The 144,179-nt window shown below is 40.1% G+C and overlaps 1 protein-coding gene across 6 annotated transcripts; it reads left to right on the forward strand.

The window, feature by feature from the left end:
- Window positions 1–21,536: 21,536 nt before the first annotated feature.
- SLC19A3 (solute carrier family 19 member 3) lies at window positions 21,537–93,829 on the forward strand. Of its 6 annotated transcripts, XM_020970946.2 has the most exons (9): window positions 32,217–32,620; window positions 42,195–42,308; window positions 42,695–42,811; window positions 55,576–55,684; window positions 59,010–59,165; window positions 63,362–64,193; window positions 66,809–67,001; window positions 71,022–71,163; window positions 76,337–81,773. In XM_020970946.2, exons 5-9 carry the CDS (start codon window positions 59,019–59,021, stop codon window positions 76,502–76,504), a joined length of 1,482 nt encoding a protein of 493 aa, XP_020826605.1. In that variant the 5' UTR covers window positions 32,217–32,620; window positions 42,195–42,308; window positions 42,695–42,811; window positions 55,576–55,684; window positions 59,010–59,018; the 3' UTR covers window positions 76,505–81,773. The 6 variants fall into 6 exon arrangements, with proteins under 6 accessions (XP_020826604.1, XP_020826605.1, XP_078003319.1 ...); XM_020970945.2 differs by lacking the exons at window positions 32,217–32,620; window positions 42,695–42,811 and adding an exon at window positions 21,537–21,630; XM_078147193.1 differs by lacking the exons at window positions 42,695–42,811; window positions 76,337–81,773 and adding an exon at window positions 92,647–93,829.
- Window positions 93,830–144,179: the final 50,350 nt, after the last annotated feature.

Below are 144,179 nucleotides of genomic sequence, written 5' to 3' on the forward strand. Positions count from 1 at the left end.
GCTGGTGGGTCTGCCTGCCTCAAATCTCTCTCCACTCCAATCCATTCTCCATTCAGCTATCAATGTGATTTTCCAAATGTCACACACACACACACACACACACACGCACACACACACACCCTCAATGAACTCCAATGACTCGTTCTTGGTATACTTTTAGAGACCAGCACATGTGAGCCAGGCTGCCTTCTATTCTGAAAAAAGATTAAGTCAGTTGGTAGCTGGAACCAGATCCATACCTGAAAAGAATCCTGAATCCTCTTTCTCATTTAATTTTAGATTTTTTAAAATTTTCATCACAGTCCACTGCTTTTAACATTAAAAACAATTTGCAAATACCAGTAAGATGAAACAGGAAACTACATATAGAACAGAGCAGAAGTGAATCATTTTTCCCTTGTTCTCCAAAGGTCAGGGATTAAATATTTCGCATATGTATCTATCCATCCTTTGCCCTGCTGGCTACCAATGCTCTCAACAGGGTTGTTCTGCTATTAACCTGTGATCATCTCACAAAGAGCTGGTCTTCTATGTTTTGCTCAAGAACTCAAGGCTATGAACTAGCTTCCATTTCATAAGGATTTAGAGAGAGCTTCAGAAGTGGCCTACTTCTCATATATTTATAGCCTTAAGAGACAAGTGCTGTATCAACCTAGTTTTTCTGGGAAGTTATTTGACAACAGCCACATGAAGCCATCATGAAGATGGTTCAGACTGGAACCCTCATCCAAAGAGGAGGAAAAGGAACCTGTAAACAGAGATAGAATGATTGATGAGTATGCATGAGTAAATTCTTTGTGGTTAGCCATAACTGAACTAATCGTGATTGAGGTATGCAGAGGTACCTCATGTCTTCTTCCTTCAGACTGACATATTTCTAAAAGGCTCCAGTTTGCTTTGTCTACCCCAATAGAAAACCATGCAATTCTTTATGTGTGCAGATAGACCCGGCTTCTTGGGAAAAGCAACAGGAATAGCTTTTTTCCCTGGGCCACACAGAAGGCAGGGACCCAGCTGATGGCAGGAAAGTAGGCCACATTTTTCTTCTTGTACTTTTTCTGTTTAAGTATGTTTACTAATGTGATTTGTATGCTTCTCATTAACCCTATGTTTCCATCAGCTCAGTGTGACTTTGTTTCTAGTCCTTGAAACTCTGAGCCTGACTGGCACAGGGCAATTGTGTTTTCTCTCCCTTGTATCTGGCATATCTCCCATTGTGATTTAAACCTTATCATTTTACAACTTCACTAACTTCCTGTATCTACCGTTTTTGAACTGGTGTTTTTTGTTTTCGATTTTGTTTTTTTCCTGCCCAGAAATTTCAAATACTACCTTGCACCAGGCCCTAACCAAATGTGTCTTGATAGTACTGTTTAGATTTTAAGGTTGGTCTGATTGGTTATTTTGGATAAAGGATTGTGTGATATTGATGAAATGTCATACAATCAAATATTAAGTGCTTGCTACCTATGTAGGTTATACATGTATGTGTGGTTTGTCTAAAACTACAGACATACAGTTACTGAGGAGGCATAGATGGACACCTCTAGAATATTGATCACTCCTCTCCAAGAGAGACCGCGACGCCTGCCTTGAGGAGAGCAGGCAAAGGGCCATGAGGCTGGCTACTCTTTCCTTTAGTCTCTGTAAAGCAGCACTAGACTAGAATTCTATCTTTCTCTCCCCCCACCCCCAGTGCTAAATATTACTGGTCCAGGGGCACAATTTTGGTTTAAAATAAAAGCTTCCTATGTTTTGTCAGCCTTTAACTCACTTTTTTCAGTTTAATTCCTCCCCCTGCCAAGACATTGGCTCCATAGAAGACCATCAAAACTAGGGAACAGTTGGGGCAGCTAGGTGGCGCAGCGGATAGAGCACAGGCCCTGAAGTTAGGAGGACCTGAGTTCAAATTCGGCTTCAGACCAAACACTTGACACTAGCTGTGTGACTCTGGGCAAGTCACTTAACCCCAATTGCCTACAAGCAAAAAAACAACAACAACAACAACAAAAAAAAAAACAAAAAAGAAACTAGGGAACAGTCAGTAAACCCATGTATCCAAGCAAATAACAAACAGAAATTGGAGACATACAGATTTACTATACCAGACAATGCAGAGTAAATGAGATCTCTCTCTGGGAGCACAGATTCCAAAATATAGGTGGCACAGTGGTTAGAGAATTGGGCCTGGAGTCAGGAAAACCTCAGTTCAAATCTTGCTTCAGATGCTTATTAGCTGTGTGAACCTGGGCAAGTCACCTAACTCCTGTTTGCCTCAGTTTCCTCATCTGTAAAATGCAGACAATAAAGGTACCTATCTCCCGGGGTTATTGTGAAGGTCAAATGACATAAGAATTGTAAAGTGCTTACCATAGTGCCTGGCACATAGTAAGCGCTATATAAATGTTAGCTATTATTATTATTATTGCTATTTCTCTCCACATGTCTGGAGTTGGCCTAAAGAAAATCTGTCACCATGCTTACTCTCTTGAATAAAGGTGTCTCTCATTTCCTAAAGGTGTGGTTTAGATTTAGGGTTGCTATTATTCAGTTGTGTCTGACTCTTTGTGACCCCATTTGGGGTTTTCTTGGCAAAGATACTGGAGTGGTTTGCCATTTCCTTCTCCAGCTCATTTAACAGAGGAGGAAACTGAGGCAAACAGGGTTAAGTGCCTTGCCTAAGGATCACACAGCTAGTAAGTGTCTGAGGCCAGATTTGAACTCAGGAAGATGAATCTTCCTGACTCTAGGTCTCACACTCTATTCACTGCAACAACTTGCTGGTTTAGAATTCCACCCCACTCACCTTGTCTTCAGCATTCTCTCTCCTAGTCTGCAGCCACACCTATGCAATACACAAAATGAGCCAGGCTTAGTTAGATTTATAGCTTAAAGAGACCTTAAAGGTCTTCTAGTCCAACACTCTCCTTTTCCACATGAAGAAACTGAGTCCCACAAAGATTAAGTGACTTGAACCCGGGTTCTCCAGATCCAAATCCAGCACTCTTTCTGCTTCACTGTTCTGTTTCCCCAGGGGCTATTATTATCAGACCTACAATTATGTCCTGATACTTTTAGAAGAAGTTGAATTATCTGAGAGCTCAACATAGTTTTTATAATAATGGTGTGGAAGTAGTAACATTTCTGACAGTATAAGTACATATATGTACATATATCATATATGTACATATATCCATAATTATAAAAATAATGTTTAATTTATCGGTATTTTGCTATATTTAACTACTTAGTGTTATTTTGTATATCTTTCTATCTCCTTCTTAGAATGTAGACGTATCTCCTTTTTTTCCCTTTTTGGTGAGGCAATCAAGGTTAAGTGACTTTCCCAGGGTCACACAGCTAGTAAGTATCAAATGTCTGAGGCCAGATTTGAACTCAGGTCCTCCTGATTACATGTCTGGAGCTCTATCCACTGAACCACCTAACTGCCCCAATATCTCCTTCTGAGAATATAACTCTTTGAGAGCAGGGGTGGTTTCTTTTTTTTTTTTTATCTCTAGCACCTAGCTTAGTGCCTGGCACGTGATAGGTATTTAATATATACTTGTTGACTGATTGAACATTTCATAGAGATGATAATTGAACTGGTGGGAATTATGAGATCACAAACAAGATGGTATAGGGAAAAAGAGAAGAGGATGAAAGATAGAGCCTTGAGGGACATCCAAGTTTGGTGGGCACAGCCCTGGATGAATGTCTAGCATGAGAGACATAAAAGGAACAGTCAGGTAGCAAGAGAATCACAAGAAAACAGCATCATAAAAGTCTAGATAGAAGAAAGGATCGAGGAGATGGGATTAATCGTGTCAAAACCAACAGCAGGATGAAAAAGGATGAGAACTGAGCAAAGATAGGCCAGTTGATTTAGCAATTGAGAGATCAATGGTGACTTTTGAGAGGGCAGGTTCAGAAAATGCTAATGAGAACAGATGACCACGTGTTCTGTGAAATGATGATTCTCATTGACTTCGAGAGCACTCTTTGTAACCAACTCTGCTCATCTCAACTTTTGTCTTGCCTCTGGACTTGCTCTGGAGGAGAGACGGAGGCTGATGACTTTGAGCGTCTCTGCCTCACTTAACTCCAATTCACCCACAAGTCAAGACAGCACCCTCTCCATGTCATTGGTCCTCTTGGAGAACTAAGGACAAACAACATCTAAGCCAATTCTACCAATTCCTTTATTTGCACCTAGTCTCATGGACAAACAGTTCAAATAATCAACACGTGGGGCCCAGAATTAAACAGAAGGGGCTCACATTTGCAATTCCCAGTGTTGCCTTCTTAAACGATTTCAAATCTGACCTCAGACACTTAACCACTTACTAGATGTGTGATCCTGGGCAAGTCACTTTACCACATTGCCTTGTAAAAAATAAAAGAATAAAGGACAAATAAAAAAGCCAATGGACCCCTTCTCAGAAGAATATTTTTAAATGCACAAAATAAAATGTATAGGATTACAAAGAAATCCAATTATGTCGAAATTTTTATTGATTATATTGAAATTCATGAAACTAAAAAAAATTTGATGGACAGCAGGTTAAGAACCTCTTTTAGGAGAAAGGAGAAGTGGGATATGGAAAGAGATCATCTAAGGAACAGGTATTTAGAATTCAGGAAGGCTCACACGGACAGCTAGGTGGTACAAGTGGTACTTGGTGGACCCAGAAACAGGAAGATTTGAGTTCAAATAAAGCCTCAGACAACAGGGAACCCAGGAAAGGCATCTCCTCATTTTCCCATTAGACTGCACTTCTTTGGCTTCTCCATAATAGCCTCAGCCTTCCCCACAAAACACCTCACTCATTTGTTGTAAGTTTTCTTTTGTGTATTGTTTCTCCCCATTAGACTATAAGCTCCTTGAGGGTAGGGACTGTCATTATTTTTCATATGTGTCTCTCCCAGAACTTAGCTTAGGGCCTAGAACTCAATAGGTACTTAATACATGCTTATTGGCTGACTGACTACTTACTAACTGTGTGACCCTGGTCAAGTCACTTAACTTCTCTGTGCTTCATTTCCTCATTTGTAAAATAGGGATAACAATAGCACCTACCTTGTAGGATTCTGGTGAGGATAAAATAAAATATTTGTAAAGTCCTTTGCAAACCTTAAAGTACTATATAAACGCTAGGTTGTTTATTATTATTATCATTATTAGACTACTGGTATATCCTCAAGACATATATATCAAATGCCTACTATGTGAAGATGTCCTAAGCACTGAGGGAAGTAAAAAGATAAATAAGCTTGGGGAGAGTAGGCTCTAAATGATTAGATTTTTATAACTGAGGAAGCTTCAAATACTAACTTAAATCAAAATAAAATTTTCATTAAAAAATAACTGAACCCCCGATGAATCCTTTGTAATTTTTACAGTATAGTTTTGCTCATTTATAACACAATTGAAAGCCTAGCATTTACAACCCTCCAGTCTCTGGCTCCTTCCTCCCTTCACTCTCTTGTTCTCTACCCCTCCCATTCATGCACCGTTCTCCATTTCAGACTAACCTATTAGCTATTCTACGTTCATGACATTCCTGGTCAACCCACTGTCAGAATTACTTTATCTCATGTTGTATATACTTGGAATGCTTTTATTGGTATGCATATCACATCACCACAGGATAATGTAAGCTTCTTAATGGTTAGAACTGGTTTCTGTCTTTGTATTCCTAACACCCAACATAGTTGTTCAAGTCATTTTAGTCACGTCCAACTCTTTGTGACCCATTTTGGGGTTTTCTTGGCAGAGGTACTAGACTAGTTTGCCATTTCCTTCTCCAGCTCATTTTACAGAAAAGGAAACTGAGTCAAACAGGGTTAGGTGACTTGCCCAGGTTCACACAGCTAGTGAGAGTCTGAGACCAGGTTTAAATTCAGAAAGATGAGTCTTCCTGACTCCAGGGCTGGTGCTCTATCCACCATACCATTTAGCTGCCTTCCATACAGTAGGTACTAGATAAATAAATATACATAGCTAACTGGCTAGCTATAATTTCAGCTATTAACTTTCCTTTTAATTTACAGAACTTCATCTCTATTGGTGTCTAGTCTATCATCACTGAACCCTTTCTTAGCAGAGGAATGTATTGCATGGTACATTTCAAGACACTGTCTCCAACCCTGCAATGTTTACCTAAAACACAGGATCACATTCCAATGAATTCACTGGCAATGTTTGCAATGCCAAATAGTAATAGAGCAATAATTTAAAATTGGAAAGAATAAGAATAGAGTATGACTTGATAAACATTTTTCTCCTTGGAATAATAGTGTCAAAAAGCAAAAAGTATTTTATTTCTCTACTAAAGCCACTTGGTGATCTTGAAACCTAATTAAGAAGTTTTAAATAAGAAGTGTGTAATTAAACTCAGTCCCGTTTTTATATCTCTCAACACATCCTCTCAAACTGACCAGGCAGTCCTGGGGAAGCCTGATTACAGGCTCCCCCAGATGAGGCTTTTTTTTTTAATTTTGGTCACAGTCTCTGGCTTCATTACATCTGCCTGAAGTTAATCCTGGAAACTTTCCCAATATAACTAAGGTATAACTCAGGTCTCTCTACAGGGTCCCTTCTATCACTCAATTAACAAACATTATTCTAGACTTATTATGTGCCAGGTATTGTGCTAACTATTGGAAACACAAAGAGAAAGAAAAAAACCCACCTGCCTCCTCTCTAAGGACTTTACATTCTAATTGAAAAGACAATAAGTATAAAATATAAGCATTTATATAAGCATATATATATATACACATACCAATAGATGTATATCTGTATATACATATTATTTATATATATAGATTATATATATAGATACATACAAATAAAATATAATTATGTGTAAGTATATATTAGATATATACATATTATATATAATTATATATGTAATAAGTATATATAAGATACAAGCAGATTATATACAAGTATACATACAATAAGTATATATAAGATACATCCAGATTACATAGAAGGTATTCTTAGAGGGAAAAGTTTTAGCAGCTGAGTGGGATCAGGAAAGGCATCTTGGAGAAGGAAGCATAACTGGAGGATTGTTAGACAGCAGCTGTTCTGAAAAAGACACAGGAAGTATATTGACAGCTGATTACTTACTAACTGTGTGACCCCAGGGTTATTCACTCAACTTCTCTGTGACTCATTTTTCTCATATATAAAATAATGATGATAATAGCACCTACATCCCAGGGTCCTTGTGAGAATAAAACAATATGGGGATGGGAGTGGGGGGAAGGTTGGATGATTGCAAGTTCAATATGAGTTAGCAGTGGAATGCAGCAGCCAGCCTCCAGAAAAAGGGAGCTAATGGTTCCACAGTACTCCACCCTTGTCAGACTTTATATAGAATACTATATTCAGTTTGGGGCATCACAGTTTAAGAAGTACATTGATACAATAATACAAGAAATAATTAAAGAAAATTGTCCTTAAGCATTAGAACAAGAAGGGAAAGTAGAAATAGAAAAAATCTACCAATCACCACCTGAAACATATCCTACAAGGAAAATCCACATGAATATTATAGTCAAATTCCAAAACGTCCTGCTCAAAGATAAAATATTATGAGCAAAAAGAAGAAAAAAATTTAAATATGGTGGTGCCACAATTTGAATCACACAAGACCTAGCAGTGGTGACACTAAAAGACCACAGGTCTTGGAACACTCTATATCAAAGAGCAAAAGAACTGGAATTCCAGCCAAAAGTATCCTACCCAGCAAAGCTAAGCATAATTCTGAATGGAAAAAAATAGACATTTAATGAATTGTCAGACTTTCAGGACTTTGTTAAAAAAAAAACAACTTGAACTTAAAAGAAGATTTGACATACAAAGAGGCAAAGAAATATAAGGTACCTACCAAAGACTAATTACAAAGAACTCAATAAGGACAGACTGTTTACTTTTTATGTATATAAAATATAAAACATATCTCTAAGATTGTTAGTAGTAATTGGATAGTCTGTAAGAAAGATTGGAGTAAACCTGAGTATGATATGATACTAAAAAGTAAAACCACTTAGGAACAGCTAAAAAGAGTAATTATTTTATATAAAGGAGATGAGAGAGGAAGAACCAACACAGAGGAATTAGATGGGGGTGGAGGGCTGTTAATTCTGGAAACCTCCTTTCATTGGGAATGGGTTCAAAGAGGAACTAGATAGATAGATAGATAGATAGATAGATAGATAGATAGATAGACAGACAAATAGATAGATAGATAGATAGATAGATAGATAGATAGATAGATAGATAGATAGATAGATAGATACAGATATAGATATATAGATATATATGTATATATATGAGAATATGAATATAAATGTGAATATAAAAATCTTCTAAATTCAGAAAGAAATAAAATGCTAAGAGGATAGGGAGGAGGGAGAGGATAAAGGAGGGATCTCTAGAGAAGATGGTAAGGGAATAGGTCAAAGGAGGGCTATAGAAGGATGTTTAGATTTACAGGAATGAGAGGATATGGGAGGGATCCTTGGAGGGGGGGCAGGTTAAATAATAGGAGGACAAGGTAGATGGTAGAAGTAAAGTAGAGGAGTTAAGAGGGATAGAAAATAAGAGATGCCCACAAACAAAACAAAGATCAGAAGTAGAATTTGTTGGGGAAAGTATATGTCCATATATAGAGATAGATATAAAGATATAGATATAGCTACTTATCTATATCTTTATATCTAGACATAGATATGGATATATCCACACTTAATTGTAGCCTTCTGGGTGGGGCGGAGGAAGTGAGACAAAAGAGTTAAGTAAAAAGTGCACAGCCGAGAACAAAAGAAAACTAACAAGGAAGCAAAGATGGACAGCTCTCAACACAACATGTAGTATTTATTATGTAGGCTTTCTAGAAATGGAAATTTATTGCAATATATTTTTAATCCTCTCTTACATTCTGCTGTGTACATGGCATGCAATTTAAAATAAAAAAAGGAATGAAATATACAAATGAAAAGAAAAAGAAGTACATTGTCAAGGAGCAGCAAGGTGACATGGTGGGTAGAACACTGGCTCTGGAGTCAGGAGGCTCTGAGTTGAAATCTAACCCCAAAACTTAATAGCTGCATGACCCTGGGCAAGTCACTTAACCATGATTGCTGAAGAAGAAGAAGAAGAAGAAGAAGAAGAAGAAGAAGAAGAAGAAGAAGAAGAAGAAGAAGAAGAAGAAGAAGAAGAAGAAGAAGACTGATCCAGAGGACAGCAACCAAGATGGTGAAACAATTCAAGTCCATGACATGTAAAGTTTTTTTTTTAAGGCTCTCCTTAAAAGGCTTTCTGCTCATTTATACTGGAGAAGAGAAGAATCAGAGGAAAGTGATACTTGTCTTCAAGTATCTGAAGGGCTGTTGTGTGGAGGGCAGACTAGATGTCTTCTGTTTGACCCTAGGAGGTAGAATTAGGAGAAACAGGTAGAAGTTGCCAATTTAGGTCTGATATTAGGAAAGACTTGCTAACAATCAGAGCTCTCCAAAAGTGGAATGGGGTGCCTTGAGAGTTAGTGAATTACCCTTCCTTGGAAATTTTACAAGGGGTGACCACCTGTCAGTTGTGCTACAGTTGAGATTATTTTCATGAAAGAGATGAACCAGATTGCATCTAGGCCCCTTCCCACTCTCAAAATCTGTGATTCCATAATAGGGATCAATATAAAGTCTTACAGTTGGATGTGAGAAATTATCCTCAAAGTACACGTGATGGAGGAGTCGTGGCTGGACAGAATTTTTTTTTCCCTGAAGAAATCTAGGGATTTTAATAGATTGCAAATTCAATGTGTAACGACAGTTTGCTATGCCAACCAGAAAAGCTAATGTGAAATTAGACTTCATTAAGATAGGCATGGCTTCTAGAAATATAGCCACTCTTTTCTGCCCTTATTGGAACTTGACTGGAGAATTATGCTCCATTCTAGATAACAGTAAAAAATAATGCCTAATATTTATGTAATGCCAGAAGGTTTGCAAGGGGGAACCTATATATATATTATCTCATGTATTTTATTTAGGAAGGATATTGATAAGCTGGAGAGGAACCAGAAAAGGGAAGTGGGAGAGATAAAGACCTCCTTTCCACAGAATAGGAAGATCTGTTGAAAAGACTTTTTAATTATACTATGTTATGGAAATAATTGTTTTATTCCATAAATTAAAAAGAAAATATTTTTAAAAAAAGAAGAGACTGAAAATATTTAGACTGGCAAAGAGAAGGTTTTTATTTAAAAAAAAAGAAATGTACATGATAATTTTATTATATATTTAAAAGAAAAAGCATGTTCTACCTAATAGATTTGCAGTTTCGTGTGCAATCATATTTTTATTATTCTATGTTATGGAATGCTTGTTTTATTACACAAATTAAAAATAAAATAGATAAATGAGAGAGAGAGAGAGAGAGAGAGAGAGAGAGAGAGGAGAGAGAGAGAGAGAGAGAGTAGGTTTATGGGGAACATGACAATTTTGGAAGAGATCAGACTTTTCTGTTTGGTCTCAGATCGCCAAACTAGAAGTAATTCATGAAAAAGGCAAGAAGGCAAATTTAGGATTGGTATAAAGGAAAATTTCTTAATAAATAAAATTGCACAACAGCAGCTGCCTTCTGGGGTCCTCCTCTCTAAAGATCTTCCAACAAAGATGAGGCATCTACTTGTTGGGTATTTTGTAGCACCTCTTTCTTATTTTGGCTGCTGTTTTCATTGTGTTCTTTGTTAGTCTTTTTATTTGTTTTGTTAAACATGTCCCAATTATGTTTTAATGTGATTTGAGCTGCACTTGGGTGTTCTGCATATTGTTTGCCATCTCTGAGCAGTGAGATGTTAAGTGATTTTGTCCAGGGCCCCACAGCCAATGGGTCAGCTAGGTAGCACAGTAGATAAAGCACTAGGTTTGGTGCCAGGAAGACCCGAGTTCAAATATGACCCTAGACATTTACTAGTTGTGTGGCCCTGGACAGGTCACTTAACCCTGTTTGCCTCAGTTTCCTCATCTGTAAAATAAGCTGGAGAAAGAAATGGAAAAACCACTCCAGGATCTTTGCCAAGAAAACCCCAAAATGGGGTCACAAAGAGTTGAACTCGACTGAGACAACTAAACAAACGAACAAAAACAGCCAATGTGGGTCAAAAACAGCAGGAAAAGCTAACAACTATTACAACTGAGTTTGGCTGTAAGAGGGACACCAAGGTCCCTTCCATCTCTGTGATTCAGGGGAAAAAATACACTTAGACTTAGTTTAAGGACAGACTCAGGTATTTTTAACATACAACAAATAAGAACCATTTATAATTAGCACATTCTTCTTTCGAAAGCAAAAGTTGCAGACTAAGGTACTTGGAAATAATTTAAGCAGGTGATACAATTGCATTATTGATTCATTAGTAAACCTTACCTGTTAAAGGCTGTGCAAAGGTAAACCACAAGGCTTGATTGTCACGAAAACCTAATTAGCAGTTACAAATAAATACGTCTTTATTATACTAGGAAGAAACATGGCTACTCAGCAGAATACAAAGGAAATATCATTAAATAAGCAATTTATTTTAACTACTGGCAAGCTAAATAAGGACAGGTAGGTGGCACAACAGACTGGACCTGGAGTGAGGAAGACTCGTGTTCCTGAGTTCAAATTTGGCCTCAGACACTTACTAGCTGTGTGACCCTGGGCAAGTCACTTAACCCTGTTTGCCTCAGTTTCCTCATCTATAAAATGAGCTGGGGAAGGAAATGGCAAACCACTCTGGTATCTTTGCCAAGAAAACCCCTAATAAAGTCAAAAAGAGTCAGAGGCGACTTAAAAAATGACTCAAAAAATGAGCTACATATATCATTGCGTTGTTCTTCAACTTTTGCATTACTCATTTTACTATGCCTCACTTATGACCAGGTTTAAAACTATTTAAAGTGGAAGGTCATGAGTTGAGGGACTACAGAAAGACTTCCCCTTAAAAGAACTCTTTATTCAACAGGAGCTTCTGGGTAAACTAGAAAGCAGTTAGGTGGAAAATAGGTTTACATCAGCACCTTATACTATTTGAAATTTCAAATAAATAACTGATCTAATTTAAAATCAGATTTTGAAAAATTAAGAGATGGAAAAGTTATATCTTTCACAACTCTGAATAGGAGTGAACTTTTAGCAACAAAATAGAGAATATTAAATATAGAAAATAATATAGATTATGTATAACTATTTATATTTTGAAATTATGGGTTAATAATAACCACACATTAATATATAATAAATTGTATAATTATTATATTACATATGGTATGTTATATTTATGTGATTATATAATTTGTATAATTACACGTTCTTCTTCAGTCATGTTTGTGACTTCATTTGGGGTTTTCTCGGCAAAGATACTAGATTGGTTTGCCATTTCCTTCTCCAGCTCATTTTACAGAAGAGGAAACTGAAGCAAACAAGATTAGGTGACTTGCCCAGGGTCATACAGCTAGTAAGTGTCTGAGACCAGATTTAAATTCAGAAAGATGAGTCTTCCTGACTCCAGGCCAGGCCCTTTATCCACTGGGTCATCTAGCTGCCCTAATTATACAATGATTATATGATTAATGTATATGAATTATAAATATATGTGTAAGTGTGTGTACGTGTGTGTGTGTGTGTGTGTGTGTGTGTGTGTGTGTGTGTAAAACAGGCAATGTGGCATAGTAGATATCGATCTGGCTCCAAAGCCAGGAAGATTGCTTTAAGACTCATAACAACTATGTTGCCCTGGGAAAGTCACTTAACCTCTCAGTACTCAGAGGTGTCAAGTAACCCACAAACCTCCCAAACCAGACTAAATAACAACATGTACATCTGGAGGGATATAGAATCTTCTGGACTTGTAGAGAGTGAAAAGGAAACAAGGCAGATTTTCATTGATTACAAAAAATAAAATTTAATTTTAAGAAATGTAACTGGAAAAGTTTTAATAAAATAAATAAAAATACAGTACAACAGAGATAATATTAATTTGTGGTTTTCTAAGTCAATATGCATGCAGTAAAATATGTTTCTGTTTGAGTCTGACACCACTGCTCTAAGCAGCTCTCTAAGACGCTAAGGTGCATAGAAGGTGCCATCTTTCTTTGGTATGTGGCATTTCATCACTGGGAGGGGCCGGGGAGGTAAAACAATGAGATCATAGGAATAGTCCCTATTCCTAACAAATTCACTGCTAGTGGAGCTCCAAATCGGTCTGACCTTCTTGGGAAACAATTTGGAATTGGGTGAGCAAAGTCACCAAATTGTTCCTAACCTCTGACTCCGCAGGTTTGTATCCCAAGTAGGTCCCTGGGCGAGAAAAGACGTCTCAACAAAATTGTTCACAGCAGTCAGATTTGCAATGGCAAGAAGTTGGAAAAGAAAAGCTGCATGACCAGGGATTGGGTAATGGCTGAACATACTGTGGTTTACAACGATGATGGGATGTTATTGTCATTTGATGAATATGAAGAATTCGAGGAAATGTAAATGACACAAATCAAAGGGAGCAGAATCCAAATCAAAATATACTCACTGATTCCAACTATAACAAAGAGGATAATTTTAAAGGGCAACAAAACTCAGAAAATAAACAATGAACAACGTAGGTCTATTGATTAACCTATTATCAAGTTAAAGCACACACCCTCCCTTTCTTTTCACAAATAGCAGACACTGTTGCCCAAGTGGAAGTTTCTTTTTTTTTTAAGAGGCCATTTTTTGCCTCATTTCTTATTAAGCCTTAATTACTTAATGAGTATTGCCTCAGTTACACCGAGACCTGTTAAACATTAGTTTGAAAAGGCCAAGTTCCCCCCCCCCCCTGCATCTTGGCCATCTCCAGTTGTCCTGATCTATATCTGGCCAATGGACCCAGATAGTTCTGAGGAGAAAGTGAGGCTGGTGGCTCTGCACAGCTCTGCCTCACTTAAATCCAATTCACTTTCGAGTCATGGCATCATCAGTCTGGTGCCGTGGTCCTCTTCAAGAACAAAGGGCAAACAGCAAGCAGCAAATACTCAAGTAAGAACGTGCATGTGCTGCTAGTCATAATAACTCTTTTATGATACTTTATTTCATCATTTTCAGTAAAAGTAGGAGAATGAATGTTGACCTTAGGGGCTTTGTATGTTTTGGAAACAAAACATCAATTTTTTAATAACCCACAAAGGCTTTCCCTTTACCCAAATATTTCCCCATTGGCTAGCCTAAAATTCTTAGTATCAGATATTCATTCCTTTGGATGTAGGTTTGGTATGACCAGTGGTGCTTTGTTTAGAGTAGATGGAAATGCTCCTGGGAGTACCTTCAGTCAGCCATATTCAGGAGATAAGCATATTAAATCTAATCTAATCTAGGTGAATGGAAATAAAACCTGGGAGATAACATTTTGTTGGGATCAATTGGAGGGATAGAGCATGAGGCAACGCCCAGAATGGGGTCCTAGAATGCCTCTCTAAGCAAGAGGAAGGAGATACCTATTTTCCTTCCTTTTCTTGATTTTTAAATTTACATTGTAGTTAATGTGTATACCATCCTATTAACCAGAACCATTTCATTCTACAACATTTCATGTAACCTTGTAATATTTCTCTATATCCCTCATTATTTGTCTTTTGGGGGGGGCAGAGGATGGAGAATAGAGGGGGAATAATCAGATTTGTGATTTTATTGATGTAAGGAACTCACAATATGGAAATTTCCTATATCAATGCAGATATCCTCCTTTAATTTACAGCCTTAGAGTAAGGGTTCATGAACTGCTTTGGCTTTTTTTTTTTGAAACAACATTTTCAAAATTGTATTAAATATAATTGGTTTCCTTTGTGATCTTATGTATTTGATTTTGTTCATTTAAAATAATTCATTTAACAATTATAAATTAACAATATATTGCATATATTGTTACAAATAGGCAGTTAAATACATTCTTTTCAGAAGAGATCCATAGGCTTCACTAGACTTTCAATGAGTCCATGGCACCCTAAAGGCTAAGGACTTCTGTCTTAGAGGATTGCCATGGGAACTGAGAAATTGTGATTGGTCCAGGCTCATATCATCAATATGTTTCAGCTGTGGGACTTGAACCCAAGTCTTCTGGACTTCAAGGGTAGTTCTCTATCTACTACACTATACTGTACCATTTCAAACTACATAGCAGCATTTCATCACATTCACATATCAGGCCTTTTTTTTTTCCCCAGGTGTTTCAAAATGGATGGTGCCCAGGAGATCTAGTCAGACAACATGCCAAAGAATTGTGCTAGCGTTCAAGCACTCAGAGTAGAAGAATCACAAATAGAAGAGATCCCTTAAGAACACCAGAAACATCAGCCCCAAGATAATAGCACTGACAACTTTGTAAGAGAAGAGAAAAAAATGAACACTGGTGTGAAGGGCTTCATCACTCCCTTGTGCTTCTGAGAGGATAGGTAGCCTGAAAAGCTACCAGCGTCAACAGGAAGGAAATCGTGCCTTCCTAAACCTTTAAATGGTTGCACAACCATGCTCAGGCCACAGGCTTGTTCATTGGGAAAGTTCCCCAGTTACACAATGAGCTGTAGTCACTCCCAAACCCAAGGAATCCCAGGTCATTTACATGTAGAAATTCTTCGAGTCATAAAGGAAGTTACAAAAGAAACAAAATGCACTGGAAAGTAACCCAGAAATCTTGGGTTGATCAAAATGGCAGTCAGCAACCTTTCTGCAATTAAAACCAGTTACTGAAGCTTTCTTTAACACCTTTAAATGAAACTGGAGGAAGAAAAGATAAAAAAGTTCCTTAAGTTAAAAAGTTGTGTCTCTGAAGGTTGGCCAATGAGAGCTCAGTCCTAGAAGCAGGCTCACCAAAATGTCACCATGGTACTACTCTCAATGGCCAACTCCTGTTACATATTCATACTCATATTAAAAACTTGCAGGCTATAGTAAATCCCTGCTTTTGTTTTAGTCACTTGGGTTTGAATGAAATGATATATTTATAAAGGCAACTTATTAGCAAATTTACCTCTGTGCCTAGTAGGAATGCAAGGAATGGCTGTATCACCGGGTTATGAGTTGTCTTTATCAGAAGAATTCAAGCAAGGGCTTTACTTAATCTCTTTGGTGAAGTAATCTCAGTTCCTTATTTGTGAAATGAGAGGCTTGAAAGATTATCATTTGACCACAGAATTAGAATGGAAAGGGACCTTAGAAATCAACTCCTTCCTTTTATATAGGAGAAAACTGAACCTCAGAGAAGCTAACAGGAATCATCCAAGCTCAGAGATGTATTAAGTGGAAGAGTGTGAATCTAAAGCCAAGTCCTCCAACTACCAATCCTATATTCTACCTACCTCAATCCAATTCAAATCAATTCAAAAAAGCTTATTGTGGTCAAGATGCTATGCTAGGCTTGTGATACCAATACAAAACAAAAGACAGTCCCTACCTTCAAGATATTTACTTTCTACTGGACAATACAATAGACACACAGAGAAATAGACCTGGGGCAATTAGATGATGGCTAGAGTGCCTCACACTAGGAACCAAAAGATTAAAAAAAGATAAAACTTCATGCCAGAAATAACCTTGAAAGGAACTAGGAATCCTAAGAGGTAAGAAGGAATAAAGATGGAGTACATTCCAGGCCCCGGGGGACAGCTTGGACAAAGACTCTCAGAGAGAGGTCTGGAATGCCAAGTCGAGGGAACAGTGTGTAGGCTAAGATGGAGGGAACATGAAGAAAAGTAATATGAAATATATCTGGAAAGGTAGCTTGGAACCAGATTATTGAGAGATTGAAATTTGGGGCTCAAGTGTTTGCATTTTATCCTGGAGGCAATTTGGGAGTCCCTGAAGATTTTATTTTATTGTTATATGTTTCTAAAATACACTAATTCTGTGATAAAGTATGCTTCTCTCCTAGGAGCTAGTTGGCACAGTGGAGAGAGGATTGGGCCTAGTCAGAAAGAACTGAATTCATATCTGGCCTCAGACACTTACTAGTTGTGTGACCCTGAGCAAGGCATTTAGCCTCTATCTGCCTCGATTTTCTCAACTGTGTATTGGTGTTAATAATAGCACCTACTTCCTAGGGTTGGTATGAGGGTAAAAAATGAGATGAGCTTTATAAAGTGCTTAGCACAGTATATGGCACATGTTGTTTTTGTCACTGTTATTCAGTCATTTCAATTGTCAAACTCTTGGAGATAAGAGAGAAAGAGAGAAGCCCATTTGGAGTCTTCTTAGCAAACATATTGGAGTGTTTTGCCAGTTCCTTCTCCAGGTCATTTGACAGAGTTAAGTGACTTGCCCAAGGTCACACAACACAAGTGTTGAGGCCAGATTTGAACTCAAAAAGATGAGTCTTCCTGACTCCAGCCCAAGGATTCTATCCACTGCACCACCCAGGTGCCTATATGGCACATAGCAGGCCCTTAATAAGCCTTTATTCCCTTCCCTCTTTCCTTCTTCTTGGTAGAGAGGCGATGGACTATATGGATTGAATGAGGCATATATTGCCTGACATAGTCATTGTATTGGTTTGTTTTGCTCAACTACTATTTTTAGGCGAGTGTCATAGGTAAGTGAAAATTGTTTTTTAAATCAATAAAATGTCTTTCAAAAAATAAAATAAAATACTTCAGTCTGTTTCCCTGACTGGGTAAGCAGATCATGGTGAAAGTAATTTAACTTTTTTGATGATGGAGAATTCTTTTTAATGTCTTAACATCATCTTTGTAAATATAAATTCTCACTGTATAGAACTCTACATACAGCATGTAAAAGTAGTTCACATATCTAGTGATTATCAGGGAATGATGAGAGAAATGACGAAAGAGTTTCCATTCCAGGCATTGTGCAATGGCTCTACGTCAAAGAGGAGAGGGACAGGACAGGGAGTACTTCACTTTAGCTGGCATGTATTTAGCTGGCATGTATTTATTTGGAAGTTGCTTCTAACCTCTCTCCCCTCCATCACAGCCTGTATCATGGGGGGAAAGTTCTCCAAAGTCTCTTGTGTAGCAAGCTGGAGATAAGAACGTGATGGAGACTAACACCTCATCTCATGTTTATTTCTCCTTTTTCTTTTTCTTTTTCTTTTGTTAGGCAATTGGGGTTAAGTGACTTGCCCAAGGTCACACAGCTAGTAAATGTCAAGTGTTTGGTCAGAGGTCAGATTTGACCTCAGGTTCTCCTGACTTCAGGGCAGGTGCTCTATCCACTGCACCACCTAGCTGCCTCATGTTTATTTCTCCTCAGAGCTTTTCTCCCCTTCAGCGACCTAAAGAGAGGTTGGAATGGCCCCCTTCTCTCTTGAAACTAGAAGTCAGAAGAGCTTGAAGAGACTGAAGAGACCAGTCTTTTCTCTTGCTCTTAACAAGGCCACCCTGCACTTCATGCAGGTGTCAGGGATTGATATTTACTCATGAGTACAGTCTTAGGCCAATGGGCATTGAGGTTCTGATTGTAGATGTCGATTGCAGCCCATCCGTGTTTGCCCAGTTTTTGTGATTCTAGCCCATGTCTTTCTACTTATCGGAAATAAGAAGAGGTCCACCTAACACGTCAAAGGCATTTCTTGGTCTCTCCTAACATCCCAGTGGAGAACTCTGCTTGCCTACCTGTCAGCCCTCACTTGCATCACTCAACTAATATACTTTTTTCTTCCTACCATAAATTTCCAAATCTTAAACCTTAAATTACTCTCACAATTTAACTCCTTCACTCCTACTCACATACTGTTAAATGGAACCATAGAAAGTTACTGTGCTGATTGGGTCCACTTATAAAATTTATATTAGTTAATCCCAACTGGGACCTCACTACAGCAAATAAATTTGACCATTTCTCTCTGATTTCCCATTCTGCTCACCACAGGTAGCTAGATGGTACAGTGCTGGGCCTAGAGTCGCTATGACCTCAGTTCCAATTTGGCCTCAGATATTTGCTAGCTATGGGACTCCAGGTAAGTCATTTAACCTCTGTTCACCTCAGTTTCCTCATCCATGAAATGGGAAGAATAATAGCACCTATCTCCCAGGGCTGTTGTGAAGATCAATTGAGATGATATTTGTAAAGTGTTTATCATAGTGCCTGACAAATAGTGGGTGCTTAATAAATTCTTGTTCCCTTCCTCTGTCCAAACCTTCTCTTCTCTCTTTAAGCCTCGCACGACATTCCTGAATCCCCACTGCCTCTGCTAAGAACCCCACCTCATCCTTCTGTGAAAAAGAATTGAGGCCATTCTTTTCCTCCCTTCCTATCTCACATCCTTCTGCCATCATCCACCACTATTTTCTCCTTCACTCCGGTCTCTGATGATGAGGTAGTCTTTTTGTTTCAAAAGGCCACCCCTTTTAGCCCATCCTTTCCCATCTTTTCCAACAGATTATCCTACTCTCAACCCCCTCTCTCTCTCTCTCTCTCTCTCTCTCTCTCTCTCTCTCTCTCTCTTGCTCTCCCCCTCTCTCTCAAAGCATAAATCTTTCCTAATCTACTGGCTCTTTCTCTAAGGTCTACAAAAATATTGAAGTCTCTCCCAACCTGAAAAAACTCTCAGTAGATCCTATCATGCCCACCAGTTATTATCTAGTCACTCTCCTTCCCATCTTAATTAATCTTGAAAAAGCCATTTATAATAATGCCTCTACTTCCTCTCCTCACAATCTCTCCTAAATTCTGCAATTTTACTTCTGACTTCAGCAGTCAACTAAAAGTTACCAGTGTTATCTTAATTGCCAGATCTAATGGTTTCTTTTAATCCTCATCCTTGTTGACCTTTCTGTAATCTTTGATATTTTTTAGCACTTCTTCCTCTTGTATCCTTTCTTCTCTGGGTATTATGACTCTGCTCTCTATAAGTTCTCCTCCTTTTGTCTGTCCATTCCTTCTCAAATCTTTTTTTGTGGGAACTGTATCCATGTCACAGCAGGTATTCTGTAAGGCCCTCTTCTAACAATTTCTCATTTGGTGGTCTCTTCAGTTCACATGGTTTCAATTAGCTTTCTCTGCAGATGTTCCCCATGATATATATTCATCCTTGGTCTCTCTCTTGAGCTCCATTCCAGTGTCACTGTCTATTGGATATTTCAAATGAGATGTCCTATAGATATCTCAAAATTCAATATATTTACAACGGAACTCATTATCTTTCCCCTCAAATTCTTTCCTTATTGCTCCAGCTTCTACAATCATCTACTATAAGGTTACCATACATATGTTCGATTTATCTTACACTTTTGATTTCTATATGCCATCTCCCTCAATAGAATGCATATTCCTTGGAGGCAGAGGGTGTTTTAGCTTTTTTCCTTAGAGCTAAGCACCTTCAGTGTTTAATACAACTATAGAAATGCTTAGTAAGTGGCTGCCGTGTCACAAACTTTAACAAATGGTTGTTGATTGAATTCCTTGAAAACATCTTTTCCTTCTCTCCCTGGAACTTCCTCCTTGGTTATATGTTACAGCCTGGTCAAAAACACCACTCGCCACTCCATTATACTCTCAGTATAAGATTAATTTTCACTATTTCAGGAATTATTGTATTCTACAGCTCAGAGACATTCAACATCCATAGAATGATGGTACTAAAAAGACGGGTCTTCATTTCAAGGAGAAATTTGAAGTCATTAAAGGAGCTGTGTGATTTCCAGAAGGCAGTCCAACCATCTCTTCTCTTCCAAAATCAATGAGAAAAAAGGAAGTCCTAATCTTAAAAATGTAACTCCAAGGTTGACTTTGAGCATAGCACTTGACTTTTCTGAGGCTTGGTTTCCTCATTCGTGAAAGGAAGGGGTTGAACAAAATGGTCTCCAAGGTTCCTTCTTGCCCTAAATCTGCCATTATATGACTACAATCTGGGCTTCCTGACTCTTCAGAATCCTATAGGCTCCAGGAATTTCTGCCTTGAACTTCAGAGTTTATCAAGTTACCAGTTCTAAGAATCCAGAAATGGAAAGGGACTCACAGAACAATCTAGACTAATTCACTCACGATTATGAATAAGAAAACTGGAAGTTTTCTTCCAGACAGAAATGACTTGCTCAAGGTCATTCAGGTCAGAGGAGGCAGAGATGGCATTCAAACCCAGATCTTCTTCTTCTGAACCCAGTCTTCATTTACCAATACCAAACTGCCTTTGGAATTACTTAATGACTCCGGCTAACCTAGGAGCTGGCTAGCTCAGATTTGACTTTGACAGTTGGGGTCCGGAGCCCTGTTGGGAGGGTACAATAACTCTTAAAGGTAAAATAATGGGAAGAAGAGTATTTAGCCATTGCATCACAGGTCTTCATCCATTCTTCATCCATTCACCTCATAGAATCCCTCCTGGATGGGTTTGTGTAATCAGGCTACGCCCAGGCCCAACCAGTTCAGACATGCTGGGGTTTCCAGGGCCAACCAGTTCAGACATGCTGGGGTTTCAGTTTACATAAGAATGTAAAGGGGGTGGGACCATGCACAGGAAGCTCCTGGAAGGAGTCAGTGTAGTTCTTCAGGTCTGGGGCAGAATGCAGACACTGGGGTGAAATGTGCATGTGTGTATATATCTCTAGCCTCTTCACATGCTCCAGTCCTGAAGCATAATTCGGAACAAGCAGGTGTGTTCTGGTTTTCTTTTCTTTTCTTTCCCTTGTAGACTTTGATTTTAGTCCCTAGCAAAAAGCTGAGTCTATTCTGGTGCCCTAGAGTTCACAGCTTCATTGATTTGAAAAACGGTATGTCTATACTAATCTTGTCTAATATACTTAGGAGTGCAAAACAAAATTGTCTTCGTGGAGAAGAGAAAAGTCTTCCTCCATATCTAGAGATCAATGACCATCGAAGACAAAGAAGAGTTACCTCTCAAGCCAGGGGTATTTCCATTCAAAACAAATTTTAAAAGGTCATGCCTTAAAATAGCCATGCTGGCAAATTCACTTGATTCATCATGTAACAATACAATAAGAAATGAATTTTGTAAGGTAAATTTGCCCCTGGAAGTTTGCCCAGAGCTCAGCTTCCTCTCTGGCTGATTTAGATTATCAGGTATGAACATGTGACAGACCTAAAATGGAAACCTCAGTTTACAAAATGAAAATAAAATCCCCTTTGAATTAATGAAAGATAAAAAGGAATGGGGAAATGGCACTGAATTAATATTATCATTGATATATTTCTAGCAAAAAAAAAGTTATTATTTTGCTCTTGTTGAGTATCTCAAAATATTTGGAGCTTTTACAAGGAGATTTGTCAGCACTTCAATTCTACAATGATTCATTGAGTGTCCAAACTGTGCCAGGCACTGGGCTTCAGGAATTTTGAAGAATAACAAATTGACCAACAAAAGGTACTTTCCACACGACAAAATGCATTTGAGACAAATCATTTTCTATCAGCTGACCAAAATGGTTGGTGTCAAACTGATGCAGTTGAAACTGATAATTAAATTAATTTAAATTAACAAATATAATGACTGATCAACAGTGATTTCTCAAGCATGGTCACTGTTAACTCTTTGTTTTTCCCACTTGTAAGATGGGGATGATGATGCTTGGACTATTGACCACATAGGGTAATGGTTAGCAAAACTAGCCTGGGAGTGTACTATTTTTTATCCTTAAAGTGCCAGATAAATGTGACCAATTATTATTTTTATGTAAAAATTCTTCTGATCTTTTCAACGGAATTCAGATAGAAACACTCTAGTCTATTGACAAGAAAGTATCTTACTATCCTTTTATGTGCATTGTTCAACAAATGTCATAACTGCTTTTTGTAGTTCAAAAGTGTTAGGAGAAAGGCTTATCTCTGCAGGTTCACTCAGAGCATCTACGCAATAGCAAACAGGATGAGAAGAATATGTCATTCCTACTGTTATCCAAGTATTTCATGTCAATGATACATCAGACAGTCAATAAGTATTTATTATAGGCCAGTAACTGTGCTTGTATGGAATATTAGAAATACTCAGGTATCTAACAATGGCTTCTTCTGGGAGACAATTTTGTTTAAAGTTTCTGGTTTCTCTGGATATGCTAATTCTAGTTGACTATAGACTATGCATGACTCCAGGCATATAAAGGAATATTAAAGTGGTATGGAGACAAAAGGAAACCTATGGTGGAGAAGGTAGATTGGGAATCCAGAGAACTGGGTTCTAATCCTAGCTCTGCAATTCATTCAATGCATGGCCTAGGGTAAATCATTTCTCCTTTCTGGGACTCCCTTTTATCACCTATAAAACTGATATTCTATTAATGATTCCTGTTGTTGTTGTTCTTATTGTTGTTGTTCTCTTTCTCCTCCTCCTCCTCTTTCTCCTCCTCCTCTTGTTCCTCTTCCTCCTCCTTCTTCTTCTTCTTCTTCTTCCTCCCCCTTCTTCTTCTCTCTCCCTCTCAGAGGTCAAAGGAGGAAGAATTAAAGGAATTTACTGTCTCCTCCTCTTCTCATCCTCACACTGCTGCTAAAACCTGAACATTTCTCAATGTTCTGTCTCTGTCCTTCTTCTCTCTCAACTTTGTCTCCCTCAATGAATTCATCCACGTATGTGGCTTCACACAAACAATTCTCAAATTCTAAACTCCCAAATTCATATCTCCACCCTATCAACATCTCCTTTGAGGTAAAGTCTTATATTTCAAATTGCCTGCAGTATATTTGCATTTGTCTGTCCTGCCAGCATCTCCAACTCAATAAATATGTCTCAAATCGAACACCAAAGCTTCACCCTTAAACATGATCCTGCCTAAACTGGACCGTTTCTGTTGGTGGCACCAATATTTTTCCATTCACTCAGGTTCAACATCAGGTAATTTTTTTTCACTCTTCCCCATCTTAGACTCTCACCCCCATATCTAGGTAGTCACTAATTGGAAACAACAGAGCTCAGAGTCAGAGGAGATAGGCTTGAATCCTGTCTTTACCACTTACTGCCTATGAGTCTTGGGGGACATTTTTTAACCTTCTGCATCTCAGTTTCTGGGCAGCTAGCTGGAACAGTGGATAGGGTGCTGGACCTGTAGTCAGGAAGACCTGAGTTCAAATTTGACACATTAGCTGTATGACCCTGGGCAAGTCACTTAACCCTGTTTGCCTCAGTTTCCTCATTTATAAAATGAGCTGGAGAAGGAAATGGCAAACTAGTATTTTTGCCAAAAAAAAAGACCACAAAGAGTCAGCCACAACTGAAATGTCTCAACAACAACAATCTCAGTTTCCTCATCTGTAAAATAAAAGCATTAAAACTGGAAATTTTCTAAGGTGTTTTTCAGCTCTAAATCTATGATCCTATGACCCTGGCAATTCTATCTTTATAATCCTTCCTAATTCCCATTCCTAGTGTAACTACCTGGTTTAGGCTCTCTTCTTTGCTTGTCTTTGCTATTGTGATAATCCTCCCAGTTACCCTGTTTCTTATTTAGCTCTTCTTCAATCCATCCTTAACATTCATTTATTGATTGTTTTTCTAAATGCCTCCTTTGGAACCCCTATTACCTGTAGGTGACTAAAGGTAATTAACAGACCTAGCATGAGAAAACCCATCCCAAGGAAAAGAGAATGGTTCAAGTTGTGGCCCTAAAGTGTAGCCATGCTGCTATTCTGGGATCAAATCCAAGAGCTCAAATAAGAAAGCTGGGCAAAGCTCGTAAAATGGACATCAATACCCTGGCCCCAAGTTGGGTGTTGGTCAGTGTAGAATAGGTCACATCTTCCCATATATGGAGGGAAGAACACAATGCATCTGCAGATAATAGTTTGCTTCACATTACTCTTATACTTAAAAATCTTCACTGGCTCTTCACTGGCTACCAACTAAAATATAAATTTCTAATCCTGGATTTCAAGGTCCTTCAGACTCTAATTTACCTTTCCAAACTTATCTCATACTACTCTCTTTCACGTGCTACATGCTTCAGACTCATTGGATTATCCTATGTACCACAAGCTCATTCTGCCCTCTCCTATACCCATGCTTTTTCTCAAACTGTTGCCCTATGTGCACACACCCATCCCTGCTGGTTGAAATCCTTCTCTTCCTTCCTTTAAGGCCCATACTAGTGACATTCAGAAGGGACCTTCAAGGTCCCCTTAGAGGCCATGAAGTTTTTTTTTCCCTGACACATACACACACACACACACACACACACACACACACACACAACACACACACACACACACACACACACACACACACACACACACGCTCTCCATCTTCCAATTCATCATAGCCACTCTGCTTGCATCTCTTCTTTGTATGCATCTCTCCCTTGTTAGTTATTCAGGTAAGCCTCCATCTAGCTTTGTATCCCCTACATATAAACATAATATCTTAAATATGAAAACTTAATAAAATTGTGTTCAATTGAATTAAAGTGAAATTAAGTATTATAAGCAGATGCCACAATTAAGTTTATTAGCAGATAGACCTATTGACATAGATAAATAGACAGATGATAGATAGATGAATAGACAGATGAATAGATGAATGGATGGATAGATAGGGCATTTAAGTGCTCATTAGTCCGTAAGACTATGAACTCCTCCATTAGCCTGTGAGGCACTGTCTTTTGCCACTTTCTGTATCTCTACTGCTTAGCAATAGGACTAGTGAACACTTAAATGCCCTATCTATGTTTATCTGCTAATATATTTAATTGAAATATCTATATTGTACCATTTTATTTTAATATAATTAAATTCAACACAACTTTATTTAGTCTTCATTTTTAAGACATTGCGTTTGTGTGTTAGGAACACAAAGATAGATGGAAGAGTTTTCAGTGTTATGGAGAAGGTAGGGATATAACCAAATACTAGGTGCTTAATAATTGCTTTTCGACTAACTTTTATGTGTCAGGTACTATGCTAACTGCTGGAAAGAAAAAAAAATACATCCCAATCTTCATGGAGCTTACATTCTAATGGAGGAAGGCAACACATGAAAAAGGATTAGAAAGGGGAAGGTAAGAGTTCAAGGAGAAGGTGGAAAAGCCCAGAGAGTAAGATGTGAAGTGAGCATATCCTGACAACTTCATGAAATGGCAGCAGTCCAAGGCAGGGATTCACCAGTCAGAGGAGAGGGCCAAAGGAAGGTGGCATATCCAAATCAAGAAGTCTTCTAGAGAAGAGGTGGAGAGTTTGGAGTGTCAAGAGTGAAGCCAGGAGTGAAGTATAGAAGCATTGTCCATAGGAGACATTTAAATTAATAGGAACAGATTGGCCTCAGGGAACAGGGGTGGTGTCCTTCATTAGAGGTTTTTAAATGAAAGTAGGAAAACCACTTCTTACAGTAATTTTAGATGGAATTCCTGTTCAGGTGCCCTTTGGACTCAATGACCTCTGAGATCCCTTCTCTGATTTTTGAGGTATTTGTGTTAGAGGGGCTAGGAATCCTGATTGGCCCACCTAAACATTGAAGCCACCTCTATTATGTGAACTCTTTGGATAGAATTCTTCTGTTCTTCCTGGGAAAGTACTTTATTGTTTTTGATCACTTATGTGAATTTCCAGAAATGTTTGTATATGAGAATCCCTGTTTGCTTGACAGTTTGAAGATAGTCTCATTCAAAGGCCAAAAAAGAAAGCTCTTTCAAGCTGGTGTAGAAGTTTGTAACAGGGAGGAGTGAAAGTTGGAACTAAAATCAGGAAGTTGGAACCAGTACCATAAAGAAATAACCCAGGCAAGACAAAAGAGAAGAGAAATTAACCTACTTAATCTAGATATTTCCTTGGTTCCCAGCAGTTGGACTTAAAAAAAAAAATAGAGCCAGAGAGACACAGAAACAGACACAGAGAGAGACCCAGAGACAGAAAAAGAGAGTTAGAGATGGATCCACTCCACTGTCATTAGATAGAGCTAAAATTGAGAGATCAATTTTGTTTAGATAGTTCTGGTTCTTAACCTACAGGAAAAAGAAGGAATGGTGAAGACTAGAAGTAGCTTTAGGCAGACTATGATTTGTTGTTCCACAGGTAATTTAGATAATTAAATGTGAAAGCTTTAAGGGATGATAGAGATCATTCTTATCTAACCCTCTAATTTTACAGATCAAGAAACTAAGGCCCTGAGAGTGTCTAGGATTTGCCCAAGGACTTACCAGGTTGAAATACCAGAGCTCTACTGATAAGATTCCTATGGAATTGCTATTCAGGCCCTGGGTGGTCATTTTGTACAATGGAGCCATGCAAGTTCTTAGTACTTTTATAGGGCACATAAAAATGGTGGTAATGGGGTACTTGTAGCAAAGGTTTGGGTACTCCCACAATGGAGAAATATCCTCCCATCGCCTGGTGTGGTCACGTAAAATAAAGAGCTAATAGTTCCCTAGTAATTTACTGTGCTTTGGCCATTGATCTACTTCTTGCAAACCTTGGGGAAAATTTCCCTTCATCTGCCACATGTGTAAAATGACATGAACTCTCTTGACTAGAATACTTTGGACCCTTGGATGCTACACCTAGATGTCTACAGCCCTAGAGTCAAGTCCTTGAACTTAGTGGAGAAAGAGCAGCTAACTCCCTCTTCTTTCTGTATCTCACCTGTACTTTTGTCCTCAATGTCTCTCATGCCTGAAATCCATTCACTCCTTACCTTTGTCTCTCTGAATCCCTGGTTTCTTTCAAAGCTCAGTTCAAATACCATGTGTTACAGGAGGCCTTTCTTGATCTATTCACCCGGAAAAAAAATTCCCTTGAATTTATTTTGTATATACTTAGAAATCTTTATGTTGTTTCTCCCAGTGGGATGTAAGTTCCTTAGAGTTCCTTGAGACTGTTTCTTTGTCTTCTTGTCCCAACCCCCAACACAGCGCCTAGACCTTTAGAGTATGTGCTTAACAACTGCTTGTTAATTGATTGGTTGTCACCAGTCTTCCCAGCACAGTCAGAAATTATTACGATATTATTGAATGGTCTCCACAATTTCATTTTTTCCTCTACTTTATTAAAATTTTATAAAATATCTCTTTTAAAGTTCTTACCTCTGGAGTATTTGAAATTCAGTAAGACATCAACTCCCAGTTTTCCAGAATCAAACTGGTATTTTTTCCTTCTTTTCCTTTGTTGAAAAAAGTATTTCTTCCTGATGAAATATGTCCAAATTCAAAGCCAATATTTGCTAAACAGTAACTATAACCGTGCAAGACATTGTGCTGAGCTAGGCTGGCAAAAATGAAATCAGACTCTAGGCTCTAGTCTCGGCTTCCAGGAAACTCACTAGACAATCTAGTAAGGGAGATAAGGCTTGCATGCAAATAACTCCCTTGCAAATTAGCCAGAAATTGCAAAGGGGAGGCCCATACAAAGTGTTATGAGAAATCTTAGGACAGAGCCAAGCACTTCAGTGAATTAGATCAAATTCAGAAAGCTGTGATTAGGGAGCTCTCAAGAACATACAGTAGGGAGTGCCTGCTGGACATCCTGCACAAAGGGATATTTGTAGACAACTTCAATTCCTTTTGACTCATCTTTTTTTTTTTCAGTTTAGATATTCCTTTACCAATACAGAGAGCAATTCCTATACAATTTAGTGAACAATCTTCAAGAGTTGCTATGGACCCCAAATCCATTGCCTTGTAGTCAATGGGGTGATTAGCTTCACTGCATGTAGCTAGTTGATCATTCTCCAAGTGATAAATGGTCAAAGGATATGGCAGTTTTCAAAGGAGGAAATCTGAGCTATCAAGGGCCATATGAAAAACTCCAAATCACTAACAATCAGAAAAGTGCAAATTAAAGAAAATCTAAGGTTCCACCTTATGCCTTTCAGATTGGCATAAATGACCAAAAAAGGAAAATGATAAATGCTGGAGGAGCTAGAAGAAAACAGGCACAGTAATGCTCTGTGATAGAACTGTGTATTATTCTAGCCATTCTGGAAAGCAATTTGGAACTGTGCCCAAAAAGTTATGAAACTTGTGCATACCCTTTGACCCAGCAATAACTCTATCAGTCAAAGAGAGAAAAGAGGACTCATATGCACAAAGAATATTTATAGTAGCCCTATTTGTAGTGGAAAAGAGCTGAAAACTAAGGGGGTACCAATCAATTACAGAATAGCTGAACAAATTATAATGTGTGAATATAAAAGAATATTGTTGTCCTTCAAGAAATTGTGGAAGGGATAGTTTTAGAAAAACCTGGGAAGACTTTTAGGAATGGATGTAGAATGAAGTGAGAAGAAGCAGGAGGACAATTCATATTACATAGTAACGACAAATAACACTTGAAGTCTTAAGAATTCAGATTTACATCATGACCAACCATGATTCCAGAACTCCAATGATGAAGCATGACAGAGAGGTGATGGATTCAGAATGCAGATACACACACATATTTGTGTTTCTCTGTGTGTGTGTGTGTGTGTGTGTGTCTGTGTGTGTGTGTGTAAAATGTTCAAACATGGCCAATGTAGGAATTTGCTTGGCTTGACTATGTTTATTTGTTACAAGGGTCTTTCCTCATCTCTCCAGAGAGAAAATGGGAGAGAAGGTTTTTAATTTTTTTAATTAAATTCAACTTTAAAACAGAATGCCTCCCTTACCTATAGCTGCAAAATATATACAATCTGATTTTCTTCTCATTTTTAATGTATGAACAATAAAATTAGGAAGAGAGAAAGTAAGGGCTTTTTAAATTAATTTCTTTTTAATTTAACAAAAAAAAATTTAGCTAGGCTGTGCTAGGCCTTTTCTCAAAGACTTTCTAACATAGTAGAGCCTGTCAGAGCTTGTGTTCTGCTGGCGCAATCTTTGAGAAGCCTGCAGCAACTCCATGCCATGGCCAGGCATGGGAGTAGAACTGCAGAAGGTTTGTGGTAGATAATGGATAAATCTCTTATAAACGTCTTTCTTTCCCTTTTTTCTTTTCTTTCTCTCCTTTCTTCTTTTTTCTCTTTTCTCTCTCTTCCTTTTTTTCTCTCTTCTCCCTTCCTTCCTTCCTTCCTCTCTTCCTTTCTCCTTCCCTTCCTTTCTTTTTCTCTGGACTGAAAGTTCAAATTCTTTGGGATGCGGAGGCTAGAAAGATCTGCAGAGGAAGTTCATGCATTTTACATCTTTAGAATAGACATTCACTCTTCCAACAAATGTCTCACTTCACACCCCAAAAAAAAAAAAGCAATGTCAGGTTGGTTGTTGGGGGAAGTATAGTTTGAAAATATAGTCATATTGTCATCATTACTGTGATTCTAGGACTTCTGTTTGATGAACATGAATGACTGAAAAAACATTTATTAGTCACTTTCTATGATCTAAGGTGTTCCCTAGGGGTGAAAGCCCTAGGTATTTCTCTAAAACAGAGCCCTCCACTTATGTTAATGTATGGTACTGAGTTAATTGTAACCTTTAGATCATGAAAGGGGGACTGCAAATGTTTATTCCTCCAGGGTCCCATTATGTCATCCCCCAGTTGCTATGGCACTATGGAGAGCTCCATCCAAAGCAAAGTTCAAAGGACATAAGGTGTGTAGGAAGAGCAGACTTGTCTCTAGCCTTAAAGGGCCACCCAGGTCTCCAAAATGTGGCATCAGAAGCTGGGATTCCTCACAAGCCTATCATACCTTAGTCTGACAAGGAGAAAAACAGAATGCCTCTCGTCCTTTTATGGCTAGGGAGATAGAGGAAAAGTCCCCTTAGGCTCATAAGATCATACATGTAGATCTGGATGGAAATTCAGAAGCCATGTAGTACAACCCATTCATTTTGCTGATAAGAAAGGTGAGGCCCAGAGGAATAAAGTCCTCCTATGTGCAAAGTCACATAGCTAGTGAGTAAAAGAGCAAAGAACTTAACTCAGCTCCTCTGACTTCCAGTTCAACATTTGTCCCACTGAATCCTTATTTTCAAGCTACTAACACTGGAAATTCTGCCTTTGAACAAGTTGTCAGGGACCCAAAGGATTGATGTGCCCAATCACTGTGGTCTCATACTGGCCCACTAAATGTTAGCATCCTGTCTCTTTCAATAGTTTCTCATATTCAGGAAGTAGCAAGGATGTTTTTTGATATTTCTGGAAGCATTTCAGAAATATAGTCCTCTTTCATGGACAATATTTATTTCTGTTTTTGTTATATTTTGCTGAGCCCATCTCTTCAGTCCAGATGTTACGGATAGTGTAGAGAGACAACTAAAAACTTGCCAGGCATCAAGTTCTGAACATGAAGAATAGAACATGCTGAAAATTTACAAGGTGAACATATTTTGGCATTTTAGGCACAACTCCTCTTCTCTTCATACATGACTACCTTGTTATTCAAAACTGAAGGATGACAATATAGTTCAATGGAATGTTCTCTGGACATAGAGAATCAAGAAGCTGCTTCAGTTCTTACCTTTGCCATTGGCCAGAGACAGAGACGTAACTAGGTCTTCTGGTGCCTAAGGAAAGCACAGAAAGCAATTTCCTCCATTTATATAAGTGACTTTAGGAAAGGAAGCTAGTACCCTTCAAGGAGTCTGACCCCAACCCACTGGAAGAAGTCAGGGAGAAGGGGGATGAGACAGTAAGCAAGGAACAAAGTAGTTGGGGGAAGGTGGGCCCAGTGGTGGGATGGGACCTTCTGAAAACTGCATGGCATGGAGCCAATAAGGAACCACTACGTGGGAAGCAATCAGTGCTCAAGAGAAAAATTCAGTCACCTTGCATTAGTTAGGGATCCATGAACAGAGGCAAAAGAATAGTCATTTGGCTTCCTACCAAAATATTTCCCCCTTTCCTATCTGGTGTCCTTTGCTCTCAGATTACCTTCCATCAATTCAATGCAAATCTTTTCTGTATGTAGTTTCCCCCTTTGGAATGTAAGCTCCTTGAGGGCAGGGACTGTTTTTGCCTCTCTTAGTATCCCAGCATTAGCACAGTGTCTAGCCTATAGTCAGTAGTCAATAAATACTCATTAACTATTTTAAAGGGAGAGTATAAAAACAAATAAGTGCATCTAGGAACTAATTAGAGGAGGAGAAATCAACTTTAGATACATTCCAAATATATCTTGTGTGTGTGTGTGTGTGTGTGTGTGTGTGTGTGTGTGTGTGTTGTAAATTCAAGTCCACGTTGCCATTACTTGGGGGCCAGGACATTCACCCTGGTTCACTCTTAAGGAGAATGAAGAATGTTGGCCAGGAGCCAGCTGGAAAGGGTTCTGGGCGGCATTTCAGAAAAAAAAAAAGCTGAAAGCCAAGTAACAGGAAAAAGCAGATGTGTTAATAATTGGAATGAAGGAGGAGGACAAAGTTTAAACTCCAGTACCAAGAGTAAGACATTGGCGAGATTCCTACCAAGCAACATGAAAGAAGGAGCAGGAAGTCCAAGGGCCCCAGTCCCTAAAATTAACTATGATAGAAATACAGACATTTGACATTTTAAGCAAAAAGAAAGCCTAGGACCACTACAAAGCAATCACTTTATAACTGCTGGCTCAAGAACGCCTTCAGCAGGGAAGAGATCTGGACAAGAATACAGTGAGATGAAGGGGAAGGAGCAGCAAAGCCTGTGGCCAGATGCATTGAGGAAACACCAGAACTAATGCTGGACCATTCTGGAGGACAGAAGAAGCCCTGATGGAACTACAAAAAAAATGTTTTTCATGAGAAGAAAAGTAATTTCCCCAAAGAAAAGGTATGAGTTTTGCTTCCAAGACCTGTCAGTTGCATTTGAATTGGGAGCTTCAAACAGGGTAGGGTTTTCCTTGTCTGCAAAGCTTTCTTCTGTGGTCTCGTAGACAATCTAAAAACCTGGGGACTCTCTTAATACCTGGGACCATATTCTCATCATTGATATATGCATACTTTTTTTTTCTTCAAGGAAATAAGACGTTTGTGCCCTAGGCACTGATTTGCTCATTTAAGTGAGTAGGCAAGTATTGGGTTTAGTTTATAGATGGAATGGTGAGACCCATGTCTAACATAATGGGGGCCACCTTTGTGGCCAGTTAGAGGTCAGCCTCAAAATTTGCATACTGGCCAGTGAGCAGTGGTGAAACTTTAACTGACAAATACCATCAGCATCCCTGCTTCCATGGACTCCATTCAGCATCAAGCTTACACAGTCTTAAGTCTGGGGATGCTCTTTATCCTTGACTAGGTAATGTGCACCCAAAGTTGTAATTAGCAATTTTCATTCCTGGAGCTAGCAGCAGGAAATGAACCCTCTAATCAACTTTGTTTTTCACAATGTGGAAAATAATAAAAGTACCTAGCACAAATTCAGTGGAGGGGGGAGAGAACTACAATAAGGGTTCATAGTGAATATATGTGGTAGCTTCCTAATTGTTCTTAGAAACTAGTCATAAAAAACAACTGTTGCTAGCAAATATATACATTAAGTTTTTGTTCACTTTATATTTCACTATCTTTGGCCAGAGTCTAAATCACCCCATCCTAATTATAATTGGCATCCCTAAATCTCTTTTCTTTTAGTCAATAAAAATCTTTAGTTTAGTTGAGTTTTCCTTGAAGCCCTTCCACAGATAGAGCTAAGTGCTAGGCTGACAGAAGTCTCCAGGGAAGAAAATCTAAATGAAAAGTAGTGATTGCATCTTTCTTAACCCTCCTTCTACCCCAAAACTGTATTCAAGTGAACACAATGAAGCAGATGGGAAGGAAGAGAGAAGGAACTTTCGACAGTAGGAAGGAACCCATCAGTTCACTTCTCTTCTGGGTCTTAGTTTCCTCATCTGTAAAATGAAGGGGTTTGATTGACTAGATAATCTCTAAGATTTCTTCCAGCTCTTTAATCCTATAAGAGGATCAGATAAGAGACAGGAACAGCAGCACAAACTCAGTAAGCAGCAGAATTGGCTTTTTGCCGCTAAGCCTGTAGCCTACAGTGCTCACAATAGACATATAGACAGAAGTTGAGTGCTCTGAATTTAAAATGTAAAACAAATATTTATTGAGCACCTATTAGGAGCATGACAGTGCTGGTGGTGTCAGGGACCCCAAAATGAGTGACGACAACAGGCATGCAGTGTGCATCAGGAAGGAAGCCTATCCTTCTGTTATTCAAGGGCTTTTAACAGAAGCATCTGAGCATACAATGTAAACTAATAATCAAGAGAGGGAGAGGGCAGCAGTACCTCAGAATTATAAAGCGCTGGATACTGAACAATACAGAGCCCTCAAGGCATCTTTGAAACAGTGCACAAGTTGCTCATTCTATAGGCTTCATGTCAGAAGAATGAACAGCCACTACCTAATGTTTAAAAAAGAATCCTTGGCAGAAAAAGTATATATAAGCCAAGTTATTCAGCATTTGCTAGGGAGAGTAGCAAGGGAATAGGATGAAAGAAACATTTGCAGAGTAGAACAATTTAGAAGCTAGGAACAGGGATATAGGTTACAAAGGATGAGAAAAAATTCTATTATAATATATATGCAGCATAATGTATTATGGGACAGCTAGGTGGTACAGTGGATAGACCACCAGACCTGGAATCAGGAAGACTCATCTTCCTGGGTTCAAGTGTGGCCCCAGATACTTCTTAGCTGTGTGACCCTAGGCAAGTCACTTACTCCTGTTTGCCTCAGTTTCCTCGTCTGTAGAACAAACTGGAGAAGGAAATGGCAAACCACTCCAGTATCATTGCCAAGAAAACCCCAAATGGGGTCACAGAGAGTTATACATGACTAAAAAAATGACTGAATAAGATGTATGTAGTATATATTCAAGGATGTGAAGGCAACACATTACACAGACTGGTGAGGTCAATAGAAGGTTGGATTTGAAATCAGGAAACATGGGATCAGATACTAGCTATGTGATCACTGGCAAGTCATTATGACCTATCAAAATCTCAGGTTTCTCAGAGAGAGATATTTGGACAACTTATCTCACAAGGCAGTTGGCAGTCCCAAATCAGATAATGTATGTGCATTAAAAAAATTGCTATATTTATATAATGCTTTGTTTTAAGGTTTGCAAAGTACTTCATACATGGTAGCTCATTTGATCCTCAGAACAACCCTGGGAGGTAGATACTATTATTATCTCCATGTTACAGGTGAAGAAACTAAAGCTAAAGAGGTTAAGTGATTTGCCCAGGATTGTACATCTAAGTGTCTGAGACAGGATTTGAACCCAGATCTTCCTGACTATAAGTCCAGCACTATCTAATCTATCGCTTAGGTACTCTTCAAGGCCTCATTCAATGTCAGTTATTATTATCCATCATCATAGTATAGAGGCAACATGGGAGAGTGAATTAAGAGCTAATTATCAAACCTTAAAACTTTACTAAGATTTTCAGGTCAGTGTGTGTGTGTGTGTGTGTGTGTGTGTGTGTGTGTGTGTGTGTGCACTTGGGCCACACAAGCATGTATGTGAGCATGTGCATATGCATATACTATATACTTATTTACAGAAAGCATACACACTTATGTGTGCAGATAACTGAGTATACATATAAACAAGCATATATGTATATATTTGTGCATTATTTATTCATATGTGTGCATAGTTTAGGTGGCTAGGCCAGAAGAATTTGTTATGCATTGGTAGATTATTGCAGATTGATAGAACCAGATGGTCACTTCAGAACACCAGCCAACACAGACAGGCAAGTAATAAAGGGGACTGACTGTCAGGTTAAACTAGATGGCTGGAAATCCATGTAGGATAAAGTTAAATTTTTTTATTGTTGTTGTTCAGTTGTTTCAGTTGTATCCAACTCCTCATGACCCCATTTGGGATGTTTTTAGCAAAGATATCAGAGAGGTTTGCCATTTCCTTCTCCAGCTCATTTTATAGATGAGAAGACTGAGGCAAACAGGATTAAGAGACTTGCCCAGGGTCACACAACTAGTAGGTATCTGAGGCCAGATTTGAACTCAAGTCCTCCTGACTCCAGGCCTGGCACTTGATCTACTGAGCCACCCAGCTGCCCCGTTGAAGTTAAAATGAACTTTTACTTTAGCTTTTATTCACTACCTATGTGTTTAGCAGTTAAGGGAGGGGGAGAACACATTGCAGGGAAGGTATATCTTGTGAACTTCCTTGAAAGAATTAGCCTGACATTTTTGTGACCACCATGGGCTGAGCAACCCAAACTAGCTTCAGCACTTACTTCCAAAGGTGGTTCATTCAGGACCAGCTAACTATGTGATAACTAAGGGCTACCCTGCCTTAGGTCAACAGTTATGAGGAGGCAAGAATAAAGAGATGAGGCAGATTTCAAGCTGATGGGGCTAGGTCAGTCACAAGAAACCAGGAACTAGAAGGACTACAAATGGACCGCCCCGGGAGCAGAATGTCCAACAGAGGAGGGCCTGAGAAGTCAACATTCTGAAAGGGCAAAAGTCAGTTGACAGTGCAAAATTCTCTAGAACTTGCAATAGCAATAGCGGGGATGACAAGAACCTAAAGAGGGGTGGGGAACCTGCAGCCTCGAGGTCACATGTGGCCTTCTAGGTCCTCAAGTGCAGCTGTTTGTCTGAATCCAAACTTCACAGAATAAATCCCCTTAAAAAAGGATTTATTCTGTAAAACTTGGATTCAGTCAAAAGGCCCCACCCAAGGACCTAGAAGGCCACATGTGGCCAAGGCCCCAGGTTCCCCACCCCTGAGAGCTTCTGATGTCTTTTAAACCTGGTAGCTTGGACATACTTGTTCAGCCCTATCCATCCAGATTTCAAGAAATAAATTCAGTTGAACAAATATCTTTTAAATCACTGTGGTAGGCAGCCTACTCTACAGGACACTACAAAGTTTAAATCAGACTTGGTCCCAGAACTCATTTGATAAAGTCTCTTCTGCTATTTTTATGGATTATATAGAAATGTAGATCTCAGAATTGATTGGATAACCTGACCCAAAGGAGAGTTATCAAAGCCTTGATGTCAACTTGGAGACTGGTAGATTTCTAATGGACTGCTTCAGGACTCTCTGTTCTGTTTAACATTTCAATCAATGGTTTTGATGAAGACTTAGAGAGCATGCTTATCAGATTTGAAGATAACACAAAGCTGGGAGGGGTGCCAATCAAGATGGGGGAAAAAAATGTCTCCCCAGGGTAGAATAATCAGACAAATCTAATTAATTGATATTTAGTAGAAACAAATGAAAAATGCCATGCTTGTTCAAAAAATCAAATTCACAAGTACAAGGTGGGGGAGGCACTTTGAGGCAACAGTTCATGTGAAAAATAGCTTGTGTCTTTTAGCAAAAGATATATATAGAGAGTATTATCGGTTAGGTGGTGGATTATGGCTTCATAGATCCAAAGAGAAATGGTTAGGAGTTCTCTGTTGTGAAGAAGTAGCTTGGTATAGTAGAAAGAGAATTGACTCTGAAATCAGAGGATTAGGATTCAAATCCCACTTGTGATGCTGTCTGACCTTTGGTCAAGTCACTCAACATCCCTGAGCCTTGGTTATCTCCTCTATAAAATTCAAGAGTTGGACTGAATGGCCTTTGAGGTCCCCTTCAGCTCTAAATTGGATTCTATTAATGGAGTTCTCCAGTAAAGTGTCCCCCAAGTGCCTGTTCTGTTTGCCACTCTTTTAGTTACTTGGACAAAGGCATAGATAGTATGCTCATCAAATTTACAAAGATGGCAGAGATTGCAAAGACACTGAGTAACACTAGATCCAAAAGAATCTTAGATAAGAACATTGAACTAAATCAAAGATGACATTTAATGAGTTTAACTATAGTGTCTTATACTTGGATTCAAAAAATCAAATTCACAAGCATGGGGAGAGTGGCTAGACAGTGATTTGTCTTTAAAAGGTCTAGGGGGGTTATTAGATTGAAAGTACTATTTGAGTTAATAATGTGATATGACAGTCAAAAAAAATTAATGAGATCTTGCATTGCACTTGAGAGAAACATAGGTACCAGGAATAAGGAGGCAATAGTCTCACTGTATTCAGGTCTGGCCAGAAAAATAAAATTCAAAAAAGTTGGTTTTTCCATGTTTAGCTTTGAGTGACACATTTCAAGAAGTATATTGCTGAACTGGAGAACATACAAATATGGCCAACCTAGAACAATGAATTTCATGCCAAATATGGATCAGTTCAAAGAACTCAGGCTGTTTTACCTGGAAAAGAAAAGTCTTTTACTCCAAGAGACATAAAAGGTATCTTCAAGCATTCAACAGGCTGTCATATGAAAGGGGATTAACTCTGGGTGAGAGTGCCTATCTACATTGGAAGGAAGTTACAAAGAGGTGAATTCATATGAGGAGAACCTTCCTAAAAATCAAGGCTAGCCAAAAGTGGGTTAGCTAGTGTTTTCTCCTTCACTGGACTCTTGAGAAAAGTCTGTATTTACGATCACTTGTTGTCCTGAACATTCTTGTTTAGACATGGTTGGATAGAATGGCTGCTAAGGTCCTTTCCAATTCTGAAATTCTGCATTCTTGTGGCTATAAGTCAATGGTGTGGCATACTTAAATACTTAAATGGATCTATGATCTCATCTATTTGGAAAGTCCCTCCAAAGACACAGATTGCAACTAATTCATGTCTTCACATTCTGCATGGCACTTATGTCCTTGCATGAGTTCACCAAGGGTGAACATTCACCCAATGTGCTAAATGTTCTAAAAATCACACAACTTTTAGAAGATCTGTACACTTTGATTTGACTGTGGGTACAACATAGGGACCAAAACAGCAAGTGAATTTTAGACTGAATCAAGAGGGGCACAGCACCCAGAATCCAGAGGTGATAGTCCCATTGTACTCTTCTCTGGTCATATCATTATTGGAGTATTATGCTCAATCCTGGGAGCAACACTTTTAGGAAATGCTGGAGAGCATCAAGAGAAGGGCTACCAGGACAGCGAAGTGACTGGAGTGAAGGGAACTTATCACAACAGGAGTGTGGTTGTAAGAACTAAAGATATTTAGTTTGGAAAAGAAAAGACTTAAGGGAAACATAATGATGGTCCCCAAGCCTTTGAAGAGCTGTCATGTGGATTATGGTTTGGATTTGTTTTGCTTGGTCCTAACCAATTGGTCCCAACTATTCCCAATGAGTAGAAGGTCCTGAGAAGTCAATTTAGGCTTAAAAAAAGGAAAAGCTTCCTCCAATAAGAGCTATCCCCAAATGGAATGAATGGCATAGGAAGAGAGTGGGTTCCCCTTTATGAGACAGAATTCTTCAAGTAAAATTGTCTGGATGACCGTTTGTTGGGATAGTGTAGACAGAATTCCTTTGCTAGGGACTGTGTTGTATTGTTTAGTGTAAAGGGTCCTGAGCTTGGAGCATTGGATTTGAAGCCATAAAATCTAAGTTTGACTCCCAGAGATGCCCATGACTTGCTGTGTGAGCTGAGGCAGGGAGCTTAATCTTCCTTGTCCTATAATTCCTTCTCTGTAAAATGAAGGGATTAGACAAGTGGCCTGTGAAGTCCCTTCTGATTTGGAGATTCTCCGACTTGTGGAGCTTCCTAATTACTGCGAGACAACAACAACAACAACAACAACATTAATAATAATAATAGCTAGCATTTCCATGGTGTTTCATGGTTTGCAAAGTTCTTTACATATTACCCCATTTGATCCTCACAATAAGATCAAGTGATTAAACTCAAATGCAGGTAATTATAGTATGCAACATTATATTATAAATCTCTTTGAGAGGTATATAGAAGAGTGTGCTAATAAATATTTAATGACAGACTCTGGGGAAAAAAATATCAAGGACACATTTTTAAGTTTAATCTGTATTATCAACATTTTATCCATCACTTTCTTAAGTTTAGACAAGCAACAAAATAAAGAATTAAACCCCAATGTGTCCTGTTTGCTGACTTCTGAGGTGTGAATGGTCAAACCGAGAATTTAACCATTTGTTCTCTCAAAGCCATTACAAGCTGCCTCCGGTACACCAGTTAAATTCAATAAACCTTGATCAAGCATCTATGTCACAGGCATTGTACTAAGATACAAACAAGAAAAAGAAAGATGGTCCCTGCCCCCAAGGAGCTTACAATCTAATAGGGGAAGGCAATATACAAGATGAAACCCCAAAGGTGGAGGGTGTGTGAAAACGTACTAAGAACCAAGGAATTAAAACCAAGAAGAGTTGCTGATGAAAAATGAAGAGGTAGCTTGGAAAGTTCTGAGCCCTCTATAAAGGAGGGTTTGGGGAGGAGTTCATTGCTCTGTCCTCCAGCCCTCCAGTCACAGGGGAGATGCAATTGGGGGTTCTGAGAATGTGCTCTGCATGCTGATGAGATTTCAGGTGATCAGCTTATTCTGGGGGTGGCACCATCAGAGAAGAAACTGAGCAGAGCCACAGATGGAAAATAGACACAAAACTTGGTAAAGGCAGTGTTCTGTGAAATCATGGTGCCTTGGAGCAAGGAGACATTTAAGTTTGTTGAATCGAACTGAATTGGATATGAGGACTTTGTAAAGGGCTTCATCTAGCTCCTGACTGGCTCCTGTATGATCACTTCTTGTAGAAGGGACACATCTTCTGTGTGAGGGAGATGTATGTAGAAGGCAATCTAAATGTGCCTTGGCCCTGAATGTTCCAATCTTCTCCTGGTTCTTAGATGGTCCCTGGCACAAGGTATTCATCTGTGCTCAGTCTCCTCCACTTTGTGCTGGCAGTTTTGCCAACTGAAAAGGTCACCAAAGGAATGGGAAAAGAGACTGGGAGGTACTGCTGCCCCACACGAGAAGTAGAAGAAGACACCAGTCTCTTTTACTGCCCAAGACCACTTTATTTCATCCAACGGAGCTGTCAGCTCCTCTCGTTTCTTCTTCCTCAGTAGGTCAAACCACAGTTCTACACTCAATGGTGTAAGGTGTGCCACCAGCATCTTATTCTGCCTGTGTCCACTGGTTCCCAAGCAGCATCACAGAGAAGCAGCCAAAGGAGAATAGAACGAGTGTGATGAAGGCAAAGACCTCTCACTAGTAACAGTGGAAATGATTCTCCATTGGGCAGTATGCATGGGGGCTATTAGAAATTAAAATGGCTCAAAGTTTGCCTATAGGCTTCCACAGCCTTGAGACTGAGAAAACATTCCAGCAGAAGACTAGCCCAGCTACAAATCAAACTGAGAAGAGAAGAACTGCAGGGATAAAGATGAAACCAATGCCCACCTCTCTGCAGAGCCCACAGTGACAGGTGGCATCAACAGTTACCTCCTCAAACAGCCTAGTCCCATAATAAACTTGTACCGAACAGGAGGAGAGCTGCACAAAGCACCCAGACACCAACAGACATAAAAATAGGGCAGCATTTTTTCTGATTGTCCCTATAGGTCAGGGACAATCACTTGGCTATCCACAAGCAAATTACTGGCATTGCCAGCATAGCTAAGGTCTGCAGTAATATTGGTTTGTGATTCTTCGTGACACAGTCACCCATTCTGCCTAAGTAAGGATGACATTGACATTAACACTGCTGGTATTTACTCTCACTGGAAAGGCTTCAAGGGAAACTTTGAAGACACCAGTGGCTCTGGTGTGAGGTCTTTCGATAGGCCAGTCTGCCCAAGAGGAGGAGGGGATGGTGTAGGTGTTGGGAATGTATGTGGTGGGAAGCCACCTCCACTGGATACCTAGGATTCCACTGTTAATGACTCATTCCTTTGTGTTTGTCATTAATTCCTAAATGAAAATGACTTTAATTATTTGCCTACCTGATTGGAAAGAGGCTGAAGGGAGGGATGGAGGATAGGAAAAGGGAGGAAACAAGGATTTATCGAGGACCTACTGGTTATCAAGCTTGGTGCTAAGTACTTTACAAACAATATCTCCCTAGGAAGATGACTAGGAAGCTGAGATAAGATGACAGGTAATAGGGAGCAGGAGATAATCCCCAAAAGAAGGGATCTAGGAGGTACCAAAGACTACTTCACAATTTAACTCAGTTTGTGCAGCATTGGTAGTACATAAACAATATTAGTAATGAGGGATAAATGGAAGAGGTACTAAAGTAGACTTTACTGTGAAGATGTGAATTTACCTTAAAAAATTCAGACTTGAACAGTGTGTTTCTGTGTGAAGTAGACATACATGGTTCATAGGGTCTTCTACACAGGCAGGCAGAAAGGAAAGATAGTGGCTAATACAGTTATCTCCCTGCTTTAGGGAAGGTATAATGCAGCACATAATTGTACCCCTGCCCCAGTAAATGATACAGACCATCAAATTTCCTGAGAAAACTAGGTCCCATTCAGAATGTTTCCTCCAATAGTCTTAGAAGTGATGTCTTCTCTTCCCAGAATGAAGTGGGCAGGAGTGGTAAGATGAAGACGGTGAAAAATTAGACCATTAGACCATTTCAGTACTTTTGCCTGAATGAAGCTTCGGAATATTAGAGACACCTATATTCAAATGTAAGTATAGAATTCCTTGGTTTTTTTGTTTTGTTTTGTTACTTGCCATTTGGGATTATCCACCGTCATTAACAGGGAGAATTAAGAGCTGGCTGTAATTCTCCCAACACCATCAGCTAAGCTTGTGTTAACATACTTCAAATGCTTTTCCAGGCATCCATGCCTTTGAAATGTTATCTCCATTTCTAGCTGGCCTGATGGCTTTTATAATTCAATTTCTCTGTCTTACACTTGTCTCATGACAGGATTCTAGGCCAATCATTGATTAGCTAGCAAAGGACTCATGAAAGGGAGATATACTGGCAGATATTTAACTTTGAGCTAGTTAGTTCCCTTGGTCAAAGCATGATACTTATGAGCTCAAGCTCCCGGGTTGCTTTGCACAGATGAAGAATTCAAGTTCCATGACTGGGCTGCCTTAGTGGTTCTTCCTCACTGGAAATCGCCAAGCAAAGACTGGAAGATCGCTTATTGGTTATGTCATAGAAGGGATTCTTTTTCAGGTAATGGTTGAACTATGTGACCTCTGAGGTCCTTTCTCAATCTGAAATTTTTTGATTCTGACACTCTATCCCCCTACTCTTGTGTATTTTCACTGTTCCCTTTGCCTGGTAATCTCTCCTTCCTTATCTGGCTTCCCTAGCTTGCTTCAGGTCCCAAATAAAATCCTACCTTCTACAAGGAGCCTTTCCCAATCCCTCTTAATTCTACTGTCTTCTCTCTATTGAATATCTCCAATTGATTCTATACATCAATTCTTCGTGCATGGTTTTCATGTTGTCTTCCCCCATTACTCTGTGAACTCCTTGAGAACAGGGACTAGTTTTTTGTGTTTCTTTGTATCCCTGGAACTTAGCACGTGACAGCTACTTAATAAAGTTTCATTTACTTGTCCATTAATTGCATTCTTCATCCCAAATGACCTTCTTACAAATACATGTCCCAGTTCAGAGTAGGGTCCAGGCAAGGAAGAAACTCACCACAGTCACCAACAATTAAAAAATAATCCAGAGTGGAGCACCTAGGTGGTGCAATGGATAGAGCTCCGGCCTTGGAGTCAGGAGGACCTGAATTCAAATCCGACCTCAGATTCGACCTTAGACGTTTAACACCTACTAGCTATGTGGCCCTGGCCAAGTCATTTAACCCTGATTGCCTCACCAAAAAGAAAAAAAAAACAGAGTGTATGTCTTGTTAATCATGGGCCTATACCACCATGATTTCTTTCAAACGACAGGACAGAAATTCATCCACTGAGAAGTCTCCTCTCTGTCACTAGCCAGCTATGGGACTTTGGCAAAGTTTCTTCATCTGGAAAATGGAGGAATTGGATGGATGTGTGGGACTATGATCCCTTCCAACCCTGACATTTTATGATTATATGGTGCAGGGCAAAGAATATTGACCGTGGAATCAGACGCCTTAAGTTCAAATGCTGCCGCTGTGTGACCTTAGACAAGTCACCTAATTTCTCTGGGCCTCAGTTTCCCCTTCTGCAGTAATAAGCATGCTGATCTAGCTGGCCCCTTCTAGCTCTGTATGATAATTCTGTATGAAACAGTACTTATCCTTGGGATCACGCTGCCCTCTAGTGTTTCACTTTCAAAGAATTATTAAAATCGAAAACAAGAGGTAATTTCAATTTCGGATCATAGAGCCAGAACCAGAAGGCACTTTAGAGAACATCCAATATAGCCTTCTCCTTTTCCAAATGAGGAAACTGAGGCCAGAGGGGTAAGATGAATTTATTTTGGGCAGGATATTAAATTTAGTTCGGTCATCTGTTTCAAAAACTTTTACTAACTGTGAGACCTTGGTAAAGTAACTGAACCTCCCCGGACCTCAATTTCCTCATCTGTAAAATGAATACCTCAGACCCTATGGCCTCTGACGTCCCTTTCAGACCTAAAGCTATGATCCATCATGACAAACTCCCAAGTAATATCCCAATTCTTTTGAGGATTTTTGTGTCAATCTGTGTTAAAACCTGTGTCAACTATATGGTGATCTTTTTTTTCATATAGAAAATTCTTTTATAAACATAATCACTTGTAAATGTGAGAGCAAGACATATTAGGTGGGAGGAAAAAAAGCTCTGAACTCAGAGTCAAAGGTCAAGGCTACAGAATATAATGATATTTACATAGCATCTTAAAGTTTGCAGAGTTCTTTATACACCTAAGCCTATTTGGACCTCACAACAACCCTGGGAGGTGGGTGCTGTTATCATCTCCATTTTACCAGAAACCAAACCAAAGAGAGGTCAGTGATCTGCACAGGGTCACACAGCCAGCAAATGGATTTGAATGAAGGTCTTCACAGACTCTAAGCCCTCTACCCCATCATCTCTACGTTAATGACATAGTCTTGCTTTCTGTTTTCTTTCCTTGAATTCCCTCAGTATTCCTTGAATCAAATCAACTCACGATTCCAATTTTCTTTTTGGCCTTCATCACGAAGTTATTTGACAAGACAAGGGGAAAGAACAGAGTTAAGGAATCTCACTTCTGATGCTTACCACCTGTGTGCCTATGGACCAGTCAATTAACCTTCCTTGGCCTCAGTTTCTTTATCTATAAAATGGGAGGATTGGATTAGGTGGCCTCTGATGTCCCCTCCAGCTTTAGATCTGTGATTCTAGCATCCTGATTATAGCTATACCAGAGAAGATGTCCCTCACTTTAAAATAATAATAATGATAATATGAGATATTTGCTCAAGGATGTGATTCTCCTAAATACTTTATCTTCCCTGTCCAGGCAGTCAACACCTTCTGCACATATATTGATCAGACAGTTACTGAGCACCCAGTCAATGCCCTGCAATATACCAGGTGCTATAGGAGGTGGAAAATCAGTATTACTTTCCTTCCAGAATCTGAGGTACAGGTGGAAAGATCTGGAAGTCAGAGGTTAAGATATAAGTTCTAGCTCTAGTCCTTGTTAGTTTTGTGACCTGGACAAATCATTTGATCTCTTTGGAGCTTGATTTTCTTCATTTGTAAAATAGGGCTAAGCATAATAGTTATATAGTGCTTTAAGGTTTGCAAAGTACTTTTTTTGGGGTGGGGTAAGGCAGTCAGGGTTAAGTGACTTGCCCAGAGTCACACAACTAGTAAGTGTCAAGTATCTGAGACCAGATTTGAACTCAGGTCCTCCTGACTCCAAGGCTGGAGCTGTATCCACTGTGCCACCTGGCTGCCCTAACAAAGTACTTTTTTACAAACATTTCCTCATTTTATCCGCACAACTCTGGGAGGGAATTGCTATTATTATTCTCATTTTATAGATGAGGAGACTGAGGCAGAGGTTAAGTGACTTACTTGGCCAGGGTCACATAGCTAGCAAGTATATGAGGTCACATTTGAACTCAGAGCCTTCCTGATTCCATATCCAGTTCTTTATGCATTGTACTATTTAGCAGCCTCATGGTAACACATATACTACCAATCCTCACAGAGTTGTGAAGAAAGTACTGTGCATATTTGAATCACTAGAAATAGGAGCTATTATTAGCTGTTTTGGGAGCAATTAGACAGCATAGTGGATAGAAAGCTGAATTTGAAGTCCGAAAGTTCAAATCCTGCCTCAGACATTTGCTACCTTTGTGACTGTGAGCAACTCATTTAAACACCATCTGCCTCAGTTTCCTCAGTTGTAAAATGGGGATAATAATAGCACCTATCCCCCAAGGCTGTTGTGAGGATGAAATGAGATGATATGTATAAAACACTTTGCAAATCTTAAAATGTTATATAAATTTTAGCTGTTATTATTATAATACAACTGGAAAGATGAGATACTAATCCAAAACAGTATTTGTGGAAAAACCAGGCAAGAGGAGAGATCATTGTGGGTGGAAATGAAGTCATCAGGGCAGACTTCACGGAGGAAAGAGTATTTTATTTGGGGGTTTTTTGGGAGGCAAACAGGGCTAAATGATTTGCGCAGAGTCACACAGCTAGTAAGTGTATAAGGTTGGATTTGAACTCAGGTCTTCCTCACTCCAGGGCCTATGTTTTCTCCACTCTACCACTTAGCTGCCCCGGTGAGGTGGCATTTTATTTGGGCCTTGAAAAAAAGGTGTAGGACTCAGGCAGGAAAATGAAAGCATTCTTGGAAAGAAGAATATCATGGTCAAAGGTACCAAGGTAGAAACAAACAATGGGAATTTACAGGGGGCAGGAAACATACAAGTTTTGGGGGAGCAGCAAACTAATGTTGGGGTCTCATGTTGGAAGGCTCCGAACGCCAGGCCACAGCCCATAAACTTTATGAGGTAAGTCACAGGGAGACACTGCAGGTTTATGAGAGTAGAAGCAATGATATTCCTGGAGGCTGAGTTGGAAAGGAGGAAGGAGAAAAGTGGAGGCAAGACAGTCAGTTAGAAAACTCGCATTATCTAAGCATCAGGTGACATTTTTGAATCCCAGTTTGTTCGGTTTTTTTCATCTGTTTTTTCTATTTATTTGATTCAGGAATGCCATTTAAGGCAATGTTTGTTTTGTTTTCAGAACGAATTCCTATCAGCCCAAATCACTGTCACCATCCTCAGCCTCCCAAGCCCCTGAACGACCCAGCCCTCTCCAGGGCCACAGACCGGCCCTTGTCACCATTCGACAAAACCATATGCCTATTTTCGGCTCCACCAGTTGGACAATAATTGACTCATGCTGGCCTTGCACAGGAACAGCGCACTGGGGAGAACCAAAGGCTTCTCATTCCTCCCGCAGAGGACGGAGGTTCATTTGCGGCCTGAGGCCAGTCTAAGCTGTGCCCTCTCACCAACCTAGAAATAGCAGAAATCCAGAAATGTTCACACAGGCACAAACAGAAGGGATCGGCGGTATTTTCTCCCCCTTACTTATTCGCCCAAAGCAGGAGAAGATGAAAGGCCCCAGGCAGCAGGGATTGAAAAACACAGAGGCTTGCACAACTGAACTGTGCTCTAAAATTCTCTGCCCACCTCTAAGATATGGTCAGTGACAGTTATTGGTAGCTGTCCACACGGCAGGCAGTTAGGGCTGGGAGTCAGGACGACTTGAGTTCAAATCCAGCCTTAGACACTTGCTAGCTGTGTGATCCTGGACAAGTCATTTAAACTCTGTCTGTTTCTGTTTCTTCAGATGTAGAATGGGGATAATAATAATACCTACTTCCAATGAAATAATATTTGTTAAGTACTTAACCCAGTGTCTGGCATGTAGCAGGCACTTAATAATTGTTTTCCTTCTTTCTTCCTTTCTTCTCTTCCTTCCTTCATTTGTCCCTTCTTCCTTCCTTCTCCCTTCTTTCTTTCCTTCCTTTTTACTTCCTTTTTCCTCCCTCCCTTCCTTCTTTTGTACCTTCCCTTCTTCCTTCCCTGTCCTTTCTTTCCTCTATCCCTCCATTCCTTTTTTCCTTCCCTCCATTCCTTACTACCCTTTTCCTTCTTTCTTTCCTTCCCTCTTTCCTTCCTTTTTTATTTCTCCCTCCCTTTCTCTTCCTTCTTTCCTCCCTCCTGTCCTTCCTCCCTCCATTTTTTCTTTCCTTCCTTCTTTTCCATCTCTTCCCTTCCTTTCCTTCCACATGCACCAAGAAACAAGAAGCTGAGAAATTAAACTACAGCTCATGGAAGCCAATTAGCAATAGAAATCAAATGAGCTGATTCAAAAATTAATAAAAAGATATTTTTCTCTGATCACAAAAAAAGAAAACTAAAATGACCCAGGTACAGCATCCAAACCTGCTGGTGATTTACAGAGGACAGGGCAGGGTGAATTTGGGGTAAGAAATGTTTTGCTTGGACAACTGCGTTGAAATATTTCGAACATAAAGTCTTCTCATTGCTGAGTCACTCTTGGCTAGTGTCTAGGCATCATTTTCTTTCTGCTTGGCTTTTCACTTGCAATAAAACCTCATGAGTTCAGATGGATTAGAGGGCAATCGGTCATGATTAGTGAAAAGTGTGTATTTTAAGACATTTTAAAAATGGCCTTTTCTTGCTTCCAAGTACCTTTAATTAAGCAAACTAAACTTTGATGGAAAGAACAGAGGATTTGGCCCAAGAAGGCTTGGATTTAAACCCCAGTTTTGCTGGGATTTACTACCTGTGTGACCTTGAATAAGTCTATCCCACACCTGTAAAATGAGCAGGTTGAATGAGACAATGCCAAAGGTAGCTTCCAGTTCTAACCTGATGATTCTGTGACAAGTCTTCATGGTAATTTTCCACATGGCTGAGCCTCATTTCATTAACTGCCCCTCGTTAAGGGGTGGGCACTGTGTGTGTTATTCCTCTCTGTACCTTCACAGCCCTTGGCCCAGTGTCATACATGAATAGGCACCCAATAATTACTTGCTGAACAAAGTAACACATGAACAAACTGTACCATTTTCACTGACTGGGACATCAGTGCTACCATATCTCTTTTCATCCCCTTACTGAGCAGTAATAGTGATATGGGATGCATAGAGAGAAAATGCTTACTTAACCTCCCCATCTTCCTGCATTGGGTTTGCACGGGTAAGAAAACAGAATTATTTTACACTAGGCTGCAATATGTCACACAATTCACTTTGTGGCAGAGTTGTTTTGGACTTCTATAGGTAAGAAACATGAAAACAGCAAACATAGATAGTGGCATATAGACTTTTAATGGGAGTTAATAATTTGTAAAATTAATTCTTGAGGGGCAGCTAAGTGGTGCAGTGGATAGAGCACTGGCCCTGAAGTCAGGAGGACTTGAGCTCATATCCGACCTCAGACCAAACACTTGACACTTACTAGCTACGTGACCCTGGACAAGTCATTTAACCCCAATTGCCTTTAAAAAAAAATTCTTGAACTAATACTAATAATAACCTATAATGGTTGGACTAAATACTAATAATAATAACTAATAATGCTTGAACTAAATATTAATAGCTAATAATGCTTGGATGAAATACTAATAGTAATGCTTGAACTAATAACATAATAATAACTAATAATGCTTAAACTAAATACTGATAATAACTAATAATGCTTGAACTACGATTTTGCTCTACTCTGTAGGACTTAATAAATCATGTCCATGAGAATTAAGAATCTCCTCCAAGATGGATAATGGTTTTGACACAACATATTGTTTGGGTAACAAATTATTTCTTCCACCTTTTAACTCATTTCCCTACTCTAGTTCCTATGGAATGACAGCTAGTTGAGAAAGAACCCTGGGTTTAGCACCCAAATGACTTACAGAGTCAGCACAATGGATAGGGTGCTGGAGTTAGGAAGACCTGAGTTCAAATCTAGCCTCAAATACTTGCTATGTGACCTTGGACAAGTCACTTAACTTCAGTCTGCCTCAGTTTTCTCACCTATAAAATGGTGATAATAATAGCATTTACCTCCCAGGGTTTTTGTGAGTATAACTGAGATGATATTTGTAAAAGCATAGCATAGTACTTAGCACATAGTAGGCACTACATAAATGTTTATTCCCTTTCCTTCCTCAAATGGCAGCACTTGGCTTTTGAGATTTTTCACACTGAATCTTTAACTCATGTTTATGGAAGTCAATTCCATCACCAGGCTACCCACAGCTCTTTACCCTGTGACTTTCTCTGGCAAAGTAGACATGACCTAAGAGATTTGTCATCCTAGATTCAATTGTAATTGCAATCTCCTCTCTGCTAAGTCATTTAGCAATGCAACTCAAACAACACTTGGTGCCTGAGCTCCCTAACATCCAAGAGTTATTATTTCCAACAGACCAGAAAAAAAATAGAAAAAAAATATATCAGTCAATAAACATCTACCAAGAGCCTTCTGTATGCCAGGAACTACACTAAGCATTGGGGATATAAAGGAAGGTAGAATTCTCCCTCTTGGCAAGACTTTGCTCTCCAACAGCTCCTAGCACAGTCAGGGAGACAGCATACAACTGTGTACAAATAAGCTATAGGATAAACTGGGGAAAATAAGCAAAGAATTAAGAAGGATCAGAAAAGCCTGCCAGTAGAAGAGGGGATTTCATCTGGGACTTGAAGGAAGCCAGGAAAGTCAGAGAGTAGAGAAATGAAGAGGGAAAGAGTTTCAGGCATGGAAGATAGACAGTAATAGTGTCAGAGCTGGAAGACAGAGCGTCATGTCTAAGAAACAGCAAGGAGACAGAACATCATTGCTGAATCACAGCTTACACAAGGGGAGGGGGAAGGGGAGGGGTGTAATATGTAAGAAGACTGGAAAGGCAATGGGCTGGGGGTAGGTGGGTGGGTGGAATAACTAGTTGTAAAGTGCTTTGAATGCCGAACAGGATTTTGTATATGATCCGGGAAGTAATAGAGAACCACTGGAGTTTATCAAGTGGGGTGGTCAGTCCCGTGCTTTAGGAAAATCATTTTGACTGCTGACTGGAGGATGTACAAGACTGGGGAGAGACTTGTGGAAGGCAGACCACTCAGGAAACTATTGTCATAGTCCAAGCATGAAGAAATTAGGGCTAGCACCAGGGCAGGGGCAATGTCGGAGAAGGAAAAGAGAATTTGTGAGAAATGTGACAAAGATAAAATTGACCAGGCATGGTAACATCGTATGGGGTAGGGAGGATGAGAGAGACTAAGGATTCCAGGTTGCAAGCCTGGGGGGCTGGGAGGATGGGCCCTGGTCCGAGATAGTTGGGGGAAGTTGGGGGGGGGAAGATAATGAGCTCAGTTTTGGACATTTTGAGTTGAAGATGTCTATAGGACATCCAGTTGCAGATGTCCAATAGGTAGTTGGAGATGCAAGAGCAAAGGGCAGAAGAGAGATTAGGTTAGGATAAGTAGACCTGAGAATAATAGCAATGAAATGATAATTGTGTCATCCGAATGAATGAACAGTAGCTGATTATCTCAAATGAGACAAAATCTAAAACATTTAGCACTATACCTAGCACGTAGTAAGTGATCAGTAAATGCTTAAGGACCCCTAGGTGGTACACCTTTAGAAGTCTAGGGGTTTGGGGGTGCTGGGACCCCAAGATCGTGGTCTGTCTGAAAGAATTCAACTCAAATCTTCAGCCAGAGGAAAAGTTTATTAGTGGTGAAACATATAGACCGGGTGACACCCTTAAGGACGAGCGGGCATGAGAGGTTCTCAGCCTTGTGGACCTGAAATTCTCAGCATCTGAATGAGGGCCAAGGTGGATCTTAAATACTTAAGTAACTTTGGGCGGCCAGAAAACTGGTTGGGAAAAGGGTCTAGGTAAGAATTCTAATTGGGGAGGTCAGAGAGATTGAATAGACAATGGGAATAGATAATGGAGGGAACAGGAAGATGGAAGTTTGAAAGGCATCTGCACAAAATCAAGGTGGGGCTAGGACTTTCAAAAGGAGATAAAGGAAGGCCTTTCTGGGGCCTATAGACAAAAGGGAGCCAGATTCTTTTAGGGCTCATCTGAATAAGATTAAAAGGTAAGGCTAAGGCTTTCAAAGGGAGATGTGGGTCTGGGGCCTGTGAGTCAGATTCCCTTTGGGGCAAAGGGAGAAGATCTTGACTTGGGCCCTGCCCCCATCACACCTAGAGTCAGGAAGTCCTGAGTTCAAATACTACTAGCTGGGTGACCCTGGGCAAGTTACTTAACCCTGTTTGCCTCAGTTTCCTTATCTATTAAATGAGCTGGAGAAGGAAATGGCAAACCTCTCCAGGATCTTTGCCAAGAAAATCCCAGATGGGGGTCAGCAAAAGTTAGACACGACTGAACAGCAATAAACGAGAGGCTTTTGAAGATGGGGGAGAACTGGGCATGTTTGTAAGCAGTAGGGAAGCATCCAGTAGACAGAGAGAATCTGGAAATTGCAACTGGGAGCAAGGGAATGTCTAACTCCCCCATCTCAACCAGTGAGTTAGAGGAAACAAGTGAAAATGAATCAGTGCTGGAAAGAGAAGCCAGGGAAGCTGTATGATCAAGAGGGAACCAGGACTCAGTGAAAGCCAGAAGATGGAATAGGAATGGAAAAGATCTAAGATGAAGGCAAGTTTGTTGCCTGTGGAGGCAGGCATTCCAGAGAACACAGTGGAAGGGGTAGATATCTTAGGGGTAGGACTTTGAGAGAGGGAGGAAACAGGGGCTTAAAATCGCTAAGTTTGTGGAGAGGGTATAAAGGTAGTTGTGTGTTTGGGGGGGGGGTGTTTACTAATCATTAAGGGAATTTTTTTAGATTTTCATTGTCCATACAGCTTTGGCCTCAAAAAGAAGTCCTTTCAAAGTCTTGGGTAGTTCAAGCAGGAAGTAGGAAGTAGTTACTTGGGATGCAAGTACCTGGGGAAGTGGTACTATCTTTTAACTGGTGCTCTGACTTGTTAACTAAAAAGGACTCCTAGAGCTCATTGTAAAACACTGTCAAAATGACAAGCTTAGGGAAAAGGCTGAAAGGAAGGTATTCATCCTAATGAGGAAGTTCTTTATTCTACTCACCTGACTCTCAGCTAAGACCTAGGAAACAGGTTTACATTTTTCAAGTTCATATCCATTATTCTTAGCTGGCTATTCCTTATTCTTCATGATTCATAAGGACAGTCATTCATTTTAAAGGGGAGAGAAGGGCAGGGCATTGACTAGCTAAGTAAAAACACTGATCTTTACATAGAAAGAAGTGACTGGTCTATCTAAGCTGGGTGCATAGATTCCACAAATGAGCATAGCAGAGGTGTTACGGAATACTCAGAGGGTGAGGAGCCGGGCAGAGTCAGTCACTCTTACTGTTCCATCATTTTGTGAACCAACTACTTCTTCCCTTGGGGCACGACTTTCTAGTTAGCCACTTCTTCATCTCCACCTTCCATTCTGGAGGAATGGTTTTTCTTTCAAACCAGACTAGGGTAAAAGTGGAGGCCTACCTCACAATTTGAAATAAGATAGATTCAAAATTAGAATTTTGAGATTTCCTTAAACGCTGGGTCACTTCACGTCTGCGATAAGACGCTGGCTGTCTACCTCGAATTCTGTCCAGATAGTAGAAGGAGGCACTATTTCTAGCTTCTCAGAAGTTCTCCGAAGACACTTTGTTATTCAGTCATTTCAATTGGGGTTTTCTCGGCAAAGATGCTGAAGTGGTTTGCCATTTCCTTCCCTAGCCCATTTTATAGGTGAGGAAACTGAGGCAAACAGGGTTAAGTGACTTGCCTGGGGTCTGAGGCTGCTGTGGTTTGGAATTGCTGGGAACCCTGAAATGTCAGAGTGCAAGGGGGTGTCCGCCTAGAATAAATTCAAGCACTCAAAACCATCTTCCAGTCAGTAGCAAAGTTTATTTTAAAGAATAGGAATGTGGGCAGTGTTCCTAGTCAATCTGCAACTTAATCCGGGTGAACTGATGCATAAATACAAAAAAAAACCTTGAAAAGATCTGGATGGAATTAAGGAGTGGTATACAACAGTGAAAGGACTACCAAGTATGCTAAATAGATGATCTGGTTGGGAGTTGGGAGTGGGAGTTGTACAAGCAGTCTGGGGTGGGACAAGTGAGACTGGGAAAGGAATTTCAAAACTAATTAGGTGATCCAGGTGAGCTGGGGTGGGCCAGTTCCCTCCGGCGGAAGCGCCAGTGGTTTGAGCTGCTGACACGTATGGGGAAATTCTAGGCCTGGGTTGCTTTCAAAGATGTGGTCTTTTCCTTTTAGGGGTCCAGGTTCCATCAAGGCCAGATTTGAACTCATAAAAAGGAATCTTCCTGACTCTAGGCCTACCATTGCACCACCTAACTGCTTCTCTGGAGTCAGGAAGACTTGAGTTCAAATCTAGCTGTATGACCCTGGGCACAGGGCAAAGCACTGAACTGCTGTCTGCCTCAGTTTCTTCAACTGTAGAAATAGGAGTAATAACAGCACCTACCTCCTAGGTTATTGTGAGGGTCAAATAAAAGATATTCGCAAAGCACTTAGCACAGTACTAGGCACCTAGTTCTTGACAAACACTTGTTTCCTTCCTTGCTTGCCTCATCTCATTCCACTCTCCACTTCTAAGAAAGAATCTCACAAAATGACACATGACAGGATATGTGATCACATTCTATACGATAACCCTCAGCTGTACAAAGAGGAGACAAGGGTTTTCCCTTATCATTGTAATTCACCAGTTTGTCTGCTCCAAAGACAACTTTGGAAAACAAGGTAGACTTATTTTGGAGAGCTTAAACTTAGCAAATAATTATTAAAAACCACAATACTTTTCAAGGCTTCACTATGATTTTCCAGCAATTCCACCAATCTGTTCCTAATTGCCAGAAGCTTAAGTGTGCCAGTCAGATGATGGGTTATAACAAATGCCTCAACAAGCCCACTGGCTCCTAGAATCTTGATTAATTCTCCAGTAGGAAAAAAAAATGCTATAACAATCACCCATCATGATCTGAAGACAAATTAAACATGTTCCAAGATGGTGTTTCACTGATACCATTGCCTTAGGAGGCCTGAGTGGATAGTTGTCTTGAGATTTATCCATACACCTGGACAAAGCACAATGTCTCTTAGAGCACAGAGTAAAGCCAGAACGTTTTGGTTAATTTCCTGTTTGTTCTGACTGACCGACTTTGGACTAAGAAATCTTTTCTGTTTTAAATACTATTGGAAATCTCTCTATAGCATATGAGGGTTATTCCACTTTTTCCTGCCTTAGTAAGCATGTTCCCTGCCTTAATAAGCATGTTCCCTGCTTTAGTAAGCATGTTGAGTATCACCAAATACTGCAGTAACTAGATGACTAATGAGTGCTGAGTCACCTTAGAATAATCATTCTGAATATCAATCCTCACTCTATGGACCAGAACTTGAGGCATCTTTTCAATGTTGCTGCTTTTGCTCTGTGCCTAATATGAATTTGTTGTTGTTGTGGAGTACTCTTTCTCCTCAAAAATCAGTACAGAAAAATATTAAGTCAGCATTCTGATAAATTAAGGCTTTGCTGTATTTGACTTATATTCCATTTGCATTTGCCTGCCTCTTTGAAGCGACTAACTTCATATGAATTCCTAGTTTACTCCCAAAGGGGTATTTTACTCACCATACCAATTGGGAGAAAACTATGGGACTTAGTTCAGTATATTAATATTTTCTTGTTAACTTACTGTGTATTATAAAAAGCACTGAAATTGTGTATATCTCGCTAGCAATTGTTTAGTAATTTTGTTTAATGAAATACTTGATAAGCCTAAGAGCAATGTAGAAATGTGAAAGGTTATTATTTTATTACCATAGATCTTTTCTCTTGCACATCTATTAGCTAATTTCCCATTCTCACTTAAAGCCATAATGGTTCTTTTTCTATTAGTGGCAGGTTGGAGTACATCAGCTAGCAAAGAGGACAATCAGAACCCAGGCCAATCTTGCCTGCAGAAGGGAATATCTTTCTCTCTCCCCCACGGGCCCTGCGGGGAAAGGTGAGAATAAATCTAAATCTCAAAAAGACCTTAAAAAAAAAAGGTTAGACCCTCCCTCGATTTTGCAGATAAACTGAGATTCAGGGCAGTTGGGTGTCTTTGTGAATGCATGCAGATAAACTAGGGAAAGAAGAAAGGGGAGGGGCAGCTGTTCTGGATTGTCAGGTAGTCTGGGGTACTTTGTGAATGTAAAGTGGGGGGCCTCAATGCATAGTCTTCTCGAGCACTTCCTGGCCGGTCATATCCTGCATTCTATCTCATTTCTCACATCCTGCATCCAGTCTGCTCCGTCTGCCTCCAGCACTCCTTTCTGCCTCATCAGCCTGTGCTTTAGGAAAATCACTTTGACGGCTGAGTGGCTTACTCCACCGGAGTGGAGTAAAACTTGTAGCAGGTAGACCAACCAGGCACCAAGAGATTAGGGCCTGCACTAGAACGTTGACAGTATCTGAGGAAAGAAGAGAAAATTACAGAGGTAAATCATAGGCCTTGGCAACAATCGGAGATGGGAAGGTGAAAGGGGTCTAGGATGATTGTCGGCACAAGTGACTGGGAGGCTGGCGGTGCCCTTGACAGTTACAGGGAAGGTGGGAAGAAGGGAGGGCTTGGGGAGAAAGATAATGAATTAGGTTTTGGAAATGTTCCTTTTAAGATGTCTATAGGGCATCCAGGTCAATATGTCTGAGAGGCAGTTGGAAAAGGGAGACTGGAGGTCACTAGAGAAGATAGAGACTGGACAAATTTAAGAATCATCTTCAGAGAGATGATAGTTGAATCTATGGGAGGTAAGATCACCAAGCTAAATAATATAGAGGGAGAAGAGAAGAGAGCCCAGGACGGAGTCCTGTGCAGAAACCCATAGTTTAGCACGTATGACCTGGATGAAGACCCAGCTAAAGATAAGGAGCAGTCAAACAGTAGGAGAGGAATGGGAAAATTATTGTGGTTGTGGCTGCTGCTGTTTGTCCTTAGCTCTCTGAAGAGGACCATGACATCAGGGAAGGTGATGCCATGCCATGCAAGTGAATTGGATTGAAAAGAGGGAGGGCTGTGCAAAGTCACCGGCCTCACTTTCTCCTCCAGAGCCATCTGGGTCTAGTGGCAAGACATAGATCAGGAGCACTGGATGCAGTGGGAGACCTTAGCCTTTTTAAACTAAGGTCCTTAGCAGGTCTCACTTTGAGTGGGGCAAAGCCCATTCAGTGATTAAGGCTTAAAAAGAAATGAGGCAGAGAATGGCCACTTTAAAAAAGGAAAATAAAAGGAGGGGAACCAGAAAATAGCAGTGTCACAAAAACCTAAAGAGAAGCAGAGTGTAGTCCTGGAGAGAAGAGAACATGAAGGAAAAGAAGGTGATCCCACAGAGTCTTTCTTAAATGCCAAACAAGAGTGTCAAAGGCTGCCGAGAGCTCAAGGATGAGAACTGAAAAAAGGCCATTGAATTTGGTAATTAGGAAATTGCAACTTTGGAGAGGGCAATTTCTATTAAGCCAGACTATACAGTGAGGGGAAAATGAGGGGCATCTATTGTAGGCTATTTTCTTAAGGCATTTAGCCACAAAAGCAGAAGACAGAGATTTTTAAAAAGAACATTTTTTTTAAAAAAGATTTTTTTTTGTAAAGTTTGCAAAAATGGATTGGGTGAGAGTTTTTTTGAGAATGGGGTAGACAAGGGCAAGTTTGTAGGCAGTTGGGAAGCATTGAGCAGACAAGGAGAAATTGAAGATAAACGGAGTGGAAATAACAGATAACAACCTACTTCCTGTAGAGGGTTAGCCTTGGCAATGAGAAGGGCCACCCCTTTGTGCGAGACAGCAATAAAGGAGGAGATAGTGAAATAAGGTCCCTGGATGATATGAGATGAGGAGGAGGGGACGACAGGCAGCTCTGAGAAAATAGCCTCAACTTTTGGTAAATTAGAAGGCTAGGCTCTCACCTGAGAGGATATGGAGAAGGGGAAACCATGGAAGATTTAAGGAAGGAAGAAAAAATTTGGAAGAGACACTATGGTAGGTGAGATGGTTAGTTAATTAGGGAGATATAAAAGCATTACATTGCATTGGTGAGGGCCCAATTCAGACTAAGTCATATCATTTATAGTGGAGCTAGTCAGCATAGTTTTCTTTTTTTGGTAGTATTTTCTTTTTTAAAAAATTTATTTATTCAGTATTTTATTTACATGTAAAAACAATTTTTAACATTCATTTTTAAACAAACGTTTTTAAAACTAAATTCCAAATTCTCTCCCTTCCCCTCTCCCCACCCCCACTCCCACTGAGAAGGCAAGAAATTCAATATAGGTTATACATGTGTAGTAAGGCAAAACATTTCCGTGATAGTCCTGTAGTGAAGGGAAAAAAAAGACCAAAAAACTCAGTTTATTTCTTTTTTTAAAAAAATTTTTAGCATTTTTATTTAAAGTTTTGAGTTCCGAATTCTATCCCTCCTTCCCTCCTCTCCCCTCCCCCATCCCTGAGAAGGTAAGGTCAACATAGTTTCATGATTTTCTCCACTTTCATGTATAAGAACAAAGGCAGTAGGTGATGGGAATAACCCAATATTGAAGCCTGGCAGGGCAAGATTGGTGATATGACCAAGGGGGGAAGGACTCAAGAGGGAGGCCAATGAATTAATCAATTAATAATTTAATTAGCTCATCAAGAGGTGAAGATGGGGAAAGGAGGAGGGGGTAGTTAGCACAGAAGAGATGACCTGAGAGAGAAAGCCTATACCTCTCCATCTCCAACAGGATTTTGACGTCCTGGGGTAAGGCTCCAGCTGTGGGTCTGTATTACTTTTACCTCATTATCTTTCTCCTGCATAAGTTTTCTGCCCAAAGAACAGTACACATTGAGTATTTCGCAAAAGACCTATATTTACTCCCTTTGTGACCTTGATCCCATCACTTTAACTCCTGTCTGCTTCCTCACCTGTCAAATGAGGAACTTGGACAAAATGACCTGGGTGGTGCCTCCTTTCCCAGAATCTCTAGAGTCTCACAATGCTCTGCATAAGTGAATAAAAGGGACTCTGCTTGATAGTCCTCAGTCCTCAAGAAACTGCCTCAACTCTAGCTGAAGAAGCAAGAAACATAATACTGCCCTCTACGTTGTGACGTTACTATTTGTTTCCAAGGAGTCAAGAAAGGTAACCGCTTTTTTCAATTCCTGTCTTTTTGCCTTGTGTTGATTCCATTACTGAGGCTAAAGGAAGAGTGTAGCTTGGAGAAGTAATCCCCAATTTTTTGTGGAAAGTAATTTAGCTTTATCCTTATGAGAGAATCTTCAAGCATCAGTCTCTGTTCACGATCTTTGCTTTGTTTCAGCCTAACCGCATGGATTGCTTTAGAACAATGCGTCAGTCCTGGATTTTCCCCACCACCATCCTCTGTATCTATGGGTTTTTCTCCATGATGAAACCATCAGAACCATTTATTGTACCTTACTTACTTGGACCAGATAAAAATCTAACCCTCAGTGAGGTAAGTCAAATGACAAGTTTATTCAGATCCGAGAGCATACTTGTGATATTGGGGGGAGCTGCCTGTTCTACAGAGACTCTACTCTTGCCTGCTCTCAAGTTGCAAGCAAGAATCATGGGCCTTTAACTCAACTTAGACAAATGGATTGAAGGACTCTGTTATTTGTTATAGGAGAAATTTAGTGACTTAGCTCCTCAACCCCTTCCAAAAAGCACTGCTGTCCACAAGAACCCCCATATCGTCACACCTCTAGGACTGTTCCTCAAACCTTCAAAAAGTTTAGAAGGACAATATACTAGCTTCCCCTGGATTCTATTACTCTCCACTCAAACAACAGCCACCTCCCAGTTGAGTACTTGTTTAACCTGGGTAACAAAATAGTGGAAAGAATGTGCCCCGAGAAAGAAGGAAGATACCACTTAATCATTTTCTACCAAGTAGAAACACTGTGGCTGTCTTTCCAGTGTTTTGTAAACAGAAAAAGATAAGGAGAGGCATGCCATTCTCCTTAGGCCTTAACAGCAACATTTTTAGAAGGAAGAAAGAGAAGCTTAGTCTTCTCTAGCCCCTCCAGCCTCTCCCCAGCCACTGATGGCATCTGAATTCCTGCATCATTTTGAGTTTGTGGCAAATTCCAAAAGAGAAATGCCCAGTTATCTGCCCTGCCCATCTTAGGATGGTGGGTCTAGAACTGGAAGATGCCTTAGAGGTCACCTAGTCCAGCCCTCCTCCCCCTGTTCTACAGGTGAGGAAGTAAGAAGCACAGAGAGATAATGTGACTTGTCCAAGGTCCCAAAAGCTGAGCCAGGATTCCAACTCTGGAGTCTTAGGACTCCAACGTTAGCTTAAGCCCTGCAGCAGGTTCCGAAACGATGATGACGATGATGACAATAACTAGTGCCTACTATGTGCCAGGCACCATGCTAGGTGCTTCTCAAATATCTCATTTGATCCTCACAACAACCCCAAAAAGCACTAGTATTATCCACCTTTTATATATAGGGAAACTGAGGCAAACAGAGGCTAAGTGATTTACCCAGCCTCATACAGCTAGGTTTCTGAGGCATTGAATTGAGGTCTTCCTGAGGCCAGTGCTCTATCCATGGCACCATTTAGCCACCTCTGGTATATTAGCCAATTAGAAAGAACTATTGCTTATTAGATATTTCAGGTGCTCAGAGGGTTGTCTTTGTTTTATTGGGGGGTGTTTTTTTTGCCTTTTTTTTTTTTAGGCAATTGGGGTTAAGTGACTTTCCCAGGCTCACACAGCTAGTAAGTGTCAAGTGTTTGGTCTGAGGGTGGATTTGAACTCAGGTCCTCCTGACTTCAGGGCTGGTGCTCTATCCACTGCACCACCTAGGTGCCCCTGTTTTATTGGTTTTTAAGGGGTTCTTGGGACTTGTAAGTTGTTGCTGTCCTTTTTCCTCAAAGAGGACCATGACATCAGGGAGGTGATGCCATGAAATGCTAGTGAATTGGATTTTAAGTGAAGACGGCTGTGCAAAGTCACCACCCTTACTTTTTGAAGCCATCTGGGTCCAGTGGCCAGACAGAGATCAGGACAACCAGGGATGGCCTAGGATACCACGGGGCGGGGGGGGGGGCGCATAACCTTTTCAAGCTAAGGTCTTTTACAGGTCTCAGTTTGACTGAGGCAATATCCATTTAGCGATAAAGGTGTAATAAGAAATGAGACAGAGAATGGTCTCTTTACCTAGTGAAAAAAAATCATCTGAGAGGAGAAGACACTCAGGGTTTCCCGCCAAAACAGAAACAATTACTACTTACATTCACTCTGAGCCAATCAGGGCCCAAACAATGACCAAGTGGGGCTTGACCTGAAACCTGTTGTTGGCCAATCAATGAGAGCCAGAGTGATTTGGGGTTAAGGCTGGTCTTTAAGAAAGATGAAAATTTATATTCCCTTTGGTCAGAGCACCAGCACCTAAGGGTGTGATACCATATGTGGACAGAGGGAAGGGAAAGAAAGAGAAAAAGAAAGAGAGAAAGCTGTATTGCCCAACTGTCCAATTCCATTTTGGTCCCCAGTGGGCAGCTCCTTTTCTACTCACAGAGGTTGTTGTTTCTTGCTTCTTGGAAGAGGACCGTGACATCAGGGAGGTGATGCCATGAAATGCAAGTGAACTGGAACTAAGTGAGGCAGGGCTGTACAAAGTCACCAGCCTCACTTTCTCCTCCAGAGCCTTCTGGGTCCAGTAGCTAGAGAGGCAAACAGATCTGCCACAGGTTTAAGCCTAGCTAAGACATGAAATATATGAACAGTTGTACTATGATGTTGGTGGAAAGAATAAAATACTCAGAACTGAATGCTGCAAAGGTAATTATTAATTAATTCAATAGTTTAATTTAAAGTATTGTAATAGGATGAAGCATGGTCCCAAAGATCAAGATGAAAAAAGTACATTCCTTCTGCTCCTACCCCAGCCTCTTTGTCAAAATGAGGGACTATGGGTATGAAAAACTAGGGGTGACTTCTGGACTGTTTGCCATTTTTATTCTCCCTGGGGGAAGAAGGAAACCTTCGGGAAATTAGATGAGAGGTAGTGATAGGGATTGGACCTGATTTCACTTTCTCACTCCTAGGTAAGAACTCCCTCTTCCTCAATAATGGCTCAGTTTTCTTTATAACTGAGAGACTTAAGGTACTGCCTAGAGCACTGAGAAGTTAAGTATTTGCTGAGAATTAGAATCAATAAATTGTCTGCACTTCAACCCAGATACTTCTGGATCCCTAAGTAGCTAGCTATTTGCTATGCCCAGCTGATTTTCTATGTAAGCCAGAGCATCTTGGTCTTTCATTTCAGGAATCCCTTTCATGGACCCCATCTGCAGATAATATTTGTAAATGTATAAAATAAAATACACAGAATTGCGAAGTATGTCAATTATATAGAAATACCTATCTATATAGTGATCTATCTATAGCTACATTTTAAAACTTACCCTAGGTTAAGAACACCATGTGTCAGTAACATAAAAAGCAAAAGGTAACAATGAAAATTTATTTTAAAGAAAAGATGGGTATAATGTATCTATATCTCTCCATATACATATATATGCATGTGTGTATATATATATACACACACACACACACACACACACACACACACACACACATATGGGTGTATGTCTAGATAGATAAGATAGATGTGCAGTCCCTAATGATTAGGGAAAATTAGTTTCTACCATGGTTTCCTACAGGAATCCACATTTTTTAAAAATAGCATCTTGTTCTTAGAGTAGTATAATGCAGGCCAAGGCTGTGTCATCACAGGGCAGGTGTCTGGGTGCAGCTTTTACCTAGTGGAAACAAATTCTGGTTGCTATTTGCCCATATAAGCAAAGTAATTTGACAACAATCCAACAAGCATTTATCAAATACCTACTGTATACAGGGCATAGTGGTGTAAAAACAAAAACAATGTAGTCTATATCCTCAGGTAGCTTACTTGGTGGATATGAGGGAAAGAATGAGCAGATAGCATTTAAGATATGAAGGAGAAAGACCCAGAAAAGTCAAGAAAGGCTTGATTTGAAACATAAGGTAAGCCTTAATAGAAGTCCTAGCCAATCAAGGAGGTGAGGAAGAAGTTCATTCAAGGCATGGGTAGTGGCCTGTGCAGAGCTACAGAGGAGGAAGAGAGGTGGAAGATGTGGGGGAACAGCAAACCAGGAAAAAAGGATTCCAAGACCAAAAATTCTCCTTTGATAACCTGCAGAATACACCATGTAAATGGTTACCATGGAGGTCTGTCAACTTTCCAAATCTGGCTCTGGAAAAAATCTGTTTTCTGCTTCTCTTCTCACTGATGGGAGGAGTTCAAAAGATCAAATCAGCTCAGAAATTTTATACTGGGCCACGCTCTACGTTCTAGGCTTCATTGATTTCATTGATGTCAAATGAGACAAAATTTGTAAAGGGCTTAGCACAGTGCCTGGCACATAGCTGACACTATAAACCTGCTTGTTCAGTCATTTCAGTCATATCCAACTGGACCCCATTTGGAGTTTTCCTGGCAAAGATACAAAGATGTGTGTACATATGCATCTGTCTATGTCTATGTCTGGGTAGATAAAAACATTAGCTAGCTATTATTAATTCACTGCTTCTCATGTACTTATGAAGCTTTGAGTAGCCTCGTTGTCATGTGATGTACTTTTTTGTGACTCCACAGGTCTCCAATCAAATGTTTCCAGTTTGGACCTACTCTTATCTGGTGCTGTTATTCCCTGTGTTTGTGCTGACTGACTACCTCCGGTACAAGCCTATAATCATCTTACAAGGAGTTAGCTTTTTGATTACCTGGTTGATGCTCTTATTTTCCCAAGGATTATTAGCCATGCAGATCTTGGAATTTTTCTACGGGTTGGCCACAGCCACGGAAGTGGCCTACTACTCTTACATTTATAGTGTGGTCAATGTGGAACACTACCAGAAAGTAACAAGTTACTGTAGAAGCATCACACTGGTGGGATATACTGTTGCTTCTGTGCTGTCCCAGCTCTTAGTCTCCCTGGCACATGTTTCTTATTTTTATCTCAATGTTATAACTATGATTTCTCTCTCTGTGGCATTCGTTTTCACATTTTTCCTGCCAATGCCCCAGAAAAGCATGTTCTTCCATAAAAAGGTGGGAGCAGAAACTCAAGGATCAGCAGACAAGGATGTAGTAGTGCTAGAGATGCCTGGTAAGGGAAGCTCACCAGCCAGCCAAGAAGACTGCGCCACTTCAGTATCATCTGCCAAATCAGAAAGACAGCAAAAAAGCCAATCAGCTGACCTTCAACAAAAAAGCCTGGTGCTGAGGGTGTTTCTCCAGTGGTGCCAAGACTTGAAGGAGTGCTACTCCACCAACCGTCTTTTATTCTGGTCTATCTGGTGGGCTTCTGCCACGGCCGGCTTTAACCAGGTGTTAAACTATGTCCAGCTTCTGTGGGATCACAAGGCACCATCTCAAAGCTCTCAGGTGTATAATGGAGCAGTAGAAGCTGTTGCAACATTTGGAGGTGGGTAGACAAAGCTGGAGCTTCCTTTTTCGGCACTCTTAATCAGTCAATTAAGAAGCAATGCCACAATCACTGGGGATACAAAGGAAGCCAAGTGGACCAGTGGATACGGCGCTGTCTGCCTCAGTTTCCTGAACTGTAAAATGGGGATAATAATGGCATCTACCTCTCAGGGTTGTTGTGAGGATCAAATGAGATAACATTTGTAAAGTGCTGACACAATGCCTGGTACCCAGCAGGCACAATATAAATGTTAGCTATAAATAGCTACATAAAGACAAATGAAATGGCTCCTTTATACAAGGTATAAAAATACAAAATACTTTTTTTTTTGGTGCTATGTCCACTAAGTACCTCAAGCTACTACTGTCTGAGTCAACCAAAGAAAGAGGGAAGGAAGGGACAGAGAGAGATAGGTACTATTATCCCCATATTTACAATTCAGGAAATTGAAGCAGATAGCATTCTATCTGGACCACTTAGCTACGTAAGTAAGAAAATTGGTAGTTTCCTCATCCAGGAGCTCCCTATACCAATGAAATTGTTTATACATAGTTGTGTGCATGTTGGCTCCTTCATTATTTCTGTGAACTCCTCAGAGCAGGCATTGGGTTTTTTATTTTTTTATTTTTGCTTTTCTCTGATTCCCTAGAAGGTTAGTACAGTACCTGGCACATAGGAGGCACTTTAAGCAATAGAGACGTTTACTTTCCTAATTTAAAAATCAAAGGACACTTTGAAGATGTTTTCTAGGAAGTCACATGGTTCCACACCCATGCCTTTATTGACATTTTCAGGAAACCCATTGTCAAGCTCATTCTCTTCTTGGAGAGTCTAGTTTGAGCCTTAGAAGTTAAGGACTATTCTTTTTGGTGGCTTCACTTGGGCCCATTTCCTTGCCTTTGATTTTCTGTACCTGTTTCTGGACAGAAGCTACATCCATTTTCCTTTCCAGTCATTATTACCAAGCCTGTGTTTAAACAGGATCAAAATTTCACATAATCATAAAAGCCTGTCTTTAAAGGTCCCCCATTTCTAAACATAGATGTTTGCATAGAAAAGAACTCAACTACAATTAGCATAATTATGCATACATACACATACCTATGGGCTTCTCTGTGTGTGTGTGTGTGTGTGTGTGTGTGTGTGTGTGCTGTCTTTTTCAATAGAATGTAAGCTCCCTGAGGGCAGGAACTACCCTTTTGTCTGTGTCCTGAGCACCCATCACCTTGACTGGCACATAGAGTAGGTGCTTAAAAAATGCTTTTTGACTAATTGGCAGACCTAAGATCTCATAAAAGTTTGGCCACACCTACAAGGGACCAAGCAGAAGACTAGTAGACTAGTAGCAACAGAAGCCTAGGAAAAAATTGCATGACTTATAGCCCTAGTACATATAGTCAGAGGATTAGTTACTGAAAATGAGAAGGAGAGAGCAGTTATAGAGATGTTGCATCTGTAAGGAATCTGGAAGGGAAAAAAAAGCTTTAGAGCTCTTTGGCTACAGGAAAGGATGTGTTAGATCCAGGTAGAACTAGCTCGTGAGATCTGATTGTTAAATTTTCAGCATGAATGTTTTACACCTCAGAAATCATCATATGCTGCAAATCAGGGCTTGATTTATTATTTTGTCAATGTCTAGACTCAAGAAAGTAATGGAGAACATGTTAGTAGTGCAAATTAATTTTTAAAATGTGTCCTGCTACATTTTTCCCCCCAGAGCTAGTTGTTAACCATTTATCAGCACACTGCTTGGTAGACGGGTAGAGTCTTTGCTGAAAGAATAGAAAAATTAAGGCTCTTAATTTTCTCAGAGAAAAAAAATAATATGAGGAGCTCTTCCTGGAAGAGAGAAAGGACTGAATGCAATAGTACAAAGTAGGACAAGCATGTCACCAGAGACTAGGTGACCTGAGTTTAGTCCTGACTTAGCTACTTACTAGCCTGGCTTCAGCGTCTGGGCCTCATTTTCCTCATGTGAGCAATGACAGTTCTGGACTCCAAGATAATATCACCTTCAAGCCTCAATATATCCTGGAACAAAATCTTTCATTATTGATAAAAAAAAAAACTATATGGGAATTTTTAGCAAAGTGGTGGATTTTTGTCAAAACAAAACCCCAAAGGGACTTTGCCTTTACAATAGTCTGGTTCTGCATTCCTTAATTTCACACCATGCATTTGTACAGACTTTCCATATCTGGAATGTAATCCTTCTTCATCTTCATCTCATAGCATCCCTCTAGTCCTTATAAGCATAGCTTAGTTGTCACCTCCTCTAGAAAGCCTTTCCTAATCCTCATAATTGTTAGTATTCTTGTCCATTTCACAGTGCTTTGTGCTGTATTCAGAATCTGATTACCTGGGTTCAAATCTTACCCTTTTCCCTATTCTTTACCTATGTGATGTTGGACCAACCACTCACTTAACCTTCCTAGGCTTCCATTGCTTCATCTATAAAATAAGGACTTCTACAAATGTCTTTGGTCTTTCCAGCTCTAGAATTGATTTTACAAACCATGAATTATTAAACATAATTTCTGATTTTTTTCCCCAAATAGATGTTTCCTAGATTGGAATAAATAATAAGCTTGTCTTTTTTCTCTCCCTCATAGGTGCTATGGCAGCCCTTGCCGTGGGGTATGTGAAAATCAACTGGGACCTTTTTGGAGAGTTGGCTTTAGGAATCTTCTCAGTCATAGACGCTGGTTCACTATTCCTCATGCATTTTACCAACAACATCTGGCTGTGTTATGTTGGCTTTTTGATTTTCAAATCAGTTTATATGCTTCTCATAACCATTGCGGTGTAAGTATTATGTATTTCTCTTAAATTTGTCTAATTTTTAATTTAAAAAGAAAATATACCCTTCTCTTCCTTTGGATAGCCACATCATTTTAACTACTGAGGTCTATCTTGAATGCTTCTTGGTTTTATTGTCAGAAACAATGCAACAATTTACCTTGCTACTTTCTCTGAATTTTGCTGAGGACATGAAACTGGGAAAAGGTCAACTGTGTTGAATAATTGGTTTGGCAAAGGATGTGTCATCAAGTTTCGTTTGATTTGATTTTGTTTTGTTTCATAAATTGTCATAAGAGGATGTGATTCCATTGTGTGCTCACTGGTAAGGTTTCTTTCAGCCCTCATATCTTATTGGGTAATCCTAGACTACCTACCTCTCTGTGAAACCAGTTTTTAAAATGTTCCCAGGAAAGTGAAGTAAAGATGCCCTTTAAGAGACCTAGATACAGAGATCAAAATCCCACAAATGTTTTTGAAAGCACAGAAGAAGCCAAGGCCCACCCTGATTCATAAAGAAAGCCAAAATATACTATAAGGAAAGTATTAAAACAGCTACAGATATGAAGATGGAGCTCCGTGATGCCAGGGTAAAAAAAAAAAAACATCTGAAGGGATGAGGCATTCATTGCTCACAATTCACTATTTGGTAACTCTGATTAGTGATAAAATATGCTCCATGATGCCAGGAAAAAAGCACCTGAAGGGACGAGGCATTCATTGCTCACAACTTACTATTTGGTAACTCTGATTAGTGATAGAATAATCAACTAAGAATGGCATCCTGGCTCTATCACTCAATTTGCATAAAGCTGGACTAGGACTTACCTTCCAGCTCAATCTATAATCCAAGGACTTTCCCATGGTCCACTCTGGGAATGAGAGTAACGTTAGCCCTATTCTTTTTCTCCATCTCTGCAAGGTTTGTTTCAAAGCTGTGTGGAGGAAACCCTCCATTTAAGCTTCTGCAGAAAAGACAGTCATACTCTTATTTTCATAAAATCTTTCATAAGCTTTACCTCTGAAAGTTCAAGTCCCTTGAGTCTCAAATCCAGTTGTCAGAGCCCAGCTGAGCCGAGAATGGGCATACATCCATACCTGCCTTTGGTACATTTCTCAGTTCTTTGAATGAAGTTATGAATGAAAATTTCTTAAATTCTTACCATGTGCTAGGGATACAAGTAGCTGAGGGGCTTCTTAACTTAAGCTTTTGGTGCCAAAGGACTTCTGGCAGTCTAAAGAAAACATCAGTTTAAAGTACAAGCTTATTCCCCAGACACTACATAGAAGGAAAATCATAGGTTATAGGATCACAAATTAGAGCCAGATACATCCTCAGAGGTCATCTAGTTTCCATGTAGTTTCCAAAATGTTTGAATTGATTCATTGCTTGACCAACAGGATATATGCCAGCCAATTGGACAGGTGTGGAGTAAAACTTGAATGTTGCTTCTAGTTCACATTTTTTCTTATGATATTATTAGGAACATTTTTTCATATGATCTTTACTGGGGGGTGCTTTGCCCAAAGGGAATGTAAAGTTTGATCACTGAAACTTTTTCTTTTCTTGAGGACCAAGCCTTAAACCCAAATCACTCTGACTCTTATTGATTGGCCAACAAATAGTTCCCTGGCCAAGAATGTAAACAGCAATTGTTTCTGTTTTGACCAGAAACCCTGAGGGTCTTTTCCTCCCAAGATTTTTTGTTTTAAGCTAGGCAAAGAGGCCATTCTCTGCCTCATTTCTTAAGCCTCATTCACTGAATGGGCATTGCCTCAGTCAAACTGAGACCTATCTGTTAGAGACCTTAGCTTAAAAAGGCCAAGGTCCCCCACTGCCTCCAGGGCCATCTCCAGTCCTCGTGATCTGTATCTTGCCACAGGAGTCAGATGGCTCTGGAGGAGAAAGTGAGGCCAGTGACTTTACACAGCCTTCCCTCACTTAAATCCAATTCACTTGCATGTCATGGCATCACCTCCCTGATGTCATGGTCCTTTTCAAGAACGAAGGACAAGCAACTATAAGATGAATCATCTGTAAAAGGAGTTGTAGAAGGAAATAGCAAATGACTCCAGTATCTCTGCCAAGAAAACCCCAAACGGGGTTACAAAGAATTGGACACAACTGAATAACAACATTTTGGTCTTATAAATTCAAGTGACTTCCCTGCCTATCTTGGATATCAGACTTTTATCAGTGATATTCCAATTATAAATCTTATGCAAAAGTTCATATAGTACTTTAGCTTATAAATTCAACTTGCATTGAATTTATGCAACTTGGAACACTGAAAATTATTCAAGTGTTTGTTCCATATTTAAAGTTAACTATAGCACAGAACCTGTATGTAAGTACAGTGGTCCTGGTCAGAGTTAGGGCACTCTGTCCCATTGTATTCCTAACCCCCCACAGAGAAGGTTGACAAGTTAATGATCCTTCAAGGGAGGGTTAAGGATTTCCTTTGGTGTGATGGCAAGGGATTACAGGTACTTGAAAGAAAAAAGGGAAAAAAAGTTGGTTACTTCAGGACCTCCAGTGCCAGCCTACCAATCTTCTAAGTATTTATAAACCACTGCCTTCATAGATCTTATCTAATCCTGACAAAATAAATCAAGATTCACAAGGGACAATCTGCATGCCAAGAGAAACAGTTTTCTTTCAACTCCAACCTCTAAAAAGGTACTCTAGTATGTTTTGAGAAAATAATTGTTAGTGGAGTATTAAAAAAAAAACCTAGAAAATACAAGTAATAGCAGTATTTTGGTTCAGAGTACTAGGTGTGGAATCCAGTAGACTTGGATTCAAATTTCATCTGACATTTGTGTGATTGAGCAAATCACTTAAATTCTACCCTGGTTATGAAGGGAAGTTCCAACATGGAAGTTACCCACGATAACAAATCATAGCTTCTTCACAGGTGTTGTTTAGTGGGATCCTTGTGAGACCTCACTTTGTGTCCTGGATTTTGTAATTTTCCATTGGGATGACCTACTCTTGTTCAATTGTATACTTCATGTACAGTTTAATTTTTTTTTTTGCTGTTAATTTGAGATTTCAGGTAATTCATTCAGATAGCCCACTTTATGTATAGCACTTTTGCAAGAAACAAAGAGAAACGATAGCATTCTTCTATCCAAAATTCCTAAGATTGTGGAATTTAAAAATAAATACTAGAATGGGAAAAAAATGCTTGTGTTAAGCATCATCAATAAAAGACTGATACCCAAAATACATAGGGAATTAACAGACATGCAACCCCCAGAAGTTTTGCAAAGATTCTGAATATATGAATGATCTTGTGATTTCAGGAGGACCCCTCTGAACAGTATATAGTCTATGACTTAGCAAACAAAATTAAATGATGTGTGTCTCAGGTGGGATTTGAACCCAGCTCTTCTTGACATCAATTCCCACATTGTATCCAATATGTCTTGTGCTACTGCTTCTTGGTTTTGAATAATAGGGCCCCTTTTATTTTTGAGGCTGGTTCTCTCTTTCTTGCTCAGGCTAGAAATAGAAGCTACTGACAGTCCAAACTTATTACTGATCAGCACAGGAGCTTTGACATGCCCTATTTCTGCATTGGGTTGGTTTGTCTCTCTTTATGCAACTCAAAAAAAACCCTATTCCCAGGGGCTTATTCTATTGATCCCAGACTTAGACTGAACAGCTTTAGCAGTACTGTGGCTCAAAACTTCCAAGATCAGGAGATCTACCAGCCTCAGCTTCCCAAGGAGCTGGTAATACAGGCATGTGCCACCATGCTGCACTGAAGATAAGGAGTAGGGCTTTAATAGCTAATCTAATTTTTGCTTTGTTCTTCCCACCTTTAGTTTTTTTCTTCACCTCACCATTCATTATTTCTGGTAGAAGATGACTAAAAGGAGGGTAGAACTCTTAGGACAACTATTTATCTCCCTTAAAGCCCTGAGCATAAGACCAACAACCCTTTTTTTGGTGATATTAGTATATTGATGTTGGTATTTTGATATTGGCGATATTATTGACCATTTATATCATGTCAGATTTCAGATTGCAGTGAACCTCAGCATGGAGCGCTATGCTTTAGTTTTTGGAGTCAATACCTTCTTGGCCTTGCTGATTCAGACCATAATGACATTAATCGTAGTTGATGCAAGAGGTCTGAGTCTGACAATCGACATTCAGGTAAGTTTCATTAAAAAAGCAAATTCTCTTGGAGACAGGGATGGCAGAGCTATTACTAGGCAGGTAGGTGGCAGATGAGAGTGCTAGATTTGGAGTTGGGAATGGAATCCTGCCTTAGACATTTTTAACTTATTTATTTTTGTTTCCAACATTCTCTTTTATAAGATTTTGAATTCTAAATTTTCTACTCCTCCCTTCCTTCCCCCCTGCCCAAGATGGCATGCAATCTGATAGGCATTCGTATTAAACACATTTTCACATTAGTCATGTTGTAAAGAATTAAACCCAATGGGAGAAATCATAAGAAAGAAGAAATAAAAGAAAAAAGATCAAATGATATGTTTTGATCTGCATTCAGACTCCATAGTTCTTTCTATGTGGATATGGCTAGCATTTTCCATCACGAGTCTTTTGGAATTGTCTTAGATCATTGTATCGCTGAGAAGAGTTAAATCTACCGAAGTTAGTTATAGCATAATGTTACTGTTACTGTGTTCTTCTGGTTCTGCTCACTTCACTTAGCATCATTTCCAGGTTTTCTGAAGTCCTTCTGCTCATCATTTCTCATGGAAAAATAGTATTCCATTACACTCATATACCACAACTTGTTCAGCCATTCCCCAATTGATGGGCATTTCCTCAATTTTCAATTCTTCTGCCTTAGACATTTACTAGCTATGGGAAGAGTTGAATGAATTAAAATATTAAAGCCCTTTGTGGATAGAATGATATCTCAGAGTTGTTTTAATTTATGTTTCTCTAATCAATAGTGATTTAGAGCATTTTTTCATATAACTATAGATAGCTTTGATTTCTTCTGAAAATTGCTTGTTCATATCCTTTGACCATTTATCAATTGGGGAATGACTTGTATTCTTATAAATTTGACTCAGTTCTTTACATATTTGAGAAATAAGGCCTTTATCAGAGAAACTAGCTGTAGATTATTTTTTTTCCAGTTTCCCACATTCCTTCTAATGTGGGTTACGTTTGTGTTGTTTGTGCAAAATCTTTTAAATTTAATGTAATCAAAATTATCCGCTTTTTTTAAATCCCATAATGCTATTTCTTTGGTCATAGATACTGCCCTCATCTGTAGGTCTGATAAGTAAAATATTCCACACACCGCCAATTTGCTTATGACATATCACCCTTTATGCCTAAATCATATGCCCATTTTGACCTTATCTTGATATTCAGTGTGAGATGTTGGTGTACACCTAGTTTCTGCCAAACTGCTCTCCAGTTTTTCCAGCAATTTTTGTTAGTGAGTTCTTGTCCCAAAAGTTTGGGCTTATATGGTTGCATTTATCAAATTCTAGATTACTGTGGTCCTTTATTACTGTGTATTGTGTACCTAATCTATTCCACTCATCCACAACTTTATTTCTCAGCCACTTCCAGACTGCTTTGATGAATTTGTTTTATCAATTTATTTTTAGCTTTCAACATTTACTTCCACAAGATTTTAAGTTCCAAATTTTCTCCCAACCTTCCTCTCCCTGCCCCACCCCATGACAGCCTGCATTCTGATTCCTTCACCCAATCTGTTCTCCCTTCTATTACCCCCCAATCTCCTTCTCCTTCTATTTTCCTGTAGGGTAAGATAGATGTTTTGATGATTGTCATTTTGTAATAGTTTGAGATCTGGTACTGCTAGGCCATCTTCAATTTTTTTTTAAATTAATTTCCTTGATATTCTTGACCTTTTGTTCTTTCAGATCAATCGTTGTTTTCTGGCTCTATAAAATAAATCTTTGGTTGGTTGGTATGTCACTGAATAATTACTTTGGTAGAATTGTCATTATTATTGGCTTGTTCTACCCATGAGCAGCTGATATATTTTTCCAATTGTTTTATCTGACTTTATTTGTGTGAATAGTGTTTTGTAATTGTGTAGTTCCTGGGTTTGCTTTGGCAGGTAGACTCCCTAGTATTTCATGTTGTCTGTATTTCTTTTAAATGACATTTCTCTTTCTATGTCTTGCTGATAGACCTTGTTAGTAACATATTGAAATGCTAATGATTTATGTGGGTTTATTTTATATCCTGCAACTTTGCCGAAGTTGCTAATTATTTCAAGTAGTTTTTTTAATTGATTCTCTAAGTATACCATCATATCATCTACAAAGAGTGATGGCTTTGTTTCCTCTTTGCCTATTCTAATTCCTTTCTTTTATTGCTAAAGCTAATATTTCTAGCACAATATTGAATAACAGTGGTGATAGTGGGCAGCCTTGTTTGACTCCTGATCTCCTTGGGAATGCTTCTAGCTCATCCCCATTACAGATAGTTCAAATGCTAGTGCTCCTTTCTGCCTTGGACCTGAGACCAGGGCCTGGTCCTTTGTGAGCAACCAAGCCCTCATCTCTGCCCTGGAACTGTGACCGGCGCCTGTTTTCCTGCGCTTGCTAGCGTACTAGTGTTCCTCTTCACCCAGGACCACAACCCCAAACCACATGGGCAATGAAGCAGGGTCCCACGCTCAGCACTCCCAAAGGGTCCCCTGTAACCTTCTGACCACTTGTCTGACCCCTTTACCATGTGTAAGCTGAGAGCTCCTGAAGCAGCTGATGATGATGACGCAGTTGCCTCCAAGGCCTACTGCTGGCATGACCTGTGCTGAGCCAGGCTAAACCATCACCCACAGACCTTTCTTGCTGACCAAGTTATCTTGGACTGAAAAATTGTTTTGCCTCAACCTTTTGCCTCCACAGAATTTGATTTGAGGTGTTATTTTAAAGATGTTTGGAGGAAGAAATTGGGAGAGTTCAGGTCAATTGCTGCCTTTACTCTGCCATCTTGGCTCTGCCCCTCTAACTGGGTACCATCATAATGATTTTTTTCAGCTTTATGATACCTATCCTTGGATTTTCTATAAATTTTTTGGTAGTTAAACAAGTAAATCAGAACTTCATTAAATTTAGCCTGTTTCCTCATTCATAAAATGGAGTTAGACCAACTGCTCTAAAGTCCCTTCCAACTTTAATATGATCTCCTGTTCTTATATTTGGGTAGTAAGGGTCTACTCTGTAGATCATTGCCACATCATTATGTCCAAATTTTTCCACCGGGTCACATTCATTCACTGTGGGTGTCCCCTAAGTCTTTGCCCTGGCCTCTTTTCTTTTTTCTCTCTATTTTCTCTCATTTAGTAACGTCATCAGTTTCCATTAATTTTTATTTATCGTTTCTATCTGGGCAGATGATGCCCAGGCATATCCAGCTTTAGCGTCTCTTGAGTTCCACTTCCACTCACCAATTGCCTATATCACCGTAGGCATTTCACATTCAATATGTCCCAAAGTCCCCTCTTCCCAACTTTCCTATTACTGAGTGCACCATTGTCCTAGTCACTCCGGTTAGCAAAGCTGATATCATCCTTGACTCCTTACTTTCACTCATCCTATCAGGGATATTGAGGAATGTTGCCTAATCTTGTTTGTTTTTCCACATCTTAGTCTTTTCCCTACTTTCTATTCTCACGTCCAGTTCAGAACTTCATCAACTTTCACTTGTTTAATGTAATACTCTTCTAATTGGTCTCCATTACCTACAGAACAAATATTAACTCCTATTTGGCATTTAAAGTACAACCTAGTCCCCTACATATCTTTCCAGCCTTATTCCACTCTGCCCATTCTATGAAGCAGTGCTATCTTCCTACTTGTAGGCCCTTACACAGGATGCTTCATTTCCCCATCCTATGTCTGGAACGTTCTCCCCATTTCTGCCTCATATTATCCCAAGATTCCTTCAAGACTCAACTCAAATGCTACCTTTAATAGGAGGTCTTTTCTGGTTCCCCCTTTTGCTAGTGACTTTCCCTCTGAGGTTACTTTTCATCTATCTGGTATGTATCTTTAATATTTATGTACATCTCTTCCATTTGAATGTAAGCTTCTTGAAGGTAGGGATGGCCTTTTCTTTTTCTTTGTATCCTTATTATTTAGTGCCTAGCACTGCTTATTGATTGAATGGGAAATCCACTGGCCGTGGGCAGGCACCTTATTCTTCTGCTATATTCAGATTTTCCCATCAGCCCTATCACCACCCCCAGCTCAGATTTCCCTCTCAGCACTCCTATTTTAAGCTTCCCGCCCAAAAATAAAGTCAGTATTTCTTATGAAGGAATGAAAAAGAAAGCTGAGGTGACAAAAAAAATTAGATGAAAAATTATGGCAAAGAGGTTCTTTGACATAAGGAAAGCAACAGCTGCTCCCATTTGGATGGTCCTCTGAGGGTAATGTAGACTGGTACTCTGTGACATCCCCGGTCCCAACTGGCCTGACCCATCCACTCAGTCTTAAGTAAGGAAGCCAAATGAGCCCTGAATTGCACAGTCTATTAGATTAGTCATCCAATGATGGTATTTTTGTTAAACCAGATGAAAGTAAAATGCATGGAAATGGGAAATAATTCCTAAGGGAAGCTGTCTATAGGAAGATATAATATACACAAGTACTTAGTTATTTCACCCAGTCTTATAGATGACAATGCATTCACAGAGCAACAGATCAAGTTAAACATCCTAAAGGATTTGGAGATGAGGATCTATTTGGCATTTAAAGCCCTTAACAATCTCTTTCCTACCTTTTTAAAATTTTTATACTTTACTCGCTATCCGCATACTCTATGCTCTAGCTATATTTGGAATTTCTCACAATACTCCATGTCCCAACTCTGGGCTGTTTTCACTGACTGCCACTCATACCTGGAATACCCTCCCTCTTCAATTCTGCATCATGGCTCCCCAGCCTCCTTCAAGACTTGGGTCAAATCCCAACTTCTCCAAGTGTTTTTCTCCAGTTCCTCTTACAAATTCTTTTCCTCTGAAATCGCTCTCTATTTATGCTGTCAGTATCTTATGTACTTTATATTTACATGCTTTCTCCACAATAGAATGTGATTTTCCTTAGGGTAGGGACCCCACTTTTGCCTCTTTTACCCCTAATACTTAACGCAGTAGCGTATGGTAAGCATTTAAGAAGTGCTTGTTGACTCACTATGTCATCCTAACTGTACCTTGAAGAGATCCTGTATGTGGCCTTGCTCTCCTTAGTGTCCACATTCTAACCAAAGCAATAACATCATTACGCTTAGCAGAGTAAAGCACTGGCAATACGTATGTATGTATGTATGTGCGTGTGACTAAATCTAATTGTTTTCCCAGTTCCTGATTTATGGAAGCTACTTTTCAGTCATTGCTGGAATTTTCATGGTGAGAAGTATTTATATAATCTATTCCACCAAATGCAAAAAAGAGAAAGTAGCTGCCATTGCCAATCCAAATTCAAACGACGCAACGCCAGTGGAAGGTATCGAATCAACGAAGCTTTAACCCTGCCCACCTTGCTCTTAGTTTTTTGCAGCAAAAGTGTGATTTTTAAAAATTGATTAATCGCCATGAATCCCAAGAGATGGACTGACTATATTCCAGTGGACCTTTTCCAAACTACCATCAGTCTCAGTCCCATTGGACCAGGTCTTTAGCTGACCTCAGGGTAAATTGGGTGCCACCAAGAGATTTGTTCACCCTGATTAATATAGCCTTTCTACATGGGTCCCAGTGAAGAACATATCTCAATCTCAACTGTACTGCTCACAAGCCACAGTATGTCAGGACAACTGAAGCTTTTTGACAACCTAAGGATTTGAAGAGGAGCATTCTCTGTCTTTATAAATTACAGAATGGACCAGCTAGAATTTCCTCCCGACAGATGTCTGGTTTCACCAAAACAAATAGCTCCCATGAAAATGTTCATCATTGCATCATTCTTCATCCTCTGCAATTAAGCTCGCCCTCTGCACTACCTAGAATTCTCCTAGAAAATGCAGCTGTCTATGCCTATGTCTGAAGGACACCCTACTAAACTTCGAAGTACTGAAATGTTGCTCAGAAACTGTCACTTGATGGGTATGCAACCAGCTCCTTATTTCGTCTATCAAACTATGTTGTCAGGAGACTGAAGCACTGGAGTGGGTTTCAGAAACTCCTCAGGGTGCTACTCCTGGCTCTGACCTCAGCTCCCAGAGTGGCCCATAAGCCTCAGCTGCACTCTCTTCCATTTGACAGGGAGTATATCATTATCTTATTGCTATCATCTTCTAGAAACAAAATGATCTACTGGAAAGGATTTCTGAAATCTATTCTGCTCTCCCTCAAAAGAGGGAGATTTCCATAAATCCTTTCCAGTCCTGAAGAATATTGTCTATTAATTGACCTTCATTATCAAATGACTGTCAGTGCTGAATAAACATTTTTTAAAGTGTGAAAAAGCTTTTTCTAACCTTCCATGGGCAATTTTATTGATCATTAGTGCTTGTTCCTGAAAAGCCAGTATGACAAATTGAACTAGGGTCTTCAGCTGTGAGAGGAGAGACTCCAACAGTGACTTTAAGGCGCAACTATCCCTACTGCTCACTCCAAAAACAAACCCAATTAAATAGTCAGGATGATGATTAGGCTCTCTGCCTCCAGAGAAAGAACCAATAAAAACAAGTACGCTGTAGTATGGTTTTACTTTATAAATCTCCATCAAATGGTGGCCTTGTCTAGGGCGAGGTGGGGAAGGTGAGAGAGTTTAAAACTTAAAATGTAACCAAAAAAATAGTTAAATTTAAAATTCAAGTCAGAGGCAGAATGCATGTGTACAACACACAGGTTTATTGTCAAGAATCCACAGATTTCTGGAATCACAACATTAGAAGGAAACTGACACATCATCGATAAGTTGTTCAATTGCCCTATTATTTCATTCTCCATTCCTTTGACTTCTCAGACCAAAACACCCTTCCCTGGCCACTACTCACTCCCTTGTGTTTCTCCCCCTATTTGAATGACGGTCTTAACTGCTTAAAAATCTCTAAACAAGGGGCAGAAATTTACTCTAGCTTAGCCAGTCTTCAATAGGTCCAGGGAAGGCGACCCTAAGTAAATCACTGACTCATGTTAGGCATGAGGGCAGTCATTGGGATCCATGAGGAAAGTGGAATGGGCTACCTCAAAATGTAGGTGTTTCCCCTTCTTGGAGGGCTTTTTATAAAAGCCGGATTGCCACTTGCTGGGTATGGGTTAGAAGAGAGGTGTCAGATATTTTGCTATAGAACCATTATGCTAAGCCCCAGGATACAAATACAAAAATAAGCAATGGCAGGCCTCAATTGTTTACAGTCTAATGGAGGAGACAACACACAAGGGAAAGTTTAAATAAGAGAAGAGGGAAAGGGAAGCTATGTTCAGGGGCATGATGGAGCATGCTGGGGTGTGATGAAGAAATCCAAAGGAGTGCAGGAGGGGGGGAAAGGAAGAGTTGGCTAGCCTAGGCAGAGGAGAACAAGCCATGTCTTCTAAGCAGATAGAAAGGGGTGTGGCAGTTCTAGGAGATAAACAGAAGTGAAACAATGCTTGTTAAGAATTCAATTAGGCAGAGTTCAAACCAGGTCTCTGACACTTGACACTTACTAGCTGTGTGACCCTGGGCAAGTCACTTAACCCCATTGCCTAGCAAAAAAAAAAAAAAACAAAAATTTAATTAGGCAGAGGTCTAACAGGTGTCCTTTCTAATCCCTCTAAGTTTTCCCTCTAAGTATCCTCAGGATCACATTGCCCAGTAAATCCCTTATTCTGAGATGTCTCCTCAAATGCCCACTCCCCAAAATAGCCAATTTAGATTAATTCACAGTGGTTATTTATAATACCAAAATACATGAGTCTACTTGCCTATGCCTCATGAATGGGATTGGCCCTTAATGGCTGATTGCTGGACTCAGTTGAGGAAAGGGAACCTCAGGTGTCCAATAATAAAATGAGATATTTCAGGAGGCAGTGACTTCCCATTACCACAATTTTTCAAGCAGCAAAGTGACCGACCACCTAGCAATGATGCTGTAGAGCACATGCCTGTGCTGGTAGGAAGTTAGACCACCTAACTTTAAAGGGCCCTTCCACCTCAAGATTCCATAGTTCTCTTTCATGAAATGACCTCTCAAAGTCCCTTTCCAAGTATAATTCAATGAAAAAGATGCTGGTTACTGCAGGGAGAAAAAACAAAGTATGATCCAGATGCTTTTAAACTAGTATGGAGCAATAAGCTAATTGCTTTTTCAAAAAGGCCACTGTTGGGGCAGCTAGGTGGCAGAGTGGATAGAGCACCTGCCCTGAAGTCAGGAGGACCTGAGTTCAAATCCAGCCTCAGACCAAACACTTGACACTTACTAGCTGTGTGACCCTGGGCAAGTCACTTAACCCCAACTGCCTAAAACAAACAAAAAAAAGGCCGTTGCTGCCTGACACTTTGTCGTCTGTGTAAATTAATTCAAGTGTTATGGAAAGGATTGAGACGGGATAGAAAAAGAAGCACTGTTTAATGAAAGCTCCTATTTCCCATCTCATTTCACCCTCTTCTGCCTCTGTGTATTTGCATAGCTCATCTCATAATCTTGGAATGCATTCCTTCCTTAATCTTTCTCATCCTTCAAGATCTAGTTCAGATACTGTCTTCTCCATGGAGCATTTACTATTTCCTCCATTCACCTCCACTCCCACAGCCATTCCAGCTAAAAGTTCTCTATACCTCACCAGATTTTCCTAGAGCATTTTGTCTGGCCTCTTGGAGGGACTTGTCACACTCTACCTTGTATTATACATACTGTATATCCCTAGTCAGGGATATGTTAGTAAATGGTATTATATATGTTGTATATCCCTGGTCAGGGATATGTTAGTAAATGTTTAACAACCAATTCTCTGGGTTGGAAGGGGGAGACATAAGCATGACACACTTGTATGTTTAGTCTACATTTTTACATTTTCTTCATCCCTTTCTTAAGTCCAATCAACAGAATAAGTCAAGAGCTTCTGCCAATTTCCAAGGTATAAATGGTCACACTAAAATTTAACAAGCTGCTCAGAGATCAGTTTGAGCTGGCTCCAGTATAGTCTCACCCCTGGTAGCCTATAAACTTGGGGGCAGAGACTGACGTTTTTCATGTTTGCCTACCTGTTACCTAGCAAAATACCTCATATGTGGCAAGTATGTGGGTGGGATGGGGAGGGAGACAGGCACCGTTGGCCACACAGCTTATGAGTGTCCACACAGGTATATCTAGACGTGGCTCACAGAGTGGCATGGATCTCAAGATTCTCCTACCCTCATCCTTCCTCACAGGATGCTTTGATTCCTTCCAGGAAGGGAGCAAGAGGTTGGGGCCAGAGGGTGGTCACTCTGCTCTCTTCAGAGAGCTCAAATTATATGTATCTACCCTTAATTGTTGGACTAGAAGAAATAACTTTTAAGTTCAAGCTAGGGTCCTTAACCACTGTCCCTTAATGGGAAAGGGATACCCCAAGCTATATATTCAAGTCTTGACTCCCTTCCCACCAAATGGAGTTCTACAATGAATATATGTAGCAAATAGCAAATAAACCCACTTATCCAAGCCAATAGCAAACAGAAATAAGAAAAGGTATACAGATGAGAATATGTACCTGACAATACACATAGAGAACAACCATTCCCACTGAGAGTATGTTATCTCCACTCAATCAAGAGAGAGAGAGTGCTGGAATCTACCCAAGGGGAAATTCTCCAAAGTCTCTACTATCTGAAGACAGGGACAGGATTGAAGTGCTGACTCCTCTACATGTTATCTTCTTCCCAGAGTCTTTCTCTCCCTTCTGGGGCCTGAAGAGAATCTGGAACCGTATATCTTTTTTTCTCAAAGCAGGATCTCTCTTCTCTCAAATTCTTGCCAAGTTTGAGCCTATAGAATTGATCAGTAAATCTCCACCAATGAGGAAAGCCTCATGCAGATGGATTTTGAGATGTGGTTTACACATGTTTCTTTAATATTGAGTTGAATTAAATTAGCCCCTTTGCTTTCATCAATCTCCATTCTTATATTGTATTTTTGTTGTATTAAGACCTAGTTCACAATTGCCAATGACAAACTCATTTTCTGTAAGTTTCTACAGGTATATGATAAAGAGAAATGATAGTTTCTGTCCAAGGAGTTTACATTCTCCTAGGAGTACCCAACATGAATAGAACATAGAGTTAAATTACTGAATTGTTGGTCTTGTGTATACCTGGCTGCCATGGTGAAAATGAATCCAAAATGCCTGCTTTTACTATGTGGTATTGGATACAATTGGCCAAGTAGACTGGGAGTGGTTCCCTTATTGATGTTAACTGGACTGCTTTAGCAGAGGAAATGGTGTTCCTCAAACCAACCCTATACAATCCCACTTTTTCTGTAGGTTGGCATTCTTGATCAAAACATTGCTCTAATATGTTTTTTATTTGTTTTTTTGTTTTTGTTTTTGTTTTTTAGTGAAGACAGTAGACACTTTGAAAGAAGAGAAAGGACACAATTTTTAATGGCAATTTTGTTTATTAAGGAATTTCTAAAACAGGCTGTCTTGTATCTATTAGCAGTAGGGGAAAATTTATTAAAAAGTATAGGGTAATTACAAAAAGAGCAGAAATACCAGAGCAGATTATACATTTCAAAAGAAGAAAATGTTCAAAATCATCATACCATTTTGTTCAATTCTAAAAAAAAAAATTTATAACTACTCTTATAAAATTGGTCTATGGGACGTTTAAATGAAAAGATCAATGATTATCCTTTTACACATGAAACAAGCATAAAGTCTATTATATACAAATAGTTTAAAGGTCTAAATGTATAATCACTGACAACATGCACGTCAGGGAGGAGAAGATTTTGTACAAAGGAAGAAAGTCTTACCTTTCTGTTGTACACATGCCTTCAGCAGCTTGTTCTGGGAGGCCAGGTCCTGATCACCCCCCTCTAACAGCAGCATTGCTTTTTGCAGCAGCACTGTTGGCAGCAGCATTTCTGTTGACAACAGCCCTTGCCACAGCCACAGGAGCCACAGGAGCCAGAGCAGCAGGTGCGACGGCAGCAGACAACCGTGGGGCTGCAGCAGCCTCCACAGCAGCCACAGCAGCAGGGGCAGCAGGAAGAGCAGCAGCCCACACGGCGGCAGGTACAGGTGGTACAGCCACCACAGCAGCCACCGCCACAGCCACCACAGCAGCCACAGCCACAGCCACAGCCGCCACAGCCACCGCAGCCACCACAGCCACCACAGCCACTGCCACAGCCACCGCAGCCACCACAGCCACCACAGCCACAGCAACCCATAGTGTCAGTACAGAGGGTTCAGGTGAGGTGAGGGGAGAGAGGACTCAGAAGAGGTAGGTGAAATCTGATTCTCTCTTTCTGCAGGGCAGCCCTTATATACCCTCCGGGGGGGGGGGGCACTGCCCAGGACTCATGACACTGTTGTTTATTTCATTTTCAATGGGAGACACCTCTTGTTTACTTCCTCACATGACTTTTCAGCTTCATTAAATTGTTTATTTTAGTTTGCCCCAAACTAATTTGTTTTATAAATATTTTCAAAGAATAAAAAAAAATAACTAAAATTTTTAATGGAAAAGCCTTACTTTTTTCAAAGATGTCTCTTCAATGCAAGTCTCAAACTCATGTGCAAAGTCATCCATCTTGGCATAAAGATCAGAATGGCAATGAGCCCTTTGCAATGAATCCTTGGATTCTCCCCTAATGTAAAACTATCTTCCTCTCAAGGGACTTTCAAAAGCTATCCTCCAAACTAGGGTTGATATTACTTTCACCAAAGACATCAGAGTCTAAAATGTAGGTACTCACTTAAAGCCACATTACAGATTCCATTTTCTTTCCCCTCAGCAGGTTGTTTTCTTTTTTAACTCTTACATCTGCTTTCAAGCCTCCACATATCCCTGAAAAAAATAGGAAAAAGTCCCTGGTAAAGAAAATTTGGGTGGTGGATTGTGAAAAAGGTCCATTATTGCTGGCTTTCTCCTGTTCAAATAGAACACTCCAGATGAGCAGTTCTCAGACTTTTTTGACATCAAGACCCCTTTGCACTATTAAAAATTGTTGAAGATCCCAAAGAACTTTTGTTTTTGTGAGTTATACCTATCAATATTTATCATAATATAAATTAAAACATCTTAGTATTATTACAAAAGTAGCTTTGACCTCTCAGATGCCCTGAAAGGGTCTCAAGCATCTCCCAGGGCTCCCCAGACCACACTTTGAGAACCACTGACCTAAACTTTCCTACCCACAAAATCCTATTCAATATAGTCTATGGAATTCTCCACAATTCAAATCCAAAAATGTTGATTGGGTGCCCTCTGGGTACCCTGCTAAGGCAGCACAAATTTAGATAAGATAAGGCTTGTGTCATCCAAGAGCTAACAGTGTAGTAGGAGAATTGGCACCACAGGAATTACAATGTACAATGATACAGGAGAAGTGATTCTAGTAGATTTAGAGGGATGAAGAACTTGATGGTTATCTAATCCAAACCCCTATTTTTTGATGACACTATTGAGAAGTTAAGATGCTTGTCCAAAGAACCGGGTGTTCAACTGAAGCCCACAGTGATCTTCCCAAGGTCACTCAGATGATGAGTGGTACAGTACAATTTGAACCCGAGGCTTCTCTCTGTAAATCCAACATTCTTTCCACAATACAATACTGCCTCTCCTAAGAAAAGGGTGCAAAGGAAAGGCAGTGTATAACTGTGCAGGACTTTGTTGTAGTGTTTGAACTCTTGGTTGGCTATAGGGAGTTACTGATAGGTTTTGAGCAGAGGAGTGATGGACCTAGTAGGAAGAATGTCGATATAAGAAAACTTGTTAGGGTGCTCTGATGAGGTATCTCAATACCGTTCATGGTTCTATGCCTAAAGTAAAATAAATTGGATCCAGATTCTGTTGTTTGGCATTGTGAATCTTTGGTGTCTTCAAGATTTTCCAAAGTCTCCTCCATAATGAGTTTCACTCCTCAACTTACCTCAGGGAAACAAAAATAGGAAGTGACAAATACAGAAAGGCATTCTGATTCAGATCATTTATTTCCTGCTCTCCCATACTACATCAAAAAAAAAAAAACAGCCAAGTGCTAGAAGCCCCAGAATTGAGTCATCAATACTGAGCCTACCCTCTACTACTACACTAAAATACTCTACAAAATATATTCTTGATTCAGTTCTCAAACTTTGCTTCAGCTCTCTTCCACCCTTTTATAAAATTAATTGGTATAATGCCAAATGCTAATTTAAATTATCATTCTTATTTTTTAATATCAGGATTTCAGGTCCATTTTGCATGGTAGAAGAAGAAAAACACTTCCTTCTTATTTAGCCATAGGGAGGAATGACAACACAGAGAAGCAGGCAAGACAGACGATGAACGAAATAGAGAAGAAAAAAGTAGTAATAGCAAAAAGCCAGTACAAGTTCATCACTCGCAGGTCGTAGCAGGCTAACTTCAGTTGGTTTCTGACAGACCTGAATTGGTGAGAGGCAGCATGGCACAGTAGACAGCAGCTTCACCTTGGAATGGGCGAGACCCAGGTTGAAGTTCTGTCTCTGATGCATATCAGCTGTGTGGTCATGGGAAGTCACTTAACTTCTCATTGCCCCAGGTAACAACACTGGAACTGTAAGTTGCAGGTAAATTGATGATTTGCATTGATATTAGGAATTTCACAATGGAAGTTTCCAGCATTGAAGCCATCACAGGTCCAGACCAAAGAGAAACAGAAATTAGACTAAGAATTAGTAAAACAGAATTCTATAAATATAATTGACTTTTGATTTAGGACTTTCCAGCAAAATGTAAGAATGCCATTCTTGGGACAGCCTAGTGTCTTTCACTTTGCTACTTTAATATTTAAACTTGCCCACGGTCTCATCAGTGTATTTACTCTCTCCATTATCAGATCATAAAACATCTACCCCTTATCCTTTGTGATTCTTTTCCACTTTATCCCACAAATCCTTCACAGATATTTTCAGTGTGCTCAAGGTCTTTAAGTCTTCTAAGTCTTTTTAACATTTTATGAGAACAAGAGCAGTCAGAGAAGTTGACTACCTAGACGGGTAGTCAACTTCTCTGAATCTTTTAGCCTTAGCAAGTTGTCAAAGATGCTAATCACAGAGTCAGCATGTTTCAGGGGCAGGGCTAGAACTCAGGTTGTCCTGGCTCTGAGGCCAACTGTCTATTGGTGACACCACACTGCCTCTTGATTAAAAAAACACACACACACACATAAGATTATTTCAGGGCAGATTAGCATCCACACGTGATCAGAAAAGCTTCATGTAGGAGATTACAGTTGAGCTGAGCTTTGAAGAAAGCTAGGGATTACAAGGAATAGAAATTCAGAAGAAGCGTATAGCAGGTATGGGAGTCAGCCTATGTAAGGACACAGAAGTAGGAGATGCTTATTTGTGTACTTGTCTTAACTCTTCTATTAGAATACAAGCTCTTAGAGAGCAAGGACTGTATTGCTGATTCTCTTCATATCAGAATCTAGCATACAATAGATGTGTAACGAATGTCTATTGAATCAAAATTTTAAAACAACCATTAAAAGTAGATGTATTATATTATAAGTTGCAATGGCATATTTCAAAAGATATGAAAGAAAGTGAAATCACCTACCAGTGTGAATTAATTCCAGTTCAACGAATCAGGTGCTAGCATCTAAATATCTTTCAACTATCACCAGTTTGAGGCAGTCAGATCTCCACAAGATATTGTGACCTGGATTGACACCAAGGCTAAAATATGTGTCCAAAATGAGCACATCTCTGTCCTAGGGATACCACAGAAGGTCCTTCCTTATCATCACCATCTTTCTAGTCTCAAGGTCCATTTTTACAATTTTCACCAGTTTTTCCTTTCTATTAGAAAGAACCAGAAGTATAATTATGAAAACAAGTGACCAAATTAAGTCCAAGCATACAAGAAGGAAGTAAATAAGAGTCACCCTCAGCAAGTGGGATAAATAACAATAATAAAGCATCCCATGTCCCAAGCCAAGTCTCCCCAGGAAGGTATATAAGGCCTGCCCTGCAGAAGGAGAGCATCAGACTTCACTCACCTCCTCTGAGTCCTTTCTCTCCTCACTTCATCTGAACCCTCTATACTGATACTATGGGTTGCTGTGGCTGTAGAGGAAGCTGTGGTGGCTGTGGCGGTGGCTGTGGTGGCTGCAGCGGTGGCTGTGGAGGCTGTGGCGGTGGCTGTGGCAGCTGTACCACCTGTACCTGCTACCGGGTAGGCTGCTGTTCCTGCCCCTGCTGCCGTGGCTGCTGTGGCTGCTGTTGCAGCCCCATTGGCATCTGCTGCTCCCGCAACTGCTGCTCTGGCTCCTGTGGTTCCTGTGGCTGTGGCAAAGGCTGTGGCTGTGGCAAGGGCTGCTGCCAACAGAAATGCTGCTGTAAGAGACAATGCTGATGCTAAAGGGGAGTGATCACAGCCAAGCCTCTGGAAAGGACTTGCTGGGGGCACATGCCCAGCATGAAGGTAAGACTTTCTTCTGTTAGCTAGTCTTCTCTCTGATTGGTAAGTCATCTTCGGGTTCCAAAATGTGTATGTTAACTGTGGCAACCTTTCATTCTGTGGCTGCTGTGTTTCTCTCTCAACAGCCCCCAGTATCACATAGGTACTTAATTTGGAAAGTGCCCATTTCAGAGAATGGCCTCCCCAACAAAGGGACAAAGGTTCAATCCAGTTTTCCCAAACTTCACTCATATATTTAGGTCAAGAAATGGAATCATGATTTCTAGCACTTCTTTTCTTCTTGAAATGTCTCTTATAAATGCCTGTATCTAAACATCTGTTCTTTCGGGCATGTATTGTACATTCACTGCCCTTTCTACCATTTCTATGTCTTTCAATGCACATTTCTTAATAAAATGGACTAAATTTTATTTTTTAAAAATGTGGCTTCCCTTTATTTTCTTTTTTGTCCTCTTGTGTCTACACTGTGTACTAATGAAACCTTAACGAAAGAAGCAGGTGCTAAACTAATAATGATAGCTAAGTGAGCCAAAGAAACTAGATCCTATAAGAATGACTGTAGATATTCAAAACAGTTTAGATAAATTCGTGAATGATAAGTCCATAATAGGTTTGGTTTTGTTGTTTGTTTTTTTTTAATGAGGACACATCCCTAAGATTTTAAGGTAGATGGCTTAGACAAAAGACAATTACAAATATTTCTTGTCCTTATGTCACTGTCAAAGCCAGCATACTGGCTGAAAAGACAACTAAGAGAGTTAGATCATAGATTTAGGCTGAAAAAGACTTCAGAGGTCCTCTAGTCTAACCATCTCATTTTACAGATGAGGAAACTGAGGCCCAGAGGAATAAATGGGTTTACCGAAGGTCACACAGATAGTTGTGGGAAGCAACAGAGTTGGGATTCAAACCTAGGTTCTCTAACTCCAAGTCCAGTGCTCTTTACTCAATATAATATGACCTCTTGTGTTTACATCTTGTTCAAGTGGCCCCTTTGCATCTAACTTTTCTAATAGATTTTTTTCTACAGTCACATTCTGCTACCACATTTGTCAAAAACCACCATAGATGATAACATAAAAGCCTACCTATATTAGACCTGCAATGAATTTCTAAATATTATATCCCAACCAACTCAGGACGAACATATACAAGGATTAGGATCAGGGAAAAATAATTTCTACTTAGGGCCAAGGAGGAAGTACCCAAGTTGGAACACAAGTAAACAAAAACTGAAAACCCAGGCAAGTTAGTACCAAGTTATCTCAGGATTACCAAAGTCCAAGGTAGTTGAGACAAATAGGATGAATGGTTCTTTGGGTTTTTTTTAATGAACTTATTTTGATTTATCAACAATCATTTCCATATGCTTTTGAGTTTAAAATTTTTCTCCCCCTCCCTCCCCATCACCCTTCCCAAGATGGTGCACAATCTGGTATTGGCTATACATATACATTCCTATTAAACATATTTTCACATTAGTGATGTTGTAAGGAAGAATTAGAACCAATAGGAGGAACCACCAGAAAGAGGAAACAAAACACAACAGAAGGAAAAAGAATAGCAAATGGTATGCTTTGATCTGCATTCAAACTCCATAGTTCTTTCTTTGGATATGGATAGCATTTTCCATCATGAGGCCTTTGGAGACGTCTTAGATCCTTGTATTGCTGGGAAGGGTTAAGTTTATCAATATTAGTCATCAAATAACATGACTATTATTGTGTAGAACATTCTCCTGGTTCTGCTCACTTCAGTCAGCATCAGACCATACAAATTTTTCCAGGTTTTTCTGAAGTCAGCCTGTCCATCATTTCTTATTGTACAATAGTATTCCATTACATTCATATATCACAACTGGTTCAGCCATTCCCCAGTTGATGGGCATCCTCTCAATTTCCATGAATGGTTCTTTGTACAAAAACTTGGAGCCTAGAAGCACATCCCAGAGTAGTAAGCCAAATTCCAGGGAGTGGAAAGGAGCTGACCATTTGTATGTCTCAGCTTGATTTCCCAAACCTTCAGTCTTTGAAATACAACTGCTTTTATTCTAGTATAGTTATGGGTTGCGTTGTGTATCTCTTGAGACACCTCCATAAGGCCATGGTCAGTCAGTCAGATAAGTATTTGTTAAGCACCTACTATGTGCTACACACTAAGCACTCGAGGTAAAGAAAAGTGAAAGACTCTCAATGACTCAGTGACTCAAAGACTCCCCACTCTCAATGAGCTCACAATATGGTTGCATACAACAGGCCCTTGGGTGCCTTCTTTTGGTCCTGCTGTTTATGCAATACAAGTGAGTTTTTTCATGCAATTTATATTTATTAAATATCTACTGTATTATAATTGTCTCTGAAAATGACTAGGGCAAAGTAATAGGATACTGGAGAAATATTGAACTCAACACTGTTCAAGACTTGTCTATGAGCAAAAGCAGTCAATTGAAGAATGGATATTTATTAAGCCCTTACTATGTGCCAGGCATTGGGGACTCAAACAAACACAAAAAAAAAACACCCCTTGCTCTCAGGTAACTTACACTCTCAAACTATTGTTGTTTGATTTTATTTTAATACAAGAAAATCAGCACTAGAAACAATTAGACCAAAATAGGTTCATACATGCTCTTCAGAGCTCCCACATCTGATGGAGACTACACACATGCCTATTTTGTATTCACCATGGACAGCTCATCCTTGTCCCAAGTTCTGAGTCCCTACCTAATTCATAGAATCAGGAAGCAACTGATTTTCTTTTACAACTTGAAAGAGACTTTGAGATCGTCTGTGACTTGTTCAAGGTCCCATATTTAGTGAGTTGAAGAGTCAGGGATATAAAATGTATTCCCTCATTCTCAATATATGGTCTTTCCAGTATGCCCCAAACAGTACATTCCAGAGCCAGTTCAACACTAGGTACAAAAGATGGAGAAACCATTTACATAGAATAAGACAGTAGGTTCATTGGTTAGGAAGATTGTCTATTCTTTTTCTTTGTTCCTTTAAGAAATAGGACGTTCATGTCCCAGTTTTAGCATCATAGATTTAGGTCTAGAGAAGGTCTAAGAGGCCATCTAGTAGAACTCTAGTAGAAAAAAGAGGTCCAAAAGAAGACTCCCCATTCTGGGAGTTTTCTAGAGGATCCTTTAAGTAGCTTCCTGCCTTGCCCAATTTCTTTTTTTTTCTTTTTTTTTTAATTATTTAGTATTTTATTTATTCCCAGTTACATGTAAAAACATTTTTTAACATTCATTTTTAAAATTTGAGTTCCAAATTCTCTCTCTTCCTCCCTCCTCACCCTATACCCCATTGAGAAAACCAGCAATTCCAGGGTGGTTTGGATAAGACCATCATCCTGCTTCCTCTTTACGTTATAAGAATCCTCCTTCTGGACCCCATGTCAAGAGCCATCTCCTGCATCCTGAGGCCTTTACCTTGTGCCCTCTCTTCATATGAGTGGTCCTATTTGGCCAAGATTCTGTCTATGCACCCCTTCCTTTCCCCCCTCTCCTCACTAAAACCCTTTGGCTTCTGTAGTTTTCTTCATGCTATGGGCTGTGTGGTAATAAATTGAGTTGCACCTGAGTCCTGTCTTTATGCTATTTTAATAGCTAGGTGGCACAGTGGAGAGAGATCCTGGTCTGAAGTCAAGAAGACTCATTTTCTTGAATTCAAACGTGGCCTCAGACATTTACTAGCCATGTGACCCTGCAGCAAGTCACTTAAGCCTGTTTGCCTCAGTTTCCTCATCTGTAAAATGAGTTGGAGAAGAAAATGGCAAACTGCTCTGGTATCTTTCCCAAGAAAACCCCGAATGGGGTGGTGAAGAGTCAGACACCATTGAAAATAACTGAACAACGACAAAAGTAAATGAAAATCTTTTGGGGATAAGAAATCAACTGTAAAAGTATATATAAGCTATGGGAGAACTGGCCAGAGAGGTTTACAGCAGCACGGTATACAATACACCACCCTCACACTGCCATCTGACATGACTTAAAAACAACTCAACAACAGCAACCACTAGTCATGATTAACAGTTATGGACAGAACAGGAGGTGCCCTAGTGAGACACGTGAGGGGACAATGGAATTCCTGCCTCTCCAGTCACGACCCCAAATCTAAATTATGGGGAGTGACACAAAGCTTCCAAGGCTAGGACATAGCACCAGGGTTCCATGCCTCACTCTCAAGGGGTAGTTTGCTTAGGGTCCAAGGATTTAGGAAGAATTTGTACTCAGGACTCAGGTACAACTCAACTTATTACCACACAGCCCATAGCATAAAGAAAACTACAGAAGTCAAAGGGTTTTAGTGAGGGGAAGGAAAGGAAGGGGTGCATAGACAGAATCTTGGCCAAATAGGACCACTCATATGAAGAGAGGGCACAAGGTAAAGGCCTCAGGATGCAGGAGATGGCTCTTGACATGGGGTCCAGAAGGAGGATTCTTATAAGGTAAAGAGGGAGCAGGATGGTGGTCTTATCCAAACCACCCTAGGGTTAGTTCACTTGCATATGAGGCTTAACAAGGGCCACCTGCTCCCTTGGGTGAGTCACATGGAAAGGGAGTAGAAAACAACCTAAGGCCCATTTGTTTACTATGGCCATTAGGGCCACATAGCATAAGTACCTCCATTTTGTCACATACTCACAACATTGTGATAAACACCTGCCTGTCCTGTGTGTGTCCTATTCCAATTCATGTGTCTGTCACATGAAGACATATGGGTAAAGACAAATAGCTTAATAGTTCCCACATCTCTGTCAGGTGAAGCTCCAAACCCTATCACCTCTAGCCTTCTTGTGACCAGGAAGTTTCAAGAGGAACACATGCTTCCAATCAGCTGCATCTACACTGGGTGCTTTTTCCTGCTCTAAATAAAGTTTAAAAAATAAAAGGCAAATCTCTCTCCCCCTCCCCCTCCCCCTCCCCTCCCCTCCCCTCCCTCCGTCTCTCTATCTGTCTCTGTCTTCTTTTCTCTGTCTTTCTTTGTCTGTCTCTGTCTTTCTCTGTCTCTGTCACTCTGTCTGTCTCTCTCTGTCTATCTCTGTTTCTCTCTGTCTCTCTGTCTGTCTCTCTCCCTCCTTCCCATTCCCCCTTTTTGGTTCAGATCCAGAAACTCATTGGTATAGGAACTCCTTACACATGACAGGTGAACAGAGAGAGTGTTTCACTGCCCCACTGGTCCTCTCCTATCTCTTGATGTTGAGAGAAAGGGAAGACCACTTCTAGCCCACTGAGGCAGCTGAGTAGAGCAGCAGATGGAGCACTGGACCTGGAGTCAAAAAGATGTAACTTCAAATCCAGCCTTAGACACTTATTAGTTCTGTGATGATGTGATCCTGGGTAAGACACAACCCTCTCTCAGCCTTAGTTTCCTAATCGGTAAAATGGGGGTCATCATAGCATCTCTCTCCCAGGGTGGTTAGGAGGATCACATTTATGTGTGTATGTGTGTGTGTGTGTGTGTGTGTGTGTGTGTGTGTGTCACATACACACTCACATATACGCGCATATACATATATATATAGAGAGAGATACACATACATACATATATAGGCATAGATATATACACACATCTATACAAACACACACATATACCTGTATATATATATGTATATATATAGATGTGTGTATATACATGCATGTATGTATGTATACAGAGTGCTTCACACACCTTAAAGCACTAAATAAACGCTAGCCATTTTTAGGCGGACTTCCTAAGGTGAACTTTTGGAAGAACATGGACAAGAGTCACATAGGAAGGGCAGTCATAGGTGGGTTCCTATATGCATCATAGGAAAGAATGCCTGAATCAGTGAAATCTGTTTGAGTATTGAGAGTAGGTAGAATCGTAAAAATTTAGGGACCAAAAAAGATTACTACAGCACCCCTATTTTATAGATGAGGAACATTGGGACCCACAGAGCTAGAATGACGAGGAACATTGGGACCCACAGAGCTAGAATGACTTACCCAAGGCCACACAGCTGATGTAATGAAAAGTATATCGAGTCTGCATGTGTTGTCCTCCATCATACCTATAATTTATTTTTTCTTCTTCTTTCTTTTTTTTGCTAGGCAACGAGGTTAAGTGACTTGCCTGAGGTCACACAGCTAGTAAGCGTTGTGTGTCTGAGGCCGGATTTGAACTCAGGTTGTCCTGAATCCAGGACTGGTGCTCTATCCACTGCACCACCTAGCTGCCCCATCATCATACCTATAATTTAAGTCTCAGAGACTCAGTCCTTGGGAGCCCCAAGAAGTTAAAAGGACTTGTTCATGGTCACATGGCCAATGTGTTGCAGAGGTTGGACACCAACCCAGAAGTTCCTGTCTCCACAGCTAAGCTTCTATCCACTATCCCATGCTGCCTTTCCCAAATTCTACTCCGGCTTGGTTAATGGGGAATTTATAGTCTTCAAATCCTATCACTTTCTCCTCCCTTCTGCATCTCTCTTCCGAGCTTAGCTCTGCCAACAGAAATAGGAAGGAGAAAAAATGTTGACCTTCTAACTGTTTACTTCTTCTGTCAAAATGGTGAAGAACTGATTTGGCTCTGAATCTCCTTGAGTTGAGCTAAAAGGACTTTTACAATACGTTCTAGAAGCGATTCTGAAACTTTTCAACATGCAGAACATGCTGAGTTTATCCTGATTCAGACAAAGGGAGTAGAGAGGGAAAAGGAACTTCAGGATTCCCATGATGTTGAGAAGGGTAAATAAATGATACCTTTTTAAAAAAATTACTATTTAGCCCAAGATCAGAGATTTAAAAAAAAAAAGACCTACAACACATAACCAAGAAGGAACTTGGAAGAAAAAAAAGAGTGAAAGACAGGAAGAGAAGGTGGGCAAGAGCAAGGGATGACAAGTAGAAAGCTCAAGTTCTTCACTGGTACCCTCCCAATGTAGGGGGATATTGAGTATAGTCCCAGGCATCTTGGGTGAGCTGGCCCACAGAATTTTGGGGAGAACATGGGCAAGGGCAGCTATGGGTTGTGATTTTCATTCATTTAAATCTATTTTATATTATCTATGTGTGTGTTCTGGTTTTTTTTTTCTCTATCTACTACTCCTTTTCCTGCCAGTAGTAGGTACACTCCTTGAGGTCAGGGACTATTTTCATTCCTTTCTCTAGTATTATGCCAAGAATGTAGAAGGTACTTACTGAATATTTATTGGACTAAATAGTATTTTTAAATGTTTAAAATGCCCTAGGGAAGTATGCCAACTAAAGGACTCCAAAATAAACTCAGTTGTAAAGAAAATGCCTTTGTTGTTATTATTCAGTTGTTTTCAATTGTGTACAACTCCTTGTGACCCCATTTGGGGTTTTCTTGGCAGAGATACTGGAGTGGTTTGCCATTTCCTTCTCCAGCTCATATTACAGATGAGGAAACTGAGGCAAACAGGGTTAAGGGACTTATTTTGCACTCAACAGAAATAGGGATTAGATCTGTGATTTCATTGGTATAAACGATGTCCAAGTGAGGAAACTCCCTCCAACAATCTAGGTAAGAACCTTCTCTTCAATTTATAGTCATAGAGAGTTTCCTACAACTAAGAGAAGTTAAAAGATTTGCTAAGGATCACACTGCCAGCGTGCGTCAGAGATGGAACTTGAACCCAGGTGTTCCCAGCTTCAAAACTACCTCTCTATTAACTACGCAAAGCTGCCTCTTTTGTGTTAAATATAGAACTTGATTTTCCTATGATCAATTGCTAAAAGCCAGTCGCTCTAGCCTAGCTGTCCCAGAAATAAGAATCATTTTTGACTCAGTTTGCTACCATTCTAAGTCTTCTTTCAAAGAGATTGAAAACTCTTAGGACACATATTTGGTGGACAAATGAATAAAAGCAGAAACTCTTTTCAGAACGTTTTTGTTTATTGAGACTTTTAGAAAATAGTGGTATAACAATCAGCAGTTTAGAAAAGTGAGAAGAAAGTAGGAAAAAACGTATACAGACAACAGACAGAAAAACAAAGCACAGGGATTATAAGAAAGTGAGTAAACACAGCCAAGGAACAAACCATGAGAACTCATGATTTGATGTGGGGGCTGAGTTCCTAGGTAAAGTCTGGCCATTATTCAGTAGCTGGTCCAGTGCCCATTTTCCTGTTTCAAATGGTTTGTGTCAGTTTAGATTTTTTTCAAATGGACCAATTTTTGATAGCTTCATATACCTAAGGTAGGATTATAGAGATCAGAATCTGAGACAGAGTCCAAAGCTCTAGGACACACAGATGACTTACAATGAAGGAAGGAGCAGCTTTGCTGCAAGGGAGGAAAGTCTTACCTTCATGCTGCACATGTGCCCCCACAGGGCCAGCTCTGATCACTCCCCTTTAACAGCAGCATTGTCTCTTACAGCAGCACTGCTGGCAGCAGCATTTCTGTTGGCAACAGCCCTTGCCGCAGCCACAGCCCTTGCCACAGCCACAGCCAGAGCAGCAAGTGCGGTGACAGCAGATGACTGTGGGGCTACAGCAGCCCCCACAGCAGCCACAGCAGCAGGGGCAGCAGGCAGAGCAGCAGCCTACACGCCGGCAGGTACAGGTGGTACAGCCACCGCAACCACCACCACAGCTGCCACAGCTGCCACAGCTGCCACAGCCACCACCACAGCCGCCACAGCCGCCGCAGCCACCACCACAGCTGCTGCCTCTGCAGCCACAGCAACCCATAGTGTCAGTACAGAGGGTCAAGGTGAAGTGAGGAGAGAAAAGACTCAGAAGGGGTGAATGAAGTCTGATACTCACCTTTTGCAGGGCAGCCCTTATATACCCTCCTGGGGGGACTTGGCCCAGGACGTCACAAGATACTTCCTTGTTGTTGTTTATCTCATTTTCCATGGGAGACTCTTACTTTTTGGATCTTGTTTTCTTCCTCAGTGGACTTCTTTGGCTTAATTTAACTACTAAATTCAACTTCTTCGTGTTTAGCTTAAAGTCATATTTGCAACATAATAAATAACTTAAATGATTTATGATAAAATCATTTTTTCATACAGGGAAAATTCTATATTTGCCTCTGAATTAGCTGAGGGATCCTATGGAAGGATTGGATCCTGAGCTCAAGTGATCCTTACTGATACCCATCTGGTCTAATTGCCTCTTTTTATAAATAAGGAGACTGAAGTCCATAGAAGGACTTGCCTAAATTCATATAAATTTGTCTTTTTCCATTGTTAAGTAGTTAAGAACAAGGATTTTCCCTTTCTATAGTTATTCATATAAAGTCCTCTAAACCCTGGTGATAATAATAATATATTTATTTTTACATATATATCACACAATATTTATTTATATATTTACTTATATTTATATATAAACATATTTTTATATATTTACATATATAGCACATACCTATTACATGTAATATATACATATATTATTACATATATGTATATATTATTCATATATATTATTCCTTACAACAGCCTTGTGAGGTAGGAACTATTATTATTCCCATTTTACAAATGAGGAAACTGAGTCTGAGAAAAGTCAAGTGATTTGCTCTAGGTCACACAACTAGTAAAAGTATGACACAGGATTAGAACTCAAATCTCACAGCTTCCAAGACAAGCATTCTATTTAATAAACTATGCTGTCTGAGGCAATGTGAAAATCCAAATTGAAGGAAGCACATTTCTTAAATCTGTCATTTCTTATATTGCATTGGCTCCCTGAAACAAAAGGAATAAAAACCGTCCTGAAGTTTCTGCGGCCTCCTTTCTGGTTCCCTGGAATTACTGATTCAAGAGAGCTGACATCAAATGTGATATAGGAATAGTTGTTACAAAGCACCCTTAGGGCATGGGTTTTGCAGGTTAAGAGCACAGATCATCATGCATGTAGCATATCCAAATTAACCTGCCTACTAGTACAAGATTCAGCCTTCTTATCAAATTTTTCAGTAAATAAAATTTCCATCAGGTGATTGGTCCTCTCTAGTGACTGTTTGTTATGCAAGAATGAGTTAATAAGCTACTAGTTCATTCATTAACACCTACTGCCCATGCCCAAGTACCTACTATATATAAAACGCCCTAAGTTCAGCACTGGGGGAGATACAAAGATATCACACAAATAGTCCCTGTCCTCAAAGGGCTTAGACTCTAGTAGAAAATACAGGACACATATGCAAATATGCAATCATCATGTAAGAAATATAACAAACAATAAAATAAAGCAAAGACATACATGGCCACTTGTCATGGAGGCAGTTGGGGTACAGGGAAAAAACCACTGACTCCATAATCAAATCCCTGGGTTCGAATCCCATCTCTGATGCTTACTATCTGTATGACCTTGGGCAAGTCACTTAGCATTCCTTGGACTCAGTTTCCTCACCTGTAGGGGTTGGACTAGATAGGCTCTGAAATCCCTTCTAGCTGTAGACCTATAATCCTTTATGAGCTTATGTACAAACTCCATCAACACAGTGGCTGCTTCTAATTAGCAATCTCTGTGTCACCTACTGTTTCCTGATGAAGACCAACAGGTTTTTGTGGGTTGTTTTTTAATTAACAAAGGGAGTTTGGTGCTATTTCCTTGCCTTGGTGCTCTGCAGAATACAACATCTTTGCAGGGCTTACTCAGCTTTCTCAGTACCTGGGGATAGCACACAGAAAAGATGCTGCCCGTTCTCTATTTGGTCACCATAGAGACAGCTAAGGAGGGTTAGCTCATCAGCTCTCTCCTGCCACATGTCACTGCTTCTGGGCCAGAGGTAGAGAACCTAGTCATCGAGATTAACACACTTATTTTACAGATAAGGAATCAGGAGCCCAGAAAAGGAAAATAACTGGCCCAAGTTCACGTGGATAATAAGCATCCAAGGCAGGACTTGAACCCGCATCTTTCTGACTTTCTCTGTCCACTACAGCAGGCTGTCTCTCAGACTGTCAGTGTGTGTCACTATTGCCTGAATAATTAATAATTCTTGAATTTAATAGAATTCCCATCTTTCAGAATTTCTTTACTTCAAGCCAAAGAAGGCTGACAAATGCATTAGCCTAGGTTATGTAGTTCCCAAGAAATCTCCTTTTACACCCATTATGTGTATTCCCATAATGCCCCTGTCTGAAATATGCTCATGAAAATTCAGCCTCCCCTCAAGAACATTTTCCCCTGGATTGTGCAACATGACAGTTTCCTGTGAATGTTGCAATATGCTGTTCTTTCCTCTTCTGGAAGGAAAATTTGAATTGTGGACAGGGCTTCAACATTTATGCCATAAAAGCACACTGCAGAGAACCCTCCCCCATCTCTGGCTGGTATGGCATCCATTTCCAACACAGATTCTGCCTACCTTGTGAAGGGGTTCAAGGACTGCCACGTCCATGCCCTCCAATCATGTAGATGTCTTTGTTTCAGGAGCTTCACACTGCTTTCCAAATGGCTTGCTAGCAGCCCAGGCTGGACAGCCTGCTCTGTCATCATAGGAATCTGCCAGCACCAACTGTTTCTGCACAGAGCTGTCTCCATCTGCTTCTATGTTTTTCATCTACTAAGGCTAAAAGAACTCAAGTTTCTGCCAATAATAAATACACACAGAATATGGGTTGAAGCCCAAGTGGGAAAAGGATAATGAAGTACTTTCATTCGTATTCAGAATTACTCCTTCAAATCACATATTAAAATTGGGTGCCCATAGTGTATCCAGAGGAAGGAGAGGGACAGCTAGGTGGTGTAGTGGATAAGGCTCCAGCGTTGGAGTCAGGTAGGACCTGAGTTCAAATCTGGCCTCAGACATTTGACACTGGCTTGACCCTGGGCAAGTCACTTAACCCTGATTGCTCACCAAAAAAAAAAAAAGAAAGGGAAGGAAAGAAAGATGGTAGGGCATCTTAAAATCTGTCATAGAAGGAATCAGAGTTCATAAGTTAATTGATTTAAAAGGGACCTTAGAGATCGTTGAATCACTCTCCACACTCCCTCATCCCTGTTTTACTTGGGCAAGCAGTGAAGTGTCTTGCCATGTTACATAGTAAGTGTCAGAAGCAGGATTTAAATCCAAGTTTTCCAAACTCAGAGTCCAACATGCTATTTCTACACCATTGTTGCCTCTCAGGGATGTTTAACCTGAAAAAGAAAAAAGGTATGGGTCTATGGGGATGGGGCAGTAGAGATGTATATGTAGTATGTTAACTGTCTTCAATCCTCTTTAGTTCCTCGTGTGCCCTTCTAGGAACGATGGATACAAGTTGCTGAGATGGAGATTGTAGTTGGATGGAAAGAAATGCTTCCTAACAATTAAATTTAACCCAAAGTGCTACAGTCCACCTTAGCAACTATTTACCTAACAAGTTCTCCCTTAACTAAAGATCTTTAAACGATCACTAGACGGCCAAAATTTGTTGAATATATTGGTCAGCTTTCAGTGCCTAGTGCACAGAGCACTAGGCCTGGAGTCAGAAAGACTTGAGTTCAGATTTGGCCTCAGACTCCTACTAACTGTGTGACCTCGGGCAAGTCACTTAACCTCTGCTTGCCTCGGTTTCCTCAACTGTAAAATGGGCATGATAATAATAGCACCTACTTTGCAGGGTTGTTATGAGGATCAAATGAGATGTTTGTAAAGTACTTAGCATGGTGCCTGGAATATAATAGGTACTGTATAAGTGCTAGCTATCATTATTGTTATTAATTTTTAGCACGAACTGCGCCTTGGGAATGAGCAAAATTCTACAAGTCAGGGCTTGATTTATTGTTTTCTTCATTTGTCTAGATTTAAGAAAGTGATAGAAAAACGCTTACAACACAGGTTGAACTTAAAAGTCTGTCGTACATACATGTTTCGTTTTTGTTTTCTGAGTTGCTGACTGTCAATCATTTACCAGGCACCTCTGGATTGCACAGTAACAAGTCAGATTAGGCGACCTCTGAGCTCACTTCCAACTCTGAGATTTTATGATTCTGTATTCAGAGACCAGAAATCATGACAGCTCCCATTTCCATAGCCCTGCACAGTTTACAGAGCAAATTTTTCTCAGCGATGTATTGGACTATTTAATTCAAGTCTAGGAGAATTTGGAGGGAAAAAGGTGGTTTAAAGCAACTTTGGTTGGTGTAGAAAGGACCATCCAAATAAACTCTCAACATATTAGATGATACTGGGAAGTCCCTCTCCGGAAGGTGCGTGTGTATGCCGATATCCTATATGTGTGCGTGAAATATATGTACATATATTCGGACCAGACATTTCATTTCGGTAGGACTCTCCTTTGGACTCATTTCTGTAGGAACTTCCTGTCCCAATGCAGGTCAGTACCTCCTTTATAACCTATGATCTTAGAGAGTTACTTGGGGTACTAAGTGATTAACTGACCCGCCCAGGGTTCACAGTGAGTATGTGTCAGAAAGGGAAGAAGAGACATTACTTTATGATATACATATACACACATACAGGCACTCATGTATTGGATTTTCAGGTATTATCTCCAGCAACCCATAACTGCTCACTTGTCTCTAGTTTTCTTTTCCCTAAAAGGTTCAATTCTTTATAAATTAGAGAACTGGAATTCTTTATAAAGGATTTCTAAATTTACAGAAGCCAAGGTAGATTTTGATCTCAAGCAAATTGCTTTTTCTTTTCGTGGCTCCAATTCCATTTTATCTGGGTTCTCTATTATTTTTCTCCTCTGATAATCCATTTGAGTATTGTCCAACACATCCTTGTATTTTCTGCAGCTGAATTTCCTTATAAGAGAGATATTTTCCCCATTATCCTTCACTTGATTTGATAACAATCAGGGTTAAAAAGGGTTTTCTGCCATATTTACAGAATAGCATATCTACTGAATCAAGACATGGTTTGTGAATTGGCAATTTGAAGTAGACAGTTTTCTCAGCCCATGAGGAGATTTTGGGTTAGGGCCTTGTCTTAGGTATAAAACATGATTTTAAATCTTTGTCTGAGAAATTCAGACAAATAAGTGTTTACCTGCATTATTTTATTTTCCATATTTTTTAATTTTAATTTACATTCATCAAAGCATTATTTCCATGTTCGAATGAAGCATTAGAAAATGACCTGTATGGGGGCAGCTAGGTGGCACAGTGGATATAGAGCACCAGCCCTGAAGTCAGGAGGACCTGAGTTCAAATGCGGCTTCAAACCAAACACTTGACACTTACTAGCTGTGTGACCCTGGGCAAGTCACTTAACCCCATTGTCTTTAAAAAATTTTACCTCTATACAAAGGAGGTATTATTATGAAATTAAGCTTTGTTATTGGATAAAACTTATGCTTTGAAACTACTGATCACCCAACCTGGGTGTGGAAGATAATTCAAAATTGTGTAATAATTCCGGGCTACCTACAGAGGAGCCTGCCAATTGGGGAGTAAATGAACAAATTATGGTATGTAGCTTGATGGCAATGTAGTACTATTGTGCTACAAGAAATGCTGAAAGGGACAGTTTCGGAGAAACCTCAGAAGGTTTATTTGAACTGAAGCCGAGCAAAGTGAGCAGACTTATATTAAAACAGCATTGTAAAAATGAAGAACTTTAAAAGCCTTAAGAACTCTGAGTGACTGCAGCAATCAACCATGATTCCAGAGAAGCAGTGAAGAAGCCACTCGTCAGCTGACAGAGGGGCCTGGACTAAATGGGCAGAATGAGTCTTGTTTTGTCTTTTTGGCTGTGGCCATTGCGAGAATTTGTTTTGCCAGACCATACACATCTGTTACAGCATTTTGTTTTTTCTTTTCTTTTCTTTTCTTTCCACTGAGGGAGCAGGTAAGAGGGAGGGAAAATAAATGCTCGTTAAGTTGAAAAAAAAAATCGAAGGATGCCACCAATACATTGCAGCTTGATTGTCAAATACTTGGAAGTAGTTGCAATGTGCCTTCTAATTCTTCCTTTCTCTAGAATAAACTTTCCTAGCTCCTTCAACTGCTCTTCACATGGCAAGATCTCCAGGCTCTTCACTCGTCTGCTTGCCCTCTTCTAAAAGTTCCTCAACCTATCCTGGAGTGAGTAAAAATGGCACCAAAAAGGGCACAATGCCCCAGGCACTGTCAGATCAGAGCAGAGGATAGCTCTATGCACACCTCTCCTAACCATGTGGCAAACAATCCTTGTAGGAGATGTCCCAATAAATCTCTCAACTGCCATACAACTCAAAACCCCCAGATCTCTTTCAGACAAGTGGCTGCCCGGCTCCATCTTATATTTCTAAACCTTGAATGAAGGGTTGTTGCTATGCACTTGTTTTCAATCATGTCTGACTCTCCATTACCCCATTTGAGGTTTTCTGGGTTTGCCATTTCCTTCTCCAGCTCATTTTACAGATGAGGAAACTGAGGCAAACAGGGTTAAGTGACTTGTCCAGGATCGCACAGCCAGTGTCTGAGACCTGATTTGAACTCAGATCCTCTTGATTCTAGGGCTGGCATTCTATCCACTGTGCCGCCTAGCTGTCCTAACCCAAATGTAAAACTTTAAATTTAGTCCTATTAATTTTTGCTTTTCCAGATGTGGCCTCATGTCCTAGACCTCTAATCCTATGTTCTTTTATGTTATACATTGTCAGATGTAATCACTATAGTTTGTTTTTACTCAGCTGTTTTTCTTTCAAGAGAACGTTCATGGGGTGACAGGATATGTGAAAATGACTGATACAAAAATAAAAGAAATCAATAAAACATTTTTCAAATGCCAGAAGTCCCTCAGTTAGTGCTAAAGACTGAGATTCCATCATAAAAAATCTTTGATTGTATAAGGATATTATCCTTTCCTCCACCACCTATGCCAAGATATGCTTCCCTTGAAGTGTTTTCTTGTTGTCTCCCTTTAAAATACTGGAGAGGTTAGTGTGCTATTTTAGAGAGTTGGGAAAGAAGAGGGGAAAACCCTATGGCCTTCCCTCTGGGCTGAAAGGCATCTCAGCCTAATAGTTGAAATAACAGTGATCCCAGAGTCAGCAAAACTGGCTCCAAAGTCTGGAAATAAATGGTTCTGCTATTTACTGAGTTGTGTAACTATGAGGAAAAACTCTTTGGAAACTGAGCCTCAGTCTCTTTATTGATTAAATGGGAACAATAGTACATGCACTGCCCGCCTGCCAGGGTTATGAGGAAAGCCTATTGTCAACTGGAAAGGAAGCTACAGGATGTCCCAAAAGATTTGGTGCAGTTTTGATTTCTTAAGGCTCCAACCTGTACTGAGGCTTTGGGGTTACTCTGTGTAAATGTGAATTATTGTTGGTAGGGAAGGGGGAGTGACAGAGGATAGAAGATGTCACTACCTGGCCAGGGCAAGGGTTGGCTGACATAAAAGGGAGGTGATGAGGGTGGGTTGAGAGTGTAGCATAGCACCCAATCCCCAGCTCCTGGGTCACTGGAACTGGACCCTCTGAACCTGGATTATGCCCCTGACTCTGGCAGATCTTTGTTAATAGCAATTGAACAGAAAAAAAGCCAATTCTCTTCATCTTTCTGTGGATCCAAGGTTTGTTCTGTCTCCCTCCCTCCCCCTGCTTGTGAACCACCCTGTGCTTGTGCCAGGAAGACTTGGGCTGATTTGCATGGCCTGGCCCAGCTGCCATAGGCATAGGCAGAGGAGGGAAGAACCTGCAGGGAAAGACCTTCCAAAGGGGCCTAAGGCTTAGTGGAAGCAGGACCCACACTGCCCTGGCACTGGAAGGGGTTAGGGATGGGGGTGTGGCTGGGGAGGGGTGTGGAAGATGGGGGTGTGACCTGGAGCAGAAAATAGAATGAGAACAGTTCACATTTATAAGTACTTTAAATGTTCACCAAGTGCCTTATAACATATTATCTCAGGTAACTTTCACAAAAAATCCTATGAAGCAGAGTCTACATCGTGTCAAAAAAGTCTTCATGCAATTTTAGTCTTTAATAGTAATTAGCTATTAAAATATAATAATAATGTAATGCAATGTTATGTTATGTTGTGTTGTGATGTGATGTGATATATGTTATTTTATGTTGTTATACAGTCAACCCTCAACGTTCTTGTGTTTAACTTTAGCAACTTCAAGCATTCGAGTGGTTTTATTAGTAACCTCACTTCATTTTCACATTGGCAACCTCGCATATTCCCAGCTATGTGCAATAGAGAAAAAATGACAGGCTCAATATGTGCAAGTCTGTGGAGTCCTTAGGCATAATCAACCAGCTGGCTAGAGACAGTGAGGCTGCTGATCCCATCTCCAATGGCAGCCTCAAGGTTAAGTGTCAACTCACCTCTCTATGCTCCCATACTCTTAAGAATCTCAAGTGGCAGGGGCAGCTAGGTGGTGCAGTGGATAGAGCACTGGCCCTGAAGTCAGGAGGACCTGAGTTCAAATCCGGCCTCAGACCAAACACTTGACACTTACTAGCTGTGTGACCCTGGGCAAGAAACTTAACCCCAATTGCCTTAAAAAAAAAAAACAGCACAAGAATCTCAAATGGCACGAAGCAGACATCATTGATGGATTATTTCAAGCTGGTGCATCCTTCATGATTTCTAGTGCCATCCATCTGAAGAACAGAGTGTCAGAGGTGATGTCCAGACCTCATCAGTCTCGGTGTCTTCTGACAGCAGCGACTAAAGTTCCAGCAACTTCTCCCTTGGTTTTCAGAGAGTTACCAAAGTAGAGACGTTTATAGCGACATAGTGATACAGTACAACACTCACACATTGCCATCGTAAGATTCAGGTTAAAAACTGTTTTAGTTTTAAGAATTTTATTAGCTGCACTGTATTTATGATACTGTAGGTTTGATGTGTTATAAAAAGTGAATATTGTCTGAAATCAATGTGTTGTTGTTTTTATTGAGATGTTAGCACAAAAAGTCACAGAATTCTAGGGAATTACTAGCGATAAAAAATGTTTTGCATGTTACCAATTTTATTTTGTGTACTGCATTTTATAGGTTATTATTTCATGGTTACTGTGATAGGAAAAGTACATATTATCAGAATTTTTTATAAAGAATTGCTTGGAGAATTGTCAGCAATTTCTAGTGAAAGATTACAGTTTTTGTTGGTTGCAAAAACCTAACCCTTCATTTCCCATTGGTTCAATGTGTCAACATGCATGTTTTTGACTTTTGAGCTATTTTGGGGGTACATTATCTCTGTGAAGGTTGAGGATTGACTGTATTATATTATATTACATTATGTTATATTGTATTATTTGTTTATATTATAAGAAGTATTAAAGCTTAAAACTACACTGTCTTTTGGGATACCCTATATCCATATCTATATTTATCTAAATATAGATACTGGTAATATTGGTAAGGGAAGTTCCTTTCCAGGAAGCACATATGCAAATATTGTGTGTATAAATATGTCTGCACACATATACATATACATACAGATACATATGCATATGTGTGTACATGTGTATATGTAAACCACCCTAGAAATTTCATTGCTTTAGGACTCTCCCAGTGAAGAGCTCCTCACCCCAGTGCAGATATCAGTACCTGCTCTGAAACTTATGATCTTTGAAAATTACTTGAGGTACTGAGAGGTAATAGAAATCCCCATCCCGAGTCACACAGCCTATATATGTTTGAGACAGGATTACAAACTATTGTACCCCTTTTACAAATGAGGAATTTGAAGGTCAGAAAGTTAGATGATTTGCCAATGATCAGCCAGGGTCACAGATGGTATCTGAACCAGGTCTTCCTGGATGTTAAGTCCAGCCTTCTATCCAATAGTCCACATTGCCTCTCAAGGATAATGAGTATTTTCTAGTCATTTTTCAGTCATGTCTGACTCTTTGTGACCCCATCTGGGATTTTCTTGGCAAAGATACTGAAGTAGTTTGCCATTTCCTTCTCCAGCTCATTTTACAGATGAGGAAACTGAGGCAAACAGGGTTAAGTGACTTGCTCAGGGTCACAGAGCTACTAAGTGTCCTGACTCCAGACCTGGTGCGCAGTGCACTATGGCGCCACCTAGCTTCCCTATAGTGAATGTATCAGATTTATTATAAACCCCTTTCCTAATTTTGTGAAGCTTGTCCTGATTTAAGTCAGTCCTACGGCTAAGGGTCACAAAATTGTCATAGCCCAGCTGTCATGAAAGGACTGTTTTGTGGTATTCTATGGAACAATAATACTAACAATTATAAATAACATTTCTATGGTGCTTTAAAATCTGCCAAGCACTTTATATCCAGTTAAGTAGGTTGGACTTAGAGTCAGGGAGTCTTGAGTTTAAATCTGGCCTCAGACACTTCCTAGCCCTGTCTCCCTCAGTTTCCTCATTTGTAAAATGGGAATAATAATAGAATCTACCCCCCATAGTTGTTGTAAAGATCAAATGAGAAAACTTTTGTACAGAGCTTTGCAAACCTTGAAGTGCTATATAAATGTGAGCTGTTGTTATCGTATCTCATTTGAACCACCAAGAGACCCTGTGAGGTAGGGTGTTGTAGGTTCCATTATCTACAGTTTTACAGATGATAAAACTGAGGTTCAGAGAGGTTACATGACTTACCTGTGATCACAGAGCTAGTGAACGTCAGAAGCAGAAACTGGAAGATCTGGCATATCATATGAGGAGGTTCCTCCAATGCATGTCTGTCATGTGAAGGATCTTGCCTTTTCATGAGTCTTTCACGTGAGTATTTCATATTTTTGTCATGTGATTGGCCCATCTCCTGTTCACCTAAGGCCTAAAGAATTCAATCAACAAACTCCCACTTCTCTTTTATGGTCACACCCGTCTTTGGTATTCACAGCAGAAACAGGATGTTCTGATTGGCTTCTATTTCTTGTTGACAAAAATTAGCATCTCTGACAATAAATGAGATAGAAGGTCTCTAATATCTCATGTTTTCCATTCTTTAACACCCAAGAACTACCTAACTTCTCTCAAAGAAATGAGGTCCACATTTTAAAGGTCTATAGGAAAAACAATTCCACATTTTCATTCTGATGGGTAACCAAGATTCACTCACTGGGGAAGTCTTCTTTAAATTTAACTTTTCATTGATTCTGCAGTTTAATCCTGTTTCTGTTTGTTCTTTTCTTTAATGGAGACAGATCTGATGTTTACCCTCCACGAATGATAATACTTATTATGTTCAAAGATAATTATTGCCGCCTGACAAACTCCTTTTCCTTTTCACTGTATATTTTAGCAACATACTCTTTCTGAGGTCTTATTTCTTACCCTTTAATCATCTTAATGTCTCTCTAGTAAAATCCCTACAAGCTTCTCATGTCTTTCTCCAGTTCTCTTTTATGGCATCCTTTGAGCAAAAGATACCATCAAGGAAATGTATGATCAGAAAGAAGGTGAGCTAGTCATTCATTGAGAATTAGAGACAACAAATGAGTAGGCTGAGAATTGCACTAGTATCTTTGGGATATTTAAAGATCTAGAGAAAGATGTCCAGTACGGTGTGTATATTCTCCATGGAGAATCTGTGGGAGAGTAGAGTCCAAAATCACACAGGATAGAAAGGCTTGAATGAGGTATAATCTGTGCCACGGAGGGAGTGTCCACCCTAATAAGATCATGGAACCACTGGATAGAGTTTTGATAAAGAGCCTTGGTAATGCTAAATCTAATGGAAAGTATTGGGCCAAAAATGGAAAGTCTAGATGGTGATGAGGCCTCAAGATCTCAAAAAGAAAAGGTCTTATGATGAAGGAGGTCACAGCAAACATTAGCAAGGCATACCAAAATTGAGTCACATGGCTAGTAAGTCTTAGAAGGATTTGAACCTGAGTCTTTCTAACACCAATCAATTAATCAGCATGTGTTAATTAAGCACCTACTATGTACCACACCCAACAATCTAGCCACTATACTATACTATGCTTTCACTATATACTGGCATTTATTATGAGGAAACACTGCCCTGGTTTTCAGAGAAAAGGCAAATTAGTCCCCCTCCCTCTAAAGTCCCAGCTCGACATTCAGGGGTAATCCTAACATGTCATTGCTAAGTAAAAGAATAGAGAAGAGAACAAAAGGAGATAGGAAAAAGACAATAATCCAACAGAAAGATTACTGTAACATTCTTATATTTCTTCACCTATTGTACCCCTCAGTAATATCTACCACCTTATGTTGCAAAGTGACCTTGGGGACTCAAGAGCAGCTTGTTAAATATAAACTAATTGTATACAAACAGCTGCCACCCCATTGAAATCCAGGAATCCTACGGCTCTTCTCCAAACTAGACCTTACAGTCCCTAATTATAAGTGGCATAGACATGCCGTCTTTCTGAATTTTCACTTCTTTTTAGATAATTCATACACCTCCCCAGTTCCACTTCAGCCTGGTTGAACTAAGTCTTTGTGTACTGTCACCTTTGGACACCTTTCCTCCCCTTTATTGCAAACAAACTGTCCTGTGTCCTTCGACTTCTAGAACAGAATGGGTTCTATCTCCCTGGTTTAAATATAGCATTGTCTCGCGCCACATTGCCTTCCCCTTCTCCCACTCCTCTTACCTAGTCCGGCATCGTCCTGTGGCCACACATAGGTCAAGGAAGTGGAAGGAATTTAGAAGCAAAGTCAGCTTCAAACTTGTATCTCCAACTTGTTTGCAAAACAGATGTCCCAGAAGAACTTCACATTCAGAATGTCCAAGACTGCACTCTTGTTTTCTCCTAAACCTGTTCTTTGTCTTGAATTCACTAATTCTGTATGTGGTATCACCATTCATTTCAATGACTAACTTCCAACCTTGGATTCTCTTTGACTATTCCCAGTCTATCATCTCTTATATCCTTTGTTTCCAATTCTGCCTTTACAGCATTGGTCACATTCATCCCCTCTTCTCTTCTCCTACTTTTCCATTCCTAATATAGTATACTGTCTAGTCTTCCCACTTCTACTCTCTCCTCCTCCAATTATCCTTTCCTTTGGAGCCAGAATAAGCTTTCTTATGCATAAATATGTCCAGGTTACTCCTCTTCTCTGAAATCTTCGTTGGCTCCCCATTGCCTATTGAGAAAAGTTCCATTTCTTTTTTTTTCTTTTGGCTAGGCAATGGGGTTAAGTGACTTCCCCAGGGTCACACAGCTAGTAAGTGTCAAATGTCTAAGGGAGGATTTGAACTCAGGTCCTCCTGACTCTAAAGCCAGTGCTCTATCCACTGCACCACCTACCTACCACGGTTCCAATTCTTTTGCCTGGCATTCAAGTCCCTCCAAAACGTGGTATGACTTTAGCTTTCTAACCTTATCTCATATTACTCCCTTGTACTCAATCTTGTCATTTAGCTAACTCGGACATCTTCCTATACCCTGAATGTGCACTGTGTTCTCATTCCTCCATGGCTTTGTTCAGTTTGCTCTCCAAGCATAGGATGCCCTCCCTCCCCATCTTTACCCATTGAACTCCCTCCCAGTCTTTAAACCCCAACTCACAAATCACTACCCACCTCCTCCAGAAAATCTCCCTTGATCCTCCTGTTGGTAATGATCTTGTACTTTACACCCCACATTTTGTTCTGTAATGCTCTAACACACTCATCATGCAATATTATTTTAATTGTCTGTGTTCATGTCCTCCTTCACCCTCCATTAGATTTTTAGATCCTTGAGGGAAGACAGACACTGTATTATCCAAATGTATCTTCCCTAGAACCTAGGACAGTGCTCTGTGTACAGCCAGCACTTAATAAATGACTATTGATATAGAGTTATATCATCTCTGGAAATAAGATTATTCTCATACCTAGCTCATCATTATCAAACTTACAATCTATTTTCAGTGTTCCTCCTCTCTTCCTTCCCTCTACCATGCATTACTGGACATCATTCTTCCCAAACTGCTGATCAGTTTACCAAAATTAGGATTAGCTTTCAGTTTCCTATAGCTAGTCACTGAAACATCATTCTCTCTGAAAACCCAATGAGCTTATTTTTCTGTACATCTCACAGATGATAATGAGAGCTTTAAAAGCCAGGCCCAAACACCATAAAAGGCATTTGCTATATTTTGCCCACCTAAACATCGCTTCATCAATAATTCATCTGTGGCTATGAGCCTCCAACCATGAAGGTGCCCACAGCTTAATTCTCTGTGTTTCAGGTTAGTGCCTGCCAACCCCTCTGCACTGATTTTCATGCCCCCAGAACCCAACCCTGGTTCACAGTTGGCACTGGGCCTGGAGGTGATGGTGCAAATATAAATTTGGCATGCTTTGCATTACTTCCCTTTGTTTGAAACAACCAATGGGGTGCCTTAGGAAGCCCTGGGACCCAGTGAAAAACCATGTGCTTATGGTTTTGTAAGTCTGTCACCTAGGACTGAATCTATAGACTTGCATGTTGAAGAAATAGATCTTCCCTTTTCTTCAATTCAACACACAAGTTTCTGCCCTAGGTAGGTACTTGAGAAGACAATAGGGTTTAGAAGAAAGAGCATTGGATTTAGAATAAGAGGGCCTAGTTTTTAATACCAACTCTGACATCTACTACTTACATGATATTGATTTAGTAACTTGAACTTTCTGGGTCTCAGTTTTCTCACTTGGAAAATGGGGACATTGAACTAGGAATTCTTGAGTTCAAATCCTACCTTGGGCTGTGAACACATACTTACAAACCATATGACCCTGGACAAGTCACTTTATTGCTCTGAGGCTGTTTCCTCATTTTTTTAAAATTACCATTATTTTTTGCCCAGGGTCACACATCTAATAAGTGTCAGATGTTTAGTCTGAGGCCGGATTTGAACTCAGGTCCTCCTGACTCCAGGGCCAGTGCTCTCTCCACTGCGCCACCTAGCTGCCCCTGTTTCCTCATTTCTAAAGTGAAGATGTTGAACTCAATACTATATCTTTTAAGATCCTTTCCAAATCCACAGTTCAAATCTATGGTTATGCCTCAATTCTACCCACTAGTCATGCACTTTGAGTTGCTCTGTCCAACAGTTCTGATGTATCTCCAATATCTTACCCCAACCCTGGAATGAATACACCACATCACGTGGGGCTGGCAGGATACACCGTGCCAGGAAAATGGAGCAATGATACTGCTGGCACTGAATCTATGACCTAGGTCTCAAGAGTAAAGGAAGAACTCCTTCCAACTTAGCTAACTGATCCATGACAAACCTGGAACTGCCTTGGCTAACAGCAAATGTGTGAACCCAGCTGGCCTTGGTCTTTTCTCTTCTACAACCTGAGTCATCTCAGAGAACTTCAGAGCAATGGTTGCTGCCCTTCAAGTGACCCTTTCCTATCCCATCCCTTAGCACAATCTAGGGGGGAGGAGATAGGATGGGGTATATGAGGAGCTGACTGAGAATATGGAGTTTTTCACTGAAAAACAATTGATCCTTTTGTTCCTTCCAACACGCAAAGGGAAGGTGTTTTCTACTGAGCTCTAGAATTCTGTGATTCGACCAAAAAGAGCTTATGTGACTTCACATGGGATCACAAGTAGGAAGAAAAAAAAAACACAGGGAACAAAGTTGCATGTATCTTCAAAGTGCTTTTTTTTTCATGTTGGATCTTGAGTAACACCCATCTTGCCTTTTTTTTTTTTTGAGGCAATCAGGATTAAGTGACTTGCCCAGGGTCCCAGAGCTAGTAGGTGTTTGAGGCCAGATTTGAACTCAGGTCCTCCTGACTCCAGGGCTGGTGTTCTATTTAGTGTGTGTCTTGCTATTTTTTGAAGCAATGAGAAACGGAATTAAAATCACTAATCCTATTAATCAATGCTGCTTAGACTGAAGTCCCAGATAGAGTACTGGCTATGTGACTAGTAATTAAGGGAAAATAATAATCTAGATAAGGTACAGATATTTTTTAAAATCTGTAAAATGGGATAATAATATTTACATGAACAAGCTTTTTATGAAGAAAGCATAGGTCCCACTTCTAACTCTCTAAACTTCTTTCTTCACCATGATTCAATAGCCTTCTCCCAAGGTCACTCAACCCCTGTGGCCCCTTCTCCTGACTGGTCAATTCCTCAGAACCTCAATTTTAAAGAAAGTTACCAGGCATAGCCATGTTCATTGGTGCATTCCTCTCAGGGCCCCTCTCATGACTACTTCTTTTTCTGCCATGATCCTTATGGTACCTTTTCCCAGACCTCCCACAGCCATTTCTTAGCCTCTGTTTATGTTTCATCTTCACCCATTTCATTGTAAGCTCCTTGAGGGCAGGGACTCTTTTTTTTTTTTGCCTGTGCTTAGCACAGGGCCTGGCACATAGAAAACACTTAATGAATGCATGTTAACTTGAATTCTGACTATGCAAATGTGAGTCAATTATTTTTGTTTTCATTGAGGTGAGATAACATTTCAGCATTTTTCCCCACTAAGTAATGCAAAATTCATATTGCCTGGAGAGAACAAGAAATGAGGGGTTGAACTAGGCCTCAGCAGGAAGTGTTTGAGGCAGAAGACAAAGTGATTTATCTTGATCTCATAGCAACAACACATGTAGATTAAAATCACCTTGAAAATAGGAGTCTGTGTCAGATTTGATTGTATTGGTTGATTTTGCTAAAGTGCATTTTTTTCTTTTTCTATTTTGTTATAAAGAATGGATCTCTGGGTGGGGGGAAAGAGGTAGGGTATATTGGGAGAAAGAGGTAGGGTATATTGGGGAAAAGAGGTAGGGTATATTGGGTAAAGAGGTAGGGTATATTGGGGGAAAGAGGTAGGGTATATTGGGTAAAAGAGGTAGGGTATATTGGGGGAAAGAGGTAGGGTATATTGGGGGAAAGAGGTAGGGTATATTGGGTAAAAGAGGTAGGGTATATTGGGGGAAAGAGGTAGGGTATATTGGGGGAAAGAGGTAGGGTATATTGGGGGAAAAGGTAGGGTATATTGAGGGAAAGAGGTAGGATATATTGGGGGAAAGGGAGATTTAAAAAATCTTATTTTTTTAAGGAAATGTGAGTTTGACATAAAAGAAAACATGAGACCAAACAGAGTTTGTTTATTCATGTTAAGTGAGAAGGAAAAAATATCTCTTTTATATGAGAAAGAGACACAATCAAATAAGGAAAAGGAGACTGTTTTGTGGTTATTTGGTATATTTTATTGAAAGTAGCAAAAGATTTAGTAGAAAGACAAAACATAGTAGAAGAGAATAGTGACATATTATATACTCCGACAGGAAAAAATGTAGACACAAAATTGAAAAGACAATATCCCGTAGGAGATTTCAGAGGATAAAAAGATTAGAAAACTGGGATCCTATTATTTGTGTATTTATGACTTTCTTCATAGTACTTGGTCTCTTTGGGGATTTGCTTTAGTAATGATAAAAGGACAGATTGGAGATAGAATTATACCTAGAAGAGACTAGAGAGTCTAAGGTACCCACAGCCATAGAAGCAAAGATTTGGAGATGGAAGGGGTCTTAGAAGCCATCCAATCCAGCCCCCTCCTCAATTTTACAGGTAAGGAAATTGAGGTGCAATCAGGTTGAGTGACTTGCCCAGAGCCACACAGCTAATACATGTCTAAGGCTAGGATTTGAACCCAGGTCTCCCCAGCTCCAAGCCCAGTGCCATATCCACTACATCACACTGCCTCTCACAAAAATCATAATCATCCTACAGTTAAGAGAGTACTCGCTCAACGGAGGGCATACAAGGCAGAGAGAAGCAGATAGGCTGAGATGAAGGAAAGTCTTACCTTCCTGGACAACATGGCCCCAGCATGTCCTTTCTGGAGACCCCACCTTTCTAGCAGCAGCATTGCTTCTTACAGCAGCATTGCTGGCAGCAGCATTTCTGTTGGCAGCAACCTTTGCCACAGCCACAGCCCTTGCCACAGCCACAAGAGCCACAGGAGCCACAAGCAGTTGCGGGAGCAGCAGATGCCAATGGGGCTGCAACAGCAGCCACAGCAGCCACGGCAGCAGGGGCAGGAACAGCAGCCTACACGGTAGCAGGTACAGGTGGTGCAGCTGCCACAGCCACCACAGCCACCACCACAGCCGCCACCACAGCCACTGCCACAGCCACCACAGCCACCACCTCTACAGCCACAGCAACCCATAGTGTCAGTACTGGGGGTTCAGATGGAGTAAGGAGATAAAGCACACAGAACAAGAGAGTGAAATCTGATGCTCCCCTTCTTCGGGATAGTCCTTATATACTCTAGTAGGTGGGGTTGACCCAGGATGTCACAAGATACTTCCTTGTTGTTGTTTATCTGAGTTTCCATAACAGACTTTCTCCTGTTTTCGTCTTTACTAGGATGCTTTTGGCTCCTTGGATACCATGGCCTCATGGCTCCTTGACCTTCTCAATCCCTATCCCTTCTATTCTTGACTCTATTTCAGCTAGCCCCATCCCTTCCCCAAATATCTATACTTTAGCCATCACCATCATCCAAAACTCCTCCATCACCATCCAAGATCTTGAGTTTTGAGATGCCCTTATCTGAGCACAATGTCCTGTTCCATCTTTCCCATTCTCTTAATGAACCTATTTTTTTTCACATTCAGACTATCTTGATCCTTCCTAGATGAACTGATAATTAATTTATGAAATTATGAAATAGACTAAGCACACCCAGTTCCTTGAGTATTCACTGTGAAAGACTGCTATGACAAGGGAAAGTGAAGCAACGATTCTACTTTAATAAGGAACAGAGGGTGTAGGCACAAAAGACACTGAAATTACAGAGACAAGCAGTAAAAGGAGGTGCAGAGGCAGATGGCATGGGGCTAGAGGATGGGATGGTCAAGGAAGGTAAATAGCATGGGAAGAAGTAGGAGAGTGGCACAGAGAATCACATATGTAACAATGGATTTGATTTGGAAGCACTTGGCAGAGTGGACCCGATGGAGATGGAAGCATATTTAGGGGCAGCAGTTTGAGGTCTCATTTTACAGGGTTTTGGGGAGGAAGAGACTAACCTTTCTCTGTGCCGCCTTGGGGATTAGTTCACTAATATATCCAAATCATCTCAAAGTTTCAGTAAAACTTTAAATTTAACACATCCATGGCATCTCAGAGTTATCAGTACAATTTCTGCTGGTTTTACTGCAAATGCCTAAAACTTATCTGAGATTTACATAACATAGGACCAAAAATCTCTGACAGCAAAACCTAGATGGCTTCCCCTGATTCGGCACATGTTACCAGCATGTGATTTTTGGTGAACATGTGATACAGTTTGTAAGTTATGCTCTTTTGATCATTGGAATGGTTTGTATGTGACTTCTAGGTTGCTCTTTGCAAATCTTATTTCCTGTTATTGCTAATTCATATTTTTGTTGTCGTTAAGTTGTTTCAGCCATGTCTGATTCTTCATGACCCCATTTGGGCTTTTCTTGGCAGAGACAATTTGCCTTTTTTTTCTGCAGCTCATTTTACAGATGAGGAAACTGAGGCAAGTGGGGTTAAGTGACTTGCCCAGGGTAACCCAGCTAAGTAAGTGTCTCAGGCCAGATTTGAATTCAGGAAGATGAGTCTTCCTGATGGCAGGCCTGGCACTATCCACCACACCCCCTACCTGCGCACTTTATATTGGCTACTTTAAATTTACTTACTATACTGACTAGATGACCGGGAGACCAGAACAAGATACAATTTTAACATACTATAGCATCACTCTCATCTTGGCTTTACTTCTCTTTCTAGTCAGTCTCAATGATATACCTTCCTCAATCCTCAAATTCTTTGCATGCCTCTGAGTATCCTATTGCGCCATCCCCATTGATACACAATCCTAGGTTAACTCCCAATATCTGCCTTCTCCAATCCTACTCCTTAGATGTTGAAGAAGTACAAGAAAAATGTCTTGAGAACAGGAATAATTTTGTTTTGGTCTTTTTACCCATAGCACTTTGCAGCACATAATCCTAGAAGTTGGAGGGAGGGGAGCCCACCAGGTTACCTAAGGAGGGACAAATCAGTCCAAGTTAGAAAGCAAGCTGGCCAAATCTCCCATGCTGATCAGTAGTGAGATCAATCCCAGGGGTAGCTCCCACACTTCCAGCCTCAAATAATTGGCTGGGATCATGAACAAACAAAGATGCAAAAAAAGTCAGATGATAGAATCTTTCTTTGCTAACAAAGAAGATCAAAACATACAACCAGAAGACAAAGTCCAAGCAAATTAGGGAGAGCCAGAAAAAGGAGAGACAGACAGATGGAGACAGAGAGAGACTGTGAAGAATGGACAAGAGAAGGGGAAATATCTTGATCTCCAAAAAAGAGAAGAGAATAAAATCTGCCAACAATACACCATTGAATTTGACCTGGTAATGTTGTAGAAAAGATAGAAGGACCTGGTACTAGACAATAGTACGATTAGATGAATTAAAAACTGACCAAATTCAAAGAGCAGCCATTAGTGGTGTGATTTGAACTTGCAGGGAGGCCTCCAGTGGAGTGTTCATGGCTCTATTTAACACTTTTAATAATGACCAAAAATGGTATGGATGACATCCCTAGAAATTTCACAGGAGACAAAAGGATGGGAGAAATAAAACACCACTGGATGACAGAGTCAGGCTTCAAACATATTTTGGCAGGCTATAACAATGGACTGACTCCAATAAAATGGAATTTAATAAGAAGAAATGTATGTTTGCACATTTAGACTCAAAAAATTCAGTTAAACACATTCAAGATGAGGGAGGCACAATACAAAAGTAGTTTGCGAAAGATCTGAAGATTTTGGTGGACCACAAACTCAATATGAATCAACACCGTGGTACAACAGCCAAAAGACTGAGCTAACGTGATCTGAAGCTTCATGGAAAGACATGGCTTCCTGGAATAAGGAGGTGATCATCTCACCTTAGCCTGATCTGCTCAGATCACAGCTCAACACCATAGTCGAGTCTTGGCTCCATCATTTAGGAAGGATGTTTATACTGTGCATACCATTTGATCCAGCAATAGCACTACAAGATCTATATTCCAAAAAGATTTTTTTAAAAAAGGAAAAGGATCTATATGTACAAAAATATGTATAGCAGCTCTTTTTGTAGTGGCAAAGAATTGCAAATTGAGGGGATGTCCATCAATTGGGGAAAGGTTGAACAAGTTGTAGCATATGATTATAATAGAATACTATTAAGGTCTAAGAAATGACAAACAGGATGCTTTCAGAAAAACCTATAGAGTAACAGTAATTGATGCAAAGTGAAGTGAGCAGAACCAGGAGAACATTGTACACAGTAACAGCAATATTGTATGATGATAACGGTGAATGACTTAGCTATTCTCAACAATACAATGAACTACAACAATTCTAAAGGACTTATGATTGAGAGAAATAGTTATTTCCCTCTTATATTAATGACCATTTACCATTGGAGAGATCCCAGATTTTTTCCCTTCTTATTATTTCATTCTCTAACATTCTCTTCAATCTTGTTCAGATCCCACCCAACTAGGAAAACAAATTTAGGTGAATTGGTGGATTCAGGCCCATTGTGTTTAATCAGGTCTGAATGGAAATGGATGTTGACTATATTACCTTAGACTGGGGTGATCTGGGAAGAAATAAGTCTCTTTGTCCAAGACTGAGTGATCAGAGTCATATCCCCAGACACTCATTAGAATAAGCCCACCTCTCATAATATTTATTCTCTCATTACTTGTTAATCAAGCTGGGCTGATTTCCACCCTCAGGAACATCCACTTTTCAAAGGGCATATAAGCCCCGAGGGGCCTTCAGCATTCAAGAGTGCCACTAACCCCTTTTATTAATTATCTGTTAATAATAATAATCAATTACCCAGAAACTATGTCTCTTCAACTTTTTTATGTCACATGATGAAAAATGTTATTGACTTCCAGAGAAAGAAGTGATGGAATCTCAATGCAGGTTGAAGTATACTATTTTTCACTCCATTTTTTTCATGGTTGTTTTTTTGGGTGGGAGGGAGGGCATTTTCTTTCACAACATGACCAATATGGAAATTTAAAAATTAGTTGGTTTTTTTGTTTGTTTGTTTTTAGTTTTTTTAGTTGTTTTTTTTAAAGGAAAGATGTTTACAAGCTAAAAAGCTTACAGAAGAAGATAACCAGAATAGTGAAGGGCCTCTAGTCCATATTATATGAAGGCCATTTGAAGGAACTGGTCTCAAGAAAAGAAGTTCACAGAGGGACAAGATCAATGTCATGTGAAAGAGGGATTGGACTTATACTGCTTGACCCAGAGGGCTTAACTAGAAACAATGGATGAGAGTTTCAAAGAAGCAAATTTAGATTTGATATAACAGAAAATGTCCTAATAATTAGAGCTATGCCAAAGTGGAATGGATAGTGGGTTCCCTCTTATTGAAGGTCTTTAAGCAAACACTGGATGACCATTTGTCAGGTGCCAGTAGTGGGAATTCTTTTTCTGGGATGGATTGGAGTATATGGATACTGAGATCGCTTCCAATCTCTGCAATTTTGTGATTCTGTGATCCTAGCACCTTTCCCTGTCCCTACAAAGCTCAAGTCTCCTACATCCTAATAATAACCAGAACCCTCTCTGTTAGTTCTGCTACCTACTCCCCAGTCTAAATTACCTATCTTCTCTTTTTCATTACTAAGCTTCTATAAAGAGTGTTCTGCACTCACTGTCTCCACTTCTTCTCCACTCACTCGTCCCTTAACCCCCTGAGATCTGACTTCCATCCCTACCACTCATCAGAAACCCCCGTCTTCAAGGTCACCAGGACTCGAAAGGTCAAACACAATGATTTATTCCCAGTCCTCACTATCGACCTTTCTGCAATCTCTGAAGCTGTTGCCCACCCCTGCTTCTCGATGCCCCCTTCTCCACTGGCTTTCATTTCTCGTTTACATTCCCTTCTCTCCACTCACACCGTCCTCACTCTGATAACTCAAGCTATCATCACCTCTTACCTGAACTATTACAATAACCTTCTAATTGGCCTTTCTGATTCAAGCCTCTCTCTACCCCAATCCATCTTCCCTACAGCTACCAAGTTCAAGTCTGATCATATCATCCCTACTTACTGTAATCCAGTGACTCCCTATTACCTTTAGGTATTTTGACAAGCTAGTTCAAAGGGTTGACTCAAACATTTAGAATCAAATATAAACTCCTGTGTTTGACATTTAAATTCTATACACTCTGACCCTTTCCTACTTTTCTAGTCTTCTTACAAATTTCTCTCTTCTGCACCCTCTACAATCTTGCCTTTATGAGGCAGGTAGCATAGATGGTATTCCTTCCCACCTCCCATTTTACAGGCAAAGAACAGGAAGGTAAAAGAAATTAAGTTTCTTACCTATGGCAGTATAGCCAGTAAGGGCAGTGCTGAGATAGAATCATATGCTCTTAGGGATGTAGATGTAGAGTTGGAAGAAACCTCTAAAACCATCTGGTCCAATTCTCTTATTTTATGGATAAGGAAACTTAGACCCAGGGAAATTGTGACCTGCCTAAGGTAATACAAGTAATAAGACAGTATTTGGATCCAAGTTTCTTGACACCCTGTCCAACATTCTTCCTGGTGTGCCAAAAGGTAAAAGTAAAGATCCTCACAATGGTATTCCCTCTCATGAGCATTACCAAATATTCAAGTTCCCTGACTTGATGAAATATTTAAGCTTTTTTAGCTTTCCACTAGAATATGGCTTTGAAATAGTTCAAAATTTAGGAAGCCCTAAAACAAATAACCTAAAGGAGGCAGAGGAGGCTGAAAGGAGGAAGTAAACAAGAAAGTAGAGCTCACCTGGCCATCAAAACTGGGATAAACAACAACAAAGAAATGTCATGGGTCCTGGATCAGCCCTCAGCAGGGTATATAAGGGCTGCCCTGAGAAAAGAGAGCATCAGACTTCACTCACCTCTCGAGTCTTCTCTTTCCTCACCTCATCTGGACCCTCTGTACTAACACTATGGGCTGCTGTGGCTGTAGAGGCGGTGGCTGTGGTGGCTGCGGTGGAGGCTGTGGTGGCTGTGGTGGCTGCGGCAGTTGCTGTGGTGGCTGTGGTGGCTGTAGTTGCTGTGGTGGCTGTGGTGGAGGCTGTGGTGGCTGTGGTGGCTGCGGCAGTTGCTGTGGTGGCTGTGGTGGCTGTAGTTGCTGTGGTGGCTGCGGTGGAGGCTGTGGTGGCTGTGGTGGCTGTGGCAGTGGCTGTGGCTGCACCACCTGTACCTGCCGCCGTGTGGGCTGCTGCTCTGCCTGCTGCCCCTGCTGCTGTGGCTGCTGTGGAGGCTGCTGCAGCCCCACGGTTATCTGCTGCCGTCGCACCTGCTGCTCTGGCTCCTGTGGCTGTGGCTCCTGTGGTTGTGGCAAGGGCTGTGGCTGTGGCAAGAGCTGCTGCCAGCAGAAATGCTGCTGCCAACAGTGCTGCTGTAAGAAGCAATGCTGTTGCTAGATGGGCATACTCTCCACCAGTCAGTAAGATTTCACAGTGGTTTAGGAACAGGGCATTGGCCTGAGACATAAGAAGGCGAGGTCCTAGTCCTCACTCTGCCAGTGACCTCATGCATGTCACTTTCACAGACTCAGAGGCAGAAGGGACATTAAAGAATCAATGTCACTCTACTCCACCTCATTTCCCTTATCTGCCAAAATAAGAGGTTTGAATAATATGGCCTCTGAGGGCATTGGCAGCTCTAAGATTTGATTGCGGTGATTCACTTCTGCTCTTTTCTGGCCTTTATATAATTGATGCATCCATGAGCATATATAATCCTTTGGGCCATTTGAATTTAATGCCCCTTCTCAAAGGCCTGTTGCAGTAGAGATCTGTCCCCCATAGAGACCTGGCTAGCAATACAATCTGTCCAAGACAATGAGAAAAGGACACAGCCCAGCTAGTGGAGAATGATTCATGCCTGAGAGCCAACCAAAATGGAATCATGCTTTTTTACATTTTCTTTCTCTTTAAGTTTCATTCTCTTCGATCTTTCCTCCCTTTAAACTTGTTCTTTCTATATGTGCTATGTATTGTTTTACCTTTCTGTTGCTCTGGAGTCTTCCTAAATCTTTAATAATTTTCTCAATAAAATCCAAAAAAACTACCACAAAAAGTTCATGTTCCTTTTTTGCTTTAAATGTATGGAAAACCCTACCCTAGAAGAAGCATAATTATATCGTTTGAGGACTAGATTTTTCCACAACAGCAGAGATCACATCATGTTGCTGTTAAGGGTTGGGGGGGTTAATAGATGAGAACCACTCAGTTCATAGACAATACAAATTCCCATGCCAAGAATACCACCAATCACCACTGGTACGCAACTCTCACAGAAATTGTCCCTGCAAGCAAACCAATGTTAAGAACCATTTTCCTCCTACTATGTGTTTGTTGAGAATCTCTGAAGAGTTAAGACAGTGTAGCCTTAGCCCTGGAAGTGTAGGTCCCCTTAAAAGATTGAACCAAGACCATCTCAGTATCCATGCCAGACCCCAAATGCACTGTGCTCTCTGTTCTGAGGATGACACAGTTCCGTGATAGGGATAATTACAGGGGCAAGGCAAGGCTTCCATTGACCCACATTCCCTCCTTCAGGTCACAGCTCTGCTTGGAGTGGAGGCCCCCAAGACATCCGAGGAACCCTCTAATTAATTTCAAAAGATATACCCTTAGTGGTGGCTATCACCACATTGTTCATTAGCTCTCTCATTCCCCATGCTGCATCACAGTCATAGGTGGTAGGGATACAGGTACCTGCTCTGCCAAATGGAACACTGAAGACAAGGTCAGCCATGTGAACACTCCAGTCTAGAGCTTCTGGAAGGAAAAGTCCTTACTGAGGTGGCTGCCCTGAGCAATACCTAATGGATGGAGTTTTCTTGCCTGTTGGTTCTTATATACCATCCTTAAGACTGCAGGACCCCACTTTACCTTTGTAGTGCTTCTGAACATATTATTGTGATTTATAGAATATATACATATTTTCTGCCCTTAGAAACAAAGTTGAAAGAAAGTAAAAAAAAAAGCTGTTGACTTATGTTCTATTTTTCTTTTGAAGTAGGTTGTATCATTCAGCTTTGTTAGTATACTAGTAACTCTTTTTGTTGCTACAATATGAAAACAAGATAAAACCTTGGTTTCTTCCACTGTTGTGATTTGTAGAATATATGTGTGCATTACATATTTTATCTTTACAGCCAAAAAAGTCAAAGTCAAAGGTATTATTATCCATATTCTCTTTTGAAATTGCACAGTTCAGCTTTGTGAGTATTGTAGCAGATGTTTTTATTACTACCCAGGGTATAGAAACAAGATGGTTAATGTTTCAAAAGGGAAGGTTAATAATGTTCTATTAAGTGAACATTCATAAGACTGCCAACCTAAGGGTAGCTAGGTGGTGCAGTGGATAAAGCACCAGCCCTGGACTCAAGAGGACCTGACTTCAAACCTGGCCTCAGTCTCAGAAATGATACTCACTAACTGTGTAACTGTGGGCAAGTCACTTAACCCCAATTGTGTCACTAAAAAAAGAAAAAAAAGATTGTCAACTTAGAAAGAGAGACAGACAGAGAGATGCTAAACTCTGGATACCTTCTAAAGAAACTTAAATTCCTATGATCTAGAACAGCCATAGCTGAGCCTCAGTTTCTCCAGGCCTAGAACCCATCTGCCATGTGTTTGAGGCAGCAGCATTATACGCTAATTCCTTCCCCACCTCCTACTTCAGGTCTCCCTTTGATACCTTTATGCTCTATTTTGCAGGGACATTGAGGGACTCACCTAAAGAGCTTAAAGTCAACTTCATCTCTAAACTTTGGGTTCTCTAGAAGGATACAAGTGATGTAGATAGGTGATCCACTCTTTTCCATGTCAATTTAAAATTTGATGTCACAGGGACTGGGGTGATACCTAGACCCCAAGAGTCTTCAGAGATGGGACAATAGCACTTTTTGCAGTGAGGTTTCTCCATTATATAGCCAAATGCACAGCTTTTCCTAAAATAACCCAATAAACAAAATAACCTGAAATTCATTTGTAAGAAAACATTATCGATATTTTTTATCCTTCTGTGGAATTACTTATGCATTAACATTATGCATTAATTTTTAAGTTTTGGTGGTTGAAATAAACCTGACTCAAAAAGGGGAGGGAGGAGAGAAAAGATACACGCCATATATTCTCTTGTAGTGAAAATGATATAGTAAATATTATTTTGGAAATATATGCTCAAATGAAATTATATTTTACATAGATATACAGGATCTTAAGGTTAGAAAGGACCCCAGAATTCATCTGACCTAACCAACCAATTATAGGAATTCCCTTACAATAACTCTGACAAGTGGCTATCCAGTCAACTCTGACACCTTGGACCTCTGGTGATTAGGAAGCTACTATTTGAGAAGTAACATGGCAGGGAGAATAGTGCGCTAGACCTGGATTCAGAAAGATGGGTTCAAATCCTACCAACTGACACTTACTAGCTGTGTGACCCTAGGCCAGTCATTAAACCTCTCTGTTCCTCAGCTTCCTCCTCCATAAATGAGGAGGTTGGATTTGATGGCTTCGGAGTTACCCTCCAGCTCAAAATCTAAGATCCTATGACCCCTCTGCCCCAAACCACTTTGAGATAGTTCTCATCATTAGGCAGCATTTCCTCACACAAAGCTGAAATCTGGCTCTCTAAATTTCACCCAACTCTCCTAAATTCTGCCTTCTGGGGCCAGACAGAATGGATCTTTCTTCTTCCATGGGACAGCACTTCAGATAGTTTTCATATCCCACCTCCACCCCCTAAGTCTTCTCTTGTCCAGGATAAATACCCCCATTTCCTCCCAGTTATCTTCACGTATGCCATCACTCCTCTGAACAAGTCTCCATTCATCAATGACTTTCCTGCATAGACTCATATTTCCTCTCAAGCCACAGGAAGGATAGTGATGGCTTAGACTTAGTTTTGTTGTCCAACTTCTCACTGTTTCACCCTGAAGTAATAACGACCATTTCCATTGACAGGAAGAGAGAAGAGTAAAAAGCTTACATCTCAAATATCCATCTTGCTCCAGGAAAACATTAGTTTTCTAAGTCTTTAAAGAGTAATGACATGAGTCATGAAAAGACCCTTGGACTTACGTTCAGAATACCTAGCTAGCTAATGGGATCCGTGCCACACAAAGGAGGGTGTAGTTTATGATTAGCTAACAGCAGGAGCCAGCCTAGCCTTAAAAGGAGGGGGGGAGGAAAGGAGGGAGAAAATCTCAGGAAGAAAGCAAGCAGCAAAAGTAATAGTACTGTTGGGGCCAATACAAGCCAAAATAGTGGTCACTGCAGGTGAGTAGTTGAATGAAGGCACAAGGGACAGGAATAAAATTAGGATCCATGAGGTCAAGCCAGGTCATCAATTAAGTGGGCAAGCAAATGGAAGTGTGGAGAGGAAAAGTAGAGTCATTCCAGAAAAATGTAAGCTCTCTGAGGGCAGGTACTATTTTTGTTTTTATCCTTGACTAGCATAGTGCTTTGCACATGGTAGGAACCTAATAGATATCTATTAAATTCAATTACAATATTTCTTGTGAAATGTGCCATGTTGCAGACTGAAGTTTTAATTTTTTTTTTCCTGTTCTTGCTTAAGAGAAGGAGGGGGACCACCGTCATACTTTCATTTGTGTAGGTTACCAATATAGGTCAGCACCTGTCCTGAACTGAGTCTTAGAGACTTACTGAAAGCTTAAATGACTTGCCCACTTTTTTTTTTTTAAGGCAGCTAGGTGGTTCGGTAGTTAGAGTACCTGGGCGTGAAGTCAGAAATATCTGAATTCATATCTGATACTTTGCATAGTGCCTGGCACATAGTACGTGCTTAATAAATACTTGTTTAGTAACACAGCTAGTACGTATCAAAGGCAGGACTGAATCCAGATCTTCTTGGTTAAAAGGCTAGATTTCTATCCACTTTGCCACACTGCCTCCCTTGTTTGAATATACGTAAAGCTATATTTGAATCTTTCATAGCTCCGGATAAGGAATCTATAAATAATTTCGATCTGAAAAGACCTTTAACAGAGGCTTAAAATGGGCTTTTAGGAAATGTTTTTTAGGTATATCTAACTAAGAGAAGATTCTTAGTAACTGTAGGGCTTTCTATAAATACAAGCTGTTACTACTATTGTTGCCATCCTTGTAACTTATCCATTTCCGTGGGGCCAAGGGAAATCTAAGACTAGATCCCAGAATCTCAGGTTCCAGAGGTCATGGATTCAGGCCTCTCCACCAGCAGAAATCCCCTCCACAAGAGCTGTGGGAAATGGTCATTTGGGATCTCTCTGAAAACTTCCAGTGACAAGGAACCTGCAAGATGATTGGACAGTTCCAATTTTTAGGAGTTTTCCTCATAGCCACTTGAAATCTGTCTCTGTGGCTTCTACTCGGTATTCACAGTTTTGTCCTCTGGAAACATGTAGAATAAGTCTACTGCTTGTTTTACAGGACAGCTCACCAAATATTTGGAGATAGCTCTCCTATTGTCTTAAATCTTTTCCTCTCCAGGGTCAAATTGCCCGATATATTTTCCTCTCTGGTTCTTTTAACAAGTCCTAGTATGGTATGTTTTCAAATCCGTTCATTCAATTTTAATCAAATCAATAAACATCTATCAGAGGTCTATTATGTGTAAACTCTGTTAGATTCTAGAGATATAAAGAGAAGTCCTCAGAGAGCTTACATTCAATTGGTCCTTCTCCAAGCTCCAATTTATAGACTTCCTGGCTCAAATATATAGCCAAAACTAAACACAATGCTCCAAATGTGGTTTGGCCAGAGTAGAGGACTTCTGGGTTGGAGCCTTCCTCAACCTGGACACTATGCTTATTTTAATGTTATCTAATATGATATCATTTTTTTTTGTCTATATCCCATCTTGAGCCTGTGACCCACTAAAACTCCCAGATCCTTTTCACACAAACTATTGGCATCAAACCTCCAGAGTTCTGAGTTTATACAGTTAATTTTTTCATATATATAACTTTGGCCATGAAGTCATAACTAAGCACTCAGAGACATATTAAATTTCATATTATTTGATTCAGGTTGTAATCCTAGTCAAAGAGGTATCATGACATAGTAGATAGAGAGCAGGCCTCAAAGCTACGACCTGGGTTCAAGTCCCACCTCTGACCCATATTGGCTGCAGAACCCTGAGCAAGCCCCTTAACTTCTCAATGCTCTAAGTCTATAAGTAACAGAAAAGGTACTAACATTATATTAGTTCAGAGAGTTTCCTCCTCTTTTCCTATGCCAATGAAATCACAGGTACAGTCTCTATGCTTTCCATTCTAATTTATTGATATATCTTTTTGAATGGAAATAGAAGGAAAAAAATCTTACATTGAAATGAGCTCAACATAAATATTCCGTGGTAAAAGTAGGGTAGTTGGAAGAGGAGGTTGTGATATTTGAGATCTATTTTTGAAATTAAATCAGCATTTTGAAAACCAAAGTATCTTTGGAACTGAATGACCATTTAGAAGGCTAAGAAATGGAAGTACCCTTGAATCATAGGAAAGTTGCTGTTAGTCTATAACAGAAAGAAGTTAAATGTCTATTGTGATTTTACTGAATCAAACCACTAGAAATCACATTACAGAATCACAAAAATCTCTGTTAGAAGGGACCTCCAAGGTCATCTAACCATACCAGAACACAAATTCCTTCCCTAGCACCCTTTTAAAATCATCTAACCTCTACTGGAAGAACTAAAGTTATGGGAAATCTACTATCTTCCATGGCAGCCCACTCCCTTTTTGGATAGCTCTAATTAGTTAGGAAGGTTTTCCCCCAATAAACCAAGCTGAGAACTGCCTCTCTGTATCTTTTGCCCAATACATCCAGTTCTGCCTGTTAGAACCAAGCAGAACAAGTCTGATCCATCTTCCAATATTGTTGTCTTTCGAATACTTGAAGACAGTTACTGTGGTCCTTTTAAGTCTTCTCCCCCTCATAAACATGTCCAACTTTTAGCCAATCCTTGTATGGTACGCTCATGACTGCCTTTCAGAACAATGAGAGTAGAATATGCTTAGACCTTTCCACTGATGATGGGTTTCAGTCATCTCAAACATGGTAGGTGGTCAATAAGTATTTGCGTGTGCCATAAAACATACAAATATCTACATTACTACATATTAAGATGCAGAAACTGATCAAGTATAATGTAACCAAGTATATTTTGCAGAAATGTAACTAGTAATTCTAACACCTTGGGAAAATTTGGTTGCATGAAAGGTGAGGAGAGACAGCCAAGATATGACTACACCTATATGAAGAGGTCTAGGGGTTCTGGGGTGCTGGCACCCCAAGATCACAGTACCGGGCCCTGCTGAATGAATTCAACTCAAATCTTCTTCAGCCAGAGGAAAAGTTTATTAGTGATAAATCACACTGACCAGGTGACACCCGTAAAGATGAGCGGGCATGAGAGGTTCTCAGCCTTTTGAGCATGAGATTCTCAGCCTCTGAATGAGGGCCAAGGTGGATCTTAAATACTAAAGTAACTTTGGGTGGCCAGAGAAGGGGGTTGGGAAGAGGGTCTAGGTAAGAATTCTAATTGGGGAGGTCAGAGAGATTGAATAGACAATGGGAATAGATAAGGGAGGGAACAGGAAGGCAGAAGTTTGAAAGGCATCTGCACAAAATCAAGATGGGGCTAGGACTTTCAAAAGGAGATAAAGGAAGTCGATAAGGAACAGTTTGAGACCAGAGAAGGCCTTTCTGGGGCCTATAGACAAAAGGGAGCCTAAGGCTTTCAAAGGGAGATGAGGGTCTGGGGCCTGTGAGTCAGATTCCCTTTGGGGCAAAGGGCGAAGATCTTGGCTTGGGCCCCGCCCCTATCATATACATGGTTGAGGTGAAGGAAAGACAAAGAAAATAAGTGCTAAGGAGTCAGAGGGTGAGTGGTCAGAGTGTTTCAAGGGAATAGAGAGTGAGGTGGAGAGAACTGTGAGCCAAATGCTCAACTCACTAAGGAGGAGGGGTGGTTGCCGAGAGATGGAAGAAGAAGGAGGACCTAAAAATAGCAATGAGGAGCAAGGTGCATGTGAACTTCTCCAAGGCCTTAGGCTGTCAGGGGGCATGAGAGAAGAAGCAAACAACTTGGGAGGGGGGACCAAAAGCTGTACTGTCTTAAGGAAAAAAACCATGTTTTCAGTAAGACTCAGAAACTGGAAGGAATGTGAGGAAAAGATGTCTAGGATGAAAAATAGTTATTAACAATAGAGGTAGGTACCAAAGGGTATAATTTGAAGGGGGAAAAAAGCAGGCAATGAATGATGGGGGGGACTGGGAAATCTAGGGCTGAATTTACTATGGGGGTGGGGACAATGGACAGCACAAAATGCAGATTAACCCCCAGTACTCCTACTGAGCCAACAATGATCCCATGTTTCCTGTAAACAATGCATTTTTGGACTCTTAATTTTTAATGAATTCTATTGTTCTCTTTCTCTTTTTTTGCTCACTTAATCCATTTCCATTTAATGCTTCAAATACAAAATTTTTCTTCATTTATATTATTAATTATTAAATTATTTTAAAATTTAAGTTATTGTTAAATTTAATGGAAGAAAACAATAAACTCTCAAACCTTTTTGTTATTATTTTTAAACCAAATTTAACAAAAGCCCTCTAAACCAAATTCCTTTGTTTAATAAACAATAGACTATGTGGCTTTCTGGGACTTTGAACTTCCCTTTTATCAAAGAATAAGAGCTTCAGTTGGGATTACCCTTCCCCACCCACTTCCACCCTCATTTTATTTCCCTTTTTATTTGTTTACATGAAATGCCCTTTTAACCCATACAGCAATCTGAAGGAAGTTAGCAACTAATTTTTTTTTATTTGAGAAATGCAAATTGTTTTAAGGGATTATCTTTTTTGATTAAAGTTATTGTTCAAAATCTTATTTGAAAGGCCTGTCTGCAAACTAGCCAAGGTCCAGATGCTTCACAAATAAATACATTTTTTTGCTTTCAAATGGCATACAAAGTTTGAACAGAGAATAACTCCGGGTTCATGGTCTGTGCTTCTAAATTTTGTTTATACCACATTTCAATTTTTCCAATCATTCTTTGTCTTCTTTGAGAAGACCACAGTGGTCTGGATTTCTAACTATTGTTATGTCATATTCATATTTCTTTTTGGAGTTTTAATGAATTTTTTCCTTGTTGTAATGCTAAATTTTACCTAACGTATGTGTAAGAGGGAGAATTCATGAAGTTCATCCTCACTGAGTCCTATTTCTTCTGCTTGTATCATGTGGCTTCTATTTGTTAATTCTGAAAAGATTTCTTATGTTATATCCCACAATATAGTGTTCAGATTTTTTCCCTTTTCATAGTTTTTTAGAAAATCATTAATCCTGAGAATGTTGCCTTTGACCGGTCCTTCATTTCTATTCTACTTTTACTCATATCTGCATTTTTTCAAATTTTGTCAATAATCAAACTGTTTTAACTATATTGTCTGAAATTATATTTTCTGCTTTGCCAAATTTTATTGGTTCTTAGGTTGCTTTGTTTTTAAGGTTTCTATTTTTTTTTTTTTTTATTATTTCCTATATCTTCATTATACCCTTAATTTTGTGATTTTCAAGTTTTTGTTGAAACTGTTTTATCTATTCTTGTGCTTTTCTTATCTGTGCTAATTCTTGTTTAGATCTGGACATGTGTCACTCACCTACTGAACAAGATCTCCCAGGATATCGTGCCTTCTTTTTTCAGGTATGTTGCTTCTGAGGCTTTAGCTGATTGGGTTGTCCCACGGCATTTTTCAGGCATCAGAGCTCTTCTTAGCTTGGCTTATTTTCTATTTTGGTAGTTATTTAGTATCTTGTGTGTTTATTTTGGCTGGTTTTTGTTCTCCAGGGTGTTTCCATTGCTTTTAAGAGGTATGTGATGAGCTTGGTTCCCTTGAAAACTCCTACTGCCCCATCTTGAATGACTAACCCTCCAAAAGCTCCCTGGAATGTGACTTTGAAAGAGAAGAAAAATTTAAACAGTCTAAAATAAGCAATTTAATAAGGTTAAAGATGTCAAATGAAGAAGTAAACAAGGAAGTGCTTGTCCAATGGACACTAAGAAAACAACAACAGGGTCTTGTGTCTTCAGACAGATCTCCCCAGGAGGGTATATAAGGGCTGCCCCGCAAAAGGAGAGCATCAAATTTCACTTACCTCTCCTGACTCCTGTCTCCTCACCTCACCTGAAACTCTCTGTACTGATACCATGGGTTGCTGTGGCTGCAGAGGAAGTTGTGGCAGCTGTGGCGGTGGCTGTGGTGGCTGTGGTGGTTGTTGTGGCTGTGGTGGTTGTGGTGGTTGTGGTGGCGGCTGTGGTGGCTGTACCACTTGCACTTGCCGCCGTGTAGGCTGCTGCTCTGCCTGCTGCCCCTGCTGCTGTGGCTGCTGTGGGGGCTGCTGCAGCCCCATGGTTGTCTGCTGCCGTCGCACTGCTGCTCTGGCTCCTGTGGCTGTGGCAAGGGCTGCTGCCAACAGAAATGCTGCTGCCAACAGAAATGCTGCTGCAAGAAGCAATGCTGCTGTTAGAAGGGAGTGATCAGGGCCAAATGTCCCAAAGGACCTGCTGGGGGCACATGCCCCATATGAAGGTAAGGCTTTCTTCTGTCTCAACTTGTCTACTTCTTTCTGATTACTAAACCCCTCCCCCCCCAAAAAAAATCTGTTCTTTAAGCTGTGTATCCTCTTGTTTAAGGTTGTTGATAGCAAGAACCTACCTTTCTAAGAGACCTGACATCTGTAAAAAACCAAGGTAAACTCCCCAAAGTAATGAGAAATGGACATAGACCAAACACTGGAAAATAATTCATAGAACCAGCAAAAATAAGATCATGGTTGCTTAATTTTTGTATTCCCTTATATTACATTTTATTCTCTTTTCTGTGACTATTTCTGTCCTTTCAATATATACAGTACATTATTGTTGCCTTCTGCTTTCTTCTATCTTCCTACTGATTCTTTTCTTATTCTCAATAAAGATGTACCAAATAAACATAAATCCAGCCTCCTTTTCCTTATTTCTTTGCGTCAGCTCTCTTTTTTATGCCTCATAACATCAACCAAGTAAACTAACAAATTACTATTAGTTTGTAGCGGGTTTTTTTTTTCTAATGCCAGACTCATCTTTTCCAGCTGACCTTTTCTAGATATGATAACTCTGTTAAAACCCATGAGCAAACAGCTCAGTCCTTTCCCTCCCTGCACTGTAGTACTTTCCAGTGTAGTCTGGTTTATACTAGTTTATTCTCTCACTTTTTTTTTATGCCACTAAAGTGATTATTTCATTACCCGAACTGAACACTGCCTAACTGTCGAATCCACTTATGTCCCAAGAGCTTGGATTTATGGAGCTGGGATTCTTATTTCCTTCCCTGTCGCCATCAGCTAACATCAGGGTGAGTCTCCTAGCAAGAAGAGTTCTGTCTAAAACTGAAAATTTCACATTAAAAAAAAGGGAGAAAAAAAGAGAAAAGAAAATGAAAAAATGCAGTCCTGCTCCCTGGAGATAACATTTTTCTGGTTCTCTTCTGACCCCACTCGGAATAATGTAACCTTTTTGACTGAATCACAAAGTCCTAATTCTGAGTAGGAACTTCTGCCTTCTTGACCTTTGGCAAGCATAAGTAGATCCATTTATCAGTGAAAAATCCAAAAGTTCAATCAGCTCTTTATTCAGCATCCCTCACTGCTTAGAAAATGATGAATGAACCGGTGCTGGACCACCTCAAAGTCAGAGCTACAATTGCTCTGTAGTCCCCTGATATGATCCAGTTTTATAAGAGGGGGGGGGAGAAGACAAGGGTGGTGTACACAGTAATAGCCAAGGTCATTCTATGTTGTCCACTGATTCAAAAGAAGGAGGGGGGAAAAAACAGTTCCTGTCCTTAAGACTCCAAAGACAAGACTGTCAAAACCTTTGTAATAGAGATTCTATATGGAGTAGATGGAAAGTAATTTTAGAGAGGAAGGCTTTAGTAGCTGTGGGAACCATGAAAGGACTCCCATAGAAGGTGAAACGTGAGCTGAACCATGAAAGAATCCAGGGAAACTAAGGGGCAGAGGCATGAGGGCAGAGAATTACAGTCAGGATGGATAAGCAGTGCAAAGGCAGGGAGATGGGAAAAGAAATTTTGTGTTCATGAAATTGCAGGAGTGGCTAGGTGGTGCAGTGGAGAGAACACTGGCCCTTGAGTCAGGAGGACCTGGGCTCAAATCTGACCTCAGATACTTACTAGCTGTGTGACCCTGGGCAAGTCACTTAACCCCAATCACCTCAACAAAAACAATGACAAAAGGAATTGGAAATAGGTGACAGAGGTAGATTGTAGATTGTGTGGAGGGGAGAAAAGTACAAGAGGACTGGAAAGATAGAAAGAGGTCAGGTTATAAAGAACTTTAAATACCAAACAAAGGAGTTGATATTTTATCCTGGAAGAATATGGAACCACTGGAAATTAATGAGCAAGGGAGCATGACATGTTCACACTCATGCAGCCAGTGGTACAATGACTTGGAATCAGGGAGGACTGAGTTCAAATACTGCCTCAGAGACATTTATTAGCTGTGTGACTCTGGAAAAGTCCTTTAACCTCTCTTGGTCCCAGTTGCCTCATCTGTAAAATGGGAACAACAATGGTACCTACCTCACAGGACCATTGTGAGAACCAAATGAGTTAATATACACTGCTTTGCATACCTTCAAGCACTTCAATGTTAGTTGTCATTATTTTTATGCTTTAGAAAAGTCACCTGGGCAACTGAGCGAAAAGAGGAGAACGGAAATGGGAGAAATTTGAGTCACAAGGACAGTTATTTAGTAGGCTATTGTGATAGTTCAGGTAAGAGGGGATGAGGCGCTGCAGTAGATTTGGGGCTGTATGAATTGAGACAAGAAGCTGTATACTGGTAATGTTGTACTGGTAGAAACTACAAGATTCAGCAACAGATTGGAAATGTGGGATGAGAGAGGGGACCTGTGCATGGAGGAGGTTATGAACTTTCCATTGCCCTTTGAAGGACAAGAAAAATGGAGAGGAAATGTTTATCCTGTGGAAGACGACATGCAATTCGATGAAACCGTGAAGTTGTTTACAATGTTCTGTACATAGCTTTTCAGGCAGAAGAGGATGGGCCAATTCACATTTGGAAATTTATGCAGCCCCTAGGACACAAAGCAAATGGCAAGAGCCAATAATCGGGCTTAGTGGGGAACATGCTAAATTTAGAATCTGAAAGACTGGGCTTGGTTCTGGAATCTGCCCTTTGCTACCCATGTGACATCAGACAAGTTTTTTAACCTCTGATCTAGAAAGTGAAGGGATGAGGCTAAATGATCTATAGAGCTCTTTCTGATTATAAGGTTCACAATTCTAACCCTTATTCATATAAAAAAAAAGGTTCTGATAAAAGCTGAAAAAACAAAAAGGTTAACCACCAGAAGACATTACTAACCACTTATCTAATAATTAGCCATGGAAATATTTATTCTGGTAGTTACGTACTCCATCCTGCGCTGGCATGGTGGATAGAGCACCAGACCTGGAGTCAGGAAGACATGAGTTCAAATACAGCCTCAGACACTTACTAGCTGTGTGACCCTGGGCAAGTCACTTGACCTTGTTTCTCTCAGTTTCCTCATCTGTAAAATGAGCTAGAGAAGGAAATGGTAAACCGCTCCAGTATCTTTGCCAAGAAAAACCTCACACGACATCATAAAGCATCAGAAATGACTGAACAAGCGCTAAGCTCTCCATTGCTGTCAAAGACTGGAGCACTTCTCATCCTCCAGTTCTGCTTATCTCGGGGTGGCCATACTCCTCTTACTAGTCTATCTTGAAGCACAGCATTTCTGAGACCAAAGTGAACAAACACATCATCCCACAGTATGTGACCAAGAATGCAACAGGACTCCAGGATCTGCAGACATACAACCATTGCCATAGCAAGAAACATAGGAGGAAAAGTGGAACTATCCAAGGGAGAGCCCTAAGGGTGGAGCCAAGCACCACCAGGGCAGAAACACTTGAGAGATCTTCCACTGAAGATCTGTGGAGAGAGATTGGAAGGTGACGTCAACCTCTAGATGAGCTGTGTAACAGAAAATCTGGATGCCATTTGGCCCAATTAAAGGCAGCAAAAAATAAATGCACGGAAAGGAATGGAAGAAAAAGGCGTATCATAAATTCTAGATTCCCTTCATCAATGGAAACTAAAAAGTGAAGGTGAGTTGAAGAGTCAATCTGTACAAAGGAAAAAAAGTTGATTGTAGAGGGCAGAGAAGTAAATAATTCAGTCACTAGTGGGAACTCCCAAAGGAAGATGCAGAAAATTTGTAGCTGTCTATATATAGACATAGGGCATCTAGGTAGTGTCATGGTGCATAGAGTGTTGGGGACTGGGACTGGGACTGGTGTCAGGAAGACTCATTTTCCTGAGTTCAAATCCAGCCTCAGACACTTACTAGCTGTGTGACCCTGGGCCAGTCACTTCACCCCGTTTGCCTCAGTTTCCTCATCTATAAAATGAAGTGGAGAAGAAAATGGCAAACCACTCCAGTATCTCTGCCAAGAAAACCCCAAATGGGGTAATGGAGAGTCAGACACGATTGAAAAATGACCTAACAACAACAACATGTATAGTCACAAGAAGTCCAGCACAATGCAAAGAAATGCAAGCTGGATCAAACGAGAAACAGAAAGCTTGCACACCATTGGTGATAATGAACAACAGAATCGTTACATAATAATGAGAGCTAGCATTTATTTTATAATGCTTCAAAGTGTACAAAGCACGTTATGTGTGTTACCTTATTTGATCCTCACAACAACCCTCTGAGTTAGGTACTATTTTTATCCCCATTTTACAAATGAGGAAACTGAGGTGAGAAAAGAATGAGTGACCTGCCCAGCTTTCACACAGCTAATAAGTAACTGGGGCAGGATTTGAGTTCAAGTCATCCTGACTCCTAAGTCCTGTCCTCTATCCACTGTGCCACCCAGCTGCCTACGTGATTTAAATTCTAGCTTCTCTGTAAAACTGAAAAGCGGCAGTCTGCTCTCATCTTATTAAATTCTAAGTTCAGATCCCTCTGCATCTGCTTTTAAAGATATCTGTACTGCTGGACTAACTCAGCAAGTTCCCTGGTCAATTCTAGATCATAATCCAGACAATAGTTTGTTGTTATTTTTTTTCATCCCCTTGAATTCACTTGTGTGAACTAAGTGTTTGTGAATTTCATTGATAAGGTGATTAATATTCTGGAGGCTGATCACTCAGCACTCTCCCACAAACCAGAGGACCTAGAGAACCTCAGATAAAGTCATCTTCCATGACAGTCAAAAACAATTTTTTAATTCCTTTACTCAATGCTGGTAGTCAGAGATGTGTTGAACAAAGTTATCTCTGTGGTTGCATCTATGGAGGAATCTTCTATGATCTTAATATTTGTTTGGATACCATGCTGGAGAATGACCCTGTAGGCTGCATTTTGTACTGATCAAAGCTAGTGTTTTTTTTAAAGGACAGGGAAAAAAAATAGTATAATGGAAAGCTGCCTCCCTCCTCCCAAAAAAGCATGATGGAGTCTTTAAACCATAATCCAGTGATCTTGACTTCAATTCCTAGCAAAATTCTAGGCCATATTCCTAAGGGGAAAATTTGTGAGCATTTAGAAAATGAAATGATCCCTAAGAGCCAGCAGAGCTTTGTCAAGGCCAGACCATGGCAGACTAATCTCATTTCCCTTCTTCATCTGTTTATCAGTGGAACACCATTGACATAATATATCTGGACTTCATCAAAGCATTTGACAGTTTCTCTGAATGCCTCATGCTTATGAGCCGTGTGACCTGGACAAGTCACTTAACCTCTTTCTGCCTTAGTTTCCTCATCTATAAATTAAAAGTAATGGCACCTGCCTCTCAGGGTTGTTGTTTTTTTTTTTAAAAAAAAAACAACAATTTTTTAACATTTGTTTTTAAAACTTTGGTTTCCAAATTTTCTCCCTTCCTCCCTCCCCACCCACCCTCACTGAGAAGGCAAGCAACTCAATACAGGTTATACATGTGTAGTCATGCAAAACACTTCCATAGTCATCACGCTGTTGAAAACTAACCCTATTTCCCTTTATCCTATCCCATCCCCTGTTTATTCTGTTTTCTCTTTTGACCCTGTCCCTCCTCAGAAGTGGTTGCTTCTGATTACCCCCTCCCCTAATCTGCTCTCCTCTCTATCCTCCTGCTCATTTGTCCCCTCCCCTTCCTATTTTCCCATAGGGTAAGATAGCTTTCCACACCTAATTGAGTGTGCATGTTATTCCCTCCTTAAGCCAAATCCAATGAAAGTAAGATTCACTCATTCCCTCTCACCTTCCCCCACTTCCCCTCCACTGTAAAAGCCTTTTTTTGTCTGTTTTATGTGAGATAATTTACCCCATTCCACCTCTCCCTTTCTCCTTCTCCCAGTAAAATCCTCTCTCACCCCTTAATTTTATTCTCCAGACATCACGCATTCATCTTCAGCTCACTCTGTACCCTCTATTTATCAGTCTATCTATACATATAATTTTTTCCCCTCCAGCTACTCCGGGTTGTTTTGAGGATAAAATGTGATATTTGTTAAATATTCCTAAAAACATTAAAGCATTATATAAATGCAAACTATTAGAAAGGATCCATAAGCTTCACCAGATTACCAGAGTCCCATGATGCAAAAAATATTCAGAACCCCTGAATGAGATGACCTTCTCATTCTAATTTCTGTGGTCTTATGATCTCCCCATCCTGATTCACGTCTGTCAGGGATTAGGAGTGGCCTTGTACAAAGTCAGATTTGTTATCTTTTCTGAGACCTTGAAACGTTTCTTACCAAAAAACAAACAAACAAACAAAACCTACAAAATGGTCTCCCTCCCCTCCCTAATTCCTGAAGCTGCAATCATTTACTCTATTTCATCACTGGTTTATTGGCCTGTGAGTGTATAATTGCCCCTGGAAGAATAGCACATTATTTGGCACTATGAACAGATAATGCTATCTATATGGGAACATGTATTGGGTCATTCGCTTCCTAGCACTACCTTTGATATGGGAAAGGAAGAGAAAACATTAAAGGATTTGGGTACCTGAGGGAGGGACATAGCTGTGAAGTGACTGGATCCGGAATTGTGCTTAATATCATTAGACAGCTAGGCAGCATAGTGGATAAAGCCCTGGACCTAGAGTCATGATGAGCTGAGTTCAAATATGACCTCGGACACTGTGTGGCCCTGGGCCAGATCCTTAATTTCTGTCTGCCCCAGTCCCCTCATCCATAAAATGGGGATAATAAAGAGCATCTCCCTCCCAGGGTGGTCCCAAGGATCAAATGAGATAATGATTATAAAGCACATATCACAGGGCCTGGCATATAATAGTATATAAATGTGAGTTGTTACTGTTACCTTCTTGCAGGCAATGGTGTCAGGCAGTTTCTAAGTGCATCAGCCATCATCTCCTCATCTTTATCTCCACTTCTAATTTAAAGTTGATTTTAACCTTTGCTCTAATGTTTCAATAGCTTGATTGTACACAGAGGACTGATTCAGAGGCTTATCCACAAACCAGGGTATCCACAATATGATGAATTTTTCTGCCACAGAAACTGTTAAATATCATCTATGAAATTATGGGTTATAATCCGTGGGAGTAAGGGTGTTCCCCACTGTGATAACATCACATATCCTTAAAATACTGGAGTCAAGATCCCTGGATGCATTGGGAGATCTCAGGGTCAAGGACTGACTGAACCCAGCTCTACAGCAGTACAAGTAAAATCCTCTGGACCCAGTCACTTGGAATCTATACCATAGACGAGTTCTTAAGTTAGAGAGAAGCTTACTGGCAGTTGAGTTGAAAGGGCCACGGTAAAGGAAACAATGGGGACAATCACTTGACCACATCAACTTTACACAGAATTATGAGATAATAATAATAGTTGCTAGCATTTATAAAACCCTTTAAGGTTTGCAAAGCACTTTACAAATATTATCTCATTCAACCTTCAAAATCCTGTGAAGGAGGTGCTATTATTATCCCCATATTCCAGATGAGTAAACTGAGGCTGAGAGATTAAGTAACTTGCCTAGGATCTCCCAACTAGTAAGTGTCTGAAGGGGGTTATGAATTCAGGTCTTCCTGAATCTAGATCCAGTGTTCTATCTACTGAGCCCCCTGGCTGCCACAGTATGCCTCATCCCCACTTCTAGACATGTCCCTCTCTCAGTAATCCTGTAATCCCCAATGGCCTCTCTTCCCTCTCCATAATAAAACTGGCTCTAGAAAAGCCTCTAAAACCTGTCCCCTTTCAGCGACACACAAAGGCATTTATACATCATTCCAAGCCAACAAATACAGAAATGGACTGAACGGTGATGCTTCAGGCTTTAAGAAATAGATGGACAGAATTGAGGGACTTTTGCTAAGGGATTTTCAAAGTTCTTACAGTCACTGGAGGGCATATAAGGGCTGCCTTGCAGGAGATTCTGAAGCTCCACTCAGCTTTCCTGAATCTTCTCTCTCCTATCCTCACATCACCCAAACCCTCTGCACTGATACTGTGGGTTGCTGTGGCAGTTATGGCAGTCGTGGCCACTGCGGTCATTGAGTCTGCTGTTCTAGCTGCTGCCCCGCGATGTTCTGGCTACTGGGGCAACTTCTACGGCATCCCCGCCCATAGCTTCTCCTGTGGCCAGGGCTATCGCCAACTGTATCAGGTGTCAGACTTTTGGGAAGGGGGACTCTAGGAGGAGGGTGGTGGGGAAGCTCTTTCTAGAAGGTAAGAACTTTCCCCCTCTCAGCTGTCAATATCTCTGATTTGCTGTCTGAATGTTCTGTAATGTGGGCACATGGACTGTGGATACCCCACACCATGTACTCTTTTTTCAAGATTACCATATCTAGATTCTGCCCCAAGCCACCCTGATATCAGTATAAACCAAAGCAAACTCCCCTGTACAATGAGAATCAGGCACACAGAAACCACTAGAAAGCAGTGCACAAACTTGGGGGAGGGGAGGAAGATCATAATTCCTTAATCTTTTTATTCGCTGAAGTCTTTATCCTCTTACCTCTTCTATGACTATTTCTGTTCTTTCAGTATGCACAGTACATTACCATTTTTGCCTGTTATCTCCTTCCTAGTCCTTCATTTGTTATTCTCAATAAAATAAAACAAATACTCATAAAAAGTCTCCCTTTCCTTAATCAGCGTGTCTGCTCCCTCAGATAAAGGGATGTTTTATGTTCCATAATATCAGCCAAGTAAACTTAAGAATCCTTGTTTGTTAGAGCACGTCTTCTAATGCCAGGCGTTTCTTCTCCAGCTGATTTTTATCTGGGTGTATTATCACTGCTATAACCAGAGGAAATAGCTCATGCTTTGCCCATCTTAATTCTTCAAGCAGCATGGCTTATACTGCTCTATTCCCTCACTATTTCCATACAGCCACAATGAGTTTTTCATTACGAACGATGCCAAGACATCAACTCCACTTAGGGCCAAACAAACTGGATTTATGGAATTAATGCTCTTAATTCCTTCCCTTGACACTTCAACTAATATCCAGTGGAATCGCACAGCAGGGTAATAGCTACCCAAACCCGAAAACTACACTTTTAAAAGAAACACAGTTCTCTCTAGAGATGCATTTCTGCTGTTCTTCTGACCCTATTTGGAATAATGTAGGCTTCTTCATTAAATCACTAGGTCCTAAGCCTGAATAGGACCTTCCATCTTCTTGGTCTTTTGGCAGGGACATATAGAACCATTTGTCAATGAAAAATCCAAGGACTCCATCAGCTCTTTATTGAGGCATCTCTCACCGTGGTATGCAAAGGGAGTGAAGGATAGGATGGTTTTGGACCACCTTAAAGCAGCAGTGATGATTATTCTGGAGTCCTCTGAGATAACCCAGTTTGTTGAGAGGAAAGACCAAGGCAAGTTGCCATACACATTTAGTGTTAACTGTGTTGGTTCTCCTTATGACTGATTAATCCATTTGGTTAGAGCCCTTCACCCCTGAAGCCCTAGTCATGAATGTGGTGCCTACGTGACTTTTGCCCCATTCTATCACCACAAACTGAAGTCCTAATGAGAACCATTTGTGTGGAAAAAAATCTATAAGGTTTTATGGTGTAGCAGAGGTATCAAATATGCCTGCAACAGCCCTAAGTGCTGTCCAAATCAGAGTAAAATGTAATTGGGAAACATTTAACAAAATAAATAAAAATTCAATAAAATATAGATAACATAACATTTTAAAACTAAGTCAATATACCACTCATACGGATTTTTATGCACAGATTCATTTTCTATTTGAGTTTGACACTACTGGTGTAGAGAAAAATGATCTACTTAAAATCAAAAGACCCTCATCCAAATGCCAGTTCTGACACTTATAAGCTGAATGACAATGGGCAAAGTACTTGATTAACTGATCAATGAATCAGGATTTATTAATGGCCTACAATATGGAACAGTCACTGAGCTAGAAATTGGAATCTGAGGAGGGGCAGGTAAAAGAAAATGTGGTATTTCCTTAGTACACGAAGAATGATGATGGTGGTGGTCGTGGTGGTGGTGGTGATGATGAGGATGATGAATCAGCAAGAGGAAGAAGAGCCGTGTCAACAACAAGAAGTCAAAAGCAGAAGAAAAAAAAATAGTCTTGTGATGAGACTGGCAACCCAGGAGGAAGACATGCAGGAATTTGTTGCAAATATTTTGAAGCTGAATGTAAGCTCCTTGAGGGCAAGAATTATTTCAGTAGTTGTGACTTTTTATCCACATAGCACTTGATAAATGCTTTTTTAATTGAAGGGAAAATGCCTTCAGTTTTTGACAAAGGATTGAAGGGCAGAATCATTTTTAATGTAAGTGTGACTTGCCAGTACAACCTGTCCTATTGTTAATTAGCATCAAGTGCCTATGTTATACACCAGGTACTAAGCCACGTGCAAGGAATATGAAGACAAAAACAACTGCAATTCTGAAGGAGCTTACACTCTTCAGACATGAGAATACCAAGCAAAACCTATGTCAGAGAAAGGCTAGACAACACATTTAGTGACCTAGGATAGAGGAACAGAAAGGTAACCATGTAATATTTCTTTGGCATACAAATCTATGCATTCAGTCTTCAATGGCATATTTATATAAAAATATCATATGAGTCAGTGAGTTGCAAACTGCTTTCCCAGAGCATCAGTCAGTCAATCAACCAGCATTTATTAAATGCCTACTATGTGCCCAGCTCTGGCTAGCCACTGGGAATATCAAGGATGAGACAGTCCCTACTCTCAGAAAGCTTACATTCTAACAGTGAACGTAAGTTCATTATAAGTACATGTGAAGTAACACAAATACAAGTGATTCAATTCAAGGTAGACAGGAAGAGTACTAGCAGCTGGGGGAATTAGGAAAGTCTTCGGGTAGAAGGTGGTGTTTGAACTGTGTTTTGAAGGAAAAGAGGGATCCTATGATGAAGGAGTGCATTCCAGATCACAGAGTTCAGGAGCGGGGAGGTAACAGATAAAAAGTCAGAAAGACAGGTTGAGTCGAGGCTGTGAATTATTGCAAGAGCTTACACAGAGGATTTGGTCCCTTTGAAGAAAGTATAGTTAAGGGCTGATTATAGGTGCCCCATCATCCCCAGGCCCTGTAGGAACATAGATAGAGATGCAGAGGTGTCATGTGTGAGGAATAGTAAGGCAGAATGGTTGGCTCATACAATATGTTGAGGGAAGCAATGCAAAGGAATATTGGAAAGGTAGGAAGGATTCAGGTTGTGATGAACTTTAAATGCCAGAGAAATTTATTTTTGATACTACTACTAATAATAACATTGGCAATAATAAACATTTATATAGTCCTTTAGGATTTGCAAAGAGCTTTGAATATGTTAACTCATTTAATATATAATACATAGTGAATCAGTGGTGTTTACTGAGTAGGGGCACATGAGTGCTCATAATCAGACCTACACTTTCAGGAAAAAAAACTGTCAGTTGTGTAGAAGATGGATCAGAATGGGAAGAGACTTGAGTTAGGGAGGCAAAATAGGAGACAATTGCATCCGTCCATGTGAGAGGTGATAAAGGCCTGAACTAGGCATTCTTGTAAAGCACGGTTTCTAGTCCTTTCAAAATTCTGATCCTTTTTCCTCTCCCTCCCCCAGCTCTAACTTAATTGCTTTTCATCTGTACTAGGGATTCACTGTAGGCAATTTCCCATGTGAAAACATCATCCATCAATGCAAATCACCCATTTGTCTGTAACCTATATTCTCACAGTGTTGCCTAGGGTACTGAGAACCTAAGTGACTTGTCTGCGGTCAACCAACTAGCACGGAGCTGGTGAAGGACTTGATCTCTCTCTGTTACATCAAGCTGCCTCTCCAGTTTGGCAGCATCCTTCCTAACACATGGCACTCAGAACCAAACACAGCCCAGAGCTTTGTTCTAAATCAGGAAGAATGTTATAAACTTCTGAATTGGAACAACCATACTTGTTGGGCTTCTCAGCCCAAGATGGCGTTAACGTGTTTGGCCACCATTTCACTCTCTTGATCGATATGGTGCTTACAACCTGCTATAGCTCTCGCATCCTTTACACATGAGCTGCTATCTAGAAATCCTTGCCAACCTATTGACATGTGCTTTTGAGCTTTTGACCTTACTGAATTTTACATTTTACCCCTCTATTAAATTTTGACTAATTAGAATTGGTGCATCAGGCTAACCTTTCAAAGTCTGTCTTTTTGGATGGAGATGGAAGATAAAAAAAGAAGCAACATTGATTAAATGTAAGGGAGACCAACATAAATCATACTGTTTGAATATAAATTAGGGGCCCTGGTGATATTTATGATCAATTGGACAAGCTAATTAATATTTTGAAAATTAATATCTTCATGGTTGAGGATCTTATTCTAAAGGATGAAAACTCCTCTTTCTTAAAACTTCTTAGGATGGTTTTCAGAATATTCAAAATATTTCAGATGAGGGAAGGATGTCAGGCTAGAGCAGGGAGATGACAGTCTATTGTCAGCATCCAGTGACCTGCAATAGGAATCCCAAAGACATTAGAGGTCACTGAGTTTCAGAGTAGGAAGAAATCTCCATTGCATCCTTAGCAATTAGCCATCCAGCCTACACTTGAAGACATTTAATGAAGGCTCAGGGTAACCTATTTTACTTTTGGATAGCTCTAATTTAAGTTTGTCTTTATGTAAAGCTTAAACCTGCCTTTCCACAACTTCTACTCCTTGTTCCAATTCTGCCTACAAATACTTGAAGAGATAAGCCATATTCCCAAGTAAGTCTTTGCTCCAAGTTAATCAGCTCCATTTCCTTTCCCAGTATTGATTTGGCATTATATTCCTTTACAATCTTGTTTTCCCACCTCTTGATAGAATTCAGTTTGTCAATGTCTTTCCTAAAATATGGAATCCAGCAATGAACACAATACTGAAGAGAATTACCTCCCTTTTTCTCAATGCTCTGCCTCTTTTAATTCTATTTGGGTCATGTTGGGTTTTTTGGCCACCATGTTATACTGCTGATCCATACTGATCTTATGGTCTACTCAAACCCTACTAGGTGTATGGCCCCTCCACCACAACACTTCTACTGGGAGTGTTTGCTATCTCCCCACCTGTCTGAGTAGAAGCATCATCAATCACTGAGGCCTTTCCCTACACCAGTTCCTACCCCTGGAACCAATACTCATATGGAAATTTTAAAAGCACTTCCTCAGCACTTGTATACCACATGTTCATGTTGATTAGGCAATTCAATGAGTCATTAAATACTAAATAAATATTATGTAGGACAATCTGTCATCTGACCACTAACATGGTATTTCCATCACTAGGGCCATCTTGATCCATATCCAATTGAGTTGGAACTCAAGCTAATCCAAAACATCTGGTTTATTTTCACTTTTGGTAACTCTAATGTAATCCTCAATAAATTAAATGGGCACAAAGACTATTCTTCCTTCTCATATATTGGCCAATACACTCTAAAATCACAGTTGAGACATAAAGCTCCCCTGGCAAAAACTGAAGCCATCCTGGGCTTTGCTGAATTTCAAAAGAAATGTCTTATTTTCAGATATACCAATATGATGAAATATGACACAAATATGAGCAGGAATGACATTCTTGGCATGCACTGGGCCAAATTTGAGGCCTAATTTTTCAAGTAGAATTCATTAGGAAGCACTGATATAATATCATCCAGAATTTTAATTACCTCCTAACCTAAAGAAGTAATCCTTTAAAGGCTCTGTGTCATGCTTATGGGTGTAGATAATTCAAGAGTCTTAGTAATGAGGAGTAGCCTTCAGGGGACAATATTGTAACTGATTTTTGAAGATAATATCATAGAATTTATACACCAAAGAAAGGTTGATTTTCAGTTTTCAGATAAAAAAAATAGGCGAAGTCAAACTGAAACAGGCTCATGATTTACTCATATCTGAAACCTGAGGTAATATGGCCTTTGCAAAGTCTGGAAGACACCTTCAACACTAGGGGATTTTCACATATTCTTTTTTCTGACTCAAGGAGAATTTGTCTACTTTGAAGTATGTGTTTTGGAGACCCACTGAGGGAAAATCATTACCATTCTGGGAAGATATGGAAAAGGAGATGGGAAAATTTGCATACTTCTACCTATTCACAACA

Source organism: Phascolarctos cinereus, unplaced genomic scaffold (genome assembly GCF_003287225.1).
Source record: "Phascolarctos cinereus isolate Bilbo 61053 unplaced genomic scaffold, phaCin_HiC Scaffold_7;HRSCAF=346, whole genome shotgun sequence".
Taxonomy (NCBI): Eukaryota; Metazoa; Chordata; class Mammalia; order Diprotodontia; family Phascolarctidae; genus Phascolarctos; species Phascolarctos cinereus.

What these genes read in the sequence shown, in the direction of transcription:
- SLC19A3 (XM_020970945.2), top strand. Translation starts at nt 59,019, where the DNA reads ATGGATTGCTTTAGAACAATGCGTCAGTCCTGGATTTTCCCCACCACC. An exon ending in AAAATCTAACCCTCAGTGAG is followed by an intron (nt 59,166 to 63,361) that starts GTAAGTCAAATG and finishes GTGACTCCACAG; the next exon opens with GTCTCCAATCAAATGTTTCC. An exon ending in CTTCTCATAACCATTGCGGT is followed by an intron (nt 67,002 to 71,021) that starts GTAAGTATTATG and finishes ATATCATGTCAG; the next exon opens with ATTTCAGATTGCAGTGAACC.